We start from the raw sequence: 118,521 nt of genomic DNA, 5'->3' as shown, positions 1-118,521 counted from the left end.
AGTTCTCAGAAGAAGCAAACCATTTCTTGTGTGTACTCGTAGGTGCTTTCGTGTTTTCCTCGCTTAAAAATAAAATTTCAGAAAAGGTGTCTATGCTCCAAATTTAATTAAACCTACAGCTTTGTAAGGGCGAGGGCAAGCCCAGCGTTATCAAAATTTTGTAACGATTTCCTTTGGTAGGTTGAATACAAATAGATTTAACTTTTGCGTTTTCAGAAAGCTGTGTAATGAAGTCTTTTCGATCGTCTGGATTTTAATTTTGATTAATTAAATTTTTCGATGAGCGATGATAAAAACAGTTCCCGCATCATTTCCATTTGACGACGACAAAACAATCGAAAAGACTTGACAAAAACGTAAATGGCAAAGGAACAGCACTAGAGTGCGCGAAGTGAGGCGCAGCGAGCGGGCGCCGCACCAGATGGATTTTTATTCAGTTGAAGTTGCACGAGCCAATTAGTTTTGCACAAGTGCATCGAGAATGCTCGCGAGCGGCCGCCGCCGCTGAAACCAAAACTCATTACTCAACGCTCTTTGGGGAACAAACTGTACAGCTAATGCTATTCAACGGTCCCGTTAAATAAATTCTCTTGACAAACACCCCAATTAGGGACACGAGATTTGAATTAAATTACTGTCCTATTTATTACGGAATTGTCTAAAAAATGTTTTCGCGATACGGTTTTTAATTAAAATAACCCTATCTTTTTTTAGAGCTCTAAAATTAATGGCTGTGTAGTAGGTAGTTGAATCTTAATTAGAATTCACCCTTGCAGTATCGCATTTCCTACCTCAAGTTACATACAGGTTGTTGCCTGTAAACAATAAATTAAAAAAACACCCTGTAACTAATTACTAATTAAATCAAAAAATTACGTAAGGGGCGAAATGATTAAAACGCATAAATTATTTTATTTTGTTTATTTAACAGTTCCAACAAAATCGGTGTAGTATGATAAAATACCTAACTCAAAATATTAAAATTATGCCAACCATCTCGCCAAGCAACCTTTTCTCGAGATAACTTGTTTTTTGGCAATGGGAATGCCCATTGAACGAATGTTCGCTGCACATCCGCGATCACAATTAAAATGATTACGAATTGTAAGTTTAAATTACAATTTTTGTGTAATTAATCATTTTGGAGCATTAGGATCAAGTCAAGGTAGCTGCAGATATTCTTAGGTATCATTGCTTTTTATTTCTTTGTTACAAGCAACGCCCTGTATAACCTAGGTGATGTGGCAAAAACATCTATGTTTGCTTATTATATTTTTTTTTATTTGTCTGGATGGCAAACGAGCAAGAATGTTTGTTTACTTATCTATGGTTGTTATTGTATTCAATCGCATAACAAAAGAAACGCGTTGTACAACTTAGAATTCAAGAAGAGATTTTTCATGAAAGATACATTCAGCATCGAAAGTAGTGGATCACTTTTCAGGGTTCCGTACTCAAAGCCCTATTACTAAGCCGCCGCGGTCATCCCGTCTGTCACAGGGCTGATACCCCAGCCACCTAACACGTACATCAACATTAATTCAAATGAGCAAATTTTTGCATTAAAAATTAGGTCAGGTAAGTAATTTGCAAATAAAAATAATCCACCAAAAGGTATCACCGCGACAGTAGAATTTTATAAAAATAATGTTTAATAATTCTGTAAAAACCAGGCGAAATTGCTATAAACCTATTTACTTCATAATTTACTAGTTTTATTTATGTTTTTTGTAACACAAAAAAAGATGTCATATTTTCAAAATTAAAAAAATAATTACGATAGTGACATATAAGGTAAGTAGATTATTTAAAATTTAGGTATGTCTTTTTAACGTGACTTGAGATTTTTTGTACTTGTTTTTGCTGCCAATGTTAATCTGCTAATATCGGTTTAACAAAATACGTAGTTTCCAATCATATCTATTGTTGGATTTCAAATAAGTACTAATTATTTAAAATCCTATTTCTTGATAATATGTGACTTAAAAAAATCTTCTTTTATTTTTTTCCTTATAGAAATTAGACGTATTACGCAAAAATCACCTTAGCGTTTTTTTTTTTTTTTTCTGTTAAGTATATTGGTGGAGTCTAAAAACTGAATTATTCAAACATATTTTGATAGTAAATTCACTGATAATATTTTTGCTGAAAAAACACCTATTTTAGGGTACATTTTTTTTAAACAATCTTCCGGAACCAAATTTTGGTGGATGCGAAAATATAGGTTCTTAAAATTACACGTACATAAAAGCCTTATACAAATAATTAGCCTTATATCGAATTATTTCCAAAAAAACTGTAGAATGACCATGCTATGAATATTTTTACCCTAAGGCATCGTCCTAATAGAACGCGAATGCGCGATCATCGTAGGTTCGCGCGAATTTTACTCGTACGAACGCGCGATCAAACACATTGAACTTGAATAGGTGTCCTAACTTACAATCGTGCGATCGTGCGATTAATGGGTAGGCAAGGACTTGAGCGTTCTCAGAAAATATGGCAGTTATAGCAACAAATTTATGTCAAAAAATAGAATGAAGTTCAAAATTAAAGGAGATCCAATGGCAATGCAAGTAGAAACTGAATTTTGACCGTGTCTGTGGCTATTATAATGACAAATAATAAAAATAAATAATTCCGAAAGACATTCCCGTAGTAGGTCCCGTACTTCCTTCAAGAAACAAACATGTTTTTTTAGCACAATGAAACGAAGCACGCTGTGTGCAAGCCTGACTTGCACTTTGCCGGTATACGTCACAGGCACATTTGTCAATTTTGTATGGTGTTACGTACGTAGACATAAAGGGACAAGGAACAAAACAGTTACTTTGATGCTGACTATACCATACTTTAAGATTTAATTTTAGCTTGAAGGGACCTAACGAACTCAAAGTAAAAGAAAACGTACCTGTAGCGTTCCATAAAATCTTCACAAGCAACGTGTTCATATATGTAGGATTAACTCTCCCATATGTGAAGCTCGTGTTCCGGATTTTCGAAGCGTTCGTTTTGTAACGTATTTGTCCCGATCGAAAAGAATAAAAGAAGAAATAAGAACCGAATTGACTTATTTATATTCCTCAGGATAGACGGTGTGTTTATTCAGGAAGACGTGTGAAATACTGAGAAAAATATCTAATAGGTAGGTAACAAACTACATTCCACATCAAAAGCCTTAATTATGTATAGGGAAAGTGACGTGACAACCCTCTCTTTGACAACACTTGCTAAACACACTCGTCGTATTAAAATTCCTGCCACGCGCTTTACCTCTTGACACTACGCAAAAGTGGTGTTTTACAAAGAAATCGTGTCAGTAGGAAAATACATAGCAGACTCAACGTCACGAGAGAGAAGTGGGAGATTCACCGCATGCCGCCTCGCAAGGCGTGCGCAAAGCGAAATTATCACCAACCATTTTTAGAGTTTTATAAATTAATCCTATAAAAACATACTAACATACTTACTCCCGTACCTACTCATACGCTACGACTGACTTGTCCATTAATGTCGTTATTCCGTAAAAAAGAGGGAAAATTGCGAATAGTCTATTGAAATTAATAGACATTCCTGCATTAAACTTTTCTATGAAACTATTATGTTCGATTCGGGAATTTGCAAATTAATCTAAGGAAAAACGAATCGCGAAAGAAAAAGATGCTTCTCGTTTCGCCATGTCTATTGTTTCGTTTGATTTTTGTATAGCCCAGCAGCGCAAATTATTAATTAGAATAATTCAGCAGTATAATACTATTGTTGTGTGACTTCAATTGTCCTCGTTAGCAAGTATATGATGACAGTCGGAGACAGGCCCCGTTTCCGTCAGACTATTTTGTTTCGTTACGCGACTCGTTTGCGGCGTCGGCTCGTTTGCGCCTTGCTACGTGACAGGAAATAGGCCGCACTCGCTACATACGTTCTACACAATCCACAATGCTTAATCCTCGGGACGACGTTTAAAAATACACAAAATTTTCCTCCTAGAGGCATATTTTTGTCTCGAGAAAACTGCTCACTACCCCAATCTGAGATTCAGTGTATTGCGATCAAAAGGCCATGTCTTAGAAAGGATAAGTACCTATCTCTATTTTTAAAGGTAGCCAAACGCTTTGTGCTTCTCGGGTTGTTAATAAAGGATAAACAATAACAAACACGCATAGCGTGTTTATTTTACTTGGTCTGATCTTCAAATCCTGTACAAGAGATTGATTTGTTCCCATCGGATTTATTTCCCGTCGCGTGCTTGTGAGATCAAGTTATGTGTCGGCTTAGAAGCGGCTACCTGAGGGGCGGATTTTTATCCCGCCTCTTAGTATTCAGGGGCTGTAGGCTTATAATTCGCCTGAGGGTATGACCACAAGGGGCAACCGCGGCGCCTCCACTCGTCTTAGGGGGCTTCCTAGGGGCTCGTCCTGTCATTCCCTCTGAAATAGTCGACGCAATACGTCAACCGAGGGGTTGACGCCGACAAAACTTTAATTTGTATTTGAAACTGGGTCGCTACGTGGCCTTTAAATTTAATGTTTACTAGTGTTTATTTATTTTATATGAAGGAGCAATTTTACAACAAATTGCCAAAGGATGTCAAAGAAGCTGTGTCATTGGTTGTATTTAAGAAAGCACTGAAACAGCCTATTTTGAAGGCTTCCTGCTTGCAGTAACGGTATAAATAACATTTGCCTGTGCGTGTATGTGCGTATTGTTGATCGCACGTGCGACGTCACACTTATCGGGTGTTAACTTCTTTAGGGGCTGTTTCACCATCCATTGATTAGTATTAACTGACGGTTAAGTGTGATGCCGTCTCTTTCTGTTTTGTTCGAATAGCCGTCTATTCGAACAAAACAGACGGCATCTCATTTAACCGTCAGTTAACACTAATCAATGGATGGTGAAACAGCCCCTTAGCAAGTAATCTAGGTATATAAGTTGGTCAATTTTTAACAAAATTTTATGAATACAAAGTGACAAATGTAGCTTCGTTTTCGATACCTTTGTTAAATCCATACATTTGGCTATTTTGAAAAGGGGTTTAACTAATGTAATAGAAAATTATGTGTGTATTTTTAGGTATACAATTAATATTATTTTTTCAATGCCCATTAAATAACTTATCTAATTATTTGTTCAGAATCATAGGCTAGTCTGTAATATTATTTTTAACTAACATTTAAACGACAGTTAAAATGCGAGTGTAACTTGGCATGCATTGTATACTTGCAATTTAACTCACTGTATTTGTTTGTATTTATTTTCTACCCACTTTGATTTTGTTAGCATGACCGTTTGCGCATTTAATTTAATTCAGAAAAATATGTTTTCTCAGTATACCAAGTGCCATCCACGAAGACGCGTGATTTTGTCAAAATTAGCCATTAATGTCATTGTAATAAGATCCACGGCACGCGTCATCGTGACTCTACCTATAAGTGATTGTAAATCTTATGAGAAATAAATAATCTTAAACCTTACCAAGAACTTGTCCTAATCATTGTTACTTATTATCATTATTTTCAAGTTGCTAATCACTGCTAACGACGTCTAGTCACCCACCGAGATCCATTGCACTTTCAAATATAATAAATGTTTTACGAGATAAATTTAACTTGCAACATTAGCACCCTCGGCATCGACACAACGATTACACAGCAACTGCAATTTTTCACTGGCGCCCCTGCTGCTACAATTTATGACGCGGGAATGATTTTTCGACACCCATAAGTTAGATTTATATTTAACAAGCGAAAACTTGCCAGCTCCAAATCGGCGATGTAAGAGGAAATCATTGGTGCTCTAAAAAGTAAAATAAAGTTCGTGCTGACTCATGCTTATGGCTTTGCTGGCAAGTATTTGAAGTAGCTTTTCGATACGTATTTTACAGAATTTACTTTCTTAGCTCAAGATGAGAAGCATTCAGAGATATTATATACGGTTACTTTGACACGGGTTTTCGTATCTCGATATTCAAAGGGAAACATAAAACAGTCCAAATATAAAGCTTGCAGCAATGCGCGTCCACATACAGCCAATTAGCCTGACCGAGAGCGAGATAAATGTAAGTAATTTATTACAATTCGTAGCAAACGGCCGCCCATTACGTTTAAAATATAGCGCACTCACGGCTTCAGTTTGCACCTTTACAAATTTAATGATACAGCTGTCATAGATCATGAACTTATAATCAGCAATAAATAAATAAATTGCTTAGCTTAGGAGGGGTGTACGCCTGTATACCCCACACGTGTAATAAATAGTAAATACAACACGTACGTGGTCAGGGAGCAGTTCTGTGCAACAGGGTTAACTCCGCAATGCGTTTAGCAATCAAAAAACATTATTTAACATTTTGTTCAAGTTGTGTGAAAAGTTGATGAGTAGGTACCGTTTTTGGGCTTATAATAATAAAGCTGCGAGATAACGGCCGCAAGCAATGTGGGGAATCCTTTAAACTTACCTGTGTTTAGAATTAAACTAACAGCAATACATGGGATAGTTCCTCGCACGGACCTAAGTAAACAGATGTAGTGTCCATTAACATATCTGAGCGGCCAGCGCGGGCACATCCGGCCGCAAGCTGGAGCGCCCAAATTGAGGGCGACGCCACGCAAGCAAATATGTAGACCGGCGTTTACTGTGATTTATGATGATATATGGTGGGTGGAATGCATAAGGCCATCAATGTTATGAAATATTGTAGAAATTGCAGCCAGCCAAGTGCTCTAACACATTGTTTTAAAAAGTTGTTGGAGACTGGTGGAACTCCTACTTGAAAGCCTCCTTGTTAATAGTAGGTACGTATTTCGTTTTAATTCTATATTCGAATCTGGTGCAATCCGTCTGACAGAGCTCATCAAAATCAGTTGCTCTGTCAGATTGGTTGCGCTCCATCTGTGTTTTAAATTTAGTTCGTCAATAAAAGTGTTTTGCGATTAGAATCCCATGAGTATTCGTATTAAAGGAATCCCGCTTTATCGACCCCTAAAAACAGTTGGGAGATTATTTAGTTGAAAACAAGAAACATAGTTTTATAACATTTAATATTTACTTATTGCCCAGGGCAACCCGAAATACTATTTTATGTAATAGGCAATTTCGCACTTGAGGTGACACCCTTGCATTTTTTGATAAAAACCATAATAAGTCTAAGATTCAGTTGGGCGAGCGAAGGAAACAACGCCCTCGAGCAATCTACTTTACGAAAGATGCATAACTCACCCAACTAAATGTTCAGTGCCTGTGATCAATTGTGGAATTATTACGTCTCTGCGCAATTTCACGACCCAGATTTTCGAATAGCTTAGTTCTAGTAGGTGCATATATAGCCGAATCGCAAATTCGGGAGTAACTGACCTCTTTTCTTAACTGTTAGAAAAATCTGCGTCAGACACGACCCTTTGAGCGTTTGACATCCTATTTTCATATTTGAATTTTACTTTTCAATTGAAATCTGAGCGCTCTTCTCGCCTGTTGACATCGCGAGCAAGTTGAATAACATTGCATGCTCATTGCAATGCATCGATGCATACGCCGCGAGGGCACGGGCATATAATGCGGTGTCAGACGCTGCGGCATACCGCGACATTGCAAATGCCCTTGCTCTCTTCAGCAGTATTGCGTATACCTTTAAGTGCATACAGCTATTGATCGGCCATTGCACTGCTGCACGACTACGCCGAAATGGAAGTGATATTAGCGTTTAAACGATCAATAGTGCACCAGGTGTTACATATAAACTCGGCCCGGCTGAAAACGATGTAGTTCATGCAGTTTGTAAATTTCCAGCGCGCAGTTTATCCCATAATTTTATTTAAATACTGTTTCATTTTATAGCAGACTTTTTTTTCTTATATAGCAACGATATGGATATTTTAGCTGACCAGCATGTGACCAAGTCAACGAATTAAAGCTCAACCAGGCCCCTATTTGATGATAAAAGTTACAAGTGCTACAATTCTACATAATTGTCAGTATTTTAAAAATGCCAAAATCGCTGTAGCCTATAAAATAAGAGGGTTGCCCTCGATTTCCCTAGGATCCCATCATCAGATCTTGACTAGGTGACAATGGGACCACCTCAGAAAAGTACTCTTTAACATTGAACACGTCAATATCAAGCTCCCTCTCCCTAGTAAGGTGGTTTATTTGTCTACTTACCCGTATAACTATTCCGCCTATAGTTAGAAGATCCAAGAGGCACAGAAATAGGTGGCACATGTCTTTTCAGCAAGCTGCTGCGGCTTTTTCTGGAAGTAAAAATAATAATTATGGGAACACCAGGGTAAAAACAGCTACCCACGGGTTATTTAAAACCGGATTCAGGCTAGCAGATAAACAAAATATACTTGCAAAAAAATGAATGTGCCAATCTTCACGAAAACAGATGTCGCAAGATACATCGCCCCGCGGCGATCCGTCGGGTCGACTACATTGTACTTTTTATAGTTTTAACTATCAATATGTATACACAACCATCCTACTACTCCCGATTCAACACAAATAGGTATCAATGCAATGTTTTGATATTAAATATGTTTTACTTTGACATTGGAAACACTTTTAAATGAAATTATTACATGCGTAGAAATATAACGCTTTCAAGATGCTTGCGGCTCTACCATGGCTCTACGGCGTAGAGCTACTACACGATTATTGAGATATTTAAAGGCAAAAAGTTATTGGCTATACTTACAAAATATATCTCAACGTTTTATGATGTCATATTGGGTGCCATCACGGGGATATAATGTTATGAACCTCAAAACTACTCACTACCACTAGTTAAGATGCATGAAAATGAGCTGAAGCGAGCATCATGAAATCGAATTAATGGACTCTCTACCGTACAGCCGCAAAAGTCTTTAATAATTTTAATATTTTCCAGAAACTTAAAGAAAAATTACGCGTCCTATCATCCGGTCTTCGGAAGCGACAGTGAACGCTTTCTAAAGTGCCACAATAAAGTAAGTCACCAATGTTGCTGGAAAATACTTAAAAATACAACAAACATACATTTTTCTCTTTAAATTATTATTTTTTCTATTCCCGAGAATTTCAGTTTGACACTCGTAGGACGAAAGTTCTCTAAAAATACGTGCATCCTATACCCAGTTCAGTTCGTAAGTTGTCAGAAACTATAAGAGTTTCTTGAGATGTCGTTGCAATCAGCATAATTAGGTACACTCATTACGTCGTGATCCCATTAAGTCCCTTGAAAACGCAGAATTGTACCTAATGAGATTTCCAGACGGTGAGCTTGAATTGTGAAATGCGCCAATAGTGAAACGAGGCGGAATGTCGGAGCCGTGCTTAATAATCCCGCGCCGCGCGAGGTAAGTGTTAAGCCTTATTTACCTCTTCGTTACGAATACGAACATTATCAAGCCAAAATGCAAATCGAATTTTCCAATGATTAAAGGTACTTACTACAATTTTCACGTAGGGTTCATTTTTAAATACGTACCTACGTCCCGTTATGTTTCATATTTTTAACCCCCGACACAAAAAGAGGGGTTTTATAAGTTTGACCGCTACTTATGTGTGTCTGTCTGTGTGAAGGTCTGTAGGTCTTTCTGCGGCACCGTAGCTGTTAAACGGGTCAACCGATTTGAATGCGGTTTTTTTTAACCCCCGACGCAAAAACAGGGGTGTTATAAATTGGACCGCTATGTGTGTCTGTCTGTGGCACCGGTTTGAATTTGAATGCCCAAATATCGGCAGGGGTTTTCCAACTTTTTGATGGTTAGGTTAGGTTATTAGGTATGCTATAATTTTTCTCAAATTATGTGACCACACTTAGTTGACCTTACTTAGTTTTTTCGAAATGCCGCTTGAAACGAATGCTATAAAGCAATTGTCGTATGAATTAAGAAACGTATTTGAAGCATTTTTCTTTATTCATACCGTCCCTTCTTTTGCAAAGTTTTGGGTTATTTATTTCCAATTTTTTGATCTTGTACTGAATTTGATTGATACTCAACTCAACTAAGTATGTAATTATGTTGTGGCAATAAATGTTTTTTTATATATAACTTTCTTCGTACTTTTTGCTTGCGTCAAAACTTACCAGTGAACTTTATAACTTAGACAAGCCTGTTTTATATACGTAGCTCCAATAACAAAGCAGTAATTAAACAGACAGCTACAAATGACGTATAAAAGCTTAAATCTTCTATATAAATAAAAATTAATCGTAAAATGTGTTGCTAAGCGCAAAACTCGGGAATGGCTGGACCGATTTCGCTAGTTAATTATTTGTTGTGTTTTTTATTGTCAGGAGAAGGTTTTTACGAAAGAAAATTTGAAAAATTACAACGGGGGCGAAGCCACAGGCAACAGCTAGTCAGAAATAAAATTTATTCCATCAAACATTCACTCACAGTCTTTATAGTAAAAAAAATCTACGTTCTAAACGTCTAGCAAATAAAAATAGATAGATAGGTAGGTCTACCCTCATACGGTTGCTTTCAGCAGTCAAAGTCGTAAAATTTTTGGTCATATATAAGTAAAGATATTGTAAAACGGAACGAACGAAGAGGCAAGAATCGTAAAATTTTGCATGTTCCGTAGATCGAGCGGTCGCTCAAGTAGAAAATTTCACTCGTACACGCGAGTACGCAACATTTACGACTTTTTCATGACGTTGTACAAGACCGGCTCCTTGCACAGACAACCATAAAAATTTTCCTCCCTCGCTACTTTGTCTTCCAAAATCTCTTGATACGTTAGTCTAAAGAGCTTCGGCACAGAAGCTTCGAATAACTAAGTATATGGAGGTAATTTTCTTTATTCTGATTGAAGACGTGTGAAAACTCAGCCCCTCGTTTGAATTAGGTACGTCGCAGTCGAGTATATAAATTTAGATCTGGACGTCAGGTGACGCTCGACAGCGGAGTTCGCGAGCAGACATTTAGCAGTCCATTACCGTCAAGAGACGAAAAGAAAAATGAAACTCGATCGTCTTTCTCGAAATGAACTCCGGCGAGCGGTCCCGCGCCGGGGCGGGGCTGCGCGGCGATAAATCTCGGCGGGACATCGACAGCCAACGCCGCTGCGCTTGCCAACGCACAACACCACATTAGGGGCTCCAGACTAATGTCCTCTGATATTACATCCCTCCACTACCACCACCTACCTACTTACGTCTAAAACGTCATTTGTAAACTTCTTGCTCAAGTTTCCGTATTTATACACACTTAAAAACGGTTAAAGGCAAGTTATTCAATGTGAAATGGAAATCGCTGTCACTTAAAATTAAGTGGGCCGCGGCGACGTCCCACGAGACACTTTTCCAGGTATAGCTATTTGACTTGTTCCGAAGATTCAAAGGACTTGTGCGATTTCCATTATAATAATAATATTATAGTATAATGATAATTTTAAGAGGATGAAATCTAGGTTTTTAAAAATAGTTTTCCCTTGAGAGACTATGAATTAGATAATTGTCATGGCCCTTTTGCCGTTATTGATTCAAAAATTAGTTTAACAAAAAACATAACGGAGGAAGTCATTGAACTGAAAGTTTTACCTAGATGTATGTAATAGATATGTGCGGCGGAACGCGCGAATGCTGTCCTAGCGGCCAAACTAAAGTCTGATAGATATGTTTCGACACTGCGCGTTTGAAAGGGGATTTTCCGATATCCTGTAGCGAGCGTTTCGCGAATTGCCATGGCTTGCAGTCCTAACAAACACGTGACATAGCTGCAAGCCTACAAACTGGTTATCCTGCCAATCACATCGGATTTACAATATACCTATAATTTTTACACTGAACATTACACATTAAATCAGACAGATAGCTGTAGAAAACTGTTTGTTACAATTTCGTTAATTTAATATCTAACAGGTTTTTAGGTACAAACTTCTTCTATTCAGCTTTCACTTTTATTTCATTATCGCTTAGTACTTGCTTCTAAATCTTTTCTTAAATCCGAACAATTTAAACAAAGATTTGTGTCCAGAGTTCGTGATACAGGTATCACGATCATGAAAAGAAGTAGTCAGCCTTGGAACATCTACATTTAGGCAGGTAGACTCTCGTGAGACGAAGTAGTACTTGGTCTCGCGAGAGTCTACCTGCCTAAATGTAGATGTTCCAAGGCTGACAACTTCTTTTCACGTAAAAAAGTAAAGTGACACGTAATCCTCATGTGACTCGCCTCTCTAAAGCCCGTCGCAAACGAGATTAAAGTAAATGCCACTTCGTGTTAAAGCAACTTTGAATCTCTGGAGCGAATACTTTCATAATCTGTAATTGCGAACCTACGTTCTTAGTACCTACTTATTGCATTAAAATAAAGTTGTGTAAACGTCATGTGGGGTAATACATTTCAGTCCCAAATGTATGTGATTGCGGTCACTTACCCACTACGGGCGTTTACCCCACAGGACTCTATAATAATAATAACATTATGCAAATTACTGTAAATCGTTTAAACGTTACTACTTTGGTACCTCCTACCCTTAAAAAGTCTAAAACTCATTGATAACAATGTCGATCACTTAAGTATTAATTTAATTAGGTACCTACTTACTCAATCACCCATGTAGACAACGTTGGTCTTTAGTCAACAGTTATGGAAGTTTCGATTTACGAAACCTATAAAGATAAAAATCTTAAGAAGGGCCCATTTTGCATGTAATAGGTACTGTGATACTCGTAGAGATCTGATATCAGACATTGTATTTTTTTTTAATATGGAAGGTCAACTATAGTCTGTACAAACACATATAGTACTAGGTAATTGAAAGAGGTAATTGGGTTTTTACAAGCTTTTATTTAGTTTCACCTGCCCCGTTGTCTGTCTGTCTGTAATCAAATGTTGCAAGTTAAATTTAGAAAGAAAGAAAGAAAAAGTTTATTCGGCAAACTTGTAGGTAGCATACATCAGGTACATATAACTTAATGTTTAATTAAGGTCTACTTAAAGCTAGCCGAAAGGGCTGGCAGCTCAGCAATGCTGAGGTACGGAACCACAGCGCTGATTTTCAGCAATTTGACCAACTTCCACTACTACTGACTAGATTGGCTTGAAATTTGTAGTGCTTACTAGTATGTATTTCGCGTGACAATACAATAATCTAGTAATGACATCCTGGTAGTCCAGCCAGGATTGTCTACGCAGGACGGAACTCTTCGACGGTTAATAGCATCGACTTGAAATTTGGTATGCGAATGTAGTTTGGGTGACAATAAATAAATAATAAATAAATATCATGGGACACATGACACCAATTGACCTAGTCCCAAACTAAGCAAAGATTGTACTATGGATACTAGGCAACGGATAAACATACTTATATAGATAAATACATACTTAAATACATATTAAACATCCAAGACCCGAGAACGTACATTCGTATTATTCATTTCATACAATGCAAGTACAATCAACAAAAGTACAGTCAGCAAAAAAAGCTTGTATTAAAAATGAAATTTTTATGGTTAGATTTTTTACTTAAATACGTTCGTACTCGAATGTCGCTCATAACATTTTAAAAAAATCTTCCAATTACATAACCTTAGACGTCGCAATCCTTTGCCCTACTTTCCGAACCATTTATCCAATTACACTGACAAGAATAATGCTCGGCAGAAAGAACTTTAGAATCGGCCGGCCTGCGCTCTTAGCGTAGCTTAACTCAGTTAAATGAAACGAACGTCTAATGTTACGCGACCGGACAGGTTTCAGTCGGTAAACGAAATAAAACGTCCGGGTGATATGTTCGTTCTATACGTCTTCATTTCAATGGCCATACATTTGCGATCGGCGTGGCCGCTGGCTCGACCTCTCGCCAGATTAATGGCGATTCGATTTTCTGCGGCTCTATTCTGCTGCCAGACACCGTCATTATGCTAGAAACAATATACTCGAGCGTAATGATCGCCATCGTTAGCACTCCATGTAGCCTGCACTGCATTTTCTCCATAATTCCTCTTTATTCTGGTTAAATATTTAAAACAGATGCGCTATGTATATCTGAGTGAATGAGGTTTTGATAAATGCTTAAGTATTCTATGCTCATATTTTAAGCCACTGTCTTCTTTGTGAAGAAATGGATTTTAAAATATTGAAGAATGAATGCGACATTGTCTTTGAATGGCAAGTCAGGTAATTTACAGGAACATGGAGGAACAGGCACCAACACTAACTGCAAAACGCTACATCAGCCAGAATCAATGTCACGTCAATCAATGTGAACTTCACACACACCATTGAATTGCTACGCTGGTTTGTGCAGGTTTCCTCACGATGTTTTCCTTCACCGTGAAGCTCGTGGTAAATTTCAAACGTGAACGCCAACGTATATAACTTACTAAATGTGCTATAACAAATTATTAAGGTAGACTCGCATTTGTGTAGATTAGATAGGTTCTTCAGATATTCTATATTAAATAAAACTAGAAACATCGTGATAACTTTTTAAAATTGCTATAAGATCTATTTGACTTTTACTTTCTCTTGGAGGGAAACACTGAGTATGAGTGACAAACCAAATAGGGAATCATCATGCGAAAGTGAAAAACACAATGCTCGCAACACATCCTCGCACATCTCTGGTGGAAATGCAGCCTTAATGCGAGTTAAATTATCATACAGGGTTTTTAGTGTAGGAAATGAAGCAAGCTGTTGTATTAATTTCACAGACCCATGCATTAATTTCTCAGTCGATGAAATTTTGCTTGGTTATTGTATAGCATACATACATACATAAAATCACGCCTCTTTCCCAACGGGGTAGGCAGAGACTACATCCTTCCACTTGCTACGATTCTGGCATACAACTCTCGCTTCCTCTACATTCATCAATCTTTTCATACATGCACGTCGGTTTAGAGTACTCCTGACCCGATCTTTCTTCAGAACGTCCCCGATTTGATCGTGGTACGTTCGTCTAGGCCTTCCTCTCCCAACGTTCCCATTCACGCTCGTCTTATAGATCTGCTTAGTCAATCTGCTTATTGTATAGTATGAGCCGAAACTAACATATAAATTTAATATAAAAAAAACACTCCTAAGTTAGGTACTTATTTATACGTAAAAATACAAATCTGTTTATATATTGAACCGAGTAATTCCTTTGTCCAAAATTATTTTACCAAATAAGTCATTTGTATCATATGTGATATTATATGTGATACTAGAAAAAAATCTAAAACTTTTGTCAAACATGAGAATATCTTTTTTTATGATAAGTCCTTTTTTTGACGCTCATTTTCATCGGAAAATTGCTCTGCCATTTTTTTCTTCTTATATGATCTTAGAATGTAATTTGGCATAGTGGGTAAGAAAATCCAAAAAAAATGCATACTTACCCAAATTTATGTATTTTAGAACTATTAAAAACTGAGAGTGGAAAATTTCTCAGCCTGATTTCTTTTTAAATATATACTAAGTAGTCACGTATACACTTAAATCCAAAATATCAAAAAAAAACCCCGCTTGTACACCCCGCTCCCTACACACTGCTCCCGATATGTTTAGTTTTTAATACGCTCGTTATTTTTTTGGATGTTTTTATAGTTGAATGGAAAGAAAACTGTGAACTTAATTCAATAAATAAAATGGATAGAGAAATTTTTCACAGCGAGTAAAAAGGCAATTTCTGAAAATAGTATAGTTACATACGGTATTTTTTTTAGATTTTAATTTTGTAGGTATAAAACGGCAATAAACTGGCATTCCAATGAAAAAATTAGCCGGAGCAATTTTCCAGTCCAATAAACGCCAAAAAATTATATTTTATTAATATTAGTATTTCTGCTGGGATATTTTTTTTTTGATATTTCATATATTGTTGCAATACGTTACATGAATACAAGGAGCATTTTTCCGTAAAAAGATATTAACGATTTATGACTGTAGGTATTTACTTAAATCCTATTTTTATTATTCTTTGGAAATGAATACAATACTTTTTATTTATTGATAATTTATCATACTATAAAGTTTTATCTGGCAGAGGAATTACTGTTCGGGTCCACTACCTTCATTTCCTACACTATTTGTTAACACCGTGTATACATAAACCGAGATGATAATTTTGTTTCCAAGTAGATCGATGAAGTTGTGAATAAATTATTTAGTGTAGTAGGTCAGGTATCTAATATTTTCACACAATAGTTTCATATGCTTTCTACTCGATCGATCTAGACAAGCGTAAAATTTTGTTGGGACTAACAGCAATTTAGGCTATCCCACAGAACGATGTTTGCTTGCGGCCGCTTTTACGTAGCTCAATTTGCCGCTAGTCTCAATATTGACACTAAGAAGAGGATTGGATCATAGTCAAGTAGAGAATGTTTTTTCTTGATGACTTGCAGAATGAACAACTGTCGTACGGTAAGTAGCTTGCATTGGTTGTACAGCTTGGTGGTCGGAAAAAGAAAGGGGAGCGAATAGCTAACCTTAAGGACCGCCCGCTGTGCACGCTCAAGTTTCAAGAGATGAGTTTTGTGGGCCCCACCCCAAGACAAGATACAATAGGAGAGTATAGACTGGCACATCGCGAAGTAAACGGATTTTATTAGTATAATATCAGCAACATGGCGAAGGTTTTTAAATATGAATATTAATTTGCGAGTTCGAACTGTGAAAAGATCAATAAAGGGTTTGAAGTTGAGCCTGCTGTCCAACAGTATGCCCAAGTACCTAATGGTGGTTGTACGTTCAAGATCTGGACAGCTACAGCTTGGAAAAGTAGGTAGTAAGATTGACTTCTACGAATTACTTTTCAAGAAATGTACGAAGCAGGAACCTTTTAAAAAAGTGTCGCTAGCTCATATTAAGCCAAACAAACATAGCAGTGTAGTTTTTCCTATTAGACTGTTTGCATGGCAATGGGAGCCTGCGACAAACACACAGCGACGTAGTTTTATTAAGCAGGATGCCAGTGCAGGATCATTTTTTAATCCGGACATATTGCAAGCGACTCCGTGTTGATAGTTTCGGGTGTGTTTGTTTGTCTCGTAAGCTTGCGGAATATCAACAGCGTTCCAACCTAGAGCTGCCCATAATCTGGGCACGAGAAACTAAATTCGAAGATATTAAAATTGTAAATCGTCGAATTCAAGTGAAAACAATAGCATCCTATAGCATTTCAAAACTTTTATTCCCTGATTGTCGGGTGTCGGGCCCGGATTTTAATCGGATGTTCCAGTGACAGAACATTTTATATGAGACTACACTTGCCCGACACGATTTTCTATAGAAATGACTGACATCCGACACGAAACTTACCCGACAACCGACAGTTGGAATGGGCTCTAACTAAGCCGGTGTTGAATCAATTGCATAAATTTAGGTAAGTATTTTACAAATTACATATCTAGGTACTTCTAATTGAGGAATACGAGAACACGTTCACCTCTCTCTTCTTAGTCGGTACACTCTTGCCAGAATGGTCGTTGTCATCATTGTGAATCATGATGACTTTCTATGGGAATTTAGTGCAGTAGTTGCTTTCTGCACTAGACATTTTTGAAGCCGCTACAGCCTCATCCGCCCGGTTGCCCGGACAGCGGTGTATGGTTATACCGCCATTTCTCAGTCGTTACTTTTTAATTTTAATAAAGAAAAAGGCACCTGATTTTATTAGTAGCTACTATTGTAGATATGTACGTATTGATCATCACAGCACAGCCCATTTACAACGGTAATATTTCTATTTACATTGGGTTAGGTTAGGTTAGCTCGCCGATCAGAACTTTATGTACTTACTGTTGTAATAGAGAAGGAGTTACTTCATTCCAATGAGTAAAAGATCTGTCTACCTACTCCTATTTGTAGTAATTTTCAAATTGTTCACAAAATTAAATAGAGCTGTAATTCTCTACTATTAAACTCCACTAGTGTTTGCAAGTCAACACAAATTTTCAACATCCACAAAAAAAATCATAGGCCCGATTTCGAAATAAACATCCAATAAGGTATTGATTTTTACCAGTACGACAGATTTTCATTGGACCCTGAATCTACTATTTAAGTGTTTACTGACTAAGCTCTGTGCATTTATCAAATACATATCATAAATTACTGGATGTAGTGTATTTTTCCCTAAAATGCCTTGCCGCAATTGTCCGGTTGGAAACAACATATGTAGATAGTTAGGTACTTAGGTACGATATCTACTGAAATTTACCTATGCTACCTGCGGATCAACTGACATTTTTCCAACTCTTGTTAACTACCTACTACTAAATCTAACTTCCGAACTTACTTAAGAATACGAACTTACTAAATCGAATCGTATTCGGAAAATGTCAATACATTTTTAACAAACGTAACAGTTTAATAGCGACGAAACTGCGTTCGGTCGCCTCGCCGTCAATAAGTCGTGAAGGCAATAACTTCACGGGCCATAGGGCCCGGCCCGCTCGCAGAGATGTTTAAACTTGCAACCGGAATTTGTTTACTCTATCAGCCACTCAACAAAGATACACCCAACGACACTGACGTTAAAAATACAAGTGCATTTATTTTCTAAAGTACTATTTTTCATCATGTGTTATGGGACTCGTGAGTAACTCAATAACGCGAAAGAGTTGCATTTGAGTCTCGAGTGCGTTAAAAGTTATACCAAATAAAATTTAAATTCAAAAATATCGCTCACTAGTAAATTTTGTGGCTCATCTCGTATTTTCATATCCTGTCTTGTAATGGTATAAGTAGGTACATTACATCCCAGCACCCTACCTTTGACGATAAAAGTGCTTGGGCTTTAGTTCCAATGCAGTCCAATGCGGATTAGGAACTTCAAATAAGTACTTAGGTAGGTACTTACCAAAGTCAAAGTCAAAATATCTTTATTCAATTTAGGCTATAACAAGCACTTATGAATGTCAAAAAAAATCTACCACCGGTTCGGAAAAACCTCTGTTGAGAAGAATCCGACAAGAAACTCAACGAGGAATATTTTTTTTAAACAGATTTACAATATTATTAAATGATATCTATACATCACAAGTATTTATCACAAATTTATTTTTAACACAGTAGGTTCGCTATTTGAAGGGATCGCTAATGCGGATCGGAATTATTTCCAAATATCCCTATGCCCAGCTGTGGGACGTATATAGGCTGGGATGATGATCCCTGTCCATGATATAATCATTAACTTTATAATGCGTCTTAGATATTAATGTCTTCTTGACAATAGATCTGAATTTTGTATCCGTTTCATTTGTAATATTTTTTGGAATTTTATTATAAAAAACGTATGACATTTCCCAGAAACTACTTTTTGGTTGTAGCCAGTCTGTAAGATGGAACTTTAAGCTTCCCTGTGTTTCTAGTAGCCTTTGGCTTATCGACGTTAGTGGGAAAATCACTATGTTCTTCCTAACATACATGATTATTTCAAAAACATAAAGCGACGATCCCTATACCGAGGATACCTGTTTCCTTAAAAAAAGATCTTAAAGATTCAAGCGTCTTCAAATTATACTTAAATTGCTCTAATTGCTCTCTTTTGTAAGATAAAAATTGACTCAATGTCTGCAGCAGATCCCCATAAAATAAGGCCGTAGGAAATAATGCTATTAAAGTAATACACCAACCGTGCCGTCGCCACATCGGTTAGCTGCCGTATTTTCCAAACTGCAAAAGCAGCAGAGCTCAATTTACCCGCGTTCGCTGTGACGTGAGGTCCCCACTGTAGTTTAGAATCGAGCATTATTACTAAAAATACTGTTGATTTTACAAATTCAATAGTGTGATCATTTAAATTTATATTATAAACTGAATTCGAGTTAGATGAATTTTATTAGTAACAAATTATTGGCAGCAAACCATGCGGATATGACGGACAGGGTTTCATTGGGTTCAATGAAGTCGGTATCTTTTCTACTAACCTTGAACAGTAAAGACGTGTCGTCAGCAAACATAACTATACCCGACTTGACTTTTGGCTTAGGTCATTTACATAAATAAGATACAGGAATGGGGCAAGAATGGATCCTTGAGGCACTCCCATTTCGACCACAGATCCCTCCGATACCGTTCCGTTAATCGCTACCTTTTGCTTTCTTTGTGTGAGGTAAGATTTAATGAGTTCTAAAGCGAGGCCACGAATGCCATAAAAATTTAACTTACAAATTAAAGTGATGCACACAATCAAAAGCTTTCGAAAGGTCGCAGAATACACCTATAGCGTCATGTGATTCCTCCCAAGCTTGCAATATGAATTTAACTAAACTATGACCCGCGTCTGTAGTAGACCTGCCTTTGGTGAATCCGAACTGCTGTGGATGCATGATTTTATGGGTATTAAAATGCGAGATCATTTGCGTCAGCATTATTTTTTCGAATATTTTGCTAAACGCTGATAGGATGGACACCGGACGATAATCAGAGGGATTATCTTTATCACCTGATTTAAACCAAAGCCACTTAACTTCTTATTTTTTTATTAGCCTTGATGTGTCCCACTGCTCGGCAAAGGCCTCCCTTCTTGACCTCCACATCTCCCTATCCAGAGCCACATCCGGCCACTCTCTCTGTTCTGCGTCCAGGTCATCTCGCCATCCACCTACGCCTCAGCCTGCCTTTCCGTCGGTGGCCGTCGAACGGCTAAGCGGCACTCACTTAATTTATATGTATTCTATCGAACTACCAAAAAAATCAAGCAAAATTTACTACACACCGCTCGAAATCAGGGTATTTATATATTATTTTATGTATTCACATTAGCCTAGACTTTAGCCAAGACTTATTACAATAATACAGCCAGACCAGGCTATGCTGGTCGATAGCAACACTAAATCGGCTTTCAGCGTGACTTTAGGAAGTCGGCCCCATCAAAACAAGCACATTATGCGTTTATTTATTGACGCGAATCGGCCCTCTAAATATACTTGAGTTTTTTGTCTGCTTCAGATAAACTGCAGGTAGGTAGAGCAGATATTGTTTAAAAACTTCATCAATTAGTGATGTGAACTAAGTAGGTTACTTATGTTTCTAACGACTGGTACTACTGGCAAGACCACTATCAAAGATCAACCCGAGAACGGATTTTTGAAATTATATCTGTGAAAATATCATTGAAAACCGTGTTGAATTTGAAATGTGAACGGACTATGAAAAATTATCGCCATGGAATATTTTTTACAAAAATTTTATACGAGCGATAGTTTTGTAGCAATACACGAATATGCCTACACCATAATTAAAAGTGATATTTCACATGATGTGATTTCCATTATTTATTTCAATCTGACCACTTGATCCCAATAGGCGCCGCACGAAAAGTTCAGAAAACCAGGCAAGATCGCCATCTACCGGTTTTTTCCGAAACTTTTTGCTGATTGAACACGTTCAAATATAGGCTAATGTTAGTTTTGTCGGTAGCACCCTAGCGCCACACGGCGTGGTTTTCCCAAACTTCTATATACCTAGTTTACTTCTATATACCTAGGTACCTACGGTTTTCGGGCACGAGTGATAAAAAAAAGAGATAAATATCATCTCGACTTCACGGGAAGACAAAATGGTAAAATAGCACCTTTTTTCTACTCGCGTAGCACGATATGCTACTAACAATATCGCTATCGGTAACCCAATGAGGTGCATTGTGTGATCGCAACTTTGACATTTCATTATGAAACGTTTCACAATATTCTTTTTCGCACTACAAATGGCGGGAATTCTAATTTAAAAAAAAACATCACCTTACGCCCCTTAATTCACAATGTTCTATTACTTAATTATTGTTAAATTGACTTTATAGATTAAATAAAATATGTTTACCCAAACAATTATTGAATAATAAATACTTACATAACGGATTTCGAATAAGTTCTCGGGTCCATTCTAAGGTTGTAATTAGCAAAATAGCGGGATTTGTTTTGCTTTTGCACGTATTGTGGCACGGAGTTCTTGAAAATTGAAAGAAATTTAAAAGTCAATCACTATTCAATAGTAGATCGATAACCAAGGGTGGAAAGTGACCCATTTCACCCGAAATATAACTAGTTTCAATAGTTCGAGGAAAAATGGGTAATTTCACCCGAGTTAGACACTACTTTTCATTTCGACTGTGAGGAAAGTAAAATCTACAAAAAAATGAGAATAGTAATATATTGAATTTACTTATATCCAAACTTCAACGGTACCTTTTCGACTGGCTACTTGCCACGGCCGACTATATAAAAAATCGAATTGGTCACAACCAAGGAGCTTATATACAAAACTGGAGGTTGAACGCCGAACGAGGAAGTTTGACCTTTATTACTTACCTTTTTGCAGGTGGTAGGACCTTGTGCAAGGTCCGCTCGGATTGCTACCACCATCTTGGTCGCTAATCCTGCCGTGAAGCAGCTGTGCTTGCACTGTTGTGGCGTGGAGAGTAAGACAGCCGGTGAATTACTGGCACGTGAGGTATCCCATCTTAGGCCTCTTGTTTGGCAACGCGTCTGCAATACCCCTGGTGTTGCAGGTGTTTATGGGCGGTGGTGATCTCTTACCATCAGGAGACCCACTTGCTCGTTTGCCGGTTTTTTTTTTCACGTTTCGGCATGGCCACATAGATGCACGTCGTGACAAGGAGCTTATAAACAACACTGGAGGTTGAACGCTTTACATCCGTTTGAAACAAGAAATTTGATCTTTAATACGTCTAACTTCTTCGTTCGGCGTTCAACCTACAGTTTTGTAGGTACCTATATAAATAAGCTCCTTGGTCGTGACCAACTCGATTTTTTTTATAGTCGCCGAACTGATACTAGTGGCCAGGTCGAATAGCCGTTGGAGGTTGGATATAAGTAAATTAAATTCTCATTTTTTAGGGTTTCGGAGCCAAAATGGCAAAAACGGAACCCTTATAGTTTCGCCATGTCTGTGTGTCTGTCCGTCCGCGGCTTTGCTCAGGGACTATCAATGCTAGAAAGCTGTAATTTTGCACGGATATATATGTAAACTAAGCCGACAAAATGGAAAAATTAAAAATTAAAAAAAAAAAATTTTAGGCTACTGCCCAGAGACGTAAAGTGGGGGTGATTTTTTTCCCATCCAACTTTACGAGTATAGTGTGGAGTATCGATGGATAGGTCTTTTAAAACCATTAGAGGTTTGCTAAGACGATTTTTCGATTAAGTGATTTGTTTGCGCAATATTCAACTTTAAAGTGAAAATTTTCATGAAAATCGAGCGTCCCCCCCCCTCCAAAATCTAAACAGGTGGGTGGAAAAATTTGAAAAAAATCATGATGCTAGTAAGTATATAAAACCTTCTAGGAAAACTATAACGGTTAAGTTTACTTGAGAATTATTAGTAGTTGAGTAAATAGCAGCGTAAGGTATAAAATAAACATAAACTTGGAAGATTCCGTATAAAATACGAAATCCTTAGAAAAATATTACTTATTTTTTTCGTAATGGCTACGAAACCCTATTTTGGGCGTGTCCGACACGCTCTTGGCCGGTTTTTTGTACTATTTTACTTTCCTCATAGGCGAAATGAAAAGTAATGTCTAACTCGGGTGAAATTACCCATTTCCCCTCGAACTATTGGCGCTCGAACAAAATCTCAGGTGAAATGAGTCACTTTCCACCCTTGGTTATCAATCTACTATTTATCTGTGAGAATGTGTGACCTTGGTGAATTAAGTGATGCAGAAATGATGACGGCGCCAGAAATAAAACAGGCGGCAATGGAAGTGAGCAGTAATTTGCTACCTTTAAGATCGAAAAATTCATTTATTGTCCGTTATGTAAGTATTCATTATTTATTTAAGCTCTAAGAAAAAGTAATGTATGCAACTATTCATAATCAGCCATTGAGACACTCATGCGTATCTATTATCGTGTCTCAAAGTTGCATCATAACTTTTCTCTTGCTCTTGCAGGTGGTAGGACCTTGTGCAAGGTCCGCCCGGATTGCTACCACCATCTTGCTCGCTAATCCTGCCGTGAAGCAGCAGTGCTTGCACTGTTGCGTTTCGGCGTGGAGAGTAAGACAGCCGGTGAAATTACTGGCACTTGAGGTTGGCAACGCATCTGCAATACCCCTGGTGTTGCAGGTTTTTATGGGCGGTGGTGATATCTTACCATCAGGAGACCCCCTTGCTCGTTTTCCATCCAGTCGAATAAAAAAAAACTATTTTTTTTTTTAAATCTTCCTCTACCTACCACATATTGTATGAGTAGTTAACATAAAAAATACCCACTAGTTTTTGCCCTCCAAGAATTCGTTTATAAATCCCGCTATGACTTGCCTCCATACAAAATCTCATTAAAATCTGTTCATCGGTTTAGTAGAGGTTTCAGACAGACAGTTACTTTCACGTTTATAATAATTTTAATATTAGATGGTGATAATGATGAGAACAGTCTCTAACTAAACTAAGCCACGGTCGGACATGGCGAAGCTAGATGGGTTCCTTATAGGGCTGCGGAACCCTAAGAATAAATGTACTTTACTTTTACTACGGGACATTAAAAAAAGAAGTTTAAATAAAACAGGTACATTTTATTTGAAAAAAATATGTACACAGCAAAACAAATAAATAATCTTATGTTGTATATTAGTCTATAAAACATTAATTTCATTGAAATAAAATACTATACATAACTACAGTAAGATTATGTACATAATACCATCTCGCGGGAGGCGCTATCCGACCATAATATAATAAACATTTCCCATTCAACATTAAATAGGTACATGTCGTGATCTGGTTTCACATTTCTTATTTCAAATTTAAGTGGAATCTCTAAGGTTAAAATACGATATTATAAAACAGTAAGCTATGAGATAATTCCTTGATATATAATTTATCGGACATGTTCAAAAATCACAAAGTAATTTTGCATTGATAATAATCTAACAATGACTATTGATAACAAATTACCTATCAAATGGATCCATAGTATGACATGATCTACCTATAATTAACATTAATTCTACCTAGTTCTTTTTAAACATCTTTTTTTTTATTACTCGATTGTATTTAAAAAGCATTTTAGAAATGTTTTAAAATAATCTCCCTTGCACCACAAAACAAATACTTATGAATTAAACGACACTTACAGTGATTACCTTACTTTACGTTAACTCAAAGAGGACACAAGGTTAAATAGGGATATGTGGTTATTGTGATGAGTGAGAAACTTCAGAACGGTAAACCGGCACGAAGTCGGCTGCGGTACTTTCTGTATAACTGAACATAAGTATAGTTAGTGTTGAACTTGAATAAAATTAAATTTAAGGGCGTATAATTATTTCTTCAACGCCTATTTTTAATTCTTAGTTTTGGAAGCTTTTAGTGGTTTCATTTCGAATGGAAAAAAATAAACGTTATTAAGAAACCTTTTCGCAAGAGTTGGGAGTTACCAAATCCATAAATAATAACAATTGATAAGAAAATTAGGGAGCCGGTTAGACCAATGCTCTTAATGGAAATGGTAGTGTCCCAGTCAGGACAGCAAGATGATTTTTTGTGAAATAACATCAGATTTAACAGGGTCTATCAAGAAAAAAATATCATTAGAATATCGCAAAATAAATTGTCAAATTAAATTATGTATTCTATCTGTTGCACATTGTACGAAGTCACCACAATTATAAGAAATTAACTGGCTAACCATAAATATCACTCGAGATTTAACAAATGTATAAAGTTATTAAAGCAAACAAGTAAGACAAAGTTGAAAATAATAATGTACTGTACTTATTCATTATGTAACCGAAACAATGTTGATATCGCGTCAACAAACGCCAGGCCAGTGTTATTGTCAATTACCTCGTCTATAAAATCTACATTTAATATGCTCAATATTTTGACTAGAAATCATGTTTCACTTATTACTTTCTAACAACACACATAAAAATTTACACGGTATATAATATAGCAATTTACTTTCTTATCAATTTACAGTTCACTAAAATTGTACAATACATCGATGACAGGTGTGTAGTTGTAATATTAATTATTATATTTGATATCGAGAAGAGACCTACTCACGATCACGACGATCCGACTGTGGCTTACCCTAGCGTTAGCGAGCAGTGCTGATTTACAATCGACACTGCTGCACAAAATACCTATGTTATTATTTTAATTGTAATAAATCACTTTATATCAATAATGTTAAGTAAATACCAAAAAATAGATAATTTTCATGTCAAGGAACTTTTGGCGTCCAAATTTTGTTGAATCCAACGAACTATAGGTATTCTCAAATTAAAGAATAAAGACATTAAAAAGATATTATACAATTATTAATTAATAAAGGTACGGAATGGTAGATAATCTCTGGTTAGTAATAACATTTTAGACACGTTGAAAACAAAATTTTGTACAGGTAATGTTCGTACAATCACAACATAATTTTACTAACTATTTCTACACATTGATGACATTGACTAAGTGATGTATTAAAGACGAATAATATATACTAGATTGTTAACATACAAATATATTATTACTCGGAAAGTCTAACAATTAAGTCAAAACTCCATTTGCTTTCATTTATCGGCTTTCAGTGTATCCAGTAATTCATAATTGTGATTTCATTCGATTAGGCGGACTAGTGCTCACGTTGTTTGAATTTACATGTACAGTCGAGTTCCCAAACGCTTCATCTATTTATATAGTTTAAATGCTACGTGTTGTCACAGAATATTAGCTGTGAATTAAAATCATGACTGGTTTAGAAAATTGCGAACTCGACGGTACACCGACTTCCTAATGGCAATCACGTAGATGTTAAGGTAGGTCTGGTTGTTACATTAAAAAGACAAAAGCTTGTTCTCGTGTAGGGAAAGCAGAGGAAGTGTCTGTTGTGTCGCTCCCAGTGTCATCGCGAGCTACGCAGCCTGCCGCCGTCGCCGCGCGTGCCGGCCGCGAGTTTCGGCGGCTGCTTTTTGTGCTTGTCTTTGCTCTTCGCGCGGTCTGGCTTTTTGTTCCGACGCGGTGTTTCGGCGTCGACGGCCGAGTCAGCGGGCGGCGCGACTTCCGCGGGCTCGCCTTGCTGCTCCGTCCCCGACCCCGTCGCCTCGCTCTTTTTATCCAGCTCCGCCATAGCCTCTTGAATCGCATTCTCGAGGAGGGTGTTTAGTTTTCTACTCCTGTTTTAATACATAAGGTAATAAGTATAAAAACTTCATGAGAGTCCTACGGTAGGTAACATTATTAGGCACACGGCGTAATTACGTCACGAAATCTTTGGGTTGGGTTAATTTTACATTCATTTGTTATAAAAATAATAGAACAAAAAATACAATTCATCGTGTTACTGTCTAGTCACATCATTAGTATCTCCACGCGACCATCTCAGCACGGTTAAATGCGCTGAAACCCAGGGGATCCCGCAGGCTGCCATTATGTCCCAGCGTAAACATTTCATCAATTGTATCTTCACAGTTTTTAAGAAATAACAACCGCGAAACAAGTTATCAAATACTCTTAAACATATCGGTTTAATATAGAAAAGTAATATTTTTTGCCATGATAGATGTAGCGGTGTGACAGACTGGCATGCGAGCAGGCCCCTCGTTGCTAGGGTGTGGGCGACTCACTTCCGGTGCTTGGTGCGCGCGGCGTGGTGCGCCTCGAGCCCCTCGCTGAGCGTGAGCAGACGGTCGCGCGGCAGCTCGGAGGGCGCGCGCTCGCCGAACCAGCGCACGAGCCAGCGCCCGTCGGCGCCGCGCCGCCGCAGCTTGCCCGGCCACGACGCGTACCCCTTCACGGGGCCCCACACTACGTCCCCGACTTCCAACTCCCGCGCCGCTCTCTCTGGCGCTTCTTTATCGGATCCCTCCGACCTCTTGTTATCTACCGATCGATTGTTACTTTAACTTTGGATTTTAACAGAGCCGTCACCGCGTCCGACACCCATTTAAACAGCGAGACAGTTTGAAAGCTGGTTTTATGCGCCGTGAGCAGGACCGTTTTATGATTTTATTTTTATCCTAAAATAAAATGTACCTCTGATGGTTTGTTATCGTTTCACCAACAAACGTTTAGTCGAAAGTTGGCAATACTTTATTTTTAACTATTAATCGAGCTCCAGACGCATAAAATACTTGACATAAACACATTGGAATTTGTAGATTAGATCGTTACACAATTTACAATTATTGCAAATTAATATTTTCTATTGCTAGACATCCATTAAATCCATCCATTAAAACTTTGGTCTTTTGTGCGTATAATAATAATTAATGCTTACATTTTAATAGAATTTACAAGGTCTTAAGATTACAATTTAAGTTGTGCTTCAAATGTGCGCACTCAGATAAGCATAATAACAATAAAACTTTTCCCACGCCCAAGAAGATATACAGTAATATGAAAGTGTGCTTTACTTACAATGATGAACAGATGAAATGATGATGGCTTTACAATGATGCGTTAGTAATGGGATCCCAATTTGTGAGCCAATTTTGTTACTTCGAGTGTGGTGCAATGGAAAGCGACAGAAAGCCGGGTGGGAACGTTCGAACGCTGCACATCGCTTTTTTATTCTGATTAGTTTCCAGTACACCCTTTATTAACAGCTGTATCTTGTATTAACCCAACCAAAAGAAAACCAATGACCAATATTATCGCATTATGTAGAAGCTGAAATATACCACAATACACATCAGTATGTATTATTGAAAAAAGGGTCTATAAACATATAAAGTATTCAATTTGGGGTAACTGTAGGCGTCATAGTCAATCCAAAACCAATACAAGACACAACATAGTGATAAATTTGGAATTTTGTTAGCTGTGACTAAAGCGTGAGATGGTCCCGGATTAATTAGTATTGTGGCAACGTATCGTTTCAAAGTTGTTTAGATAGCAATGGAGCCTATATATAGCCCTTTCCACACAATAATCATGAAAAATTGCGAACATCTGAATATGTGTAATTTATCGCAATTATTGACTGGATTCACATATAGCTATGGCAGAGATGTTAGATAAGGAAGAATGCGTGACAGAATATAATATGTACAGTGTGAGTCGAGTGCTAATAATAATAACACTAGTAAGTAGGTATATGACATCGATGTAATTTTTGTGCAAAAGGGCTTTATTAACATCAAAACGGAATCGAAATTTGAGTCGATAGTGTTGTCATCACACTCAAGCTGACTAGTAGAATTCCCTGTCGGACGGTACCATCCAGTTTAAATTAGCCAAGGGTCGCAAGCGTAGCGAGGAAGACTAAACATACAACCGAGAATAGTACTCACCGTTGCCAGAACCGAGACTGTGCCTGTCAAATACTTTCTGGATGGACGAGTCTGAACTGGTTCCGGATGGCGGGAAGTGCCTCGTTTGGGACTTTTCCGGGGAACCGATTACCATGTTATCGTAGTCTTCTTTTGGGAGTCCGTGGACCATGCCGTAAGTGTTGCGTATCATTTTGTCCATTCTGTATGTAGACCCGTCGCCGAAGTCGTTTTTCCTCTTGAAAGTTTGCGTGCGCTCATAGTAGTTCGAAGTGACTGGCATGAGGTGTTGCCGACTGCCAGGGTTAGTGGTCGGTTGCGGCGTCATGGTCTGGATGTAATGCATGTCAGTGGACTCTACGGGATTGTGGTTACGGTTCTGACGCATGAGCGGCAAGTTCGACATCACACCTGGAAAATGCCATTTTCTTGTTATCAATAAATACCTACGAATAAATACCATTAAAAAATAATGTAGCATTTATAAATTGTACTCTAAATTAATTTACTGTTAAAAATAAAGGATAAATAGTAAATATATACTTTGCGCGTCAGTTTCGGAGTTGAAGTCTGTTCGTGGGGCGCGCCACGAGATCTCGCGTGCCTCCGCCATATCCTGCTCGCTGCTCGATACACACTGCACCATCGCCTGAAACAACCCATCATATTACATTACATTCTATTCTAGCTTATTCATAGGTCATTCTCTAAGTTCCATATTTACCAAGCATTTAATTTTCATCTCTCCTGTTTGGAAAGTTTAATTTTCATGGTTATATCATAGCCGGGTGGAAAATTTCGTTTTCATCACTAGGGTGGAAAGTTTTTTTTTTTAATTTTTCGATTAGCCACGGAGTCGAAGATAATTGAGTTACGTCAATGTCATTTTTTTTCACGTTTTGGTATGGCCATTTAGATGCACGTCCTAACCAAGCAGCTTATATACAACACTGGAGGTCGAACGCCGAACATCCGCTTGAAACAAGAAATTTGATCTTCATATTACGTCACGAACATATTCCATCTCTTTCTTTAGTTAGGTTAAGAAAGAGATGGAATATATAAATAAGTAATAAAAGTCAAACTTCTTCGTTCGGCGTTCAACCTCCAGTTTTGTATATAAGCTCCTTGGTCGTGATCAACTCGTTTATTTTTATACTCGGCCGTGGCAAGTGGCCAGGTCGAAAAGGTACCGTTGGAGGTTGGATATAAGTAAATTCAATTTATTATTATTCTAATTTTTTTTTGTAGTATTTTACTTTCGAAGTCGAAATGAAAAGTAGTGTCTCTAACTCGGGTGAAATTACCCATTCGAACTATTGAAATACCTCTGGTGAAATGGGTTACTTTCCACCCTTGGTTATCAATCTACTATTTCAACTTTCATACTCGGACAGTGAGGCAAATCATACCTAACAATACGGAGGAAAAGTATACATTCTTACCAAGGGCAGAAATAAATAAAAAAAGTAAAGGCATTGGATGTCACTGGAACACACACGTCAGCTTATTTATACATATATGATGGTATAATTATTGAGTTTTTTACTTAATTAGTCATAATTACAAATTTTATAATGCTATTCAAGGTATAGGACATGTGGTTGGACTAACTTAAGCTAATTTATAATAAATTATTAATGGTATAAGATGATGACACTTATGATGAAAAAACTGTGGTTAAAGGTGTTAAATTACAGCCTCTACTAGTCATATCAAATCATTGTTTCTTGCTGAACTACCAACTAAATTTTTGCCACTCCACCAAATACAACTTACCTTAATTCTTTAGATATACGTAGGTATATATAGACTTATAACACAAAAATTTAAAAATTCTTAAAAAAAACTGTAGGTAAATTACAATGGTATAAATCCATACAGCCTATCTCCATACAGTGTAATTCCTTGGTTCAATTTGGTAACTTACTAATTTTATAAATAAATTGATTTAAATACCAACTTTATCTACTTTGACCATTTAAAAATTTGTTAAAAATAATTATAAAAGTCTAAGTAGGTATTGAAATATTTACAACGACCACATGGACCTTCGACATTTGTAAAAAAAAAACATGACGTTATCGTTTATGAATTGGACTATTTTTTCTATTGATTTTAGTTAATAATTTGTTCTCACTTAGATATTTTTATTTATATAGTTTTTCTTTCCTTGTAGTCGAAATGAAAAACAGATTGTTTAACTCGGGAAAAACACCAATATCATATCACACTCGAATTATTGGCACCCTCACTATGATCGGGTTCCAACTTACTTACGTGTCATATTGGTTATTTTCCTTGTTGAACAATCTACAATGTATTTCCAAACTCAAATAATTAATCAGCTTGCAGTAATTAGTCCCACTAATATTATAAATGTGAAGATTTGTTTGTTTGTTACTTCATCACGTCTAAACCATTGAATCAATTTAAATGAAATTCGTTACCTATACAGATAGAGTCCCGGAGAAGGACATAGGATAGTTTTATCCCGGAAAATAGTTCCCGCGGGATAGCGATAAACGAATTCTACGCGGACGGAGTGGCGGGTAGCGGCTAGTTAAAAAATAAAAATTACTTACCGAAGAGCTGGCATCTGCGGGTTCAGGCGACTTGGTGGTGGTATCAGCGAGTGTTCCTTTGTAGACTTGCGGGCTGGCGGCCGGCTCGAGCGCGCCCAGCGGGCTGTGCGTGGTGGTGTCGGGCGGGCTGCAGCCGCCCGCGCCCCCGCCGCCGCCCCGCCGCCGCCCCCCGCCGCCGCCGCCGCCGCCCGGCGACTTGCCGCGCTGCTGGTTCAACAACGTTTGTGTCGACACTGAGTGTCGCACGTGGTTGAAAGACCCCATCGGACTAAAGTCGCTCATGAACTTGGCGTATCCTTCCGTATCCGTATCCGCTTTGACCTCGTTGTCGTGCTGATTGAACTTATCGTCCTTCTCTCCCTGATCCGGCGGCATTTCGATAAAGTTCCGCTTCTGAATCTGCTTGTGAGCGAGAAGAACGTTCGGATCGATGCTCAGCCGCGAGTTGGCGCCCGGCAGGTTCGCGGCCAACGACGAATGCGTGTTGTGCGAGTTTGACACGAGAGTCGTCTGCTGCTGAACGATCGTCGTGTTCTGTTGGACGAAGGTCGAATTGGTCCTGTTCGTCGAAGCGATCGACACCTGCTTAGGCGACAGCGGCACCATTAGGGTCTGACCCAACTGGTTGGTCTGTATGAACTCCTGCGCTTGGACGTTGCTCGATCGGACTTGGTGAGGGCTCGTGTTGAAGGTGACGTTCGTCGGGCTCAAGTTGGCGAGAAGCGGGCTGAGTTGACCGTTGAAATTGGGGCTGTTCATCATGACCTGGCTGCCGGGTGAGAGGAACTGCGCGCCGGGGCTGTGCTGCGACTGTATGATCTTGCCTTGCTGGTTCTGCGCGCGCAGCACGACGCCGCCGTTAGCGCCCGCGAACACGCCGCCGCTCTGAACGGGCGTCAACACGTTCTGCCCGTTCACAGTCTGCAGCTGAAGCTGCATCGGCATGCCGTTGGAATTGTCTTGTATTATCGCCGTCCCGTCCGCCGTCATGACCATCCCGCCGAGATTTGGCACTATGAACTGTTGGAAGGCGGGGAAATTGGGCATAACACCGCTAGCGTTATTGATCAAATTTACCGGTTGCAACAGATTGATCTGCTGCGATGGCGAAGTGTTGGCGATAATCTGCTGAGATGTGAAGTTGTTCGAGTTGCTTTGTCCGTTCATGACTATGTGCGCCGGGGTTCCAGATTTCCCTGGTACTATCGTCAACGCTTGCAGCATCGGCCCCGGAGATATATTATTATTCGGTGACAGTTGAAACCCTCGTGGCGAGAATTGCGGACTGGAACTGGGCTGCGGAGACGAATGGTGTACCATAATATTATTGGAGTTCTGTTGGGGCGCTGTAATTTGTAAAACGTTTGTCATATTCGTATTAGAAGACTTCTTTTTCTTGTTTCTTTTCTTTAAACTCTCAGGTGAGAGCATAGCGACTCCTTGCATGAAGTGACCATTCTTGTCATCAATTTGTCGCGGACTCTCATTGATGGCCTGTCCAGGTACAAGCCCGCCCGTTACTAGTTGAGGAAGCATCGTGTTCGGCTGTACGACTTGTCCGTCCACAGCCACCATTGAAGGTTGTATGACGAAGGGCGTCGGCAGCGTGTTGACGACGACGGTGGGCTGCGCGCCGCCGGCGTTCGCCGCCTGCGCCACCGACGCCGTCACGCTGCTCCCGGAGCCCGACCCTTGAATTGGTGAAGCCGCTGTTGTTGTTTTCGGCGGTGGCGGCAACATTTGATTATTAGAAACGATTATTTGGCCAGTCGATGATATCAAAATTTGACCAGGCGTAGTGGGTGGACACGGCCTCCTATTCATTTGTGGGATAATCGATGTCAAGGTGTTGCTAGTTTCCGGTTTTGCGGGTACGTTTCCGATAACGTTTTGAACCATTTCCAACGGTGACTTGGATATCATATTTTGGGCTGTAGTCCCGGCTATATGCAAAGGATAACTTGTAGGTAAGTTAACTGAATTTATAAATGGGTCGGGCTGATTATTCGGTATCGCATAAGTCGTAGCCATGTTGACACTAGGAGGCGGAGGCGGTCTTATGAAGTTAACTTGGGAGGCGTTGATCGACGTTGTAGCAGTATTAGCTTTGCCGGCCAGCACCGAAGTCACCGTGTCTCTCGTGACCGAGAAGCCGCTTGCCATAGTCGTGACAAAAGTCTGTAAATAACTGGACTGTATCAGCGAGTGCGGCGGCCCGCCGCCCAGATGCGGAGGAGGACAGTATCCCGGCATAGAGTTCTCCACTCTCCTCTTGTTTTCTACCCTAAAGAGGCCTTGAGGCAATTTCAACCCGGGTTTAACTCCGACCATTGATATGTTGTCTACTTCCATCAGATTTTTATTGACGTTGTGATTAGATATGAAATGCATCATCTGCGTGCCTGTGATGGATTGAGGGGTGGGAGGGCCGGGGGAATGATATTGGTAGGCCGGAGTGGCAGCGGGCGTGGCGGGGCTGCTGCGGTCGCGGTAGGAGCCGGGGCCGGGGCCGGGGCAGGCGGCGGCCGCGCCGAACTGCGAGCCGTTGCTGCTGCTACTGTGGTGGCTGTGCGGCGTGTCCGTGTTGCGCGAGCTGTTGGACGACGTGGGCGACGGCTCGGGCAGCTGCAGCTTCTCCGACGGAGAGACGTTGCTGGTGCTGACCGTCCCGGCTTGTATGGGACCGCAGTTGTCGTGCATAGGACTTCTTTCCATGAACGTAGACGACGTCACGGGATTATCATCGAAGCTGTGATTGGGGCTGGGCGCGAGACGACCGTCCTGACGGTTTCCGTCCAATTCCATTTTGTACACGTTGTGTTTCATGTACTTCGCTCTCATTTGATTTTCGGAAAAGTCGGAATTGTTACCTTTATATAAGACGTTGCATCCCTTGCAGCATTGTGAATTGTCTTGTCCTTTGTCAGATAGCACGCTACTATCTGGCATATTATTAGGGGAAGGCGATGGATTTGGCACCATATTACTTCTATATACATTCGTCATATCACATGATTTACTCAAAACTTTACAGGATTTGTCCTGTTGGTTGTTTCCACCGTAGCAATTATTAGTGTTGTCATACTGATTACCGTCGAAGGATGAGTTGATTCCTACTTGTCTGGATATCGTATTGTTCAATAATACCGTTTGTTGGGCTAAATAACCGTTCGGATCGTCCATAAAGGAGGGTACATTGTTACTGGCCATATCTTCACACGCTTTTCCTTTCATGTCCTGGACTAGTCGCATGCCATTATTGAAAGTAATCATTTTATTTTCCGTTGTATTATTTTTCTTTTTAGAGCCTTTGTTATTATTTTTCATCTTCTTTTTGTTTACATCAGCAGTGGGCCATTGTTGGCCCATTATATTATAATGCTGGGGCAGCGGTGGAACGCGGGGACACATCGCTTGGCTAATACTATGATCATTATTTACAAAACTATTTTTGACAGTAGAGGTGTCTTCTGATATGTTAAGGTTTGAATCATCGTAATCTACGTTGTCTAGTTTAGGTTTAGGACTTGGACTCGTCATTGGGTGCGGGGTAGTGTCGGCTCTCTTGACCTGCCAGGGCGGTGTTTTAGCAGGATTCGTCTTGACGACCGCACCATTCTGTATCACTAGCTGCCCTTGCGGAACATATTGGTTTTGTCCTTGAGCTTTGTTCTGAACACTTTCCGCCAGTTGTGTTCTATATCCCTTCATAGCCATTTCTATTTGTTTTTGATTCTGTTGTATGAACAATTGCTGCTGTTCATTTATCTTTTGCATTACCTCAGGTGTTAATGGCTGATTCAATCCGCAGAATATTTGCGATTCGTCTTCTTTCGCTGTCGTCTTCGTTTGCTGTATATTTTGTTGCGGGATGACTTTTTTCACTTCTTTTTGTTCTTGTTCTACAACGTTTTGTTGCATCATACCCATTACGTTTTTATTATTAAAGTTCGGATGTTTGTTGTACCCTGTATTGACGCCGATTATTTGACCATTTGTTCCTAAAACTGGCATACCGACATTGAGAGCGTTATGCACGTTGTTAGATTGATTTTGTTTTTGTCCGGTGTCCAACGTTTCTTGTTGCGTTATCCAGCCGCTATTGACGGTGAGGTAGTGGGAACTTCTTTGTACGTGGGATTCTGGTTTGACGTCATTATCTTGCGGAATAGGGTTTGGCAGGTTATGTTGTGCGGGCGCAAAAGGCAGGCCGGGCAAGCCGGCGCGGCCGGCTGCAGCCCCGGGCGACACGATCCGATTGTGCTCATTGTCTTGCGGCTGAAATGTGAAATTGAACTATTTGTAAAATTGACATTGAACACAATATCCAACATGAACTGAACGGGAATATTACACCTTAGAATTAGTAAAAAAGACCATCATCCCTTCCGATGTTAATTAACTAAAGTAAACAAAACCCTAGAGGCGCGCCGTTGTTTGGTTACAATTGGCCTTTTAGGTATCAGGTTGCCACAAACACGAGCTCAAATTATAATCTTATAAAATCATTGCCTCGCCGAGGACAACGTTGAATCGGACAAAATATTCATAATAAATAGTTAACTCTGGCAACGGGGTCGCCTCTTATTACGGCTATGAATAGTTAATAGCAGCGTGGAGTGCATACTTTGAACTCTGCGAGAGGTCGCTCCCTCTGTACCATGAGCTGAGAAGCGCTCATGTTCGCGGTGAAACCTTGACGCTTCTTCATCTTTTTCTTTAACACCGGCAGGTCCACACCTAAATCTGAAATACAATAAATAGATACATTACATCACAGATAAAATAAGAACTACGAAAAACATATTAAAGGACCGTGTCTATTTACTTGTCATATCAATATTTACTTGTACTTGTCACAAGCAGACTGAGTAACAATAGTTTCGAACAATAATCCTCGTTTGTTCACTACATGTCATAAATTGTACCTACTATTATTTTATTATGAAAAACAATAACAATGCATTCAAGACAATAAAAATATTCCATTATGAAAATATGAATCGTATATGCAGATATAAAAGATAGCTAAGAACAAAGAGTTGTCGCAATGACGTTATTGAGAAGCGGATCCGACCTTGTGACTTTGTCTCGCTCTCTAGACGCGCTGGATAATCGAAAAGAAATGCAGTGCTTGAGACTTCATAAACATTTACATACCACGTAGTAAATTGATACATGGACAATACATTTATTGAAGTTATTCTGTAATAATTCTACGTAATTATAAAGAAGAGTACCTATTCACATTTAAAGACGATTTTGAGCTTTACCCGTAGTCAAAATTTGTAATTTAACAAAAACCTTAAAACGCCTGAAGTTTTATAATATAAGCAGGAAAGATATTCAATGATCTCAATTGAAAAGATAAAAATCCCGATAAGGGATTTATTTCCGTAGGAAAAAGCAAGCGCCCCAGATTGTAGATGGGGCAAATGGAAAATAAGCGGTTCCACAACAAATCGGAAGAGAAGAGAGCATCCGATGATCGACCCATTTGTATATTAACGCAACAAGAATTGGCTTTATGACTCCAAATCACAATATCATCGAGTTCAACCTTTTCGGCCGTACATTGTATTAAGATTACATAGCAGATATTGGATAGCGGGCACGAAGATTGGGTAGGTTACCACCTCGCGCCTCGTCAGAAATAATTTGATACATCGTTACGATACATCACTCAAGATAGTCTGCTCACACCGAAGTTTAAAGTGTATTCTACTTGTAATTAGATAGTACTTTATAATTAGAAAGCGAGCCGAATATAATACCGTTATCTATTTGCACATTATCTGGCAGATTTGCAATTAAAATACGGGTTGTGGGCGGGCGTGCGGGCGAGCGAGCTGAGCGGGCTCGCTCGCAGGCCGGGTGGCGCGAGGCGCCGGAGGGTGGCGCGACTCGTCAGATCAATAGTCGGCGGGGTGCGCGCCCACGCCACGGCCGCTCTGCACCACCGCCGATTGTTTCAAATTACGCCCGCCCTTTGTTCCCGCCACCGATCGAGTCACCAGCGTTTTTGTTTGCTCTAAACGGTCGACTTCCTTTACGGTAATTACGCAATTCCGCGGCTCGCCATGTAGACTTCCCGATTTACCACTCTGCAGTCCACGCTGGCGGTCCCGCCTCTTATTATCATTTACGAACATTATCTTCGTAACGAACAGAGTCAGGGCAGTTTTATTTCTTTTATAGCGCATTCTCACGACCAATAATTAATGATCAAGACACGAATCAAATTAAATACTGCAAGTTATTCTTAAATTATTTGTAATTACGTGTGTACCTACTTTGTTGTTTAAATACTCGAAAACAACATTAACATGGACGAGAGGGGGATAAAGCGGGGCTTAATGAGTGGCGCCCGAACAGGAACCGTGGGACCACTTATAGAAACTCGTAGCAAGGGTTAACAAGGAGTAATTTATAGGAATTACATAAAGTGCATTCTGTTTTTACATAAGATAAGAGCAGAGGTTGGCGTTTTTATTTAAGGCACTTACTACGATGTAATTATAACATTCTTCCTTCACCTTTTTTGGATTACTCATTTGCTTAAACTAATTCGAGACGTCAACGTAATAAAATAAAAAAATTAGGCATGTTTGCTAGCATTCCGCATAGGCGTCGCGCGGCGGGTGTAGCTGTGGTTCCTCCCGGACGGACGGCTGACGAAGTGCAGTTACCCGCTATTCACGTTGCACTAAACGTAGCCCGCACCCCTTCCGTCTCGTTCGCTGCCACTTAACAACAAAGAGACCGCTCTACCCTCTTTGTTAGAAGAAACAACTACGATCCCCGCACCACCAGTTTTCAGTGTTGCTTTAGTACCTTAGAAATAGATAGAAGCAAGTAACTTAGCTTATAGACTAGATATTGGCTACGTTATCATTATTTCTGGTGATACACTGGGACTGGGAGACATAAAAATATTATTATTATTATTCCAGCCTATACTTACGTCTGCTGGGCACAGGGGTCCTTTAAGAATGAGAGAGTTTGGGCCGTAGTTCCCACGCGGGGCCAGTACGGATTGAAAACTTCACTTCTTCGTAGGTTTGAGCAGTTTTCCTAACTGTTATTCTTCACCGTAAAGGGTAAATTTCAAACGTAATTTCGCACATGAACTGCGAACTCGGATTCGAACCCACGATCCTCGATAAAATTATACTTAATTTTTTTTTCGTGATTAAGATAAAAATCAAAAACAATAAATAATATTCTTGATCGATTTTTTCCTATTAAAAAGTAATGACGAAAGCGCTGCTAATGCAGCAATGTAGATACATAGAAATATGCAACCAAAAGGACAGTGCAGGCAGTGCGGCTCGTGCCGTGTCCGGTGCCGGTTCCCGGCTAATCCCGTTCGGTTCACACTCATGTAATTGGATGAAGGAGGGCCGGCACGGAGATTGCGCCCGGAACGCCGCGCCCGCCCGCTAATCGGATAATAATGCTCTCAGTAAAGCTTCTGTTAGGTGAATCTTTACTCGTCTGTCATTAAAATTGTAGCAGAGAAGGATGAAAAAGGATTTAAAATTATTGAAGACCGATTTAATTAAATTCATCACTATTTCGCCTGAATTGTCTGTTCTTTATTTATTATTAAGTTTAAATCAAATCATTTGAATTCAAACTAATCTCAAACCAGAAATATTATCGATTGTTGTGGTAACGACACACTCATCTTTTTTTTTTAAAGGAAGGCTCAATTTTTTTTATTTTTGTGGTGATTTTACAAAGACCCACGTTAAAACTTATAATGTAACGACTTCAGAGCGCGATTAAAGTCGCCGTTAAAAGAAAAGTCTAAGCAAAACGACGCGGAAACGGCACGATAAAGTAAGCCGCAAACGTTAACGGCTCATTCAGAGATTCTTTTATCAGTATGCCGGAACTTTTGGTTTAATATAAACAAACCATAGATAGATCGAAATTGTATTTATATATTTAAACTACAAAGATAAATCACAAGAAAACGAATTCGAAAGCTTAGTCACGGATATGCCTTTCCGTATTAATCACAGGTATACTCAAATATCGGTGCAAGGTTCGGATAAAAAGATTAATAACTAATAATTTACGATCTTGTGAAAACCGAATGTTCATTGTATTAACTTTTATTTTTAAATTTATCTAAGCTAGAAATCAGTCAAGGTAACAAAGGAAAGAACCGCAGAGTACTATTAAAAGCATTGACGGGGAGACATTCATTCAACTATTTCTTCTTTGAAATGTGCAAAGAATAACGCGACAGTCGGATGGCGGAAATGAAATAAGGCTAAGAATACGTCGGGGCCGGCGCATGAATACCGATGCCGCGCTACATTCTACTAAACACAATTTACCCTCTGTTATTTCGACAACAATTTTCTTCTCATCCCACGCCTCTCCTTCCTTATGACATGAATAATAATTTGTTTATTGTTCTCTCATTTCTCCTTGTTTACCCGTCAAATTGAAGATTGAGTTTCGCAAAGTAATTTATTTACCCCGTCAAAAGCTCTTAGCGGAGTTGAGGCGATTAGTTCAACTTTAAGGTATCAATGAGCGTTAAGTAAAATTAATCATAGCAATCGATTAAACTCGAGCAAACATTACGAACGGATCAGTAGGGAGAACAATAAACTACGTGTAAAATATTAAATTTTAAAAAGGCCTAACCAAATTTTCATATTACATATACAAAATTACTACCTTCTTCCTATTCCTGAGCATACTACTTATATAGTACTTGTCTACTTTATACTCAGATAGGTCGGCATCATGATAGCATTTTCGTTTACTTTTATGACTTTGGTGTCGCTCTCTTGCTGTATTATTTTATTTTCCTTTACTTTTTGCCTTGAGTAGTATTATTACTTAGTACAGTTGAGTGTAAAATTATCAACTTATCTAACTTTTCTTTAATCTATAGGTTCTACAGTCTCTTTTATTTCGTTGTAAGAAGCCCGAGATAACATATTTTTGAGTGGTTCGAATAGATACCTACATATTTTCGCACTTGACTGTACACTACAACGGCAAAGTAATAGCAATGGGCGGGCAAGTAGCTACAGAGATATCTCAACCAGGACACAAACGAAAATAAAATTGCAACAGGCTCTGTATTACGAAGTGCAAAATTCGAACTACGTATCTTGCCGTCCCGCTGCAGCTTATAATTATTTAATACGAGACTGAGAGGGATAGAACGACACGAACTTCGATTTTCTAATTTCGTAGTAGCCCTGCTGATTACAACTGGTAACACAACAGATTACTACTTCCCTTTACCAAGCATTTTCTGGAACCAGATAGCTTTAAATAGAACACACTAACGCTGACAGGTAGTTAGACCCAGTAAAACAATAATATGTTTACCTTTCTTCTGGTCTATTTGTTGCGGCGGCGGCGTAGAGGGCGATTGCGCGCGCGCCTGTAACGTCGCGAGCAGTTTCCGTTTGTGGTTGCACAGCTTCGTCAGCTCGGCACCCGACGCCGCTTGGTACGGCTTACTCGCCACCTGGAAACAAGGGAAGTACATTTAGGGGCTGTTTCACCACCCATTGATTAGTTTTATTTAACGGACAAATGTGATGCCGTCTCCGTCTATTCAAACAAAACAAACAGAGAGACCATCACATTTATCCGTCAGATTAATTTAATCAGTGGATGGTGAAGCAGGTCTATCATTGCTGTTTCTTCATCATAAAGGTGTTAAGATGTAGCATAACTACCATAAGTCAGCCATGCATGTGAAGTGTTGACATAAAGATTCGGTGTCCAGTTAAATTATGTAGTGAAAACATACTTTGACATAAACAATAATCGTGATCGTTTTTGGGTTTGGAAATAATTATCATTAGAGCATTGGTGTAGAGGCTGGAAAGTAAGCAATAGACGAACGAGTTAGTTTGAAGGCCGACCCATCTATTGCACTTTTGGCCGAGACTAAATATTGTGCTTTTCACGACCAACAATCCAAAGACTGCGTTGCTCCTGCCGAATTAAAGTTTTTCTTTAGTGTCATTTTTTTTTAAATCGAGTCCGTTCTTTACTAAGCCAGTAAGTACAACAACCACACATTTAGTATGTAAAACCACATATGTAAAATATAAAAAACCGGCCAAGAGCGTGTCGGATACGCCCGAAATATCGAATAGGTCCGTAGCCATTACGAAAAAATTAAGTAACATTTTTTAAGGATTTCGTATTTTATACGGAATATTCCAAGTTTAGGTAGTTCCTTTTTTGTTACCGCAAATCCATAGAGTTTTAGTAACAAAAAAGGAAATTTCCATACAAACCAATTGGGACATTTTGAGAGACTATGTTATTACGACTCAGTATCGTTCACACTACATACCTGCAAATTTTTATCCAAATCGGAGTCTCAAATCAAATGTACAAACTTTAGAAATGCTCATTTATTTCACAAAGAGGAATCCATATAGTGTTAGTAACAATGATCTTACGCCTAAGTTTAATTATACTTAATAATAATTATACTTGCTACCATCTTGAATTTTTTCAAATTTTTCCACCTACCGGTTTAAATTTTACAGGGGGGGGAACGCTCGATTGAATCAAAAAATCGTTTTAGCAGCCCCCTAATGGTTTTAAAAGACTTATCCAACGATACCCCACACAAAAAAAGTTACAGCTTTCTAGCATTGATAGTCCCTGAGCAAAGCCGCGGACGGACAGACAGACACAGACAGACATGGTTTTTGCCATTTTGGCTACGAAACCCTAAAAACGGCAACCTTGCTGGGGCATCAAATCGAATCGAACATGACGAGGATGTATGCTCGCCCACTGAGCAGCCTGGCTGTTGAGCCAGTGCAGTGCCGTGCGGAGCAGGCTTAAATAGTTAATACTGTGGCGTTTTTTTTCATACTTAGAACAATTAAAGCATTTTGTGCATATTATGCGTTTAAGAAAAAAAAGCACCACGTAAAATTCATAAATGACGCATTCTCATTGGTCAACTTGATTTCACATGCAGCAGACGATTAATTTTGATTGGTCCAATTGTCGTTTCGGCACGCCGGGAAAATTATTCTGAAATATATTCTAAAAAGGCGTATCGTACTATGAAATACATATATAGATACGACCTTTTACCGTAACATGTTACATTGTTGTCGTGTTTTGCGAGCCATAAATCAGTCAGCTGTTAAATGTACAAATATAGGCAGTTTTGTGTAATGGATTTAGGTTATCTACGGCCACATTTTCGAGCAGTCGTGAAAATGAATTTAAGTAACATTTTCAATAATTTTGTTTTATTTCACCGATAATGGGTGTATGTTATTCAAACAGGACCTAGTGAATAATAAAATATTTATAATTGACGGATAATTACTGCGACCGTTAAGCTTACGAAGCGGTTTTCATAATTTTGAACTTATATTATAGTCCATCATTAAGAAGCGGGAAATAATTCAGTAATCATTCCACATTACAAAAGCGCTTGTTCATAAACACACGTAATCAAGAGCACGCACGCGTATTGCGGCGGAGCTAATCGCTGTAGCTATGTGTTACCATTCCCATTCAGCTGGGCAGTCACTATCGCGTTATGAGTTACACCCGTCATCAACCCGGCACTTCCTGGTTTCGGGCCAACACCGCCAGTGGCGATCCAGTAACCAGATTTATTACATTACAATCGCTGCACATTCAACTGTACTGCACTCTGCACTATTGATATAGAAATTTTCCATATAACGATTTATATGGAAATTTCACACTCGCTTCGTAGTCGAAAGTCTCAACTATTGATGTTGCCAGTTAAGTATCTACTTACTTAACAGTGTATTTGCATCCTCATGTCATGTATAATAATACACAACGAAGTTATAGGACGGTCAAAAATGGCCTGAACTGCGGGGCTACTACGAAATTCGAAAATCGAAGTTCTTGTCGTTCCGGTCTTCTGACACTTACTCGTATTCTATTAAATTTCGGAGTAACCTCTGCTTCGAGAAAAGGGTGGTACGGCCGTGTCGCTTTTTTGCACGACTTGGCGGGGGCACTACCGTGCCCTCAGTCTATTTTATTTATTTATTATGAAATGAAAATAAAAAAATAAGATTGGGTATGGATGCAGTTCGCTTTGCACATCCAATTTTAAATAAGCTTTAAATATCTGGTGAAAAATACCAGACATTTTCGTTAAACATAAGCTTCTTCATTGGAAAGATGGGCGCACAAAATTTGTTCACAGCGCGGATTTGTGAACCTTTCACTATAGTTTGTTGACGTCCGTGACAGGGGTTGTGTCATAATGATATTGATGATTAATGCGCCGCGCGTTTTGTTCCAAACAGCCCGTCTAGTATAAGGTACATAATAGATGTCAATGGTGATTATTAAGTTACAGAAACTAATTAATGGGTCGTTATTCGAACATTTAAACCGCCTCACTTTCATGGTCACATTCTTTACCAGATGATGAAGATTTTGATAGCGTTTTCGGCTATTTATTAGACAACCTGTATTTTTACCAGGACCTAGTTTCTCGAAGCATATATTAGTCTAATAATAATAGTGTTTTATTTCATTTCCTTGTTCAATTTAAGAGACAAAACACCAATATTATTAGACTTATAATCAGCTTCCAGAAACTGGGGCCTGATAATTGGTAACAGTCTCAGAAGCTTCAGCTACTTCTACAAAAAATCATATCCGCGAAACACCCAAACAATCAATTAAAACAACCCTTAAACAACTCCATTACTATTGAAACACTTATCTCGTATGTTCATGCCAGTATACGATTTTATGTTTTATAATTCACTGATGAATCTTTAACTAAATCATTGTGTTATGTAAGACCACAACCGCATTGATGTATTGGGCATTGCGTGTCAAATATTAATTTATGAGTAGGCCGGGAGCAATTAAGTGGAGTGTGCATAATGCAACTATGCAATGAGTTCGGTCTGGTTTGCAGGCATTACTGGTATGTCGTGTTGTGCAGGATCCGCGAACACGTCCGCCATTCATTACAGACGGACGCCCACTGTGCACGGCTGCACACGCAAATTGCTCCCAGCTCGCCCGCTGACACAGCTGCATGTGACTTGTAAAGATTTGTGCAAAACAAGGAAATTGCTGCGCACAGTTAATCTTAAGTAACTGCTCAGTTGACACAGTCTGACCGAAGTAAGATTTATGGTGCCGTTTAAAAAGCATGTTTGTGAGTAACGAGGCGCAGATTCCTGCCACGTTAGTTAGTTAGTACGTAATAATTCAAGTACAAACGCGTGAAGAAGAAAGGATTAACTAAAATTTCGCCGCTGGTTACAATTAAATTGACACACGCTGATTATATTTGCGGATATGGAGTAATTAATATTTATAAATATAATAAATCGCAAGTAATGTCGCACAAGCTTTTAAGAAAAGTTGTCAAAATTAATCAAATTCAATCCTTTGTTTATAGTCTTCATTACATTATTACCTACGAGTATAAGATTATAACAAACAATTAGCACCTACATATTTAGTACTACGATGTGCGCAGCGCAATTAATATCAACATACATCATAACAATGAGGACACGACACGTCATGTCGAAGGGGCTAATGGCATATCCATCTAAATGGGATTGCCGCCTGGACCATCGATAAGCCGCTGCAACACAATGCAGCCGTTCATTTCAATATGAAACCCATCAACGAGATGGATGCGGCTACTGTACTGCGACACGTCCTACATATATCGAACATGCCACATGCTAAATAATGACCGAGCTCTAATTACTAACAAGTCTGCATGTTTTCTGTATGCACCTAGCGCTAACAGTCAATAGCAATCTGAAATCTCCCAACATGCATTGTCTCTAGTGACGACCTTGGTTTGTCGGATAAACATGCAACTACAAACCCAATACAATTAATAGTGAGTCTGTTATACCTACCAATGCGTTAGCTCGTTAAAACTTCCAGAGAATCATGAAGTTCTTTGTTAAATATTTTTTTGCACCAAACTGTCAAAACATGTGTCAAAACCATTTATAGTGATCTGAGATAGTGACATAGCGCAGTCAGTAGATGTAGAACGACGCGACGTAGATAAAGAATACAACGCTGAATTGTAGAGATCCTAATTAGTTTACAATTGGTTTTAAATAGTATTGTGAATAACAACTATTGGCTTTAACCACTGTATGATGGTCCTTTAAACTCGTAATATATGGTTTTGACTATTTTAATTTGACAACTATAGATGACTTAAGATAAAGAACATGTAATTATACCTACCGACAGCAGCGATATAATCGTGAAGAGTTGATATCGGTCTGATCTGTCCCTATGGCCAGGCCTCCAGTGCGGTCGTTTTATTTGTGTGCGGCGACTGAATGTCACCCGGTAATTTGTCGGCGTATCGTCGGGAGCTGGCCACTAATTAACGGGAACATTTACGACTGCCAAACTTGCCTGTATCCGAACAACCTGTCCTCCCTCCCCCGCGACAACTCGGCTCTACCGAGCGGGGTCCATTGCATCGCTCTAAAGTTAGTATCGGTCGCTCGCAGTGTCTCTACTAATTACATTCAGGTGCCCAGCCATATTATTCAGCACGCTAGATGATACATACATCCCACATTGTCAGTTATTTATTTTTAAATAAAATACTGCTCAAGTTAAGGATTACGTTATGGTTAATTATTAGGTGCAAGTACGTAGTCGAGTCGTAAGTGGCCATGAAACAATTCTGATGTCCCCTCTCAAGTGCCGGGCTGCATTCGGGTCAAGCTTGTATCCACGCAAGGTCTACGTAATGAGCGACAACGACCAACAAACAAGTTGTCCGCTCAGTGTCATCTTAAACATACAACAAAAACGATCTCTTTTGTTGATTAATAGACGAATTTTATGAAACTGAAAAGTTTGACAACTATTTTCAAGGCACTGCAGATATTTTACCATTGTAAAATAATGTAACAAACAAGTACCTATATCTCCACGACACGAAGCTTCTCAATAATAAATCAATAAATAGGTGAATAAATTTCAAATGTTTGCTTTTTTAGGATGTGTGTGATAGGTTATTATGACGAGGTTTACGGTTAGTATTCGACTAACAATAGTCGTCGTCACAGAATGTTCATTATCAAATGGCTTATAATAATTAGCAATTCAGTGTTATTATTATATCTAGCCTGGATGGATATCCCACTGCTGGGCAAAGGCATTCTGGTTGAATATGAACAGGAGTTACTAAACGATTTGCGGGAATGAAATTGTCAGGATCTCCTAGTAAATTAGGGTTAATTATGATTAATATATATTAAAACGTTAAAGTAAATAATAGAAATAAAAATTATAACAAAAAAATTGAACCGACTACAAAAAACCATGAAAATAATTTTCTACCAGTCTGAAGTCGGTCGGTGCCTCAGCACGGTGGACCTATAGTCATCTACCTCACCTACGCACTTTATATTGGGCTTCAATCACTCTTGCTGGCTCGTGCTGAGGCACCGATCGACTTAAGACTGGTAGAAATTTATTTTCATGTTTTTTTGTAGTCGGTTAAATTTTTTTGTAATATTTTTTTTCCACGCTTGTTAGTGTAAATAATCTAAGATACAATAGTTTAATATCAACACTGCTCGTCACCTTTTACGAAAGATTGCTTTTTCCGATGCAGAGACGTTCATTATTAAGGAGTCCTGGTGCTTCACTACCCGTTTTACCATATAATGCATTACGAGGAGCATAAATTGCTTAGCAACTGTGTCTACTCGTAAGTAATTAAAAATCAACCCGTGAAATACTTGTTATTGAGTAGTAACTCCGATGGTCAACTGTGGTCTTCATCATCAGTTCCACTTCACCAAATGATGATTTTTCAAGAGCAAATGCACGAGTTACTACTAAATATATCCAATTTACTATAGGTGTCCCTACAACATTTGAAGAGTTCCCTCGATTTCCTTAAGATCCAATCATCAGATCCTGATTTGGTGCTCATGGGGCCTAATTGAAGACATTCCTAGACGAAAGCAAAGAAATTTTTTCAAATTGGTTCATAAATGACGGAGTTCTGAGGTAACAAACATTAAAAAAAACACCGAATTGATAACCTCCTTTTTTGAAGTCGGTTAAAAATACAACTAAATCTTTAAAAGAAAAAAAAGAATGAAAGGGGAGGTGATTACTATTAATTCCGAAAGGGTTTGATGGAGGAATAATAAGTGAATTATAGGTATTACTTACTTATAGCTAAAATAAAAGGTAAAAGAAAATGAAAAGTATAAAAAGGAGTTAAAGTAGCATTATCAAAATTAAATGATTCCAGTCCAGAACTTAATCAAGTTACTTATAATTTGTGTAATTAACTGTAAAATAGAGTTTATTTGAAGATTTTTACGAGATTAAGACCTGCAATTTTTACTTGGTACATTCAATTCTGCATTTTTAATGTTTATATTTACCTACTTATATTCGTACAGATAAGTACATATAAACTGAAATGATTACTTTGTTTCCAATGTGAAATCAATGAAGCACAAACGGTGCTTGTTTATACAAATATGTCGCGTGTGTTGTTCAACTGTAAACGGAATCGAAAAGTGCAATGTTGTTTCGGCTATAAATTGACGTGTTTACCCTACTTGAAGCGGCTAATACTATCATCCTGGTTACGAGTATAGGGTGAGGGTTTGTAACTCGTATTGCTATTTGTGCTATTGAATATCGACGGCCTTGACCTTAATAGCGACGGAACCGAGGGGGATGTGAACCTGTATACAATTGCTTAGCTTTGGTTACTCTTCGGCCGAGTACCATTAGGTTTTGACAGGACAATTAATTATGTGCCACTCTGAGTAAAGACATCATTATTGCTTTGTTTCTAGAAACACGATGCAATAAATAGCAACTGAAACGTTCGTTGCGCGTGTAAATACTAATTCATAATACGCAGCGTATGTAGTTGTAGATTTCGAAATTCAATTACATACAACATTGCAAAACTCGCATCCCACAATGACCAATAGTTAGCTTCAACAGCGAATGAAAACAATGGGCGCTAACCGGGAAATAATATCGCAACCTGCGAATGAGGCTGTCACTAAACAAAATATGTCAGTCATTTTGAGAGATGGCAAATTTTGTTTAATGACAGTCTCATTCTCAAGGTGCGATATACTGTCAAAATGAATAAGCGACTTCGGTTTCAAAGTAACGCCCGAGACTGTGATTCTGCACGGTATACGGCTCCATTCCACATCGGGAGCAGATCTCAGGACTTACAATGGTCAATAAACAAAGCTTGTAGATTGTAGACAAAGCCGCCGGCGCGGGGCTATCTCGCCATCGCCATCGGACCGGCGGACCGTGTCGCTCGCTGTCATACATTCATATGCACGTGTTAGCTTACTGATACTTACCCCTCGATACTCACAAACAATAATTTATTCATAAGGAGGGTTAGCCCTTTACAGCATGTTAACTCCTAATCAATTTAATTCACTTGTTTTTAGTAAAATCCGTTAGACAGGCAGACTAAATCCTAAATGAATCTCTTACTTTAACAGTAATTCCATTACTAGTGTTAAGGCGCGAAATAAAAAGGCGAGGCACATATCTGGCTAGTAAGTAATATATTTATTTTGCCATCTCAGGCTACAACGAAGCGCTGCTAGAGTCAATTGCTCATAAAATGGGTTATTGCAGAGATTGTGCTTCAAAACGGATTACGTCTTACTTGCTGGTGAGTGTGGCGCATTATTAGCAGTTACATTTCTATTCCTCTTATTATTAGTTCTGTGATTACAACTGTTAATTAGCTAAAACGGTATTTTGCAAAGCAATTTACATAATCATTTTGCACAACATAAAAGTTGCCAATAAAGAAATAATGTTAGTGGGTACGTACATATAAACCAAGATTCCATCCACAAATATGGAGCTAAAGTACCTATACGTCTAATCATACCATTGCAGACAAGTCTTGAGCAAGTAACGATTTATTACAATTTCCAAGCGTTATGCTCCCTATCGGAATGTTATGCGCGGCCCTGTGCGCGGGCGCCACTTTCACCGGCTGTGGGAAAGTTGGCAGCGCTTAGAAACCGACCGACCAAACGTTTACTTATTCAACACGGAGTTGCGACCACACAATGTTGAATTTATTTTATTTATCATACATAAGTAACTTTTAAACGAAACATGTGCAGTTAATAACGATTTCTAATACAAATACTGAATGAGTTCCTCAGATGAGGCACAATTTGCTTTCTTCTAGTGCTTGCGGTTGGCACCATAGGAATTTTGATTTCTCGGTATTACAAAACTCTATGCCTTTTTAAGTGCTCAGCTTTCATTTAGCATCTCACTAACATAACTGAACATTTAACGAGTCACCAGAGAGATTAAAATAAACGATGCCCATACTGAGACGGTAACATCACAACTTTCAATCAGCGGACAGCTTCGAATACAAGGATCACGACCTCGATCGATCGCTAAATGTCACTTGAATCAGTTGCCACGCGGAACCGCCGTGTTTCTTTGTTCTCGCGCGGAGAAAACAACACGATTCCATGGCAACAATCAACCCTTCTGATAAATGGAAATCGTTTATGTTACAAGCGCGGTTTAATTTTGTATAATCAAGGATTAGGAGGAACCAACAAGATTTATTCAATTGATTAGAGAAATCGCAATCTCGGAAACTATTGTACCAGGCCACTTAAGCGCTTGATTGCTCACATAACTTTAAATTGTGCCGAGAATTATTTAACTAACATTAGGTACCCTATTACATATTTATAAAACAATCAGTTTCGCGTGCTTGCGTTCCAGTCTTGCCAGTATAAAATAATGCATATTCATTTGTTAACGATTGTATGACATAAGACACCCGTTAGATAGTTGTGAATAGTGGTGTGCAATCTGGATGGTCGTACGTATTGGGGTAATGGTCTATAAACGTCACGGCAGCAGCTAGAGCGCAGGCGATAGCATCGCTGCGCTGTGCCAGCGCGCTCGCGCATCTCTGCGATTGCAAAGGTTGTCCGTGATACACAAAAATTATGCTGATGACTCTGCTTATTTATTCAAAGTTAAGTATTAGACTTGAATATAAACGAGCACAATTATTCATTATGCCTCAAATAACAGTAATATAAATCCTTCTAATATTATAAATGAGAAACTTTATAGATGTTTGTTACTCAATCATGCGACAACATGATGTACGTCATACCTGTAATAATGCGGAAGAACATCCTGGAAAATGTATACGTTTCAGTACCTGTCATACCTGTATGAAGATAATTTAAGTCCCGGGGAAGATAGTCTTATTATTTTGTTCGAATAAACGAAGACGGCATCACATTTAACCGACGGTTAACGCTAATCAATGGATGGTGAAACAGCCCCTTAGAGTATTATATAAGCAAGCTAGCTAGCTTTGAATGCTTATATATACTCTAAGTTTAAATCCTACTAATGTTATAAATGTGAAAGTTTATGAAGATGTTTGGATGTTTGTTACTCAATCACGCAATAAAAACTAAACGGTTTTACATGAAACTTGGCGTACAGATAGACAAAAATCTGCATTGAGACATCAGATACTTGATATCCCGGTAATGAGTTCCCGTGGGATAATATTTTAAGTTTAAACTAGAATAGAGGGCACTGTCCAAGAACGGTGACGTATCGTACCTCGGCTCTCAAGATGACGTGTTAACTTCGTTTGCAATCAATAGATGGTGTTATGCGAGCGAACGTTGTCCATTCAAATTGTTACTGTAACCTTTTTTGAAGCTAAACTCTAAGAAATTTATTTATTGCGTTGCCATGGTAACAAGAATCGTGAAAGTAAACGGTTGTCGTTGTATATTTCAAAAAATCGCAAGGGCACAATTTATTTACAACAGTTGAGTTAAGACGGCATTAAGCTATTTGTAATGCGGGCGAAGCCGCGGGTTAAGGCTAGTATTAACTAAATAATTAATTAAAACAAAAGCAAAGAAAAATAATGTGCACGTTATTTGAAGCACAAAAAATAAGCCCTATAATTTACTAGTTTTTGCCCGTAAATTCATACGCGTCGCGTAGCAATAAATGAAGATCCGATCCGAAACTACTGCGCCAACATTCCATTCCTTATTTCGCCATTTTACGAGATGATTTTAAAAAAAACAAAGGACCACGTCATAATAAAATTTAACATCATCACATCACATTTGATACCAGTCAATAATGAAGCTGATAATTAAACAAAATGCGAATCTTCGTCTTAACTATTAACTATACGCTAAATAAAGCATAAGGTGTCAAGCGTGCTCGTGTTAATCGAATTCGCACTGAAGAATAAATAAGCATTTATTCTTTCATTTATTATAATCTGTAACTTATACTTTTGAGAATGAATAGCAACATCCAATAGTAACGAAATGTGCAAAAGCAGTCTAACAAAACAAGCCTAAAAGCTTCGTTAGGAGAGGCCGATGTTAACTGGAGTATGCACTCAGTGGGGAATAACAAACGACTGTCATGTAAACGCAGTGTAACAAGATAATCGCGACAAAACGATCCTTGTCAACTATGCGTGGAGTGGGTGTGTACTGTACTGATAGCTCTTTCGCAACTAACGAGCAGTGGGCTTCAAAAATACAGCGTGTATAACTTATAGTTGCCTATTTAAAATTCAAAACGGAAATTCAGTAAAAATAAAAAAACAAGTTTTTGTTACAACAATATTTTTCCCTGATGGTACCCTACTTCACTGGAATAGGGTGAAAATTCACTAACAAGATTTGAAGCAAACTATTATAGGTATGTATGCATAAGCAAGAATATTAGATAGTATTAAGATAGGACAATGCTAAATGCATTCTTTGATACATTCTGTGATAAAAGTAAATAAGTAAACGTCTGAGTATCACAAAAGCGGTGTGGTGCTGTTGCATAACGTTGCAAGTATACTTTGAATCCGAATATCAACCGTAGGTATCCACTGCAAAGATTCGATACTTGAGCAGATTTAAGTGCTTTTGTGCTGTTCGTATATAGATATCTCAACCAATCAACTTGGTAAAGGATAAAAACATGCATACGGCCTCTTTCAGCCTTGTTTATTTGTAAGCTCATACAATGATAATGACAAGTGTATCAATAGTTTCGAACATGCCAAACGTGTCATGAAATTAAATGGTTAATTCCATACACCTGATGTCCTTGATTATAAAAAAAAAACAGCTATTAAAATGAAGCCGCATAAAAACTGGATAAATAACATAGAATGGAAATAATGAGTAGCAAGCTATCTCTGGTTTTACTTCTTTTCGAGTCTGTCTGTTATATGATGGGAAAGAGACATTTAAATTTATGCACTCGATCCGAATCACAACATCGTCGGTCAGTGATCAGCAGGTCTATGATATCTCCGTCATTGCCGACGGGACGAAAAGATAGGTACGAGTGGTTCGATTCAGTGCTCTGTCTGAATGTGAAATCGAGATCTCGCAGAGTGCATCTCAAGACGAATGCTCAGGACAAAGAGGAATCGATGCGAGTGCGGGCGTATGCGGGGGGATAGCAGGAGAGTGCAGCGACCTCCCCCCTCTGGGCCGCGGTGCAATTTGTACATTTCAAGTGCACACAAAGGCGAGGCGAGGAGGTCGCAGCAAGCTTTGACAGAATTAACTTGTCCGTCGCACGACTGTAAGGAAAGCTCACCTTTATTGGATGGTGCGGACAAACGAGACGGAATTTTAGATGCATGCAATTTCCAGTCGCACTCCGGTTGCGGAACGTAAGTGCTAACGCTCCATGGGACTTTAATTTACTAACTGTTGATTGTCAGTTTCAATTCCAGAACGTGTGACGTGTGGGACAACTCGAAGAGCTGTTTTTATTTAAGAGAAGAAATTGAGTTGGTAAAAGAGCACATGCCAAAAATTAGCATTTTTATGTTTGCATGCTTGGTGATGAATGTATTGGATTTATGTTATTGATCTACCGTATGACATTGTAATACATACCATATACATTCTCGCAAATAATTGATTTATGATTTAGCAATAATAACTAGCATCATGGATAACTATGGTATTACGTTACAGATGATGCCTACCAACCTACCATTTACTTTACGTTTGCGACATACCTAACTTATCAGGCAAATTAACATTGCAACGAATTAAGATAAGAAAAACGATCAACGCGTCTAGAGCATCGAAGATGCATTTCATATCAAAAGAAAAAGTAGTTTTTAAACGAAACTCAAATTTATCAGTCGCTACGTAAAGAAAAAAAAAACGGCCAAGTGCGAGTCGGACTCGCGCACGAAGGGTTCCGTACCATTATCTATACAACAAAAAACACGTTTGTTGTATGAGAGCCATATCTATTTTATTTTAATTTAATTATTTATTTTTAAATTGAATATACTACATATTCTATGAATATTTCAAGCGTCTACCTGTTGCCGTTATTAATATCGAGCAAAAAACGGCAAAAAAATCACGTTTGTTGTATGGGAGCCCTCCTTAAATATTAATTGTATTCTGTTTATAGCATTTGTTGTTATAAAGGCAACAGAAATACATAATCTATGAAAATTTCAACTGTCTAGCTATAACGGTTCATGAGATACAGCCTGGTGACAGACGGACAGACGAATTGATTCCCGTTTTTACTCTTTTGGGTACGGAATCCTAAGAATTGTGATTTAAACAAAAATACCTAGTCAATGATAATAACTTCACAAACCGTTATTAATTATTTTAGACAGTCTAAAAGCCTCTCTTCGACAAAAGTACGTTGAATACCTAGATTGACATGCGTCGCGACTAAGTAGTTCGTCAGATCTCGAGGCTCAACTCGAGCGTGTAGTGTATGTGCATCACGACCAATTATAGAGCTAGTTTAATACCACTAAATAAATTTACATACACTTTTGACTCTTCGTAACGCTTAGGTACTTTACCATAGCATTAGCATGAAATATCTGTTGGTTAACTCCCATCCAATTCTTAGATTTACCAAGTAGGTACAGTCACCTGCATTAATATCTGCCTCAGCGGAGCGTGCAAAAATATCTGACACGTCCTACCGGCCCTAGAAATAGAGTCGTATCAGATATTTACCTATGCACGTTTTGTTTGTCACATATTGATGCTGGTGACTATACGTACCTAACTAAACCACATCATGTTTTTTTTTTAAATCAACAGTTTAGCTTTTAGAGGGGGTGGTAAAATATTTTTAATAATAATAGTATATTACTGCAGCGGCCGGGAAAGAAAGGCTTGCAGGCCGAGTATGTATAGATAGGTATACGAGGCTGACTTGTTTTTTCACGCCGAAGCTTGTAGGTATAGTGCTTTTCTCAGAGATGCACTAAAATAAATAAAAACTCCTAGAAATCAATGTTTTATTCGTAAGACAACTAAAATTGTAGGTACCATCAGCCAAATATGTGGTCTACCACCCTAAAGTTAATAATCGTTTGCATGTCATAAAACAATAAAGCAATAGACGTGTCTGTCAACTTGAAAGTTCGACTTTAGGGACATATTAATTTGATAGGAACTTGTTTAAAAATTGATAGACCACTTATTTGGCTGATGGTGCCAGACTCAAATTATAAGTATGGTAGATTTTTTTTGACATTCATAAGTGCTTGTTATAGCCTAAATTGAATAAAGATATTTTGACTTTAACTTTGATTTTGATAACTACCATCTTATATAAGTGTTTATTTCCTTCTAACATGATTTTTTAAAAACGTTAAAATAATCCCAAAAAAATCAAATTAAATAAAAAATAACTAAACGAAACTTTTGAAATGACAATGGCACTTATTTGCAAAATGGCTAAAGCCCAAGTCCAGTCAATCAAAAAAATAGACAATGACACTTGTCAATTTTCGCGCCAAAACTTTTTTTATAGTGTTTGTTGTTCGGCTTTTAGGGCGATAAACAATATACACGAACTGCAGCCCATTTAATCAGCTGCATTAATACTTTATTATGTTAATTAAATTGTAATTTGACGTAAATGCGCCGGATATATTTATATATTTACATAAGTATAGAATATTCATAGTCCTGTGAATTTATTCAGTAACTAATAAATTAACCATAGAAATTCAGATTTTCCTTTATCGTGCATATTGGACGTTTTGCATTGAAACAAAACTGTTGTCTTGCAGGCCTAGGCCTGCAACTGTATATTTTGAAGCCTGTTTTAAGGATCAAAACATAAACATTTCATAGCATGTTAGAGAAAAATGTCTATACATACTCGGCCTGCAAGCCTTTCTTTCCCGGCCTCTGCAGTAATGTACTATTTCAATCGCGTGAAACAAGTGCGCAACGAAAAATACTCTTAATATAATTAGTATGTAAAACAGCAACAACAAGACAGGCATCAGTACACAGGGAGGTTTATCACCCAAACGTTACCTGAAGGTGACGCCAACATGATAATTGCCCCAATTGATAAATATGCCTCTCCTTTTATTCACTTTGCAAACGACCCTTCACTCGATATCGTATTTATGTCAACACATAATATACTCGGGAGTATATTGAATAATTTTAATTTAGCTAAACCATTAAACAAAAACATGGGTATCTTCTACTCGTTTACATGTAACTAATTTTGCATTGTTTTAAGATTGATAAGTGGACTGTTGTGTGAAAAACACTACATAAAAGAACTTTGTAACGAGCAACCAATAAAAGTCAAAGACAAAGAAGACAAAGAATTCGAAGTAATTCCATTAAAATGATATATTTATATGTCTGTAATGGTTCCACTTTTTACAAATGGTGCTATAAACGTTCATCAATTTATGTAAACGACACATTGCGTTTGAAGTGATGGTCGATGAAACGCAAAAAGCTGGCTGGCTCTACAGGCAGCTTAAACGGAATAATTCCCAGCAAACAAAAAGTAGAACGAGACGACCGCAAACATTCCGATAACTCGATGAATTGCCTCGGCGATGCAATCACCGACAACCATTGCTACATAGTAGAGAAACGTTTATTTAAATACTTAATGTTTTCAGTTTACCTTAGGGTCGAAACTGAAGGTGGTCTCAGGTCTTAAAGGGCAAGGCAGCCCGCACTTGCAAGTACCGGCTGTCTGGAGGTATTCCCTTAGTTGCGGTAATGTGCTCAAAGCTGTACCGCTGGGGCTGAAACAAATTAAAATAACATTTAAATTACAAAGTGTAGGTACTTACATGTGTCCATTTCACTTCGAACATCACAAAAGTTCTAGTTAACAGGTTTGATTTAAGATTACAACATTCGTATGTAAGTTCTGGTTTCAGAGTTGAAATTTGGCATAGGTACTTTTTGGCATAAGTTAGATGGCAATACATTAACTTATTTATGAAATCAAATTAGTAAACGTAGGTATACTTCAGTATTAATTTAAATTAAACAACAGTTTGAATTTAACTATGTAGTTATAAACGATAATAATTTCAATACCGACCGACGTAACCGCAAGTACCATTTTTCCGTCTATCATAAAGCAGAGAACGAGAACTGGCCTACTTACGGACAGCCATTAATAACAAGTGCAGTGTATAATTGAATGAGAGTAACGCAGCGCAAGTATTACTTACCTGCGTTGTATTGTACGTGCAACGTTCAGTCCAAGCTAGGGATTGCAATCCAGAAAACCTGATCCGGTAATCCGGCAGATTCGGCATAATATACGTCTACCGGATCTGGTACCAGTGCATATCCAATGAATTCATATTTTGGCAAAATAACCGCGTTGTCACTTATGTAGGTACTTTTAGCGCTAATGAATTGCTATCAGCAACTATGCTACGCACAAGGGTTACAAATTTACAATTAGCTGTGGTCGATGTTTTGTATAAAAAGTGAGAAAAGGAAGTAAGTGAAGCAACAACATGTAATAAATCAGATACGTACAGATGATGAAGACTCATCAATTCTGCCCTCCTATACTAAAAGGCGCTATCTCAAAAAAAAAAACACTTGCGTGATCAAAAATACTATACAAAATACTATTGTGTAGCTTAAGACATTCGGCATCAAGTTTATCTAAACGTTACGTTAGTGTTTCCTTAAAAAACGTAAGCATTGAGACATTAATAAGGCATTTGAAAAACCTCAAAACAACTGAATGGGCAATTTTTTGTTTGCACGCTCTTAAATAACTCAAAATTGTTTTTTTTTTTGAGATAGCGCCTTTTGTCCTAGAAGGACAGAATTGATGGTGCTTTAGATTCGCTGGCTCGCTTTAGATGGCCCTGAAGTGATTCCTGGATACAGTGACCTTCTTCAAAAAGTGCGATAATTAAGATAGACATTATTATTTTTGGAAAATTTTAATGCTTTTAGTATTAGTTTGTGATCTTATTTGTTTGACCGGTTCCGGATCCGGATCCGGCCGGATTGAAAATGACGCTGGATTGCAATCCCTAGTCCAAGCCCTATTACGAAGATATATTATTTTATTATGAGATTTTTATTAAATAAATAAATATTAATTAACTTCCTTTCGAATGTTACAGTAATATCGAACCATAATGCATAATTGGTTTATGCTCTACCTACATAGTAACGTGACAAAATAAAATAATGATATTCAATTTATGATGATATATTTAGCATGGAAAACCCATTCATTTATTGAGCTTCGCTGCAGCCAGGTAACAAACAATACACGCCGAATTAACGACAGATTTTAATAAAAATACACGACAAGTTAACCAGCCGGTAATTGATAGAGCTCTCACTGACGACTAGGGGCCTACTAGGGGCGCTGGGCAGTGATTCGTGTAAACGATTGAAGGCATTATTTGTTGAAAAGCGAACGATGCAAAAGCATCTAGTCAAGCGTGTTCTCATTCTGCGGACTAACCACGCGGCTAACTGACTGGCACCCGGTCAATCGTTATTGAACTTCAAGAACCCATTACATCAGTACTTTCTCATGCAAATTCATAGTTGCCATTCCTAAAATAGCGGTATGTGAATTAGGTGTTTAGTTTGTATTTTTTTTGCGCCTGTCAAAAACTTGTAAGCGATACCCTATTCTATTAGCTTTCCGCCAAGACTTGTGTAGTCGAGCAAGTGGTTTACCATTTTTTGACAGGTCTATCACCACAATAAAAACAAAGCAGATTGTTATGTTAAATTGACATTGAACCTTAGAATGGTAAAGGAATGTCTTGGTCAACTATACTTTCCGTTGTCTTCATGTACTCTTTATTAAGAGAGAGAGAGAGAGAAATTTGAGCTTGCTAGAAAGGAATTAAACATACATTTATTACAACTCATAATCTGACAGAAAGACTGTAGTTATGGGACTAAAGTAAGATCATATCCCCGTGGTATGTGCCAAGCTTTTAAGAACAATTTGCAAACAACACAATCCGTTTACGATGACAGCCCAGACATGCCTAGCTGGCATTATTGCACGACGACTGGCTTTACAAACAGCCTCTTTCATAAACGCTCTACATGATAATTCACGGCGATTGTTCACGGTCTGGAACACACTCGGTAAAGGTAAGCCGCAACCGCAAAAAGATTTTTGTTTACTTGTGTTTTTTTGTTGACAGTCTCAGCGGCTTTGACCACTGCGCGGGGTGAGGGGTGTTCGCGGTCGGGCATCGAGCACGCGGTGATACGAACTTTTTGCGATCGCATGTAGTGTTTGGGGGAGCTCGTTCGTATAGCAGCTGCCTGTGATAATTACTCAACACGCTAACCCTTTCGCACCTTGCGCATTCGACGATGCTCCGGCTAAGTAAAGTACTGGTTGTTCATTGCCGAAAATACTTTTTAACAGTAGCTTAAACCGATTAATAAAACTAAATATTAAATATTCAGTTGAAAACAAGTTGTTTAGTAAGCCAGTAAGTACGTACCTGTTTGCATTTTTGTACAAATAATAAGTATAGTCCGGTGCTCAGGCTAATAAGCGAGACGGTAAGAACACGCTTAACGCTATCCATTTTTTAATTGCTTAGCTTTGAGGATTTGTTAGATAATTTTCACAAAGGCAAACATGAAAAAAGACGAATAAATTAATTTGCAAACGTGAAAAACCGCGATGTGAAAATTTGCTAGGTACAGTCAAGGGCAAAGATATCGACACGGCCAAAGTTACAAAAATATGTATACACGACTTTATGCACTTAACATTAAGGTCTTGTATACATATTTTTGTAACTTTGGCCCTGTCGATATCTTTGCCCTTGACTGTACGCAGTAAAAATGCGTTTATGAAAATTATTTAACAAATCATTTAGACAGCCTTCCTAAGAAGTTTCATTCGTATAACTCTAATTTTTGCCGAAAATGTGTGTGACATAGGGCCGGCCGGATTACAAATAAGATTTAACTAGGAACCCTTAACTTGAGAGCCATGAAGATTTCCGAAGACACATACATAACATCACTATCTCAGCAACAAAAGTTACAAAGATTATTGCTTCTGCGAATATATTAACATGCACGACATGCTTGAGTGACTAGTCAGCCTGCCCCTCCGAGACCTTGACAAATATGACTAATAAATAACACATTATCCTCATTCGAATAGACTAGTTAGAAAAACGGAGATAATCTACAACAAAAACTCAGTAGGTAGATACCAACTACAGAGTACAAAACGGACTAAACTAATAGTTCTAGAGTAAGAAATTGATACAATATTCAAGCCTTTTACGGCATAAATGTTACGGTCTGTAAAAAATTGCGCCCTCATAGGGTTTAGACACTTTATTGTTACACTCTATTACTCTATCCCTACTTTAATATAACACACATGGAGCCAAGGAAAAGCTACTAGCAGACCAAATCCTTTCACCTGTTTCGGTTGTATTTACCCCAGAAAAATTACCATTAAGTGTAAGACATCATTTCGCTTATTTAACTAATGGCTTATTTTAAAAAAACTGATGTAAATACAGACTGCATAATGTAGAGTTCCAGAACTACATATACTTTCAAATGTAAATAAAATTAAGTCAGGTTAGCAGATGTAGTTACTATCTACTTTTCTCTCTTTAAAAATTTAGAGATCACTTACTTACAATTAATGTTGGCATTAAGGCCACGAACCTTCGGATCTTAAGCTCATTGTGATCATGCGCAAAGCGTCGTATAAATGTGAGAACTGGCGCGACGCCAACGTGTGTCGCCATAAGCCGAATTTGAAACCGCTAACAGATAAAGGATATCCAAATATCCGCTAATAGGTAACTGTCATTTTAATTTTAAATTAAATAAAGAATTATAAACAACGCAGACACAGCAATTGGTCTAATCTAAACGTCTTAAAATGAAGATCAGCAGAACAAATGTCGCCACTCAAAATAAACAAATCTCAAACAGTGTTAAAGGCTCATGGCTCGCGCGTTCACAGTGTTAATGATAGAGATTCGACCCGCACTGTCCGTTCAAAAGTAGCTCGTCAACAACATGCCACATTTTACACCTGAGGCAATATAGAGTACATGTTATTAATACTTTTTGTGATACAAACCAGTTAGATTAACTAAATGGCTAAACAGCTCAAGATCGTTTCTTTTTATTGGAAGAGTTGATTATTGTAATGATTAGATAAGACAAAGAAAGAGGAGATTAGTTTGCAGGTGGTAGGACCTTGTGCAAGGTCCGCCCGGATTGCTACCACCATCTTGCTCGCTAATCCGTGAAGCTGCTGCTTGCACTAAAGTCAAAGTCAAAATATCTTTATTCAATTTAGGCTATAACAAGCACTTATGAATGTCAAAAAAAAATATCTACCACCGGTTCGGAAAAACCTCTGTTGAGAAGAATCCGGCAAGAAACTTAACGAGGTATATTTTTTTTAAAAGATTTACAATATTATTAAATGATATGTATACATCACAAGTATTTAACACAACTTTACTCTGCACTGTTGTGTTTCGGCGTGGAGAGTAAGACAACTGGTGAAATTACTGGCACTTGAGGTATCCCCCCGGTGTTACAGATGTTTGTGGGCGGTGGTGATCTCTTACCATCAGGAGACCCACTTGCTCGTTTGCCATCCAGTCGAATAAAAAAAAAAAAGTACCTACGTTGCGTGGTCTCTAAATACATAAAGAGATCAAGATGCAAAAAAAGTTTACAAAAACCGGCCAAGAGCGTGTCGGACACGCCCAAAATAGAGTTCCGTAGCCATTACGAAAAAATTAAGTAATATTTTTCTAAGGATTTCGTATTTTATACTGAATCTTCCAAGTTTAGGTACATTTTATACCTTAGGCTGCTATTTACTCATAAACTACTAATAATTCTCAAGCAAAAAAAGCCTTTAGGCTGATTTTGCGGGAAATCAGCATAGTCCCCGCGGGATAGGGATAAACGAATTCTTCGCAGATGAAGTCGCGGGCAACAGCTAGGTAGTGCATAATTATTTTTTACTTTTTAGTTGTCTTTTTTGGCGGAGTTTTTTTTTTGGGCATTTCTTTTATTGTTGCTGGTGTTTTTTGGGTGTCGGGTGTTATTTAAATTTTTAATTTAAGTTTTTTATTTCATGTTTTTTTAAACTGGTATTTTTTTTTAAGTGTACTAGTGTGTTAGATATTCTGGCTGCAGCATCAGCTCATCGTGTTGCCACCATTGCATTGTATGTAGAATTAAATACTGATCAAAAGGAATCAAACACGACATATCTGCTATTATTTTTTCAAGAGTATACTGGTGTGCTGAATATCCTGGCTACAGCATCAGCTCGTCGTGTTGCCACCACTCCATTGTATGTAGAATCAATTACTGATCAAAACGAATCCAAACACGACATATGTGCTATTATTTTTTACAGAGTGTACTAGTGTGCTGGATATCCTGGCTGCAGCATCAGCTCATCCTGTTGCCACCATTGCATTGTATGTAGAATCAAATACTGATCAAAACGAATCCAAAGACGATATATCTGCTATAGTTTTATCAAGAGTGTACCTACTAGTGTTCTGGATATCCTGGCTGCAGCATCAGGCCGAGAATTCCATAATCTTGCATAGTTATATAGCATACATGGGTGTTTCAAATTTTAGGTCCCAAATATGTTTGAAAGTAAAGTAAATACCCATTATGCGTCTAAGATTCCTACCGCAGCAAACAAAAGAGCTGATGATCTTGAAACGGCTGAACCGATTTTGATAAAACATGTTTAAGATCCATCGCTAGAAAACCAACTTTCAAATAAAAAAAACCGCATTCAAATCGGTCCACCCGTTTAAGAGCTACGGTGCCACAGACAGACACACATAGCGGTCAAACTTATAACACCCTCTTTTTGCGTCGGGGATTAAAAAGAGGTCATTGCAATTCACATATTTTTACAAGTAACCTAAATACAAAAGAAAATACGACAAAGAAATAAACTGGCTCAGCATATGACACCAAACAAATTTTCAAGCAGTGTACCTTATTAGTGAGTTAAAGTAAACATTTAAATGCTAGTTATTCTCTACAACAGAAAACCACACTTACGCAGTTCCTTTGTAGAGTTAACCGCAGTACACACGAAACCTGTCATTATGTTTCAATTGCGCTCCATTCACAAATATGACAACCACAACGTTAAGGATATCAACAGGGTGACGGTGTGGGCTCGCGCTCGCGGCCCGATAGCAAGTTGAGTCACGTAAGGGTTTCCCTGCTCAATGAGTCACTTTATGTCAAACGTAAATCCACATGCGCCACTGCTCCCGATACAATGGTTTAAATTAGTTTCAAATATAAAACACACAATAAAGTAGGACGTTCAATGTTCATTCAAAAAATATGGGTGACGTCACTACCCCACGAACTACGTATCAGTTATTACTGGTATAAATAAAGCGACAGCATATTTGTAAACAAGGGAACACTGTTTGGCTTTAAACACGGCGCAGAAAGCAAGGCTCCCAATAGCTCACTTTGACAGGGGATCGTGTCACCATTGATTCCCCTGTACACAAAATGAGCCAGCGAGGTAAACAGTGACATCGGATATTGCTTGAGCACTTCCCTCATGTCGCCGTTGTTTTAGATCATTATGCACCCTGCTCGTGTGTAAACAAACATATCTATAAGCTATAATATCTATCTATCAAACATATATATAATATCTATGTTTTGACACTGAAGGCTAATAATATGTGATACGTACAGTTTTAAATTTGGTTTGAGTCTCAACAATACCATAGTCGCGTTATTTGTCTTTACTCGAATCGAGGGCATCAGGTTTTAATGTAATTCTTGCTGTGTTGCACTGCGCCGATAATCAGAAAGTTTTGACCGCCAAAATATATTATTATCTAATCTTATACATTTAAATGAGAAACTTCTTTATAACTATTTATAGGAATCACAGAAACAGCTCTACAATTTCGTTGAAATTTGCTATGTGGAGATTTTCATGGGCGAGGCGAACAATTGATTTAGCGTGGTCTTGCTTCTGGGAAACCTCATGTTTTTGAGTTTTTGCTTGGTCGTCCAGGTACTTTACATAATGGGCGTTGAAAAGCATACATTCAAAAACAAATCCTCACTAAATTAAATATCCTTTCAAAATATAAAAAAAAAAATATTTTTTTACTTTGTAAACTATGTTGGAGCTAGATTGTTCGTTACGTATTTCTAAATCTTATTTTTTTAAGTCTGTTTATGACAATAAGCATCTAAAATAATCCCATACTGCGTACATTTTGCTTAGGATAAAGGTTCTACAAACCCTCATATTCATAGATATCTATCAATTTGCACGGAACCCTCGATGCACGAGTCCGACACGCACTTGGCCAGTATTTATTCTTTACCTGGCATTGCAACGGTTTCTGGGTACATCTAGTGTTTAAATAAAATATATTCAGCAGTTTGTTTTTCAGAAGCTTTCAAAATCCTACACATAAGGCAAACTAAATATTTATCTCAGTGAGGTAGCACAGTGCCATACTCTATCGCTATTCACATCACGTACTAGCTGCACACACGCGAAACAAATTATCTAAGATGTTAGAGAGCAGCGGATACTTATTATTTTAAGTTTAGTTAGCTCAAAATTAATAGTAAACACAACAATAATGCTTGATTAAAATTAGGCTTGTTTGATTTTGCTAGAATAAACAAAAAAATAGGTAATTTATTTGTACACGTTTGACCCGCTTGACGTTTGACGATCATTGATCATGTCCACATAACTACCTCTCATCTCATCTCTAATTTAATCAAACACCGGCTACCCAAAAGGCGCGATTGATTTTTCCAGAACCTGTTGATAACCAGCATAATAGACCTCTTAAAATAAAATAAACCAACTTCTTTATTCGAGTCATTTAAACTCCGGGGTAAGCATGAGAGTCCATTTTAGACCGGAGGCGTTTATATCAATGCGTCGGTAAACGGGTGAGCTACAAATTGAGCTTTTATTTATTCATGCGAGGGGAGCAAAGCTGATATGGGTTGGGGTCGCTCGATAAGGGACATCTAATTCTGGAACCCTTCAAAAGGTGCCAAAGTGCGTGCCAGCGTTTTGCATAAACGTCTACTGTAGCTGGTTCAGAGAACTGGACATTGTTTGCACAAGTGTCTAGAAAAATTACCACTAACGTAAACATGAAAATATAAGTTATAAGTACGTGATAGTCTACTTTTTTTTTATTACGCAGGCAGGTGAACGGACGTCGTGACATGGCATGCGAACTACGCGTTACCTTCACTGATAATGCCGACTGGACTTGCAATGCTTTTAAAGAATTATTAAAATAATTATTAACTAAGCTATTTCAAGGTTTATGTTCGCAACATCAAGCACTAGTTTTCTCACTTCCCGATTTCAATAAAGTGTTTACTGTTTTTAAAATAAATGTTGGTGACGCATGCAACCGATACAAGTAAAAAACGCACAAATTAAGCAACTCATACCATGATTTCATAAAAACATAACTCATTGCATGTATAGGTTTCCATGCCGTATGTGTACGTTTTTGTCTGCTGGTAAAATAACACTATAATATGTCCCATGTGGCCAGATAGTCCTTTTAAGCATAAGTGCCTTCTTCTATCGTCTATAAATAAACCTTTTCCTACAATTTATCATCAACATTATACGTGTTCCAGTTCAGGTCCGCGAAACACCTGCCGCCCGCGCCCGCGCATAACGCCGCATCACCGAGTAAATAAACTCACTTGATACAGAGAGACATGTAATAACGTCTAGTTTTTGTGCATCAAGTTTCAAACTGTTTTTATTAGATTCGCATAGCTAGCCTTGACTCGATCCCTCGGTTATTCTCGCTTCTGTGGGAACTTACAGAGAATAAGAGCACACGTTTCATTTTTCTTCGACCGTCTGGAGCCCATGTGAGCAGGCACATCCGGTGGATTTCTCGCGAGGGTTGTACTTTATCTTTAAATAATTGACGGTTTATGAGACATTTTGTTTATTAACTAAAATGACTTAGGTACTTCACGTTGGCAGCCATGGCAATTTTTCACGTTTTCGATAACAGATGAAGTGATCGGGATAACATTTAATGGGGCTAAAGGCTAAGTATATGAATGAACAATTAATTACTTGTCACGACCAAATGGCTCCTGTTCGACTTTGGCAATCAACAGTAGGAAGACTAATAGCCGTATCATCGAAGTTCGTTTATTTGTTGTAAGTCGAGTTGAGACGCTCTCCACCCAGCGACGACGGCGTGCCTCATTTAATGGAGCAATAAAAAATGTTCGACTCGGCTTACGTAATCCGTATTATTTCCGCATCGAAGCAGCTGCGGAGGTCAACGCGCGTATGATCTCGCTTTAAGCTATTGTCGATTATCCAGCGGTAACCCCATGTATCGACTGTGAGTGAAGCCAAATAGTTTCATAATTTATTGTAACTATCTCTAAAAAAATTCCGCGTAATGAAAACAACAATATTAACTTGAGGTACACCAATAAAAAAAAAAAAAAAAAAAAACATCAAGTGTAGACCCTGGATAATGTTATCAGAAAACCGATAGATTTTGAATACATGCAAAAATTCAGGATTCATAGTTTATTATTATAGATAGAAAAGTACCCTACATGGCCGTACGCAGGGGGGCAGGGGAGATTGTTTGTTCTACAATATATTATGCCCCGGTGTTTGCCCTACACACTACATATACCTTGTGTTTCATGTAGGTGTCTTTGTGTAGTGTGTATGACAAAACAAGTGCGGGCGATCTGACCTAAAAAAATCTGGCTTGCCCCCCCCTAGGCCAGAAGCTGGGTACGCCCCTGGTACCCTATGTTACTTTTTATAACATCAGCTACCTGCCAGTGTGCAAAGTGTACTTAAGGTCTCAGTTAAGGTTCTACATTCCATTTTAGATGTCGTTGCTCCAACTTTAGCATTTATATTTAATAGCTGTATAGATGAAGGCGTATTTCCAGATTTGATGAAATATAGTAAAGTAGTTCCTATTTTTAAATCAGGTGATAAAGATAATCCCTCTGATTATCGTCCTGTGTCCATCCTATCAGCGTTTAGCAAAATATTCGAAAAAATAATAATGACGCAAATGATCTCGCATTTTAATACCCATAAAATCATGCATCCACAGCAGTTCGGATTCACAAAAGGCAGGTCTACTACAGACGCGGGTCATAGTTTAGTTAAATTCATATTGCAAGCTTGGGAGGAATCACATGACGCTATAGGTGTATTCTGCGACCTTTCGAAAGCTTTTGATTGTGTGGATCATGATACTTTAATTTGTAAGATAAATTTTTATGGCATTCGTGGCCTCGCTTTAGAACTCATTAAATCTTACCTCACACAAAGAAAGCAAACGGTAGCGATTAACGGAACAGTATCGGAGGGATCTGTGGTCGAAATGGGAGTGCCTCAAGGATCCATTCTTGCCCCATTCCTGTATCTTATTTATGTAAATGACCTTACTTATATGGTAAGCCAAAAGTCGGGTATAGTTATGTTTGCTGACGACACGTCTTTACTGTTCAAGGTTAGTAGAAAAGATACCGACTTCATTGAGCCCAATGAAACCCTGTCCATGATATCCTCATGGTTTGCTGCCAATAATTTGTTACTAAATCCTAAGAAAACTAAATGTATTAAATTCTCGTTGATAAATTCATCTAGCTCGAATTCAGTTTCTAATATAAAGTTAAATGGTCAAACTATTGAATTTGTAAAATCAACAGTATTTTTAGGAATAACGCTCGATTCTAAACTACAGTGGGGACCTCACGTCACAGCAATCGCGGGTAGATTGAGCTCTGCTGCTTTTGCAGTTTGAAAAATACGGCAGCTAACCGATGTGGCGACGGCACGGTTGGTGTATTTTGCTTACTTTAATAGCATTATTTCGTACGGCCTTATTTTATGGGGATCTGCTGCAGACATTGAGTCAATTTTTGTCTTACAAAAGAGAGCAATTAGAGCAATTTATAATTTGAAGACGCGTGAATCTTTAAGATCTTTTTTTAAGGAAACAGATATCCTAACCCTGCCGTCGCTTTATGTTTTTGAAATAATCATGTATGTTAGGAAGAACATATGTGATTTTCCCACTAACGTCGATAAGCCAAAGGCTACTAGAAACACAGGGAAGCTTAAAGTTCCATCTTACAGACTGGCTAAAACCAAAAGTCTTTTCTGGGAAATTGCATACGTTTTTATAATAAAATTCCAAAAAATATTATAAATGAAACGGATACAAAATTCAGATCTATTGTCAAGAAGACATTAATATCAAAGGCGTATTATAAAGTTAATGATTATATCATGGACTAATTCCGATCCGCATTAGCGATCCCTTCAAATAGCGAACCTACTGTGTTAAAAATAAAGTTGTGTTAAATACTTGTGATGTATACATATCAGTTAATAATATTGTAAATCTGTTTTTAAAAAAATATATATATACCTCGTTGAGTTTCTTGCCGGATTCTTTTCAGCAGAGGTTTTTCCGAACCGGTGGTAGATTTTTTTTGACATTCATAAGTGCTTCTTATAGCCTAAATTGAATAAAGATATTTTGACTTTGACTTCTTTTATTATTATTATTATTTCTTTTTTATTATTAATTTTAATAATTTGCTTGTTTTTCTTCCAATTACCTGTTTTTAATACCAATTAGCTTAATTACATCGTGTTTTTGAGAAAATGCAGATACACCAAAAACCTACGTGCCTATTCACATCTGAATGGTGATGTATCTGTCACTTGGAATTAAATACTACATATTATTTTCTCCGAAATGTATGTTAACAGCTCTCCTGGCACTTAGAATATCAAACAAGGGAGTTTAATTATTCAAAAAGTAATTAAATAAGGTCTTTTTTTTATACTTATAATATCGCAATTTATTGAAGAAAAGTTTCCGCACATTATATGTGAGAATTAATCCATCATTTTCAAAATAAGTATTTTTAATTATTTGCAAATGACCTGGGATACCTAAGTATGACAAATATATTTCATACTATTTAATATTATACTATACTAGCTGCTTCTAGCGAAAATTTTGTACTTTGTTAAATATCGGTATGTGTCGCATAAACGTAGCCAGAGGTGCATTATTTCTAGCGGAAAAGCATGGTAAATGAAGGTTCATTGACATCGACCTTCGCAAAGTAACGCCTAAATCTATCAAATACTACAGGACAAAAAGCATGTCTATTATTGTTTGAATAGGTTTAGATGTTCCATAAATTAAGCGCGTCACATACTAAGCTATAATAAATGAGGTACAGTCAACTACAAAGATATCAATACGGCCAAAAAAGTTACAAAAATGATGTATACGCACACACGACCTTAATGTTAAGTCAATAAAGTCGTGTATATGTCGGCGGCCGATCGTAAAATCCGCCAGATCACGAAATTCCTAATCAATATGTGCCTTAGAAATAATACGGCAGATCGATTAGAGCAACTCATTCGTCGATATTCCTAGCTCTATACCGGGCACATCGTAAAATAGTTTCTTTTTTGGCCACTTGGCGCTACGTATGCAATGGCGGCCGTGACCAGCTGACCGGTCGTGTTTGTTTAGTATTAATTGTGATCACGACGCACGAGCCGAGCGAGCGAAGCGAGCGTGCTGCGGCAGCGGCCGGCGAAGTGCCAGAACCGATATGGCGGCGTTTCATGATATGCCTAGGAATTTCATGATCTGCCTAAACTGGCCAAATCATGAAATGGCGGCGCTTCATGATATGCCTAGGAATTTTATGATCTGCTTAAACCTCACTAGGCAAATCGCTAAACGGTGAGTTTTGAACGATATGGCGGATATCCCTTAGCCAATTCATGAAATGGCGGCATTTCACGATATGCCTAGGAATTTCGTGATCTGGCGGATGTTACGATCGGCCGCCGACGTATACACACATATCTTTGTAACTTTGGCCATATCGATCTCTTTGTAGTTGACTGTACTTAAGTATAAGGTGTCTTAAAACGGTCCCGGAATATTTCAGCAGATCTTTCTGAATCGAATTTGATGGATCACCCATGGAAAGGTTTTTCATCGGATTTTTTGATTTGGAATGTTGTCACACCTTTGACGGTGTACGAGGGCTGTTCTGAAAGTTCCTAGCTGTGACAAACCTGTTTGAAAAATTATACTTTTTATGCTACAGATTAAAACCTTTTTTAATTGACTTGTAAAGTCCTAGCCGAAAATAATTGGCAAACCTTTTAAAAGAAAAAAAAGTTGTTTAAAAAAATATGTGTCACACATTGTTCTGATTGCAAAATGAACGTTTCGAGGGAAGAATTTCGTGTTATGATTTACTACGACGTGACTACGACTACAAAAGAGGTTTGTCATTTAAACAATCGCATGACAATTTAAACATAGCTTTTGGTCAATCTGCTCCTTCGTTAGCCACCGTGTCCTTTTGGTTTCGAGAATTTGGTCAGGGCAGAGTCCGTCAAAGATGAAGCCAGACCTGGGCGGCCTTCGAAAGCAGTGACTCATGAAAATGTCAGCAAGGTGGAGTGGGCTTATTAAAGAAAAGAGGTACATTACACACAGGGAGATACAGAATGAACCGAAGATTGGATCACAGGCTGTTTCAAATATTTTAGACGATCATCTAAAAGTACGCAAGGTTTCTTCACGATGGATACCGCATTTACTCACAGAAGAGCAAAAAGCCCACCGGGTAGATTGGTGCAAATATATGCTAGAAAAATTCGAGGGCGGCACATCTCAGCAGGTGCCTTACATACTGACATGTGATGAATCGTGGATATATAGCTACGATCCACTTACAAAGCAGCAGTCAACGCAATGGGTGTTCGAGGAAGACACGTTACCTACCAAAGTTGTTTGCGGTAGGACGGTCAACAAAAAAAAATATTGCTGTTTTTTTTTCGACGCAGTGGTCCCGTGGCAGTTATTCCTCTAGAAGATAGAAGAACGGTTACTAGCCAGTGGTGTAGTAAAGTATGCCTGCCTCAAGTCTTCCAACAATTCGCCGAGGACCGTCCGAGGAGCGGCACCCGCGGCATTCTTTTTCACCAGGATAATGCTCCCGCTCACACTGCTGCTCGGACACTCGATTTTTTGCAAACTTCTGGGGTTCAATTATTGCCACACCCACCATACAGTCCAGACCTGGCCCCGTGCGATTTTTTTTTGTTTCCTACCACAAAAAAAAAGTATGCGAGGACGAAGTTTCAACAACTCAAATGACTGAATGAATTTAGACGGGAATTTTTCGACCTTCCGCAAGATCGTTTTTTTTTCTTGTTTTGAAAGCTGGTTTAGTCGAATGCAGAAGTGTATAGATGCCGCAGGAGAGAATTTTGGAAAATTGAAAATAAATAATAGAAATATCTTTATATTTTTTTGAGTAGCTAGAAATTTTCAGAACAGCCCTCGTATCACTAATACAATGTTTAAGGTATAGAAACAAATATACAAACAAGTTACCTCTTTATTACATTAGCATGTGTAGATAGATTGAACCCACTAGCCTCGTTTAAAACAATATTTTATTTTTATCAGGAATAAAAATCGAAATAAAAAACCCGCACTCTTTGTTTTTCACGGGAACAATATCGTATTTCACAATAGCCATTCATCACAGGGCAGGACTATAAATCTCAAATTAGGGACATTGTAAAGTTTTACTGACTCCCCGCAACCTCAGGTAGAGTCCATATATCTACTCTATATGTAGTTTAGTGAAATGGTTAGAAAAACACCCAGGTAGTTATTCGAGCTGAACTTTCACTTAATATTTAAATAAAAGTTTGCCAAACGTTCGTGAAGTAAATTATCCAAGTTGTCATGGTAATAATTTACGATTAATATAGGTACTAGCCTTCGGAAACAAATCACCCCGGGTGACTAGAGAATGACAAAAAGTTTTAATGTTGCGCATGTGGCTCATTGTTAACTTTGTAAAGAAAGTCGGAACGAATTGTAAATCGGATCAGAATGCCGAGTGACGCCCATCGATACAGCCGAAACAATCGGCCCGCCACCAGCATTGTACACCAGCATTGAAGACGCGCGGACAATCTCAACATTGTGCAATACGTTACAAAGGAGGCCAGAGAAATCCAACATAGTTTATGACTCGAGAGAGAACAGATTTTTAACGTCCCCTGCGCTTTGCTTTATCTTCGTGGCGGTGCGACCGTAAATCAACGTAGGAGTAGCTGATCCTGACCGGTGTCAACTATACAATATAATTTTATTAAGTCAGCTGCATTTTATTATATAGAAGTAAAAAAAATATAGACAATAGAATTTATTCTGCATTACGTACATAACTGCAATACTTAACTTGGCTAGAATTATTTCCTTAAAAATTTCGTTCATTATTTTCAAAATCGTCAATGTATAATTAAATTAACGAAGAGCCACTACCGCCCAAGGTGCGTGAGTTAGTCTTACAACAGTATTGTTTGCATTAGCATTGTGCTGCCAATGGCAGATAACAGCCAGGTAATGAGTACAAGGGATCCACAATGGAGCCCATAGCTGTTACTATGAACATGACATACCGAACGATTGTGCGTTAATTTCAATAGCATCATATTTCGATTATTATTTTTGCTTTTAGGATGAATTTATGGACACTTTTTGAAACTGAAACCTCACCAAGCAGGTATCAAAATCGTGGTAGCTAAGTGGGTTGTATTTCTTGGGGGTTATAGAGGATTTTAGAAATTCCCACGAGATAGGGCATAAAAAGGATTTATATTTTCGATTCAAAGTGGCTCTATCTCCGTAACCGCAATTAATAGAACCTTCAAATTTAGCATATAAGTAGGTAGTAATCTTAATAATATTATAAACGCGAATGTTTGTATGGATGGATGTATGTTTGGATGTTCATTACTCTTTCGCAAAAAATACAGAACGGATTTGCATGAAATTTGGCATACAGGTAATATATACCCTGGATTAACATATAGGCTACTTTTTATCCCTAAATAATGTACTTATGGTTCTTGTGGGATCAATTAAGCTTTAAACTGTATACTAATTCTGCGCGAGCGAAGTCGCGGGCAAAAGCTAGTAGGTTATAAAGTTAAAAACCGTATTAATCTGTCATCTCCCAGGATAACAGGATCAAAGGAATTTGGGCACAAATTTGTGCCCCTGGGAGAGGACAGGTTAAGGATTTTCCAATATTACCACGGAATAATGTATATAGAAGATTTTTTTCTATACCAATTTACCCAGAAGACACAGTCTAATAAGCTTGAGCTACAGACTTGAAATTAGGCAGTCATGTTTTCTTGAGTCATAGAGCTGCACCAAAAAGAAATATCGAAATTTCTGCTAGATAAGAAATAACTTGGCACATAATATTATATTCCTTGAGGATGCACCGTGTACTAATAAAATATTTATATAAATTCCCGCGGGATAGGCAATAAAAGAATAAGAGTAAGAACGAAGAAAAGCTAGATTATGAACAAAAGAGAAAAAAAAAACACGCATGGATACATTTCTGCTAGGGCTTATGTATAAGGGCCAGTGTTTTTTTTTTCAATTTTGGGTTTTGTGCGTTATCGGTATCTATAAACTATATATATTTATATAGTGGATTAAAAAAACTTTGTTATTCAATTTTTTTCGAGTTATCATTGATTGAAAACGGCCGAACTAGATGCAATTTTAACGTAAAAGGGCTAAACGTACGTTTGATACTTTTACACGGTAAATCCCGGGTGGTTTTTTTTTTAATTCGTGGGCATAACTGCCATTTTTAGGCACTTGTACGTCAAGCGGAACGCGGCTACTTCAACGCTACATCTTAATGTGATTGTATTCCTTTTTTTTATTTCCCCAAGTATCTTGGGTAACGTATATTTACCAAAGATATTAAAGTTGTACGCGTATATGAGCCAAAGTACCACATAGATCTTTTTACTGTCTTTTTGTACACAAGTTTATTTTCCCGGAAATTCACGTATATGGGCGTATGTACAATAACTTTTAATGAAGAAATATTTTATTAAAATTTATTATTTGTGATTGAAGGACAGAGTACTATTAGCTAGTGTGGCAAATTTTAGAAGTCTCGGATACACCATCTCTGAGTTAAGACAGTTTTTGACTTTGAAAGGCCGTCCTGTAAAGTAATGATTTTACACTTAAGCCCTTATACGTAGGACCCATCGAATATCGTCGCCGATTGGTCTAATAGTCTGCCATTTGTTATCAAATACTTGCATCCCTAGTCGAACGTAGACCTGATTAGGTGTTCCAGGTACTGCGCAGATCATAGTCGGAATGTTCTTTTTTTAAACATTTCAAACGTCACCCGGCGATATTCTCGGGCCTCGGGTCATCGACGGCAGACAGTGCCGGCGGACGTAACGAGTCTTTGGAGCCCCGTTCAAGAGGTAGGAGGAAGCGGCAGTACAAACAGTGAAGATAGATATTAAAATTTCAGTAAACTCAGATGTTGTTAGCAATCTGCATACCAAGACGTGATCTTTTGGATTTAGAAATAATTATATTAATTTTTTACTATTGGACAACGATGAAGTGCTGGGCTGGTTATAACCTCTATTTATATATTTGGAGATTTTGGAGCTGTAAGTTTACCCGAAATGAATTGATCTTATTCTGATTTAATTAGGTAGAAATATAAGGTACATCGATATTCAGAATATTAACAATCAAATTCAGTACTCGAGTTAAGACGACGTGGCTAGTTTACACAATAACATTTAATATCGTGTCGAAAACTATTCAATCACAAAAATACCTACCAATCGGCGATAAGTCGTAGCAGTAATCAAGCAGATTAACCTTGCAGGTAGACTTTAATGTAAAGTGTATGTGAGAGGTTTCTCCTGACTTGCGCCGAGCCTTGCAGCGTCCGCACAGCTGCCGGACTGGTTTGTCCACTTGTGCCGGATTGATTTAACGTTAACCCTCGATCCGAGGCTCGTTCGCCGTCTTGTCCGCTCGGTACTTCATTACCGCTTAACTACCTATTTTGAACGTCCATTGTACGTAACGACAAATTAACAATGTTCTTTTGAATACGTGTAACATTATAAAACTTGTTTAAAATATCAATGTTATTCGAAGCAATTACCTAAGATTTTTTTGTCTCTAAACAGGTCTTTCATGTCACAGTATATTTTTATTGTAATTAACACAGGCAGGTAGGTTGACGGTTGAGCGTGATCGTAACATATTATATTTATATACAAGCATGTGAACGTCTGCCTATCTTTCTTTACGAAACCTACTTTTTTCGATCTCTTGTAGATAATATATTTCTGCAACTAAATATTAGGTACATACATTAGGTATTTGTTTTATTATTTTGAAGTTATCAAAATTAATCTTCTTTCCTTATCCACAACGAAGTTACAGGGGATCAAAGTCGAAAGTGATGCGAATGGCTCGAGAAAAAGATGGGACACTGCCGTGGACCCTTGTAGGTAACTACGTAGAAAAATCCTAGAACGTGAGCATATGTACCTACCTTTCTAATTGTTAAAGTAAATATAAATTTAAATAAAAAGGTTCTACAAAGTTAAATACCAGCATCGCAATTTGTATCACTGTACCACTTGAAAATATTGTATCGCTGAAATTCATTGATAAGTTAAATTAAAAAAACGTAGGTAGTATAAGAAACTACTACGAGTAAATGCATTTTGGGACACGCGCAGCAATGTCTGGTTCTGCACTAACTTGCGGCACATGTTGAATATTAAGTTTCTACTTACTATTAGGTACTCGTAACTTTAAAAACCTACTTAATTAGTTGTTATCCAGGAATCACAGTCAAAAACTTGAAGAATGGTGGGTCTAAACTTTAAAAAAAAAAAAACTGCAAATATCTCAAGAAACTACTTACTATTAAATTTAAATTGCCTATCGGCAGGGCAAAGATGGTACTGCTATGATTTTATTCACGTGTCCAAATACAACCATTATTCACGTACCTAATAGTAGAGACAGGGGGATATAGCAAAACAAAAATTTGCACATTTTAAGCTTAATATTTCCCTAAGAAGTCTGTGAATCGAAAAATAGTTTTGGCAATCTTGCAATATTTTTGATAGACTTTTCCAACCACATCCCACACCACACTAACCAACAAAAAGTTGGAAAACTCAAACTTCAAAGTTCAAAACGGCTAAACCGATTTTGATGAAACATGTCTAAGAACCATCGCAAGAAAACCAGATTTCAAATAAAAAAAACACCGCAATAAAAATCGGTTAACCCGTTTAAGAGCTACGGTACCACAGACAGACACACGCACACACACATTTTTACTCGACTACGGCAAAGCAAAGGAACAGTAATGATTTTAGCAGTCTATGTATTTATTCTACCACTTTGTCGGCGTGTTACTGTGTATGTAATGTACATTCACGCCAGTTACAACTTTCTAGCCGCGACGCGAACAGACGGCGACGGTCAAAGTGATAGGTACCATAAAGGTTCCGTTTTTGAAATTTAGACAACAAAACCCTAAAAAGATTGAAAACCAGCCTACGAATTATAATAAACAAGGACCCACAGGAACTTAAAACGTAATATACCCATATTCGTCAGCTTCGTAGTCTTTTAAAATGCTGTGCAAACGTGACTCGCGTAAGTGATAAGAATGACACAGAAATTGAAATTAGGGTTTTGTGTGGATGAAACAATTAGTAGTTCAATTGTTTAATAGAAATTATGATTTTACATCTTAGTTTTACATTAATTACTGATGTTGGGTTTGTGTTGTGGGATCTCAAATTTTAAACACAGGGAGGTAATTTTGGTATATATATAAAATTGTAGAGCCAAAAATACTTTTCATCTAACTCAGATCAGATAGCTCAATCTATTAAGGTGCAACCATTTTAATGAAAATTCAGTAAAACAAATCAAAGAATTCCTGAAGGAATTACAATGCATGAAATGTAACAAAGTTCTTTAAAACATGAAACATGAAAAATCAATAAATAAAAGATAAATATTTCAGGACAAATTTACATCAATGGTCCAAACTGAGCAGTTTGTATTATGGGTATAGACAGTGTGTATATATAATTAAGAATAGTTATATATGTATATTAACATCCAAGACTCTGGTACAGTCAGCAACAAAGATTTTATGAATACAGCTAAAGTGCAAAAAATTATGTATACACAGCCTAAATGTTCAGGCAATAAGGTCCTGTATACATATGGCACTTTTAACATATTGTATATTTTTGTTGCTGAGTGTAAAAGCATTGAAAAAAATCATATTCATCATACATACAAGTATTTAACCCACCAGAACTCAAACTCTGGACCTAGCTTTGAAATCAAGCTCACTAATCAGCAGGATAGGTAATATCTATATGTTATGTAAATAGCAACATATTTGAATACTTATTTATTACATAACATATAACAAGAGAAAACATAATAGACAGCTACATCTCCGTAAAATGTGCTATAACTTATAGAATAGATTACCTTTCTAATAAATGGAAATGAAACAACTAGATTTAAACAGCATACTAGTAATGCAGGGCTTGTTGTTAAAAAGGTTGTTTAAAGTTCAAGGTCTCACCTTATGTACAGGACTGAAGTGCCACTGACTATCCTTCTCCAACCTAAAGGCACAACAATTGTTTGTATAGATTCACTCTGTCCAGTTCTAGAGCTTAGTTGGGAGGGGTCTGTGGGGGGCGGCAGCACCGCCAGCACCAGCCCTTCAGGAGTGCGCACCAGCTGGGGGGCCTCGGCTTCCCCTGACAGCCCTCCGCTCACTCCCACTTGTTGATTTAATATACTTATACTCTGATTCACTATTGACTGGTGTGAAACACTTTGTTCTGAAAACTGATAGTTCACATAACTCTTGTCCACTAATTCTCGTTCACCACCACTCCTTCCTTCACCACTGACACTTGGTACTACACCACTTTCAATAAACTGATTAAAACCTTGCTGCAGCACCACAGGCTGCAACGAGTGCACAGTTTCTGGACCCAACGGACCCGGGCATCTACTCTGATATGTTGCTAACTCCCCTGTTTCAATAGGTATTCTTGTATTGTAAGATTCTACCCCACAAACATCTGAATTAATTGAACTATTACTACAATCTCTTCGCACAGTTATACCAGTATGTCTCTCGATTGATTTGCTATCATCGAGTTTCAAGCCAGATTCTTTAGGAAACTGCTGTGTTACAGAAAAAAAATCAGTTCTTTGGATCAAAGCATTATCACCCACTCCGCATGTATTGAGTTTACCATCACTATTGTTTAAGGTCTTGTAGAAAACGGTGTTTGATGGGGTTCTCTGGTCTGTTTGTTCGATCTGTGTTCTGTAAAGACTGTTTCGGGGCAGTGAGACGTGGTGCAGGCTATCGTGGTAGAGCGGCACGGGCGCGGGCGGGGGCGGGGGCAGCGGGGCGGGCGGCGCGGCCGCGGCGCCGGGCTCTAGCTGGCGCGGGTCCGCCACGTACACCAGCACGCGCGGCGCGCCGGGCACGCCCGCTCGCGAGGCGGCCGGAGTCGCGGGCTTGCTGGACATCGCGCACGCACATCACACACGACGTAGGCCCGCTCACTATCTGAACGCGGGGCGACGCGATCCACCAGCGGACCGAGCGGGGCTCCACCTTGCATCGCTCTCGGACCTCCGATCATCGCTCCGCGACCTCCCTGTGACGCGGAAACGCTGCACCATCCTCGACCGAACGCTTTTTACGCACGAAAGTCATGAAGCGTATCTGTGATGTTTTTATGACGGACTGAACTAATGGTCCTAATATTTTTATGGCGGTGCCCCTATCGGCCCCATTGTAAAACGTGATGGACCGCTCTTGAGAGATAATAAAATAGGTAGCACTTTTTTACAGCTGTATCTTATTCATTTGTTAAACCGTTGCCACACTATCCGAAGATGTAAAAAGGTCACACAAAAAGAGTTCTCTTCATAATAGAGCAACAAACTTATAAGGTTTCCATTAACTTTATTTTGATTGGTTTCACTGCACAAATTGAGATTGTTAAATTAGTCTTCCACAATTTTGAACATTATGAAAGCGATTTCATCACAACCAAAACGACGATGCATTGAAATGAAGCACAGCGAATAACGAAACTAATGAAGGAACTCTAGCTCTATACTAGGAATATCTGTTAGCTGACTCTACATCTTTCTTGCATTAAAAATTAACTGGTAGAGTAAAAGAGATGCAACACTGACATAAATTGTCATCTGGTGGCCGCATTATGAACTAAAATGATGGCATATCATAAACTGTTTTACCGACCCCGTTAGTAGCGACATCTCTGGAGGATAAGTTAAATTAAGCTGACGTTTTTAAAAAGCCAGAAACCGTTTCAATGCACTGAAAACCCGTTGCTAACATACTGGAAGAAACGTTTTGTGTTATAAGAAAATACTCGACTTAGCTGTCACTGTCACTGTGACACGAATACGAATGTGAAATTTTTTCAACTTTTCTTTCTCTTTGTGCATAACTTGTGCGATTGATTTGTATGTATTTTAAGTATACATAATTTGGAGGTGGTGTGACATTCGGTACTGAAATAATTCATAAAATGAAGCGGAAACGTGCCAATATAAAAGAGGATGCAGAGGCAAAGTACGTAAAAGTTACTAACGTTGGCTTTAGGTTATGTATCATGTGCACACTTTATTTACTAAAACTAATTACAAAACCCGTGTGTTATGGTGTCAGGATAGAATTACATCTGTCCATTTCTTCCGTGGATGTAGTAAGAGGCGACTGAGGATATAGGTTAGGTATATCGTAGGCGACAGGCTAGCAACCTGTCACTATTGTACCGTTTTTGTCAAACTTAAAACCTAAAATTGCTAAAAGTGGCTCCAAAGCGGTAACGTTTCGTGTGCTCTGCCTACCCCGTTTGGGAATAAAGGCGTGATGTTTGTGTGTGTGTGTGTGTGTGTGTGTGTATAATTACAAAACGGAATGTCGCTAATTCCGTGGAAATTGGGTCGTAAGCTGGTGTAGGAAGAACCACTAATGCCGATGATGCCGTGGAACAGCTTACCAAGCTAGTGAAGCAGCAGTGGCGGCGGAAAAACTCGAAATGAACAAATACAAAGATCCCTGAATACAACTTCGTTCCATTCGGGGTTGAGTCCGTAGGGGCCCAGCGCAAAAAATCTTTATAAAGAATTATCTAAATGGCTATCGGATACCACAGGGGACCGAAGAGCTGGCAGTTAAATAAATAAATCACACGACAATTCACACCAATTGACCTAGTCCCAAAGTAAGCTTAGCAAAGCTTGTGTTATGGGTACTAAGCAACGGATAAATATAATTATATAGATAGATAAATAATAAATAAATACATAAATATCACTGGACAATTCACACCAATTGACCGTCCCAAAGTAAGCTTTAGCAAAGCTTGTGTTATGGGTACTAAGCAATGGATAAATATAATTATATAGATAGATACATACATAAATACATATTAAACACCCAAGACCCGAGAACAAACATTCATATTTTTCATACAAATATCTGCCCCAACGCGGGAATCAAACCCAGGACCTCAAGCTTCGTAGTCAGGTTCTCTAACCACTAGGCCATCTGGTTGTCTAAAACGTCTCGTCATCTGGTTGCCTTGCACAATAGATCAGCATTGCTATACAGCGAGGAAATGGTGACATCTTTAAATCCATGCTGTGGTTACAATTTTTTTTTAGTTATAGTTTAGTTAAAAGTTACTTTAATTAATACTTCTAAGGCCACTAAGAATTTTGGTCATTACGGGAAAATAATAGTAAAAATAATATTTATTCAATAAAATAACAATTACAAAACGAGAAATAAAAATAACCAAATAATTACAACTTAACTTGGGCATTTTCAACCTTTTGATTTTAACAACACACTTTTCGTTCATCAAAGTTTTATGGCGCAGTTTTCATTCATCAACGTTTCACGGCACACCAGTAAAAAATAGCCAAGTGCGCGTCGGACTGGCGCGTAGATTACCTAAAGGGTTCCGTACAGTATAGCCATAATATGTTTAACATAACGGACAGCGGAGGCTTATTAATAGGGTCTCGTTGACACTTTTTGTACGAATCGCATACACTTCGCGGCGATCGCGGCAGGCACACTGGTCTGGTCACATATACTTTCAGGTGTGGTGCGATTGCTGCGAAGTGTATGCTGCATTGAAATCATAAATAGCTATTTTAATGAAAAAATATTACGAAAACAACTGACATGTGGCATGCGTCAGATGTTGTCAGATTGTTATGGTAAAGGAGCGGAAGGAATGACGGAACGGGTGGAACCCTCTACGCTCCAATCTGACTCGCACTTAGCTACTTTTTACTGGTGTGCCGTGAAACTTGGATGAACGAAAAGTGTGCTGTTGAAACCAAACGGTTGAAAACGCCTTTAACTATTGTAATGCCAAGGTTACTCTTTGATGTTTGGTTTATTTATGTGTAAAAACAGTAAAACACATGAAATTAACTTCATTCAACACTTTTTTTTCCATTCTTTCAGGTCATCTCAGATACTCTTCCATAAGTCGAAAAAACTCTCAGAAAAATTAACGTCTGAACATACTGATGCTTTGGAGGAAGATGAGAAGCCTGCATGGATTGATGAAGATGATCAAAATGCTGAAATAAAATCTACAACTGGCTCAAAAGGAACTGCTTTATATACTGACAAATTGAAACAAAAGTATGAGACCCTGGTGGGAGCACCTAATTGGGCAAAAATTAACAAAGTTAAATCAGAAGATGATGATAATGAAATTTTACGAACAGTGGGAAATTTAAAACAAAAAAAACATTTGGGTTGAAGCCAAAAGTGCTGGAAATAAGAACATTAGCGAAGTTGAACACTCAGACATGGAATGAAGGAAAAAAAATATCATGTGTTGAATTTCATCCCAAACTAAGTGTGGCTCTCGTTGCTGGAGACTCAGGTGTTGTGTCTTTGATTTCAGTTGACAAGGAAACCAATAACAAATTGCATAGTTTTGCATTAAAAGGTTGGAAGATATCAAATGCAGCTTTTACTCCAGATGGCACTCACGCCTTCATTTCCTCCCAGTCCATTAACCGCCACTACTGTGTCTATGACCTTGTAAAAGCACAACCGCAAATGATTGACTTCCCATCTGTATTAAAGAGGCCTATGATTTTTGAATTCTCAAGCAATGGAAAGTACATTGCGACAAGTGATGGCTATGATGAATTATTTATTTTGTCAGCTGTATCTAAAGAATTGATTCGACGTCTGAAACACAACTCTAAAATAGTGTCTGTATGTTTTTCCCATAATTGTGAACAGCTATTTTGTTATGGTGCACAAGGAGAGGTGACTATGTGGGACCTATCCACATTCAGATCATACCGAAAGTTCTATGATGAGGGTTGTGTCAGTGCTTCAACTATAAACACCAGTCCATGTGGCAGACTGCTGGCAACAGGAAGCGGAGAAGGCATTATTAATATTTACGAAACATCAGCACTGAAGGAATCGTCGTCTACATATAATCCTGTGCCATACAAAACTATCACAAACTTGACCACAAAAATTACATGTCTGAAATTTAATGCATCCACAGAAATAATGGCAGCTGTGTCAAACATTACACCAAACGCTGTAAAACTGGTTCACATTCCATCATATAGTGTATTTGCCAATTTTCCTACTCAAGGAAAATCCATTGGGCATTTAAACACTGTTGGGTTCTCTCCGAACAGTGGGTATATGGCTATAGGTAATGACCTAAAATGTGCTTACTTGTACAGGCTTAAATATTACAAGAATTATTAATAAATAAGATTTGCAAATGTATTTCATTTATTTGATTTGTATTATTAAATCATGGTCAAGTGCTGTAATCACATTCGCTCTAATGTTACTGAAACATCAAGGTCATTTGAGGTACTTATAATCAGACCAAACCTTTGACATGACTCCTGGAGACGGTCTATAAAAATTTGCAAGCGGCTGCCATCAGACAGACGTCATCAGCGTACAACGCATCAATAATAGAATGCTCTTTAACTATTTTTTTCGATCTGAATCGACCTAAGTCAAAGACGCTCAAAAACCCAAGTGCTAAAACAACCGGCACGTGGTGCTAACCCCGACCCGACTTCGATATATTTAGATGGGAAAACATTAGAGGAAGTATCATCATTTCGGTACCTGGGCAGCGTCATCCGTGACGACAATCGACTCGAGACTGAAATTTCCTCTCGAATTGCAAAGGCGGCGGCGTCTTTTGAATCGCTTCGTGGTAGAGTTTGGGACTCGCATGACCTCCGCTTGCGCACGAAAATATCTGTGTATAAAGCGATAATTCTGCCAATCTTGCTATAACTTGGTGCCTTTATAAAAGTGACATAAAGCGTCTCGATGCCTTTCATATGAAGTGCTTAAGATCTATACTTCGCATTAAGTGGCAGGACCGAGTCCCAAACACTGAAATCCTCAGGCGAACCAATCTCAATGGCATTGAGTCTTTGTTGATTAAAGGACAGCTAAGGTGGTGCGGACACCTTGTGCGTATGAAAGATGGTAGACTCCCTGAGGCCGTCTTTTACTCTCAATTAAAAGAAGGAAAGCGGACTCCGGGAGGCCAGTTCTTGCGTTACAGGGACGTCCTAAAGCGCCACCTTACCGCATGTAACATCCCATGCGAGAGTTGGGAAGATCTCGCGAAGCAGAGACTGGAATGGCGCAGCTCTGTAAAAAAGGCTGTTGCAAATTTTGAGAGGCATCGCTTGGAACACCTGCATGCCAAACGTCTTACTATGAAGACCCGCCCGAGACCTTCCTAAACTTACACGTATAATGATAGTGGTCAATTACATTGCGCGCCCTGTAATAGGACCTTTAAGACTAAGTTTGGCTTTGCCAGCCATATTCGGGCACATAATAAACAATTCTAAAGGTTCGCCTTCGGAATCGACACGGCATGGAGGACATCATCATCATCAAGGTCATTTTAGCAATAAATTAAATAAATAAATATCACGGGACAATTCACACCCCGTAAAATTGTATATTTGTAAAAGAAAAACTATTATTCTTTCAAAAATTGCTGATACCGCTGACTGCGCTCTTGGCAGTGCCAGCTCAGCATGTGCATGGCGTGCGTGTGCAGCGCGCGCACGTAGCAGCAGCACACCATGCAGTAACAAACTCATTTACCGACCTTGGGCTTCGTGACATGAAAATTAGTACGGGCAATGACTTATTTACCGACCATGGGTTTCATGACAAGCACATTAAGGTCGAGGGTTTTATTAGGGGGGGTTGCAACCAAGGTAGCCTGCATGTTACGACACTGTTTACGAGCAAGTGTGATGAAAAAATTAAAATGCAACAAAAACACATCTACACATACACATTATCGTACATATTATACGCGTCTAAAATAATATAGGCAATGGGGTAAACAGCCACATATAAATTAATGAATAAATAAATTAACTAGGATAAAGCTAATTATCACACGATTACAGATAGTGCTCCTTAAGCATAGATTTAAAGTGACAGAGATTTTGCCGTCGTAAGTTAATCGGTAATCGGTGGTTCTACTCTGAGGTTCAAAAGGTAACGAACGAACCTATTATGAAATGAGTGTATTTTTGTTAGAGAATACGAGCACTTGTAAATCTGGTCTAATTAATTGTAAATAAATACCGCCGACTTTTTGCGGTATTCTGTATGCAGCACGCTCATTGGTGGGCCGGTCGGTTGCGGTTACTCTCGCTCCCGCCCAGCGCACCACGAGGTGTGTTGCTAATTTTCATTAAAAAAGAAAAAGATTTATTAATTTAGTTGCTAAGTCATTATTTACGATGCTCTTTATTGGGGGTTGATTTTTATTAAATTAGTAGACGGATATTGAAGCTCAAAAATAGAAGCTGTTCTATTAACCCGTTGCTTACATACAAAAACAAAAACAGATGTTCCGTTGCGGATGCTAAATAAAACTTTAGTCGCTGCATTTATTATTTCCCATTTATTACCACATACGTAGGTACAGGAATATCAAATTCGGAACAAGATTAGAAAATTGGAAATAAACGGCCGTCTAAACATACTCGGCCTGCAAGCCTTTCTTTCCCGGCCTCTGCAGTAATGTACTATTGTTGCCTTTAGCAATGATGTTTTTAAGTGTTTCGGAAAAAATAGTCAAATATTTTGAACTGTCACATTTCAAGGTACTTACCACTACTACACGGCCACCATGGTGGTAAAAGATCCGTACCTATATACGCTAAAATCGAATCATAATTTAAAACAAAATGCAAGTCACTTTCTCAGTACAATTTAATTTACATTAGAATGTTTATTCTACCTTGCGCCAATAACGCATCCGGCTGGGGTAATAAACACTCACTCAGGCAATACGTACCTACATTGAAAGCATTTGATACTTACAGGTTTTTTATTTTTTGTTAGATTTTTATAGTTTATTTTTATGGTGATGACTTTGCAACGGGTAGGGCTAAGTATATTCCCATTTCACCTAATCTATTATATATTGTATCGCACTGAGGTTTAACTGATGTATTAAAATCAGAATATCAAAATTATTGAAATACATTCATATTCACTGCAATAGCCGGCTCAGGCCTGAAATGTCGGTTTTCCTAAGATGTATTTTTCCCAAAAATGTCTGCTTTTCTTGTCTGTAATACCAGCACGTCTTTTGCATAATGTCAGCTTCTCATAATGTCAGTCACCAAAAAATGGCAGTTTAGGCTTTTCAGAAAGTGCTTATCCCCAAATTCTCTGCAACCTCAAAATATCCGCCTTCTTACAATTTTGGCGGCTCAGGCCTGAAATATCCGTTTTCTTAAAATGTATTTTTGCAAAATGTCTGCTTTTCAGAATGTCAACAACACATCTTTTGCATGTCAGCTATTTTTTTTTTATGAAAATATGGCTGTCCATTGGAGGACAATTTTGCCAGTGTCTAGTAGGTTTTGTAGGTACGATAAAAAATTCTAGATAACGAAATATGAGAGGTAATGGTGGATGAACGATGATAGCTATTTAACCCTTTAGTGGGTAACGGCAAGATATTTGCCGTCATACGACTCAGATATTTTATTTTTTTCTCAATGAACGTGTTGTTAGTTAATATAACTTTTGGTTCGCATAAGAGAACATACTCGTACCAATTTACGAAAAAAAGAATAGCAGATAAACGTTATTCCAACCCATGTTAAATGATGATTCTTAGGCCTGAACTTAGATTTTTAACTATTCCTTACAATTGAACAAAAATGTTTGTAAATAAAATTTTGTTTGCTGGATTTATCCGATAGTCACAATTCTCTACTTTCAGAGACAAGATTGGCGATATAAAGTTTAAAGAAAAAAAAACTGTTATTTGATAATTTTAAAAAATGAAGACGGCAATATATTTGCCACTATCCGTTGAGTGTCTGGTGTTTATTAAAGGAAAGGGTGGGTTAGGCTACAATTGTTATTGATTTATATATGGAGCAATAGCTTAATTCAATACTTCAAATTTGCCCTTTACCTTTATTGCTGAATTAGCCGTGTTAGTTAGAAATGACAACGGAAGTAAAAAAAATCTCGCAAAAAAAGTGTTGATTGTTCGTGCGTGCAATCTTATAATATAATATATTGTTGTTGCTTAACTCGCAGGTTAGGTATTCAGTTTTAAGTTAAATAAAGGTTTTAATTATTTCTTATCATCTATTGGTTTTTAATTTATTTATTTTAGATACGTCGTGCCACCCGTAGTTCCCCCGGCAAACTGACATGACGGTCTTGTCACTTAATGCCCTTGGCTGATAGCGGCAAACATATTGCCGTCTCATAATTCGGAAACCCTGCAATAATATATACATTTCTCTTTCTCCAAAATCATAAAAAAAATCATTCATGCTGTGCGTATCGTTAAAGTTCTCGATTCATTGCTTTAAAAAAATAATGGTCAAAGGGTTAAAAGAGCTCCAAGAATGACAGTTTTTGTATAATGTTCGCTTTTCAGAAAGTGCTTATTATCTAAATGTATCCCAAAAAAAAAAGTGGGTTAGCTTTGTTTTACTTGTGATAAAAGACTTAAATAATTTAATAAATAAATGAGTTAAAACTTCATTCAACCGGAACCACTGTTACAGACAGAGTATATTTAAATCTCACAAAATACGCCGTTAATACCAATAACAACCAAGAATAGTAAAAACCTAAACTACGAAAATCCCTTCGTTCGGGTACGAAACCGGTTGAGAACGAAAAATATTTTGCTCTAAAACAGCGTTTCCACCAGAGATGTGCGAGGATGTGTTGCGAGGATTATGTTTTTCATCAACCAATAGAAACGCTTCATTTACCCATCCTCGCATAGCACATCTCTGGTGGAACATTTAGAATATTGATTAGAAAATAAAGCAGACATTATGGGAAAACAAACATAACAAGACTATTGCCTATTTAAAAAAGTGAACATAACGGGAAAGCAGAAATTATGGTAATTCTAATATTATAGGAATGTTAACATTATGAATAGACGACTTCCTGAGAGTGTACACAATTTAAATACAAACATATAAGTATTATTGAGAAAGCTGACAAAATAGGTGTTAACATTGTGAAAACGCAGACATTTTGAGTATTGTACATTTTAGGAAAACAGACATTTCAGGCCTGAGCCATTTTGGCATTCCAGAAAAGACTTAATATTCCCAAATTGTTTCCATTCATGAACATCGCGGCGGCTCGCGGCGGGCGCGCGAGAATGCATACAAATTTCAATTCTCGTCTCGCCTCGCCGGTGGAAAATCACCATTATACTATTCATTACATGTTATTTTTAGGCAGTATAATACGCAGGTATTCGGGAGTTTGAACTAGGGTGTTGGTATGGTAAGGACACTTGAAACACATTTTGGACCAATTTAAACTCATCCCACCCACGGTCTCTCTTTCTCTCGATTCTTCGGTTGGTAAAAAAACCTCGAAAACTACAATGCACTTAAAGTAGTCTTCTATTCTAACCTAAAGTATAATTAGTGCCACGGTGCTACGAGGTCGAGTTCATAAAGTTGTGAGCAAAAATTTTATCAAAAATATCTGAACACGCTTCTACGCAGTTGACAATAGTAACTTCTCGTTTCTGCCCTGACAAGTGTTTTTGACTTGCTCGCTGCTAACCAAAATTTTTCAACTATTTTTTTATTTCGTGGCAAACGATTGCTGTTGTAAAATATGTATTACAGATAACAAAAAAAAAATGTGATTTGTATGGCAAATAAAATAAGTACCTACAAATTATATTATGGGACACGAAGACATTCCAATAGAATCGCATGTTCTATTTGAAAAAAGATGGGAGAAAAGAGTAGTAAATAAAACTATTTCATAAGACGAAACTTGTTTTAATTATATTTATCATACAGATGTGTTAAGCAATACTTTATTAACAGTTACCCAGTTTAGTTCACAAGTTGTACTGTTCAATATTCTGAAATGATGCAACATCAAATTTTAATTAAATTTTGTCTCAAGAGGTAAGTGTGATGATTTGCTAGGAAAAGCATGTCTAAAAGAGAAATAATAATCACAGCGATATTACTCCATAGTCATAAACATACTAACACACTAAATACAATTACCCTATGCTATTGGACCTAATAATCCCATACTTACAGGTTATTATGCAATATACTAAATAACATAAAATAATTAATTTACTAGCAAAAGCTAAGTTGTTGAATAAAAAGTGAATTCAAAATAGATCACGTTTATCGCTCAGAGTTTTATTTAAAATGATGATAAGTATGACATCGAGAAGGCGGAAATACATACCATTTCCTTTCGTCGTTAAAGCTAAGATTATATTGTAATATGATAATAGTTATAAGGTTCATTTAATAATCCCTAAACTGCGGGCAGCCTCAGAAGATTGACCTCACAATGTTGGTTAGGTCTTTATCTAATATCTACTATTAATTAACAATTTCACGTTTGTTTCGCGACTTCCTAATTTGTTAATTCAACATTTAAGACAGAACAAATAATGATGTACGTAAAATCAATGTTTAACACACAATTTAAATCACAACTAAAAAGCTTTGTAGTTAAGCTGATGGTTTTTTTTAACGCTGAAATGTCGTCAACCCGATCTATGGAGAATCTCTGCCAATTTTTGAATGGTTGTAAACATTATTCAAAAGTGGTAAAAATATCTGTATTGCAAAAAATAACCAATTGACAAAAATAATTAGAGCTGTAATTTTCAGCTAGACCTACTCTTTTAAATTCGTAAAAAAAGTTTCCATGTTCGAATGGTAGATATAGTAGTTCATAGATGTGATTTCAAAAATCGCAGGGCCCCGAGGTAGTTGTAACAAGTGTTATAATGGCTTCTGACCCCCATTATCCTAATGTGCCCGCTCCCGATAGGGTAAAGACGGCTCTCCGCGTTGTCATCTAGGGGTTATTAGATGTACAGTTACAGGTAATAGTGAGAGGTAAGGTCCATAGGTGGGGCTTAGCTGGTGGCGCACTGTACGCGGTTCATGCCGGGATGCTCGTCGTCTTCGTCGTAGGCCGGGCCCTGGTGAGCGCGCCGCCGCCGTGTCTCCTGTTCCGGATCTAAGTCCATCAGGTGGCACTCTTCGGCTAATTCTGGTATCTCCACCTGGATCAACAAATTTCAGTATGAGAAGTTACTGTACATGATACATCTAAGTTATACTATTTTGTATAGGGTTTTAGCATTTCTAAATAAAGTGTCCAACTAAGGCGCTCAAAACATGTCTGATTTTTTTACTGATGTGCTATTTAATAATAATAAATAATAAATTGATATGATGTATCACATCCTGAAATTGCATAACACGTCAACAAAGAAGTCACATGATCTAGTGTTAAGTTAATCGACCTTGTATAATAAATCACGTGTTCAATAATGATGCAATGAATCAATAATATAGAATGATCTACTTAGTATATGATTGTATTTGTATTTACTATTGTAGTTCGGACTATCTTTTTTTTTTGAGGTTCACCAACAATAGTTTACAACAATATATTGCAATTATTTACTAAATGAATTAGGTCGCAATGTAGAACAAACATATCATTCTGGCAACTCTAAAAATCAGTCAGGCAAGCAGCAATGTAAATCAGAATTGAATTGCGACAAACTTAAAGCTAGACATCCACACTTGCGCGAATACGCGAATAAACAAGATATTGTAGGACGACATTATCAAATGAACTGCAAATTTGAATAAATGCAAATTTCAAGCGTTTGACGTACATTACCTTAATTTATTATTTTGTACAGAAGCGTTCAGAACGTGTGTGTACAACATACAAATGTATGCGCGCATGCGGCGCATGTTTGTGCCCCTTATTACACGTATTTGTGCCCAATATTTTTTTATCTGTGACATAATATGTTGACAATCCTATTTTTGTTTATTTGTCGCTGGTCCTGGTCTAATTGTCGATCAAAACAATATTTAATATTTGCTGCACATTAGTATTAAACCCTGTAGACTACCTACATGTAGCCAGAAATGGGCATACAGTTGGTATGAAGACTACAACACTTACCACAGGACGAGGAGGCAAGCAATTCTCCAGCGCGGGAATGACTTCAGGAGGAATGTTAGTTGGGAAATTAACTAGGAACTGAATTATGAGTTGCCCCTTCTCGAATGGATTCTTGTACATCGGCATGCCTGGAAAAAAAATATTAATTCATTTATAGAATAGCTGCTACCTGTGACTACATCTGTGAAGATCTTTGTGGGAATTATGTAATTTTCCAGAATAAAAAGTAACCTGTGCCATATTCTACACACATGATTCATGACCAAGCTAAAATTCACGACCCTCTACTTGAGAGAAGCCTCAGGTCAAACCACTAGGATACCACAACTAAGAAATACATAAATAACACACTCGAACCCTATTAGTTTATTAAATGTGTCATCATTCTTAAAGCATCTCTCACAATCGTAAGCGATTCGCGGCGTGAAATCGTGGTGCAAAAAAAAGCGCAACATCGCGTGTCTTGTTCAAAAACCTACAGCAAACGGGAACGAGACGTGAATGCGACCCGAAGATGCGAAAAATATGACGATCCGATCCACCATACACATCGCGAGTGGTTCTCGGCTTCGCATGTGAATCGCGCGTCAGTGAGGAGAAGCTATTAATAATCATGGATGCAGTTCGCAGTTGGCGAAACCCACTATCCTTAGTTTTATTGGCGACTATTGGTAATATTTAATATTGAATGATAACTATTGTATGGCCTGTGTAAATCACGACAGATTGGAGTATTGTCAATATTAATATTAACCCATAAAAGCAATTATACATAAAAATCTGGATACATACCTTCATTCAGGACACACTTGACTTCGCCATGCTTAGTGACCTCACCAGGCAGCACTGTTATCACAATATCCCTGTCGTCTAGGGTTCTTATTACTTTTTGGAAACCACAGAGGGCTTCCACCAATTCAATGTTGAGACGGATGATGAGATCATTACCAGAGCGTTTGAATACCTATAAGAAAGAAATAAAAGGTGAAAGGAAATAAAAGGTTCACTAAAGTTGACAACAGACTTTATTTTTTCATCATATCTTGGATAGTGCATCAATTATCAGTAAAGCAGTCTTTATTGGTCATTTAAGGTAATTGTATCTCTAATAGAAAGAAATTGATTTCTCCTGCACTAGCTTGTGCCTGCGGCTTTACCCCATAGACAAAAGAAAATGGCTACTCCCCTATCCTTTCTTGGTGAGCCTTCACAATATTAAATTTTCAAATCTTTAACTCTGCTTCATTGGTTTAAGGAGTTTGTCTGATAGAAAGTTGGGTTGTTTAACGGTTTTGTAAATGAATACTCACTTCATTTTCTTTCTCGTCAAGTACGATAATAAGATCGCCGGCTTCCAAATCGGGCTCTTGGTCTCCCTCCCCACTGAACACAATCTTCTGGCCATCAGTCATGCCCTTGTCCACATGCACCTCAAGAATCTTACGATCACGCACAGTCTTGCGGCCCTGTTGAAAATTATTATACCTTTAAATTGATGAGTCTTAAATTTTAATGAAAATGAAATGATGGTTAATAATAGTCATTGATGATTCAAAAGAATGTTAAAGATGTATGTAATGAAGGCATAATTATCCACTGTAAGAGATAAATGCCTTCTTAAATTACACAAAAATAACCTGAAGATGATGCCATCACATTTCATGAATAGGAAAACTGAAAATTACCTGACAAAGCTTGCAACGGTCTTTAGGATCAATGATCTCCCTCTGTCCACGGCACTCGCTGCAAACTGTCTGTATCTGTTGGATCATGCCGGGAGCTAACTGCTGGATTTGGACCTGCATGCCAGTACCACGGCATGTTGGGCAAGTCTGTACTGCACCCTGTAATACACGGATTTTTAGGTTAGGTTAGTGCAAAATTTAAGGTTATGTTATCTTGTTCTATTTTTATCAGTCAGTAAAGTTACTGAAAAGATGGGATAACGATGATCATCAAAATTAGTATGATTTTGTTATCAGTCCACTAAGTAGATCAGAAACATGATTAGGGTGTGATCAATGATGACTAAGTTGTTTTCAGACACATTGCAAAAATTAACCTACATAATCAAATCTATCAATTGCCTTCATTGAGTACAGACGTGTCGATGAATTATTAAAATCATTAAATAATCACTTGCTGAATCGTGACCTTGTTTTACCAATATAGCCGGTAGTAACTAAGTAGTAACGTAGAAGTGTTATACATTTTAAGTACTTATGTACCTATTAAGTGAATAAGTGGCAATGTTATTGAAAAGGTGATATTTTAAATCGCTAATATGGCTGATAGTCCGTTTAACCGGAGCAGCAGAACTGCTCGCTCCCCGCCTCCCGCGCCTGCGAACGTGCCCGCTCCACCCCCCCGCTCCGCTGCGCCGCCGCCTCGCCAGGAAGAGTTTAAGCCTGACCTAATTTCAACTCCAGAAATCAAGAACTGGATGATGACCATAGAAGAGTACCTTGATGAAGTGTGTACCATGGCAACAAAGGGTAAGCTGAACTCCGACCAGAAATTGCGCATTAGTAATTTATGTCGGAAAGTAAGCCACGGTACATCGCAATTAGCTGTGACATACCAGTCCCTCAAGCTGTGTGATATATAGTGTAGGTAATTTGTATATAAACTCTGTTTATTTTATTATTCAATATATCTTTATTTTTCACTAAGGACTCGTGTCGTGTTGCGTCTCATAAAGGACAGATTTGCCACAGTATGAAATAAAGGATATAAACTTATATCCCCCGTTATGCTACACCTCACTCACCTTAGCTAATAAGTATAATAACATTAATTATTAACTCAAATCAAAATCTCTTAAATGTAATGGCAATCTGGGCAGTCTGCCGGATCTTAGTCTCCTCTCTAAAAGATGATCAGAACATACAGCACTATCCTGCTGAATTTGTTGACCATCCTCTAACTGATTTCCTGCTAACACACTATCAGGTATACTGTCATATTTAAAATAAATTTATTCTTACTGGGTCTCATATGCTTTTCATTTCTCCTAACCAGATTACCATTTTCATTTTTTACAATGAAAGATCTAGGACCTTCCCCTTCCCTTATCACTTTGCCTGGACCCCACTCTTTATTTGGCACATTTTGAATCAAGACATTATCCCCCAAACTAAAAGATTTTTTTACCTTTGCAGTTTATTATATAGATCCTAGATTTTTCTTTGTTTAACATCAATTGTTCTTTAACATTTATAGGTACTTTAGGTTTTAATAACTCTTTTGTACATGGCAGATTAGTTCTTAACAACCTACTCATTAACAATTCTGATGGACTATATTCTAACCCTGCTACAGGGGTTGTTCTGTAATGCAACAAAGCTACATTAAAATCAGAATGATCTTGTAAACATTTTTTTAACATATTCTTTACAATCCCCACTGCCTTTTCTGATAATCCATTCGACTGTGGAAACCTGGGGCTGGACTTAATTAACTCAATATCAAACTTCTGAGAGAACTGTGCAAACTCGAAACTACTGAAGGGCATATTGTCACATACAATATATCTAGGTATTCCATGAACGCAAAAAATTAACTTTAATTTCTGAATTATGTTTCCAGCTGTTTTATTTTTTAAGGATGCCACTTCAATCCATTTTGAGTAGTAATCTACTACAACTAAATAATCTTTTCCAGCAAAATGAGCAACATCCATTCCTAACTTATTAAAAGGCAATTCAGGTATTTCATGAGACAATAGGGGTTGTTTAGGATTTGATGGTCTATACTTCTCACATGCCTTACATTTGGATACAAACTCTTCTATGTCTCCTGACATACCCGGCCAATATAACAGCTTTCTAGCACGTTTTTTACACTTTACAATACCAGCATGACCTTCATGTACTATCAACATCATTTCTTTCCTTGTATGCTTAGGAATAAGTATTCTATTTTTATAGAACACCAGATTATCTTTTACAACTAAACAGTCTTTTAATTTATATAATTTTTTTAGCTCACTGCCATGTATATTTTTATCATTTTTTGGCCACTCAGAATTATACCATAATATAATTTGCTGAAGACTTGCATCCTGCTCTACATCAGTTTTCAACTCTTTTAATTTTTTATCTGTAACCTGTAAGTCATCTTCTAAGCCAAACACTTCTTCTGAACTTATGCAATGTACTAACTCTTTTAAATCTGGGTCTACTTGCGCATTACTCATATCATAGTGTCTTGACAGATAATCTGCTATATACATCTTGGAACCCGGTACATATTTTATTTCAAAATCGTACTTTAACAGTTTGAGTACCATTCGTTGAAGCCTAGCTGAAATTTTATTGATATCCTTGTTAATTATGGCTACAAGAGGTTTATGATCAGTTTCTACGATAATATGACGACCATAAACAAATTGATGATATTTATCCATTGCTGCACAAATACCAAACAATTCCTTCTCTATAGGTGCCCACCTTTGCTGGCACTCGGTGTAACACCTGGAGTAAAAGGACAATGGCTTCCCGTCTTGTAATAAACATGCCCCCATACCACTTTTAGAACTGTCACTTTGTAGAACTATAGTTCCTTTGTTGCTCAAGACAGATAATGTGGGAGCTGAACTAATTCTAAATTTTATTTCCTCAAAAGCCTTAACTTGAGCTGGACCCCAGTCCCATACAACTTCTTTTTTCAGTAAATCTCTGAGGGGTTCAGTAGTTTTTGAGTATTGTGGTATAAATTTGCTCAAATAATTGCACATGCCTAAAAACTTTTGTAGTTCCTTTATACTTTTGGGCTGTCCTAACTCAACTATAGCTTTAACATGTTCAGGGTCTGGTTTAATACCAGATTTTGATAACATTAGACCTACATACTTCACTGTTTCAGACCTGTATTGTATTTTATTTTTATTAAACTTTACTTTGTACTGTTTTGCTCTATCCATTACCTGTGTTAAAATTTTGTCATGTTCTGCCAAATTATCCCCAGCCACTATGATGTCATCAAAATAGACAAAGACTCCTTGTATATCACTAAAAATTGCAGTGTTTATTTTTTGCATTACCTCTGGAGCTGATGAGATACCGAAAGGCATCCTTTTGAATCGATACCTACCAAAAGGAGTTCCAAAAGTGCACAGTTTTTCTTGATCATCTAAGATAACTTGAAAAAAGCCATCTTTCATGTCTAGTACACTGAAGACCTGCTTACCTGCAAGAGAATTGTAAATTTCTTCAGGAGATGGTATTTGGTAATTCTCTCTAAGAATACATTTATTTAACTCCTTCGGATCTAAACACAATCTGAGGGACTTGTTAGGTTTTTCCACTATGACAAGATTATTACACCAAGCTGTTGGTCCCTCAACTTTCTCAATAATGCCTCTATTTTCATAGTTATTTAAGGTGTCTTTTAACCTTTCCTTAATGGCCTGTGGTACTCGTCGGATAGGCTTAACAACAGGCTGCGCTGTATCCTTTATTTTTATACAATATGTCCCTATCGTGCCTAAGCCTGAAAACATTTCTGCATTTGCTTTTACAAAATTCTCTTTTTCATTGCTTACTGTAACACTATCCAATTTTTTCAATAAATTTAGTCTAACACAATCTGGCAACCCTATCACTGGCTGAATCGATAAATTAACTATGAAAATTTTTAACTTTACTTGTTTGCCCTTGACAAAGCAGTTTAACTTTACAGTGCCTTCAGTTTTGATTTCTTGATTGTTATATGCTACCAAAATAGATGAACCACTAAGCACACAATTACTACCTTTAACTTTCTCATACAAATTTAAAGACAATGTATTGCAGTCAGCCCCAGAGTCTAACTTGAACTTAATATTAGTTCCATTGATATTTATAATTTCATTCCACTGAGGTTTAGCACTAAAACTACTTACTGAATCCACTACAAATTCTTCTGAGCTATCACTATCACTCTCTTGCTTTTGTACTACATGGATCTTCTTTCCGCAGTCTTTTTTCTTTGGAGCGCTACGGTCTGGTCTCTTCACAGACTTACTACGACACACAACCGCAAAATGGTTGTAATTGTTACATAACGCACACATTCTCCCATAAGCAGGACAATTTCTAACTGGGTGCGTTTTTCCACAATATGTGCAGTCTATCATCTTCAATCCTCTTCCTTGCACCTTGTCTACTTTCTTGATTACATCTATTTCCTGTTTTATTTGAGTTGACATTTCTAAGGCCCTTGACTTTCCTGCCTCTGCAGCTCGGCACTGGCTGATGACCTGGTTCAACTCTATATTCGCCTCCCGCAATAATCTTTCCTGCACTCCCTTATCCCTTACTCCTATTACTATCATGTCTCTTACAAGTCTGTCCTCCTGGTCCCCAAAGTCACACTGTTTTGCTTGAACTTTCAATCTGGTGATGAATTTGTCAACTTGTTCACCCTCTTCCTGTTTTAAATTAAAAAACTTAAAGCTGTTGGTGATAATATTTTTTCTGGGCTCCACATAGGCGTCAAAGTTTGATATGAGATTTTCCAAGGTCAAAACCTCGTCTTCTTTCATGTGACTATTATAGACATCGACTGCTTCTTCTCCAGCTACATTCAAAAAAATAGCTATTTTTCTTGCATCTTTAGCGTTTGATAGTCCTGCTGCTTCCAAATACACCTTGAATTGTTGTTTGAACTTGGGCCAGTTGCCACCATCGCCTGACAAGACCAAACCACTTGGCGGTTTAATTCCCTCCATTTCTTCTTCTTCCACTAAGGATTACTTTTTATTTCGATTTTAACCTGACACCATGTGTGATATTTAGTGTAGGTAATTTGTATATAAACTCTGTTTATTTTATTATTCAATATATCTTTATTTTTCACTAAGGACTCGTGTCGTGTTGCGTCTCACATCTGACAGCCACACGCCACAGATTGTGTAATCTCATAGGATATAAACTTATATCAAACACAAGCAGAAAGCATTGCAGGCCTATACATCCATCCAAAACCAACAGAAGAACTTGATCTTTCGCAGCGACTCCAGGACTAAAGCAGAGTATTGATGACTCAGTTAGACCTGCTATTGGATCTTCCTTTGCCGACATGGTTAAAAAGGGGGCAAAAATTTCGTCAATCCTTTGAATGTAAGTTCAGTAACAATTTATCCCAATGACAAGCAGAAGACAAGTGAAGAGACGAAATCTCTGGTACAAAAATTGACAAGATTTCATATTTCTAAGACTATAATTTGATTCGTTCTCTGTATTCTGTTTGGAAAGAGAAAAAACGCTGATATTTTTAAAATTTCGCTACAACTATTAATTAATTTATTACAATTTTTTAAGATGTGCTTATTCTAAAAGGGCATTACTCCAAAACTACGACACAATAGATCCATTACTTTTGTCTAGTCTGTTAAAAAAAAGATCACGTAAATCTGACGTAGACGTTGCATAGAGACGTTGTCAAAATTATGACAGCTCCTTTTCTGGTGAAAAAGGCAAAGGAAACATATCTATACTGTCGTAGTGTTGGCAAATTCAGCCATATTTTTTCATATTTTGTATTTTTTTAAATATGGAGAAATCAATCATAATAAATATTTTCCCATGTTCAGGAGGCAAAACTCTTTCGATTCCTGTAGTAATTTACAGGTGTAAAAAAAATGAAATCTTGTCAATTATCAGCCCTGAGAGAATGCAGCTTCATGTGAGAGGTCTGCGTAAGACGAGGAACGGGGGAGTCACCATCAGCACGGACACGAAAGAAGACATCGTAAAGCTAAAACAATCTGTCCAGTTAACTAATTCGGGTCTGACGATTGAGGAAACGTACAAACGCAAACCAAGAGTGGTAGTTATAGGAGTACCCACATCAATGTCAGAAAATGAGGTCTTTAACTGCATGTTCCACCAAAACTTATCTGATAATCTTCAAAATATAAACCTCGAGTCCTTTTTAAACTCGGTAAAATTGAGTCACAAATCGGGCAAGAAGGATTCTGAGACCTGCAATTACGTGATCGAAGTGACCGCAACCATTCGGAAAGCCATAATAGCAAAAGACAGAGTCTTCATCAACTGGTCTTCGTGTCCCGTAAGAGACTTTACATTAGTCACAAGGTGCTACAAATGTCAGCAATATGGACATGCGGCGAAGTCGTGCCGGGAGACAGCCCACACCTGCGGCCACTGTGGTAATCTGGGTCATTCGGTTAAAGAATGCAAAACACGTTAGATTTCCTAAATGTGCCACTTGCTTGCGCTTTAAAAAACCGAGCAATCACACAACAGGAGCCGCTGACTGTCCTGCAAAAATGATAGCTGAAAAAAGATACATCAGCACTGTAGATTATGAAGGAACTTTAACATGATTGTTTAATTTTAACTGAAACTTAGCTATGTATCTTTAGTTGTGTAAGTTTTATCTGTTTTTCATTAACATTGCCGTAATTATAATCCTAATAATCATTACGCACATTTTACTAACACTTAGAATCAATCGCACAATTTCTAGGTCAAATATAACAGACATAAGATGTCTTTATCAGCAATTTTTGTACCAACACTCTAACCCAGTAAGAATCCACTGACGTACAGTATTTATGTTTGACCTGGTAATATCTTTTAAGTAAATATAGTTATGAATTTGTTATTTCGATTTAGTATAACTCCTACGTAGATACTTACTACATATTTATACACCATACTTTGTTTTTCCTTGGTGATTAGGTATTTTATTATATAAATATTAGCTCGTTTAGCCTGAGATACAGGAATTATCCTAGTTCAGGCACATGTGTTACATAGATTTTAAGTGAAATATTGCATTTTATGTTATTTTGTACCGAAATTCATTCAATAAATTTTATTATTTATTTATTATTATTATTATATCATACTCATTGCTCATCCTATTATTGAATAGATTGTTTGCAAAACACTGTCCAATAGTTCAGCACTAAAACATAAATACAATCACTTGTAGTGACATTACAAATTACGAAGGTTTAATCTTATCCCTCAAGCTTACCTTCTTACCACCACGGCCTTCACATTTTTCGCAAATTACATTCTTCTGCAGAGCAAGTTTCCTGACCGCTCCCCGGTACAACTCCTCAAGTGTCACCGACAATTGGTGAATAACATCCTTGCCCTTGCGTTCACGGCCACGACGCCTTCCTCCGCTAAAGCCCCCCCCGAAGAACATGTCGAAAAGGTCCATTGGAGAAGAGAAGCCGCCGCCGCCACCGCCGCCCTCCTTGAGGGCTTGTTCACCACCTGTACAAACCAGGAACATCATCATCATCATAATTAATCAGTGGTAGATGTCCACTGTTGAACATTGGAATCCTTCATGGCTGCCAACCATGAATAATTGAAATGAATTATTATCAAATGCCATTACTCCCTTTTACTAAACTTAAGAAATTGCAGGTCTTGAGCAAACTACAACCTCTTTCTATTTTAGTACCTATCCCATTCTAAAGTGAATTGGTTATTCAAAACCATCTATCATATGATACTGAATACACCTGTATTCACCTGATAGAGACAGATGTAGAGAGGGGAAAAATAAAGGTAAGATTTGTTTTCAGTATGAAATTAAATATTTGGACATATTATAACTCCATTGATACTATAAATAATTCCGCCATTTCAGGGTTGAGAAAGACACTAATCGATAACCTTTATGATAAACAGTTAAAGTATCTTGTTACTTGATTATGCCAATTATGATTGTACTGATCATGATCATCAATCATTTTATGATCATTAACAAGATACTTTAACTGTTTATCTTTCTGTGCATAATGGACAATTGAGTGAAAGCAAAAGCAACAAACTCGTATTTCAATATTGTCTCAATGATTTACAAACCTTGGTCATAGATTCTTCTTTTGTCCGGATTTGAGAGCACCTCATAAGCTTGAGAGATCTGTTTGAAGCGTTCCCCCTCATTGGGATTCTTGTCAGGATGGTATTTAAGTGCTAATTTTCTATAGGCCTTCTTCAGCTCATCTGTTGTACAGCTTGGCTTAACGCCAAGAATGTCATAAAAAGTTGTTTCTTTTACCATTTTTAAACCTGCAATTTAAAATATAATGCTTTCTTTTACTTACTTAAAATGAATAAAACAATTTAACAATCTAATTTTTCATAGATTTCAACCATGTACCTTGGAAACATCCAAATATAAGAAAAGAAAAATTAGAATTGCAACAAAACCATATTCAAGAATTTGGTTGAAAAGTTGCATATTTAATTAAACTATACAAAAGTAGTAAAAATTTAAATGCCAATTTGCAGTAGGTATGTACTAACAAAAAAATTATACATCTTAAATTATAATAGGTATGAATTATAATCCGAAGTTGTGACGTTACTTGAATGTAAATAGAACCTCCTTTTTAGAAGTTGGTTAAAAAGAAGAGAAACAGTCAGAAGAAGTCAGAGAAACTAACCCCTAATCGTTCTAGAAGAAAATATAGGTAGGTTAGTTTAGCATTATTACCCTGCCATTCCAAATTTCATTCCAAATCGACATTTTAAAAGGCATACATCCTTTCACTTGAAATCATAAAATTAGATATTCAGAAATGCACATTACCTAATAATAGTTACAAAAAGGCAAAAAAGCAACGTGGTTTATAAAAATTACGAACAATGGTTACGAATATTGATTAAGCATTCACTATAGAAAAGGAATAAGGCTAAGAGTAACCTATTGTTACTGTAGAGGCTCACGACTCAACTAGACTCGGCTAGTTAAAATGTCTCATCGATCGACCCAAACTCTAAAATGATTACTTAGAAATCACAATGAACAGACTTACCTTAATTAAGTAATGCCACAAGAAAGCTTTTATGAGACTGGAATATAACGGTAATGCACTACTCGTAAATTGTAAACTTCCAGAAAACCTAATAACGAGCACCAGTATTACTCAGTTCTTTAACACGATTTTGACACCAGTCTGACGCAGTCGAAGTTCAAAAATGACGTGAAATATGCAGAACACTGTAATAAAACCTCGGTACATAGATGAATCGAAATGTGCTTCTTCGAGAAAATTCTCTGTTGGAGAAATACGACAAAGTTAAAAAGTTGTTGAAAAACGTGAAGCTGGAATGTAACCACAAAAATAATGTTTCATGTTTCGGTCGCTATCTCTTTCTTTTAAATAATTTATTACGTAGATACTAGCGCCATGCTAGCGCACTCGTCGGCATAGCCCAAACCAAGCCCAAACATTTCGTTAAGAGTCGGATTGTCAACGTATTCTAGACACTATTTTAAACGCCATAATTACAAAATTGAAGCCATAATTAGTCTGACAATGGTAATAGTAGATTATTGTCGTGGCCTGGGAGTAGGCAATTGCTATTCCAGCCGAGACTAATATAAAGATTTTCTCAAAAATGGTGAATAATTCTGAAATAGAATAAACTTTTTCTCAAAATATTATAAAATTTAATTTTATTCCAATATTTTTCTTATGCTTTCCCGCCTTTTTTCACTAAAAATAAAATGCAGGTGTATTTTTTCACCGAAGACACAACAGCTATTTGAGACCCCAATAGAAAAAGTCCGGAGTTCTAACAAAATATCTGATACCCCGGCCATTAGACTTGGCTCCCGTCCAGCTGACGCTTATGCTACATCTATAGGTAATTATACTCTTTGTGCTACATTTACCATACATTTACACGCTTACAAGCGCGTCAGTCAGCAGGTCTACTACGAAACTCTAAACTCGAAGTTCGTGTCGTACCGTCCCTCTCGCTCTCGTATTATAAACAGTATAACTAGTATGTGTCAGAGGGGCCGCACGACACGAACTTAAGAGTTGCGAGTTTCGTAGTAGCCCAGTGTTGCCAATTTAGCGACTTTGTCGCTAGAACTATAGCGACTTATGCTTAAGTCTTAGCGCCCAAAAAAAAGTTTTAACGCCAAAAATGGTTTAGCGACTTATCAGGCGAATTTTGGAATACTTACTTACAAATTAAAACAAAAAAAAAAAAAACTCAAACTTTGTATGTTGCCGTTGCCGTCCCGCTGTCGCTTATGTAATTTTATTAAATGACACGCGAGTGAAAGGGACGGTGCGATACGAAATTCGAGTTTTGTAGTAGCCCCCGGTGGAATTAATTTTAGCGACTTTTAGATTTTGAGTCTAGCGACTCGAACTTCTAGGAGTTGGCATGGCAATAGCCCTGCATACCTGCATGCTAATACTCTTTTCTTTGGCGTCGCGTCAGTGTAATTCGGAATGCAAATGGAATGCAAGCATGGCAGACGTGGATCTCGAAGTTGCTTCGGCCAGCAGGGCTACTACGAAACTAGAAACTCGAAGTTCGTGTCATGCCTCTAACTATTAAAATAATAACGTTAGCTTTCAATATGAGTTTATTTAGAAGAGTGACGTACACATGGATGACAAGCAATCAATGCAGAAGAAGAATAAAAATACAAAGTAAAACCTTCTTCTTAACATTCCCTCCCATCTTCATAGGACGCCTACATGCCCAGTGGTTCCATCAATACAAGCAGTCTAGGCTTATAGAGCGGCTTAGTCATCATGTCCGCGACGTTTTGCTCTGAGGACACTTTCTTTGCTATTAAATTATTTGTATCTTGCATCAAACATTCTCGCAGGAAGAAGTGCCTCCTCTGAACATGCATGTGTTTAGTCTGGTGGTGTTTTTCTATAGATTCTTGCTGAGCTTCAACGCAGACTCACTATCAATCAGCAATTCTACGGTTTGAACATTCATAGCCACGTCCTCTATGATACGTTTTAGCCACAGTAGTTCGCGTGTGGCTTCACTTGCAGCAACAATCTCCGCTTCGCTTGATGAAAGTGCTACTGTTCTTTGGCGCAGGCTCCGCCAGGAGATAGCTCCACTCGAAAACAGGCAAACCATCCCTGATGTTGAGCGGCCTGTGGTTGGATCACCTCCAAGATCGGCATCTGTGTACATAGTAATAGGCTTATTGTTACCTTTGTATGTGATGCCGTACTCCTTTGTGCCTTGGATGTATCTCAATATTCGTTTGACCCGTATAATATCTCCATCAGTTGGATTTTGTAGGGTTCTCGATACTACTCCAACTGCGTAAGCAATATCCGGTCTTGTGCCCACCATAAGATATGACAAAGCGCCTACAGCTTCACGATATGGGAACTTTTCTTTGTTCTCAGACGTAGTGACTTTTTGCATATTTTTTACAATCGGGGTTGGCACGGGCTTGCAGTTCGTCATGTTAAAACGTTGTAGAATTTTATCTGCATATGCCTTCTGGTCAATTTTAATAGAACCATCGTCATGTGTCTTGATTTCAACACCTAGAAAATATGACGCCGGCTTAGTGGTAATCTTAAATCTCTTTCCGAGTTCATCATATAGATCTTCCACTCCCTTCTCATCAGATGCAGCCACTAATCCATCATCAACGTACAGAGCTATTATGACTTTTCTCCCCCACCTTCTGTTCTGGTGAACAAGCATGGATCTGCTGAACTTTGCTTAAAGCCAATTTTCATAATATGCTCGGTAATGCAAGCATTCCAGCATCTCGGCGCTTGTTTTAATCCGTACAAGCTTTTCTTTAGTTTGCACACCATTTTCGAGTCAATATTAGTCAGCCCTTCTGGCGGCTTCATATATATCTCCTCGTTCAAGATGCCATATAGAAATGCAGTCGATACATCAAATTGTCCTAACTTCATCTTCTCCTTTGCAGCTACACTCAATAGTGCTCTAATAGTGCTTGTCTTAGCAACTGGACTGAAGGTTTCGTAATAGTCGAGTCCTTGCTTTTGAGTAAATCCTTTAATGACTAGTCGGGCTTTGTATCTTTCGATAGCACCGTCGGGTTGGTTTTTACCTTATAGATCCATTTACATGGTATGGCTTTCCTATTCTGAGGTAATGGTACCATTTCCCACGTGTCATTCTCTTTAAGGGAATTTAGTTCTTGACCCATAGCTTCAACCCATCTTTCTTTGTCAGGATGAAGCATTGCTTCTTTAAATGTCTTAGGCTCCACCTTTGCTTGCTCCATACTGTCAACAACATTCATCACGTAATCATTGAACTTCGAGGGAAGTTTGATGGTGTTTCTCTGTCTCAGAGTTCTTATGCCTTCCGCTTCTACTTCTTGAGCAGATAGATAACCATCACTTTCTAACTCGCTATCAACTTCTCTTTGTGAGTCAATTGATTTGTTGAAAATATTTTCGTGATCAGAGCTATCTTCATTTTCATTGCCTTCACCTGTTTCTTCATCTGATAGGTCTTTTGTGGATGTCGACGGTACTGGGTCTTCTAATAAGGGCTGTAAGAAAAATTCATTAGTAGGTGCTAGTGTCTTCTCTTGAAAAGAAACGTCTCTTGACCTTATTAATGTGTTATTTTCTTTACACCAAATTCTGTATCCATCGTCGTTATCGTAACCAATCAAAATCCCTTTCACTGCTTTCTTGTCCATTTTCTTTCGGTTACATTTTGGAATGTGGGAGTAACAGGTGCTTCCGATGATTCGTAAGTGCTTGATATTGGGTTTTTTACTAAACCAAAGCTCGAATGGCGACTTCTCTTGCTGTGTTGGACCAGTACGGTTTAATATGTAAGCAGCTGTATTGACAAGCTCAGCCCACAAGCCTTGTGGCAGCGTGTCTTCTTGTCCATACATCATGGTTCTGGCACACTCTACCAGCGTTCTGTTTTCGCGCTCACAACAACCATTCTGTTCCGGCGTGTAAGGCATTGTGAGTCTTTGCCTTATTCCGTACTTCTTCAATATCACTCTCACTTTTTCATTATCAAACTCGCCTCCATTGTCACTTAGAATCTCTTTTACAATATGTCCAGTCGTTTTAGTTTCTGCCAACATTTGCTCAAGTTTCTCGTGTACTTCTCCCTTTTCCTTCATAAAATAGACTTGGCGAAATTTAGTGAAGTCGTCTTTAAACAGTACGAAGTATCTGTACTTTAAAAATGAAAATCTGAATGGCCCACATACGTCGGTATGTATTAGCTCTCCTGGACAAGTTGCGCGCTCCCTTGTACCAAATTTGAGTCGATGGGCTTTTCCAAACACGCACCCTTCGCATAACTCGGAATCTAATTTTAGCTTTATGCCCAGCTCCTTCTCTATTACCTTCTTAACATGAATTTTGTTCTGGTGTCCCAAACGTTCGTGATATAATTGCATCATGTTGGAGTCATCTATTAACACATTGGTTTCATGGGCCGTTTAACGTTCTTCGCTAATAACTTGTACAAGCCTCCATGCGGATCCCTTTTCCAATTAGTAGATCTCGACCTCCTTCAAATTTAATTACGCACTCTTCTGTTCGAGACTCAAACACGGTGTTCGGTAATCTATCTTGAGCTGACAGAACTGAATATAGATTTTTCTTAATGGAAGGTACGAACCATACGTCATTTAGAGTTATCAGCTCCTTTGTTCCTCGTACATCAGCCTCAATCTCAAGGCTTCCCTTACCAATCGCATGGACTGCTGAGCCGTTGGCAGTTGTCACAGTATGAGCACCAGTGAAGTACTCGAAGGTCTTAAACAGGTCGCTTCTATTGGTCACATGGCTAGTTGCACCATTATCCACGTACCAGTTATCGCTATCCTTGTCTGCTGTGCTACTGTCAAGCGCCATCAAGTTCATGTTAACGTTGGACGTACTTTGACTTGAAGTAGTTTTCGGTTTTGGTCTCCCATCTGCTTTCCATTTGGAGCAAGTTTTGACTCTATGTCCAAGCTGTCCACAGTAGTTACATTTCATCTTGCAATCTCTGTCCTTTCTTTTCTCTTTCGACCTCATGACTTGCAGTGCTTCAATCTTCATGTCACTTTCATTAACATTTTTCAAAGCTCTCTCATGAGTACATAACTGAGTCGTGAGATTTTCAATATTTCTTTCCTTCTGGTTCATCAAAAGCCAGCTAGATTTGAAACTGAAATACTGCTCAGGAAGTGTATCAAGTATTTTACATATTAATAAAATCTCTGGTAGATCATTTCCTTCTATTTCGGTGTTTAAATCGTACCATAGGTTTTTGAGAGCCGAAATATGAGTGGCTATATCATGCTCCTCGCTTTTTTGGTAGCGGAAGAACCTCATACAGAGATCGTAGCTCCTGTCTTCTTTTGCTCCATCGTAAAGCCTGTGAAGCTCTATCCACATCTCACTTGAAGTTTCGCATCGCATCACTTTTTGCAATGTCTCCTCTGTCATGTTTGTCGTTAGAATTAACAAGGCTTGACTGTCAAATTTTTGAAATTTTTCTATGTCGGATTCATATTTAGCTAACTCGTCGGCTTTTGCCGACTTGCCGGGAATACTTGGCCGTAATTTTCCTTCAATCGCTTCTAGCGTACCTGGAGTACCTTTCAATAATAGTCTTATTTTGTACCTCCATGTCTGCCAGTTAGCAGGACCGTCGAGCCGACCGATCTCGAACTTCACGCCTTGCATGATCGAGAGCTCTATTTTTCCTTACTATTGCGATGAATTTGGAATATTATTTAACGCTCTGCTACCATATTAAAATAATACGTTAGCTTTCAATATGAGTTTATTTAGAAGAGTGACGTACACATGGATGACAAGCAATCAATGCAGAAGAAGAATAAAAATACAAAGTAAAACCTTCTTCTTAACACTAACTAACACTTATACTATTTAATACGAGAGCGAGAGGGACGGTACGATACAAACTTCGAGTTTCGAGTTTCGTAGTAGCCCTGCTGGCCATATATCACAAAGTGCAAAATTCTTTGTATTTATCTAGATAAATATTCAAAGGCAAAACTCGAACTTCGTATGTTGCCGTCTCGCTGACGCTTATGTCATTTAATATGCTAGTGAAAGCACAGTTTAATATATCTAATACTTATATATATACTGTGGTGAAAGGGACGGTGCGATACCAACTTCGATTTGCGAGTTTCGTAGTAGCCCCTCTGTTCGGTTCTTGCATTGAGTTTGACATATATTTATTTAAGGAAAAAGGATAAAATTTCTTTGTAAGTCCAAGCACTCATAATGGTCACTAAAATTTATTTAATATGTACGTTAAAAATAAGCCTAGATTCGCCAATGGGCGGCAAGCGCTGGCAAGCTCACGCAAGCTTATCCAAACGGGACGTTTACACGCTTGTGCTTGTGAGAGCTTGCCGAAGCTTGGCAACTTTGGCAAGGGTGTAAATGGTAGCATTAGATTGTAAATAACCTAACCATAAAAATTTCATTTTGAAAACAAGCTTTTTGCTGACTGTACTTTTTGTTGACTGTACTTGCATTGTCACCTAAAACTACATTTGCATATCAAATTTCAAGTCGATACTATTAACCGTTGAAGAGTTCCGTCCTGCGGAGACGATCCTGGCTGGACTACCAGGATGTCACTACTAGAGACTACTGGAAGTTGTTCAAATTTAACTTGCAAGTTTTGATTACAGACAGACAGACAACGAGAAAGGTGAAACTAAATAAAACATTGTAAAATACGAGAGTGAGAAGGACGGTACGATGCGAAACGAACTTAGATTTTCGAATTTCATAGTAGCCTCCCAGTCGATTTGTTGAATCGGCGTGCGTGTTGACGGGAGAGGGGCACACCATATCCCTAGTTAGTAATCTGTGTGGGGCACTCGTCCACGCCACCAGACCCGACGCCACGCGTCAGTCGTTAAAAAAACATTGTTTTTTTAAGATTATTTTTGGATAGTTTTTATTTACAATGTCAGACGAAGAATTAATAGAATTAGTGAAACAGTGCGCAGCAATATATGATAAGAGTTCAAGGCAATACCGTGATAGCAGAATAAGAAATAACGCTTGGGAAGAAATTGCAGAGCAATTGCATACTACGGGTAAGATTTCAAATTTATCTTATGCTATTTGTTTTGTCCTCTCAGAACAAGAGGGCTTGGGCCATAGTTCCCACGCGGGCCCAGTGCGGATTGGGAACTTCACACGCACCATTAAATTGCTTCGCAGGTTTGTGCACTTATCACAAGTTTTTAACTAGTGTCTAAAAGAGGTTAAGTATCATATTTATTTTTGTTTATTATTTACAGACATCCAGGATTAAGTTAGGTTGGTCCACAGATTACTAATATGTAGCTAGCTAGGTTGGTCTTGTCTAGTATCTATTTTTTTTTTTTTTTTGAATTTTATGTGTCTAGTATCTGGCTCATAGTACAGGGTGACCAGTGGTAGATTTCTTTCCGTTCCGATTTCAAAGTTTTATAAAAAAATAAAACTAAAGCATGTTATGCTACATTCGGCAAGCTCTCACCAGCACAAGCGTACATATTAAATAAAATTTTAGTGACCATTTGTGAGTGCTTGGACTTACGAAGAAATTTTATCCTTTTTTCTTTAAATAAAAATATGTCAAGCTCAACACAAGAGGCGAAGCAACTTCGAGGTCCACGTCTGCCAAGCGTGTAAACTAGTGTAAAGGGCATTCAAGCGTTTGTATAGGCTTGGCTTGGAGTTTGTAGACGCTTGGCAAGCCTCAGCAAGGTGTAAATAAATGTAGCATGTGATGGTCATGTGGAGATAGAAACGTGCGTCGGACGACGTGGCCTGGCGTCGCGTTTGAATAATATTTTCCGCCATTATAAAATAAAATACTTTATTTTCAATAACAATTTGTACATAACATTGTTTAATGGCTTGAGCGTCATTTTAAGCTTGATAAAGCCTGTGTCAGGAGGCACCGCTCCTTCATAGCACACGGTGGCCACGCCGTACAAAATACGCGGTCTTGAATCTACATAGGCACGACGATGTCTGTACTGTACACGCGTCAATGTGTGCGTAAGATACACAGGGCGGGCTGACTATCGCAAAACCCTAATAAGTGCTTGCTTGACATTTAAAGCAAATAAAAGTAATATTTAAAGATACTTATATGTAGGTATAATAAATGTAATCGTTAATTTTACCTATTTATAATGTGTGTGTATGTGTATTTAAGCATTATTATTTTCAATTACAATAGATATACGACTACAAACTTAAACAAATTATTCGGTAGGTAGTTATTTTATGTATATTATCGCGATAACTTCAGAAATCATTATTTATTTAGAAAAAGGAAGTAGGTAAGGTACCGTTACCATTTCGCAAAATTATTGCTCCTGAACTTAGTGCCGTGCGGCGACATACATCGCGTTGCGCATGCGCACCCGACTGCTTTCCTGCGGTTTTCCTGCAATCTGCGCTTGAGGGGTGGGGTAACTCGAACCGGTGCCATTCTGTACGTTAGTACTATTATATGTATATTCTGTGTCCATAGTTATAGTCTGCATGTACAGTCAGCATCAAAAGCAGCTGGTCACTCTATTACTCTGTCGCATTAATACATTTATCACTTGCATGGCGTAACGTACGTGGCTGAAAAGCGACAAACTACAAAGCGTGCAGCTTAGGTGCAGCTACTTCTGACGCTGACCGTACTAAGATGGTGTTACATTTTACAAATCAATTTGTGACTGTTACATTTATTTATAATACTTACTTATTGCATGCAAGCATAGGCTCACCCAAAAACAGTGACATTCGACATTTCGGAGACCTATAGCGCCTCTAGCGGCGAATTCATAGGTGATAGCCCTCATTGGAAACGTTCCATTAAGTTCGAAATTCATCATCAGATTTTTGCCACATAGACGTCGTTGGTTCTAGCATATAGGTATATCGGGCACGGTGCTGAATCCGATTTGACAGCTAAAGCGCAACGCGACTGGACACATTTTCAGGATCAGCAATTCAGCACTTCGATATAAACTGTCAAATTCACTTGTGTACGTCGCACACGGCATCCTTTGACAAGCGCCTGCGCGATATTTCTGACAAAGGGCGACGGGCAGGGTGTCCCGCGTCCCGGTGTGATGTTGTCCATATACCGCCATGTAAATAGGCTCATCGTGGTCCTGACCCGGCCCGCTACCGACCCGCACCAGTCGTCTGTGTGTGTCGAGCTTAATGAGGCTAAAATCTGTAACAAAAACAATGTTAAAATTACAAATTAAAAATTTGTTGTGACATTTTGTTCTAGTTGAGAACTGCAAAGAGCGATGGGGAAAATTAAGAAATTGCTATACCAATGCCCTTAAGAGGCGCTATAAGAAGAGTGGCCAAGCTGCAACTAACTACGTGCCATGGAAATATGAAGAACAAATGGAATTTTTATTGCCTCATGTTAAGGGCAGAAGAACGAGCACAAACTTACCAACTGATGTAAAGTACGCAGCAGAATACTCGCGATTTTCGGAAGAACCTGAATCACCTTGTGCTGACCCAATATCTCCTACAGGCTCTTCTCCTGTAAGGACTTTTTTGTCTGTAAGAGTCCCAACGCCAACCTCTTCATTTCGCAGAACTATTAATCGAAAAGACAATGACAATGATATAAAAGAGATGGTTGATGGTATGAAATCTCAAGAATTGTCTCAAAAGAGAACGGCAGAGACGATGGATGAAACAGATCATTTCTTTCTGTCCATGAGCAAGCAATTAAAAAAACTACCTAAAGTAGACCAAAGTAATATTAAATTTCAAATGCATAAACTCATACATGATGCCGAAATAAGCATGATTAAAAAAAGCGAAAATGCTAATAATGAAATATCCAAATGTGAGGAGGGGTGATCCAAAAGTAATGATAATGAGATTAATGAGTATGAAAAGCCAAAGCAAGTGGTCAAAAAGTAAATTTATCTTTCAATATAGTCTCCTAATAAGTCTATACCTATACCTACACTTGGTCCATCTTTTTGGGGAACCAAATTATAATATTCATTTAAAAAAAACATGACGTCAAAAAATGTATTCACAGCGGGCATTGCCTCACTATCATTAGGAAATTTGTTGCCTCTAAGATCTTATTTGATTGAGTAGTGAAAAGAGATAAAAATTACTGGGGGTTTGGTCTGGTCTAGCGAACAGAGAGGATGAACTAAAACTGTTCGAGAGATCTGGCGTAGGGAAGCGGGTGACGCGAATAATGCGACCGACCTCGTGGACTTCAGTAAATCAAACCACAGCAACTGATATCCAATCAGGTGTTTATTCACGAACACATATGATATCCTTCTTTTGGGTCCATATTGACTCGCATAAAATCGATCCTCCGATTTTTTTTCCTGCTACCGATTTGTAGCCAGAATCATCACTCTTCCGAATATTTTACTTCATAATTTTATTTGTCATAAATTTGTACTACTACCAACTGAGGTTATAATGGTCACTTATCAGAATATCGTAATTCATAACGTTGTCACTAAGATATGTTTGTACTCATAATGCTGGTTTTCATATTTCTTTCATTCATAATCATCAATTTCAATAAACTTGTTAATCATAACATTTAAACATCGATACAGTTTTTTTTACGTTAATTTAACGTTAATGCGATGTTGGAACTGGAGTACAAGTTTTTATATATTATTATCAATATATGGAGGAGAAATAAACTAATATAAATAGGCCCAGATGATGATATTGATGAGATTATTTACTTAAATTGTGAGTATCCTAATTTACTGGTGGCAGTTTGGTTCTGTAGTGGTCGCAGTTCTAACCTAATCTATATTAATGGCAGTAGTTGGTTCTGTAGGGTTGCGGTTCTAACCTAACCTAACCTAGTTTACCGGTAGCAGTATGGTTTTGAGGGAGTCGCAGTTTTAACTTAACCTAACCTACATTTCTGACATCTAATAAAACTTATAAGACTACTAGCTTTTGCCCGCGACTTCGTCCGCGTGGAATAGTAACTTTGGGAAGTATTTAATTTATTTAGGATACATTCTGCCAATAATAGCACATAGAAACTTCTACGGTTTACTGAAAATAACCATTTTTGTTCTTCCATCCATCCATGTTCTTTAGTAAAACATAAATATTTTGCGGGTAGCCACATTTTAGCAAAACGACGTGTATTCTACCCTGCCAGCACAAAAGACTAATTCTTCATAGTGAACTCTTGACACCTTAGGTACGTCCTTTATTGTAAGTTAGGAGGATATGATTATAATTAAGACTGCATTTTAGCTACACATAGTTCCGATAAATATACTTATAGTAAATTTGTTTGGAATTCCGTAGGAACTTTCATCCCCATATTTTCAAGTAAATAGGTCGTATTTGAAAAGCGCCGGAACAAATGTTTTTTAGGGTTCCGTTCTTCAAGAGGAAAACATTGAACTCTTATAGGATTTGCTGTCCGTCCGTCCGTCTGTCTGTCAAGACCCTTTATGCGGACCCTTTAGCGGAGTATCGGTATCGAGTTGAAATGAAAACCCTAAACTCAGGTCAATAGTCCCGAAAGCTGTGAAAAAATCAAACTTCTAAGTCAAGGCAATCAAAAGCTACAGTCATTAAAAAGGTGTTTTCATACAAATCGCCTTAACAGAAAAAGTTATAGCGCACTGCCGGCTGTCCTAGATACTTGGAATTTTGCATAAAGGTAGCTCTTATAGCACAATAAATAAGAAAAATCTGAAAATCATATTTTTTCATGATGATCTCACATTGCGTACATTTTTCTTATGAGCTTAAAAGGCTCTGCTATCACTGCATCATCCCCTCTGCTAACATCACCTCGCAGTTAGTTTTCAAATGACGGCATTTTAAAAAAAAATTTTTTTGTTACCTATTCATCATCATCAATCATCATCACCACAATCACCATCATCATCACCAATCATCATAATCAGCACCACTCATCACCATCACCATCAATCAGCTCCACAGCCTAAGCAGCGTCCGCTACGCTCTGCTCCACTGCCTCCGCTCCGCTGCCTCCTCTCCACAGCCTCCGCTCCGCCAGCCTCCGCTCCGCCAGCCTTCGCTCTGTCAGCCTCCGCTCCGCCAGCCTCCGCTCTGCTAGCCTCTGCTCCGCCAGCCTCCGCTCCACTCAGCAGCGTCAGCTCCGCTCCGCTACCTCCCCTCTACTTGACTGCCTCCGCTGCAGTCTGCATTGTCTCCGCTCCATCCGTTGCCTTCGTTCCACTCCGTTGCCTCGCTGCCTCCGCTCCGATGCCTCCGCTCTGTTCTCTCCGCTCCGCTCCACTGCCTCCGCTCTGCTCCGCCAGCCTCCGCTCCGCCAACCTCCGCTCCGCCAGCCTTCGCTCCGCCAGCCTCCGCTCCGCTCAGCAGCGTCAGCTCCACTCCGCTGCCTCCGCTCTACTTCACTGCCTCCGCTGTAGCCTGCATTGTCCGCTCCATTCGTTGCCTCCGCTCCACTCCGTTGCCTCCCTGCCTACGCCCCGATCCGGTCCGGTCCGAACAAATATCGATGTACCTATCTCTTATCACGTGCCCAAAAACCAAGTTTCATAAAGAACCATCGATTTATCTTCGACAATGATGATCTTCCATATAAACTTTCATTCCCCTATTTCACCCCCTCACAGGATGAATTTAAAAAAACGCGCGAACAAATATCTATTTATCTCTTATCACGTGCCGAAATGGCAAGTTTAATAAAGATTCATAGATTTATCTTCGATAATGACGACCTTCCATATAAACTTTCATCCCCTATTCCATCCCCTCACAGGTCGAAATTTCAAAAAAGCTCAACCAAATATCGACTTATTTCTTATTAACTGCCTAAATGCCAAGTTTCATGGTTTTATCTTCGACAGCGACGAACTTCCACCATATAAACTTTCATCCCCTATTTCAACCCCTTAAAGCCTCTTTTTCGCGATAAAAGATAGCCTATGTTCTTTCCCAAGATTCTATCTCTGTACCAAATTTCATCAAAATCGGTTCAGCGGTTTAGGCGTGAAAGCGTAACAGACAGACAGACAGTCAGACAGACAGAGTTACTTTCGCATTTAAGTATAATATTAGTATGGATTAAGTGCCTAAATGCCAAGTTTCATGGTTTTATCTTCGACAGCGACGAACTTCCACCATATAAACTTTCATCCCCTATTTCAACCCCTTAAAGCCTCTTTTTCGCGATAAAAGATAGCCTATGTTGTTTCCCAAGGTCTATTCTATCTCTGTACCAAATTTCATCAAAATCGGTTCAGCGGTTTAGGCGTGAAAGCGTAACAGACAGACAGACAGAGTTACTTTCGCATTTATAATATTAAGTATGGATTGAGGGTAAAATTCATATACAATTGATTTGCTGACGAATTGTTTTTTTCTTTGTTACTTACATCTATAGTGGTTAAATAATGTCTGTAGATTAGATTAGATTTTTAGAAAAATATGGCTCTGTCCATTGGAGGACAATTTTGCCAGTGTCTAGTAGTTTTTGCCGTTGTACGGTAAAAAAAATCTATAAAACGAAATATGAGAGGTAATGGTGGATGAACGATGACCAATAATGTCTGTAGTAATAACATCCAAAAGATGGTGATTGCTTTGCCCATTGATGGCGTTGTCATCGAAATACTTATCACATTTTTTTTCACTAAACGAAAGCGACGCAGGCCATAAACTATGACAGTGATGTTTATAGCTACAAATAAGTCTTCTTTAAAAATATATGATAATGGAGTTTTATGAGTACAAAACAATATGCTTAAAAAAAGTACGACAAAAAAAAGGAGTACAAGAGATATTTATGACAACTGCCATTATGGTTTTAAATGTTTCGGAGTTATGATCGGTAGTAATAGTGACTAAGTATTAATAGTGAGTATTATGACAGAAAAATGTATGACAAACATTTTCGGAGTTCCAATAATCGGGGTTGAAAAATTATGCCAACTTTGGCGCACCCCCTTTTTTTCTATAATCACATTAATATAATTGTTGTACACAAGGTGTAAACGGGGACTACACAAACAGACATTCTAATAAGAAAAAATAGTTGATGCTCTTGATGTAGTTACTATACTACCCAATTACGCATACAACAAACGTGATTGATTTGCCGTTTTTTTGCTAATATCTAATGTTACGATAATTGTACATTGTTGATTAATGTTGGATAATGGTACGGAACCCTTCGTGCGTGAGTACGACTCGCACTTGGTCGGTTTTTTTTATTCTTCACTCATCCAATTACATTTGACAAATAAAGTGGTGAAAACAATTTGTAATTGCAAACCAAGTGTGTTAGACAATAAGGCATTTGGCCACTACCTATTTAATCAAAGTTCATCCCAGCCTATATACGTCCCACTGCTGGGCACAGGCCTCCTCTTAGAACAAGAGGGCTTGGGCCATAGTTCCCACTCGGGCCCAGTGCGGATTGGGAACTTCGCACGCACCATTGAATCGCTTCGCAGGTTTGTGCAGGTTTCCTCACTATGTTTTCCTTCACCGCAAAGCTCGTGGTACAAGTGCTAAAATTCTACATAATTGTATTAATTGACACTTTTTGTATGAGAAACCTATTACAGAGACTCCGCTGTCTGTCTTTCTGTCCGTCCGTCTGTCACAGGGCTCTATCTCTTAAGCCGTAAAAATTAGACGCTTGAAATTTTCACAGATTATGTATTAAATTGAAAATACAAACTGAAATATAGATGCACAGAAAAATAAGACCATCACTGGGAATCGAACCCAGATCCTCGGTAATCCGTACCGCGTGCTATACCGCTACACCACTGATGGTCAACGGTACTGACACGAATTTCCCTATGCACCTCATAATCACCTCATAATGGAAATTCGTGTCGGTACCGTTGACCATCAGTGGTGTAGCGGTATAGCACGCGGTACGGATTACCGAGGACCTGGGTTCGATTCCCAGTGATGGTCTTATTTTTCTGTTTTTTCTGTGCATCTATATTTCAGTTTGTATTTTCAATTTAGGTTTTACGGGATGACCGTAAAAGTAAAAAGTTTTGGAATTGAAATAAAAAATACAAAAAGATTCAAAAAAAAACAATCTTAAGATTATGTATTACTGTGGCCGCTATAACAACAACTAAGCACACAAGTTTTTTTTATTTATTAAGCCTCTTTATTCAGATGCAAACATACAAAATACTTAAGTACTAAAGATTAAATAAATTCAAGGGGGTCGTCACGTCACGTCATACAAGAAACGTGTTTTTTCAGTTTTTTTTTTTTTTTTTATTCGACTGGATGGCAAACGAGCAAGTGGGTCTCCTGATGGTAAGAGATCACCACCGCCCATAGACAACTGCAACACCAGGGTATTGCAGATGCGTTGCCAACCTAGATGCCTAAGATGGAATACCTCAAGTGCCAGTTATTTCACCGGCTGTCTTACTCTCCACGCCGAAACACAACAGTGCAAGCACTGCTGCTTCACGGCAGTATTAGCGAGCAAGATGGTGGTAGCAATCCGGGCGGACCTTGCACAAGGTCCTACCACCTGCTTTTTTTGGTTGCTTTGCTAGGCGTTGTTAGCCGTTGCTAGGCGACCAAGGTGACAGCCCCTATGTCGTTTGAATATTTACCTTTTATTAGTTTGCGATTTTAATGATGTTTTTAAGGGAAATTATTAATTGCACATCAAATAAATGATTGCCAATCAATTTATAATCATCATTTATATACTTTCGTACATCAATTAAATTATTTTAATACAAATAAACAAAATGTTTAGCAAAACTAGTACAGTCACGTCTAAAAGTATGTATACACAAAAAAAATTGAAAAATATGTAGCCACACATTTTCATCATAAATATGTATCTATTACTGACACCAAAAAATTGTATTCATTAAACTGTTTCAGTATTATGTAATCACAAAATGCTTCAGAAAGTTGCATACTTAAATAAATTCCATTTAAATGTATCCACCTCGTAGGAAAAATAAGTATACATGAACGGGTTCCATTACATATAACCACACCAATTTGGCAAATTTTGTATACGCCGTTTACATAAATATGTATCCAGACTGCAACAACAACCTTGTCTGACTGGCATAGAATCGTAATGGTATATTTAACTGATTTGACAATTCACGAAAAAGTGCGGACTTGTCACTGCATACGTCTATCTCACGATTATTCTATGACGCACTTGACAGTCCTTAGATTGAATTGACTTGTAATATGAGTATTTCAGTTTTAGGGTCATTCTTCAGAAAGGTTGCACGAAGCATTTTTTTTTTTATTTAATTTTATTTTAATTTTAATTACAATGATTAAGATTGCAAATTATAGATGCTTAGTGGATCTGTCCTCAGTGGATGACCCGAACAACTTGATCGCTTTTGGCTTTAGTCGATATTAATGACCACTCTGGACGTTTCCAAGTATTTGGTGATCTTGATGGTGTATAAAAAATTAATATATCCATACCAAATTTCATCCAGCTCACTCCAGTCAGTTCATCCCCCATTTTTCCCCTTAAGGGTTTTTTGAGATAAAAACTAAGTACCCTATGTACAGCCCCTTGACAGTCGAAACCAGTCGGTTTCGACGTGATACCGACAGAGTTACTTTCAATTCATCACTCCATAGTATAAAACAAAGTCGCTTTTTTTGTCTGTACGCTTAGATCTTTCAAACTACGCAACGGATTTTGATGCGGTTTTCACAAATAAATAGTGTGATTCACGGTGTCTATGTATACCGTAACCGTGTTGTGCCGGAACGGGTCACCAGTATATAATATTATTTTAATGGAGTATGGATTCGTAGTATGTATGTCCCTGCCCGCATGCAGGTACGAAAGAGACAAACAGTAATTCTTCAAAACGAATCAAAAATATCAAATCGTGTTTACATATTTATGA

General features: G+C 38.1%; 4 protein-coding genes across 6 annotated transcripts; 1 reads left to right on the top strand and 3 right to left on the bottom strand.

Annotated features, from left to right (window-relative positions):
• Positions 1–24,446: 24,446 nt before the first annotated feature.
• On the bottom strand, positions 24,447–79,417 carry sba (six-banded). Of its 3 annotated transcripts, XM_074086982.1 has the most exons (9): positions 77,791–79,417; positions 56,798–56,921; positions 41,117–41,258; positions 36,378–36,496; positions 31,751–36,028; positions 29,709–29,814; positions 29,187–29,576; positions 27,519–27,774; positions 24,447–27,068 (listed from the first exon to the last, which is right to left on the bottom strand). In XM_074086982.1, exons 1-9 carry the CDS (start codon positions 78,759–78,761, stop codon positions 26,798–26,800), a joined length of 6,657 nt encoding a protein of 2,218 aa, XP_073943083.1. In that variant the 5' UTR covers positions 78,762–79,417; the 3' UTR covers positions 24,447–26,797. The 3 variants fall into 3 exon arrangements, with proteins under 3 accessions (XP_073943083.1, XP_073943084.1, XP_073943085.1); XM_074086983.1 differs by lacking the exon at positions 27,519–27,774 and having other exon boundaries at positions 26,958–27,068; XM_074086984.1 differs by lacking the exons at positions 24,447–27,068; positions 27,519–27,774 and adding an exon at positions 27,781–28,563.
• Positions 79,418–79,649: 232 nt separating this feature from the next.
• On the top strand, positions 79,650–82,108 carry LOC141427480 (uncharacterized). Its single transcript, XM_074086980.1, has 2 exons — positions 79,650–79,842; positions 81,757–82,108. Exons 1-2 carry the CDS (start codon positions 79,799–79,801, stop codon positions 82,058–82,060), a joined length of 348 nt encoding a protein of 115 aa, XP_073943081.1. The 5' UTR covers positions 79,650–79,798; the 3' UTR covers positions 82,061–82,108.
• Positions 82,109–88,622: 6,514 nt separating this feature from the next.
• On the bottom strand, positions 88,623–101,900 carry Droj2 (DnaJ heat shock protein family (Hsp40) member A4-like). The gene is made up of 8 exons (XM_074086978.1): positions 101,627–101,900; positions 100,671–100,877; positions 99,823–100,070; positions 92,517–92,675; positions 92,142–92,297; positions 91,624–91,795; positions 90,832–90,959; positions 88,623–89,908 (listed from the first exon to the last, which is right to left on the bottom strand). Exons 2-8 carry the CDS (start codon positions 100,867–100,869, stop codon positions 89,759–89,761), a joined length of 1,212 nt encoding a protein of 403 aa, XP_073943079.1. The 5' UTR covers positions 100,870–100,877; positions 101,627–101,900; the 3' UTR covers positions 88,623–89,758.
• On the bottom strand, positions 94,009–97,752 carry LOC141427479 (uncharacterized). The gene is made up of 2 exons (XM_074086979.1): positions 96,716–97,752; positions 94,009–96,021 (listed from the first exon to the last, which is right to left on the bottom strand). The coding sequence occupies exons 1-2, from the start codon at positions 97,541–97,543 to the stop codon at positions 95,998–96,000; spliced, it is 852 nt and encodes a 283-aa protein (XP_073943080.1). The 5' UTR covers positions 97,544–97,752; the 3' UTR covers positions 94,009–95,997.
• Positions 101,901–118,521: the final 16,621 nt, after the last annotated feature.

Source organism: Choristoneura fumiferana, chromosome 4, assembly GCF_025370935.1.
Source record: "Choristoneura fumiferana chromosome 4, NRCan_CFum_1, whole genome shotgun sequence".
Lineage (NCBI taxonomy): Eukaryota > Metazoa > Arthropoda > Insecta > Lepidoptera > Tortricidae > Choristoneura > Choristoneura fumiferana.
The sequence above is the reverse complement of the archived record's forward strand: the minus strand, read 5'-3'. Positions and strand labels throughout refer to the sequence as shown.

Bases quoted from the DNA above. Each gene is read 5' to 3' on its own strand.
- sba (XM_074086982.1), bottom strand. From the start codon at position 78,761: ATGTCCAGCAAGCCCGCGACTCCGGCCGCCTCGCGAGCGGGCGTGCCC. The intron at 41,259-56,797 runs GTAAACTGAAAA...CCTTGTTTCCAG, and splicing joins CCTTCAGTTTCGACCCTAAG to GTGGCGAGTAAGCCGTACCA. The intron at 36,029-36,377 runs GTATGCACTCCA...TTCACATTTCAG, and splicing joins GACCTCTCGCAGAGTTCAAA to CCGCAAGACAATGAGCACAA.
- Droj2 (XM_074086978.1), bottom strand. From the start codon at position 100,869: ATGGTAAAAGAAACAACTTTTTATGACATTCTTGGCGTTAAGCCAAGC. The intron at 92,676-99,822 runs GTAAGCTTGAGG...CGTGTATTACAG, and splicing joins AAGGCCGTGGTGGTAAGAAG to GGTGCAGTACAGACTTGCCC. The intron at 89,909-90,831 runs GTAAGTGTTGTA...TTGTTGATCCAG, and splicing joins GCTTGCCTCCTCGTCCTGTG to GTGGAGATACCAGAATTAGC.
- LOC141427479 (XM_074086979.1), bottom strand. From the start codon at position 97,543: ATGGAGGGAATTAAACCGCCAAGTGGTTTGGTCTTGTCAGGCGATGGT. The intron at 96,022-96,715 runs GTAAGTAGTTTT...ATTCTCTTGCAG, and splicing joins AAGAATTTGTAGTGGATTCA to GTAAGCAGGTCTTCAGTGTA.
- LOC141427480 (XM_074086980.1), top strand. From the start codon at position 79,799: ATGAAGCGGAAACGTGCCAATATAAAAGAGGATGCAGAGGCAAA. The intron at 79,843-81,756 runs GTACGTAAAAGT...CCATTCTTTCAG, and splicing joins AAAGAGGATGCAGAGGCAAA to GTCATCTCAGATACTCTTCC.